The sequence below is a fragment of the Ambystoma mexicanum genome, chromosome 6q (assembly GCF_040938575.1).
Source record: "Ambystoma mexicanum isolate Mex_15411 chromosome 6q, UKY_AmexF1_1, whole genome shotgun sequence".
In the NCBI taxonomy this organism is placed as follows: domain Eukaryota; kingdom Metazoa; phylum Chordata; class Amphibia; order Caudata; family Ambystomatidae; genus Ambystoma; species Ambystoma mexicanum.
In genome coordinates, this window is record NC_090937.1 from 1,066,150,978 (window position 1) to 1,066,295,156 (window position 144,179).

A 144,179-nucleotide genomic window follows, 5' to 3' on the forward strand; every position below is an offset into this window, starting at 1 on the left:
TTGGTAGCATTCTGCATTCTCCAGAAAAATGTTCCCACCTCCTGCAATTCCAACATGACCCTTGCGGTCCTCCCCTCATTCCTTGCCCTCCAAATCCACTATTTCCCATTCCCTCAAATCCTCCTCTCTGCCCCCGGTACCCACATTGTCTTCTTGTGGGTCTGCCCTGCCATTGGGGCCCCCTCGTGTTGCTCCTCTCCTGCCCACTGCTCCTGTCTGTTTGCAGACCACGCTGCGGCCATCATCGCTGGTTTATTTCCTGACCCCTCCTCTCCTTCCCCCTGCCTGTCAGTGGGTTGTGCTGAATTCATTGCCCCGACCTTCACTAATTTATTTGAACCAATTTTGCTTCGTCCGCCAACCTTCTCTGTGCTATCTCCTTTTCTCTTTCTTTGATCCTCCTACAATTGTGTACAGTAATGATCCGAATCTCGGGCCAGCCTTGGTTTCTATCCCAGCTATTTTATCCAAGGCCTTCTGTATCTCCTTCGGGAGCCCCTTTTTAATTATGAAGTAAAACAAGGCGGTGGATTGGCCCCACGCCGTGCCCATTTCTGGACTCCACAGGTCCTGCACCCAAAGAATGAATTGCATACGCTCTTCCTCCTCTCCCATAGTGCACTGCATTACTAAATGTAAGTCTGGCCTAGCTGGGAAGGTTCTCCGCAATGCATCTCATACTTGTGCCCTTATATTGTTAAATGATGACCCGTCATGGTGGTCGTAAAACTGGCCTTCACCCACACTCCATCTGCTTGATCACCAAATGCAGACACTAGCAAACTTTTCAAATCCCCTATAGCCAATGGTACCTCTGCGGTGTTCTTTTTGAATGCATGTATCCACTTCCTCACCCCACCCGAAAGTGGAGGGAGGAGCTTCAACAGGTTGTTTTTGTCCATATGTGCCCAGGTATGTAGTGTGGTCTCCCTGCTCCCTTATGTATCAGAGGCATCTGTAATTTGGTATTACTTTCTTTCTTACTTACCGTTCCCTTTTTTATTTTACTAACCAACATGTTTCCTGCTCTTTGCCTCAAGCTCCCTTGCCACCTTGGGAACCCTCCACCATCTTCTGGGTCCATTGCTAATGGGAACGGGAATCCTGCCGCCGCCACCCCCTGTTTGTACTCATCCAGATCACTCCATACCTCATCTATCTCCTCCTCTGATTCTCTTTCTCCAAGCCCCTCCCCTCCTTGGTCGTCTGCTGCTTCTGCTCGTATTATTTTTATTCATTTGTTATTAAAATGGAAAAACATTTTTCCTGATTGCCACTAGTTTTCTTGACCTTTTGGCACATTGCCCTGTGGCGGTGGGGATGGTGTAGACACCCCTGCTATACTTGGCGGAGGTGTCAGATCACTCGCTACGCTAGGTGGCACTTCTCCTCCCCCGGGCAACATCTGTCCCCTATCGCACACAACCCTTAGTCATGTTATTTTCATTTGGGCGTGCTGTCTATCTAAATCTCGTTAGCAACGCTAGATCCACTGGAGGGGCACTAGTTGGTACATACAATTCTGTTTCATATGGTGGCGGGGCTGTGGCACCTGTGGCTGTTGGGGTACTCTGTGCTGGCACATATCTGGGCTCACTATATCCCACTGCGGGCCTTGTCATTAACAGGTAAAGTTTAGTGAGGTCATTTTCGCCTGTTTTTACTGAGCACTCCTCCGCCGTTACGCCCTCTCCCTCCATTGGGGTGGGTTGGCCTTCTGAGTACATTTCCTTATTTGTGTCACTGCTCAGGGCTGCTTACTCGAATATTCGCCACAAATCTAGTACTTCGCGTCTATTTTGTAATTGCTTACCTCGATACTTTGCTAGCAGATGGGTTGCTACAAGGTCTAAGAACCTTTTCTCAAAAGACCCTCCTTCTGGCCATATTTGGGTTGAACCTTCTCCTTTTATTTCTGTAAGCCATTGCTCATGATATTCTTTCATTCTTTCACTATACAAGGGGAGGTGTTGACAGATATGCGCTAGTGGTGTGTCTCCCCCCCCCATAATGTCTTACCACACTTCTTTTTATGTCTCGCTCTTATACTAGGGTATCACACAATGTGATCAGAAAACCCTTTCCTGTGTTATTATCAATATTTGTTAACTCACTCCACGTAAAAACACCAACAACATTATTTATTTACACCTTGAGCTCTGCAATCACATAACATCATTCTTAGCAATATTCATTCTATCGACATAATATGCACATATTTTATCTACAGACAAAGAAACAAGTGACTTCAACACATAAAGCATGTAACATGTACTACCTTTTAATACTAATCACCCTGTTATTCTATCTTTATTCTCTTTTTCTCTTATCGCTACTTGTTTTCATTCATTCCCCACTTCTGAGCCCCCTTAGGCTGCCTCTTTGAAGAAATCTACTCACACAGAAACAGAATATTCTAAATAACTACTCCGAGTCTATTAAATATATGAGACTCCTACGTTCTTTTCTCTTCATCTCCACTTGTTCCCTGTATTGGTCAAGACAATGCTATGCAGTGCCACCTTCTAGCCCACTTCGGAGCTAGGATCCTGTATTCCCTTTTATCTCATTGTCCATAGCCTTACAGTTTAATTCACATAGACCCTAAACTTTCTGATTCCCACTATTCCATTACCCCTATCCTTTACACTATTATTTCTCAATTTTTTCTTCCCCTCTCATGGCAATCTCGGAACCAGTACTCACGTGTTCAGCAGGGTGGTCCGAGAGCCTCCGTTCATGTTCTATCCACAATCAGGGCTGCACCTCAACCAAGCTGTGACCCGCCTTGGTGAGCAGTTAGTTGGGTATTCACAAAGATGACGGGGACCCTTGGAACCTTTCTTATTTGTGTGCACACTGGTCAACCGTGGACGCAATGGTTTTGCTGGGGTGTCCCGGATCACACCGCATGGCACGGGGGCCTCAGTGCACATGTCTCAATCACGTTGCGGGCGTCACCAAATGTAAAGACTCACCCCCTGACTTACACATGCATATTCATAAAATATAACACACCCCAGTGAGGAATGAGACTAGGAGGACAGTTTGCAAGATTTAGATACGTTTATATAACATTGGCATCCAGAGAACTCTACTGCCTTGAGAGCGCTCTGGCAAACATTACAATTCCAGAGAGTTATAAAGAAAAACAGAGTCATAGATGACGCACTAACATAGGGTGCTACAACAGAGCGTTATTGGTTGGAAAGGAAAGATACATATAGCAATGTAGGTGCTGCTTCTTCTGGATTGGTTCCCCAGATGGCGGGAGTGTGAGCATCACAAAGTCCAGTTGCATGTGTCTGGGAGGGGTGAGGGTTAGGTCATGGCGAGATAGGGTTGACACTAGCTAAGTTGGCATGAGAAACTACCATTCAATATATAATAAACAACAATCATTAGTATACCTTTGAATAAATCTAGAAAACCTATAAATTGCATGCATGTGATTATAGCATAATGTCATGATGCCTACCCCCAGGCATCCGGACCAAGCCCATCAGCCCCGGGAGCAGGCATCTAGACATTTAGTAAAACCTCAGCAGCCCCGGCTAGGGACTATCTGGGTTCAGTCCTGGCGCCTTAGGCGCCAGGCTCATAGTAGAAATAAGTCCTGGTGCCTAAGGTGCCAGGCTCATAGTCATTACTTACCTCAGGCAGACCATGCTGCAAATGACTCCAATCCAACATGAAGCCTGAAAGGGACTATTTTTCTACAGGGACTATTTTTTACTCGGGTGTGGTTCTAGGGACTTCTTACCTGGGACTACTTTTGAGGCTATTTAAACCACGCCCGACCAGCAACACACGCTTCGCATTATTCTGCATCCAGCATCGTAACGCTCACGGTGCCTGCAGACTGCATCCAGTCTTCTGCCACGCCTGCCTCGAATCCAGAGCTCCTAAAACAAAGAGGAAAGAAAGGGACAAGGTTAGAAAACAAACTTATTTCTATTCCACACCTGATTCTGGATCCATCTCATCTCCGGACTTGTAAAGAACATTATTTCTGCATGCGCCGCACCTCCAGCTGCAGCGCCGCGCCATACGACCAGTCTTCACAGCATCCTTCGTTTCGGCGCTGCCTCCATCATTTCTTCGCCGAACTTCGGCACCTAGGAGACAAAAGAAAACCACAAGGTGAGCCGAGGGAACCAACAAATATAATTCTTACCACCATAGACTTACCTGATTTACCACCGGAGGCATCCTTTTGTGACTCTCCATATTTTCTCGTGCCGCATCTGTAAAGAGAGACAAAACAGCACGTTTTCCACGTGCAACATTTACCGGACAGCGCCCGGTAATACAGACTCTTACCTGAGCACCACCAGCTGCCACAAGAGCATCTTTTCACGAGCCTGCTGCAAGACAAGAAAGGAAGTGGGGAACAAGGGTGAACATCGGACATATTGAACTCTATGAACTTAATACTTACTGGTCCCCACCAGGAACCTCAGAGTCAATACTCTCCGGAACTCTCCCAGCCTTCAAACCAGTGAAGTAACTGGAATCTATGCACCTCTGCAAATCCACGCTGGATGGAGAGCTCATCTTTCAAGAATATAAGGTGAGATCGCTGTGAGGGCATTTCGGAGGTGATTAGTTCGGGAGGACTGTGGGGGTGCCATCACTTGAATCCACAAGTGGCTAAATCCATCTCTCCACTTGCAGGAGAATATTTCTACGGGTAAGCAGACAAGATTAGGAGGGCAGATCCAGTCAGTCATCGCTGCACTACGCATCACGTGGGTGGAGACCGCAGCCGGCCGGGTCCGACAGACGCCTATGTGGGAGCCAGGTGAGCATAACAGAACGCAAAGCCTATCTACAAATCCCCACCTGGGCGTTACGGAAACCTCAGAAACCGACCAACTAGCCCTATTGTTAGGGGAACTTGGGGCAGAAGTGCACTCCGCGCCCCAAGAGACTAATGCCCTCAGGAGAGAACTGATTGTGTCAAAGGAGGGCACTGATGATCTTGCTAGACAATTACTGCAAAACCAAGCTGGGCAAACACCATTACCTGGACTCGGGGGGAATCCAACTCCTGTTTCATCGAGCAATCCTGTGCAAGTCATTCTACCAGGGAGCATTCCTTTAGCTCCACTCGAACGTTTTGCTGGGGACCCAAAAAAGTTCGCCGTGTTTATGAACCCATGCTGCTTGCACTTTTTATGCAGACCTGGAGCTTTTCCGAACGACCAAACCAAAGTAGCCTTTGTACTATCATATCTTAGTGGCAGCCCAGTGGATTGGTCAATTCCATTAGTTAACCAGGATGACCCGCTTCTTTGGGATTTTCAAGGTTTTCAATTGAGCATGGAAAGACTATTTGCCAGACATTCACAGGGACAGGCCCTGGATAATGAACTTTTATCATTACGACAAGGCAACCAGGATCTACTAACCTATATCGCCACTTTCAATAGGTTAGTGGTGGAAACCGGATGGCCAGAGGTAAAACGAATGACATTATTTCATCGTGGACTTCGGGGTGAACTCAGAGACTTTTGGCCCAAGTTGTGAACCCACCTCAGGATTGTGCAGAATATATAGACTTAGTGGTCCAGTTAGACCACTGACTTCAGAATAGAAAGGCTGATCGAGCTAAGTTCGAGAATCGGGTATTGGTTAAACCCAATGTTACCCTCAAAGGAACAGATGTATCAGAACCGATGCAGATCGGGGGGCGTCAAGGGACCCTTAACTCAAAAGGAAAGAGAAAGAAGACAGCAGATGCAATTATGTCTGTACTGTGGGGCCTCAAGACATTTTCTACAGGATTGCCCTATAAAAACATCTAAAAAAGTAGTCGGAGTTGCTGATAAAAATCAAACAGAGCCTGATTCGGGAAACGACCACTGCCGACAAGCGTAGAGGTCCGCTTGCCGAGCTTGAAGAAGGATACTCAGACCTCGCACTTCATCATACCAATGGTCCTTACAGATCCAAGGCAGCCATCACGTATGCACGCAGTGAGGGCATACATTGATAGCAGGCCATAGGAAACTATGTGGACCAAGAGTTGGCTTCTAGGATGAATCTATCTCTCTGCAAAAAGACCACTTCGGATGTCATCACCACAGTCGATGGAACTGAAATTGCCTCTGGGACTGTAACTCATTGCACCGCAGAGATGACACTATTGGGTCAGGATGGGCATTGAGACAGTATTGTGTTTGATATAATCCAAGCCCCACAGTTCCAAATAATACTGGGGATACCTGGGTTGGAAACACATAATCCTAGTATTGATTGGCGAGAGAAGAGAATAACCTTCCCGGATTGTGCACATACTTGTTACCCGAAAAAACCCTTGAACCAAGGCCTGGCCACAGTTGCTACTCCAGTCGTGCAGTTACCTCAGGAATATCAAGAATTCCAGGATGTTTTCCAAAAGGAACAGGCAAACACCCTACCACCTCACATCTCATACGATTGTCAAATCAATCTCATACCCGGTGCACAACCTCCATGTAGTAGGATGTACGTCCTCTTGGAACCCAAAAACCTTCACCTATGACAATACTTGGACCAATACCTTGCTAATGGTTTCCTTCGTCCATCCAAGTCCCCTGCATCTTCAGCTTTGTTCTTCGTGCCTCAAAAGGAAGGTGACCTCAGAATGTGCATAGACTACTGCGCATTAAATCAGATCACGGTTAGGAACCGATACCCATTGCCTCTGATCCCCGAATTACTAGACCAAGTAAAGGACGCTTGCATCTACACTAAATTAGATCTCCGAGGGGCATATCATCTGGTACGTGTAAAGAAAGGCGACAAATGGAATACTGCTTTTCGCACTAAATACGGGTTATTCGAATACCAGGTGATGCCCTTCGGGTTGTGCAATGCACCAGCAGCCTTCCAGTATTTTATGAACGATGTCCTTCATGAACTCATTGACGTCTGTGTTGTTGTATACATAGACGATATTCTAGTGTACTCCTCTTCAGAATCAGACCAAGTGAAGCACTTTCGTGCAGTCCTTGAGAAACTACGCCAGCACAAGTTATATGCAAAATTGGAAAAATGCATTTTTCATGCTACGGAAGTTGAATTCCTTGGATTTATCCTGACTCCAAAGGAGTCCGAATGGACTCTCGAATGGTGGACACAATCCTCAAGTAGCCATCACCCAGTTCAGTTAAAGGGGTATAAAGCATGCTCGGATTTGCTAATTTCTACCGCAGATTCATTCTGGATTTCTCACATGTTGTACACCCTATCACAGCATGTTTGCGAAAAAACAAACGCTTCTTGTGGACCGAAGAAGCTGAAAAGGCCTTCCAAGAGCTGAAAGCGAAATTCACGTCTGCACCTCTCTTAAAGCATCCACGCCCCGAACTTCCATACATAGTTGAAACTGATGCATCCATTTTAGCCATGGGAGCTGTCCTGTCCCAGAAGGATCCTGAAACCGGTCAACTTCACCCAGTAGAATTTTGGTCCAGAAAGTTCTCGGCACCCGAGTTAAACTATGCAGTTACCGATAAAGAATTATTAGCCATCAAAACCGCCTACAAGGCTTGGCGGCATTATCTTCTCGGTGCCAGGCATACCATTACGGTAATCACTGATCACCGGAACTTGCAGTATTTGAAAACAGCCAAGGCCCAATCGTTGCGTCAACTTCGATGGGCATTGTTCTTTGCCGAGTTTGATTTTGTGATCACTTATCGACCAGGTTTTAAAAATGGCAAGGCAGATGCCTTATCCCGAATAGGGATGGGAGAAGCAAATGCGAACCCGGAACCGGTGCCCATAATTTCAGAACAAAGAATTCTTGGCATAACCACTCTACGGACACTAGAGGATATTCAAGTAAAGATCCAACAACTCTTCGATCCAACAGCCCTGCAGGACTGGGTGAAGAAAGGCCCAGACTACTCAGTCATCAATGACATACCTTATTATCAAGGGGGACTATTTCTACCACACAAGGAACTACAAGAACTAGTCATCTCCAATTATCATGGCACCCTGATGGAAGGACACCCAGGTATCGCAAAAACTGAAGCTAAAATTAAGAGACAATTCTGGTGGCCCACCTGGCGAAAAGATGTAAAGTCATTTGTAATGTCTTGTGGCATTTGCGCCCAAAACAAAAGTCAGAAGAAAAAACCAGCTGGCCTCTTACAACCTTTGGATATTCCACCTACACCATGGCACACCTTATCATTAGACTTTATTACAGATCAACCTCCATGTAATGGAGTTAACACCATTCTAGTTATTGTGGATCTTTTTTCCAAGCTGGCCCACTTTATTCATCTAAAGGGATTACCTTCTGCTTCAATTCTGGCCAAGGAGTTCCTCGAAAATATTGTTCGAATACACGGATTTCCTTCTGTATTGGTCTTTGACCGAGGTAGTCAATTCATTTCACATTTTTGGAAGAAATGCTGTCAATTGGTTCAAATCAACGTGAGGTTATCAACCAGTCACCATCCCCAGACCGATGGTCAGACGGAGAGGACCAACCAGACCCTTGAACAGTACCTACATTGCATGCTACACCAGACCGAAAGTAATTGGAAAGATATTTTATGGATTTCCGAGTATGCATACCCTCGAACCTCAGAACTAGATTTGCCTCAGCATTTAGAAATGCCTGCATTAGTCATTTGCATTCTACTATTACACAAGCCTTTAAAGAGGCAGCAGAACATTTGAAACAAGCAAAAGAGAAATATAAGAAAAATGCTGATCAACATAGAAGTGAAACCCCACAATACCAGATTGGGGATCAAGTTTGTCTGGCTACAAAACACATACCTCTGAAGGGAATTCAGACTTTTAACCCTAGATATTTCGGACCTTACACTATTAAGGCCATTATCAACCCGGCAGCCGTCAAATTGGAATTACCCTCTAATATGCGCATTCATCCGGTCTTTCATGTTTCACTTTTAAAACCAGTTCAACCAGGAACAAGATTAACCAAAACACCCGATCCCATCTTGATAGATGGAGAACCTGAACTTGAGATAAAACATATCCTGGACTCCAAGATGGTTAAATCAAAACTTTTTTATTTGATTGATTGGAAGGGCTACGGACCACAAGAAAGATCATGGGAACCTAGTGACCACGTCCATGCACCTCGATCGGTAAAAAGATTCCATCGGAACTTCCCAGACAAACCAGGGCCCAGGGGAAGAACAACTTAAGGAGGGGCTTTGCGGGGGAGTGCTGTAATGATGACTACCCCCAGGCATCCGGACCAAGCCCATCAGCCCCGGGAGCAGGCATCTAGACATTTAGTAAAACCTCAGCAGGTCCGGCTAGGGACTATCTGGGCTCAGGCCTGGCGCCTTAGGCGCCAGGCTCATAGTAGAAATCAGTCCTGGCGCCTAAGGTGCCAGGCTCATAGTCATTACTTACCTCAGGCAGACCATGCTGCAAATGACTCCAATCCAACATGAAGCCTGAAAGGGACTATTTTTCTACAGGGACTATTTTTTACTCGGGTGTGGTTCTAGGGACTTCTTACATGGGACTACTTTTGAGGCTATTTAAACCACGCCCGACCAGCAACACACGCTTCGCGTTATTCTGCATCCAGCATCGTAACGCTCACCGTGCCTGCAGCCTGCATCCAGTCTTCTGCCACGCCTGCCTCGAATCCAGAGCTCCTAAAACAAAGATGAAAGAAAGGGACAAGGTTAGAAAACAAACTTATTTCTATTCCACACCTGATTCTGGATCCATCTCGTCTCCGGACCTGTAAAGAACATTATTTCTGCATGCGCCGCACCTCCAGCTGCAGCGCTGCGCCATACTCGCCAGTCTTCACATCATCCTTCGGTTTGGCGCTGCCTCCATCATTTCTTTGCCGAACTTCGGCACCTAGGGGACAAAAGAAAACCGCAAGGTGAGCCGAGGGAACCAACAAATATAATTCTTACCACCATAGACTTACCTGATTTACCACCGGAGGCATCCTTTTGTGACTTTCCATATTTTCACGTGCCGCATCTGTAAAGAGAGACAAAACAACACTTTTTCCACGTGCAACATTTACCAGACAGCGCTGGGTAATACAGACTCATATTTCATTGGGACTTTTATGGGGTACAAGGCGTAGAGGGCTTGTCCTCCGTGATAACCTGGGAAACTGGCTGGTTCTTACCACATCAAGGCAGGTGGGGAGTTGTAATGACATGTGTTGGTTTTAGGGCACAATATACTGAGACAGAGGTCCAGGTTTATTGGGGGCACTGTGGGGTGGACTGCACAGTACGGTCACACTTCTGCTACATCAAGAGAATACCTTAAGAAGGCACAGGGTTACATTGGCAGTCATTTTCCAACAGCGGGGGCAAGGGCGCAGGGGCAGGTTTATGGAGATGGATGAGCTACAAGACATGGTTTGAGCTGGTTCACACACAGGACAGTGTTTACAGAGGAAGGGTGAGATGATACATTATGTTATTTGTTTCAATTATCCCCGGCGCATCCATGTGAAAGGGAGTTGTGAAGCTTTCAGACAGGGAGAAAAAGGTGGGGGCCATGAGCGTGCTGTGCGCGCGCTGCATTGGGGAGAGAAGCCTTTTCGTACTATCGAAGTGAGGCCTAGTCCAAAGATGGAGTCAAGGGCACACAAAATGGAAGCCAAGTGTGTCCTGCAATAGCCCCTCTTATGCTAATGTTAGCATACGGGCATTGGAGGCGTCCCCCACTATTGCATGAGCAAGTGTTCCATAACGTACAGAATGTGTGAGGGGGGCCCAAACGACCCCTCGCTCCCACACACCAGTCCCCCGTTAAGCGAATGGGTACAGCTGCACAGTCCCATGTTTATACACATAATGAAACCATCCTAAAATGGCCGGCGCAAAAGGGACTCTAACAGAAAGTCCTTCTTTTGTTTCAAGTCCCATTCAGGAAACTTGTAAGCAAGCCAAAAACCTGATCACATAATATACATTAAACTCTAATTGAAGTTACTAACTTTGTAAAAATAACAAATCTTTTGCTGCTCCCTTTAAGAATAGGAACACATTCCAACAGCCTCACGGACTACATGTCACCTAGACCATCTCAAAATGGTTGATGCGAAATTGCATTCCTCCGGCAAGTCCTTTCTCTTTTGGAGTGCACTAAAATACTTTAATAAGGCAAGCAAAGGTGCCCTGCGGTTTAAAAGCTCCACACGCGTGCGCGAGATCCAAGCGGAGCATCGCTGCTACGCGCTGTACCTAGATGAGGCAGCAGATAAGAGACTCCCTGAGCCGCATAATAGAAGTATATCTTTTCTTACAGCAATGATTAGACATACAAGTGTGTATACAATCTGGAACCCTTATGAGATATGTGAGTGTGCTGCACATTGCACTGTGCAGAAAATGGGGGGCTTTATGAGTATAGACTGCTGATTATACATCGCAGCAATTGGTATAACGTTGCAGTTGTTTGTTTGCATGACACTGCACCATTAACACATGAAGCGGAGAAACAGCACAACAGAATCAGACTTTATATGGCTCTGGTTAGTTTGCAAATGACCAATGCTATATAGTAAACAAGTTCTACACCTCCACCTAACATGGAGGTTGTTTTGAACACTGTGAAAGCTGCTCATCCATTGAGAATATTCAATTGACAAAATATAAGTTTAGATTCTGAGACGAATGAGGATAATCTTTCTTCCACTGCTCTCTCTCTTTTAGCCTACTGTGGACAGCATTTGAGCATGTGTGAACAACTCCGGGTCTCTTAATCATATCTCTGTGACCACCAAGAAATGAAAAAGAGAGAAAGTCAAATTGCAAGACATTATAAAGGACTTGCCTCTAAGGTATTCACCAAATAAATAATTGCTAAAATACATGTGATGTCATATGTTTGTGGACAGGGGGGCTCTTTCCTCTTTGCTCTGTCACCTTAGGATCTGGACAGCATGCAACCCCATCCACACACACACTTATTATAAAAATAATGGAGAAATGCACCACAGATATGGTGTGAGCCTCACACGATGGTGCAAGGTCACCACTGACAAATGTCTATGCACAATCCAAAGGGTGTTCAGCACTAATCACACATGACAAGTAATTATATTTATATTGTCAATTTGAACCCGGCCCTCAAATAGGTTCTTATATTCCCTAGGTGGGATATGGTTTATCGTCATATCGGGCGGATAAAAGAATGACTCGCAGGATAAGAAATTGGTCCTGAAGAAGATGATTTGAAAACGTACATCATCGATACTGGTGAAACCCAGAATCCATGGATGTCTCGAATTCATAGGAGAAACATGTTAAGAACAACTTACTTTTAATGCCTATGATCTACATGATGCAATAATGGCTTCCTCTATTTAGTAGATCAAGTTTTACGAAAAGCTTTCCACAAAAAAGTTTAAAAGATGTCTCATGACAAAAGAATGGTGATATAGAAATACTTGAGACATCAGAAATACAACTAATACTGGATATTTATATCACTTGTTTTAGAATTTACACTTGCCTGATGTGAGTATATAGTTGGGTGGGGACAGCACACACCACGGAGGGTGAATAAAGTATCCAAAATCCCCTATTGTATGCTCTCCCAAGAGCACTCACTTTTATGCCTCTTTTAGGCCTTTTTTTAGGGAAAGCCTTATAACATCTTGGCAATACTGATCAATAACTCATTGCAGGGTTAGGGCCAGTGTTCCCTCCTTATCTAGCCTCTTTTAGATATGCTGTACTCTACTCTCAAACTAGAGACAGAACACCCTGCAGGGAAAGGGTGTTCTTCTGGCCAGGGTCAGAATAGGTAACACAGCATTGTGTGATATTGTGATTGAATGTGACAGGAAGGCCCCATACCCGTAGAGGTCTATCTAAATAGTAGTATTTTCCCCTCAAGTGTTTTTTACCATTCAATCTTCTACATTACAAAAATTGTCGCCCATAGTGGCTGAGGATATACCTCTCGTGCCTGCAATAATAATGGATTCAAAAAAGATAGTAGTGGTGCCCCCCAGATGTGATCGGCAACAAAAGGAAGATGAACATTTGGCTGAGATGTTAAATCTCTCCACTTATGACACTGATTCAGATGAATTTCCTGAAGTTGAGGACTTACAGCAAAATGGAGAAAAAATAATTTGTATTGAATCAGATGATGAGACTGATCAGCTGGAAAATGTACTTGTTCATGAAATGATTACCGACCTTCAAAAGAGAGTTTGTACTATCACACCGACTACAGACCCAAAATCATGCAGAGGAAGTGAGGGTTATGAGGAAGGAAAAACTCAATATTGCTTTCAGACGATTGACGAAAAGAGAGCGATAAGTGAAGCAAAGAAATCAAACTTAATGGAAGCTTTAATACTAAAACAAAAACAGTGGTCTGTGCCACAAGTTGATAAGAACAAACGAGTAGGAAGTCCAAACTTCATGTTCAAGGGAACAAAAAAAAGCAAGATACTCTGACAAATGAGGGCGAGGAGGAGGAATGGAGGATTGACAAATGCAAGGCCCCCCTCATAACGTCTAGTGGCAAACAAAAAACAGATACAAGTTATTGCTTGCATCTGGAGCGAATGATACTAATGATGGACTAATTGTAAATAGGAAAAAATTGCTGTATTTACTGCACCATATTACATATCTGAGATGGATCTCTTCAAATGACATAAAAACAGTGGAATTCATTGATGAGACAGCGTTTGATCGTGTCTTACTGCACCTTACTTCAAAGTCGGTGAGTGACTCGATTATTAATGCAATGCCAGATATCAACCCACTGGGAGCAATGCCAGATATCAACCCACTGGGATTTGACACTTTTGTAGTCAATGTGTCAAACAAAAAGGATGATAATCAAAAGAAGTACGTGTGGAAGGACAAAAATGAGCACCCCAAAAGCACTAACATGGAAAAACCTACAAGTATCAATACTGTTTCTCTTAACAGTAACATTAAGCAAACATCTGCCACATTAAAAACAGAGGGGCGCATTTGTACATCACATGAAGAACCTGCACATTTACAAAAGCAAATCAAAATAATGTTCACCTGTAGTTAATGGCGACAACTAGGAACTCGATTTTGAATGTGAAGAAAATGATAAATTGGGCTTTATCGCTAGGATTCTGAATTGCAACAATGACATCTAATGTAAATCAAATTCTCCAGAAATATCAACACTGATGGGCTCTTGGAATACCCGAGGATTTGACCATCTGTTTCATAACACATCTCAATCATTAAAATCCCTGGACATCTTGTGTCTTCAGGAAACGTGGTTACACACTCTGACTTGTGTAGAAGGCTACGAAATCAGAATCAATCCCACCATCGTACAAAAAAAAGGTCGCCCGATGGCAGGATGTTAAAGTTAATAAAGGAACCAAGTGGAAGTCGGCTACTTTATGCTCAAAATTATTCGCTATATATACAAGTAACTGCAATTGAACACCAGGCTGACACAAGGTGAAAATCTATATGTTGTTAATGTATATTGGCAGAATTGAATCCAAACATCATCGTATATGGTGACCTGAACATGGAGTGTGTTGAGCTGGAGTCAGCTAAAAAAACGAAAGAAAATAAAATTCTACATCAAATTAAAGCCACATGGTTGCAAGAAATTGAGTGCAGGAATATACTTATACTCAATGGTAACACGCCAGGCGGCATTACACCACGGCCATCATTGAGTCGAGGACCACACAAATCAATCCTTGACTACTTCTTTGCGTTGGAGAAAATGGCAGAGAAAGTAACTAGACTACGGGTTGTTAATACACCCCAGAGTGACCATAACCTCGTAGAAATTACCTTTCGACGTTCAGCAAGCTCCAATGCAGAAACATGGAAGCAAGATGTTAGTGTCGAACCAGGTCGCAAATAACCCAAATAGCTTAGCTGAAAAAAACTGCAAAAATGAAAAACAAAAATTGAATATCTCGCATAAATCGATAATGAAACAGCGAGATGCTGAGCTTATCCTTGACACCATGGCAAGAAAAACTCAAGACATTTTTGGCTAATCATTAACAACACTGAAGCGCAGCAGCAATCCAATTTATGTAACATGGTTTCAGAAATACAGTGGATCACTCATTACACCAATTTATTCATGAAAAAGGGTCCCACTAAAGAACCAGGGTTTCCCGAGTTACAACAATGGGGCATTGTCATCAGTGAAGAGGATATTCTGTATAACATCAAGCAAATTAGTGGGTCTAGGGCTCCAGGACCTGACTAACCAAATGTTAAAACAAAATCCAGATGAATGGGCAAAGTTTTGTCACACATTGTTCAAAAACATACTGAAAACCAAGCAATTCCAACATTGTGGAAAAGAGCAGGAGTTGTACCTGTCTTTAAAAAGGGTATACTAACAGACCCCAAAATCTGCAGGCTAAAATCTATTTTGCTTCATAGATTTGTCCCACGCCTTTGACAGTGCGAATCACAAACTTTTGTGGACTAAGCTACTACATTGGAAATGCCCTGCAAGCCTAGTCATGGCTATTAAAGAACTACATTCCAAAACTGAGATACATATTCAGCTTGATCAAAAAGGATCCTTGTCTGTGCCAATAAGAACTGCCAGGGGCATGAAGCAGTGATGTTCATTGGTGTCTATCATATTCAATTTGTTCCTCTATGACCTCGGGGTAATGCTGAATGGCGTAAATGTGTCTGTGCCAAAAATCAAAGAAAAGCATATAAGATTGATGCTATATGTAGACAATTTAGTCCTGTTGGACGTAACCCTGATTGGTCTCCAGCGTAAAATGTCTGCCTTAGAGAAATATGTCGATGCCAATGGATTAAAAATCATTCCTGATAAATCAGTAATCCTCATGCTACAGAACCTAAAGGGAAAGCATCTCATGAATAAAAAGCAATATCCGTAGAAGTTAAAAAATGAAAGCCTAAAATGTGTTCATCAGACACAATATTTGGGCTTGACAATTAACTCTAATGTCAATCACCTTCCTCTAACCCAAAAAATCATGTCTGAATGCAAACAGCTTGCAGCGCAAGGCTCCATGTTAAACAAGACATTCGGCAAGTTTTCTTTGAAACCTGTTGTCGACTTTTATAAAGTGAAGGTTGTGCCAGCCTTAATTCATGGTACCGAAGCTGCTCTGGGGTGTCCCTATTCGACATGGGCCGTGTGCAAAAATGTGTTTTGGCAAAAACTCCTACAGTTACCAAAAGGAACACCAACTACGTGCATCAGGTATGAACTTGGGCTCATATCTATAGATACAAGAGTAACATGAAACATGCTCAATCTGTATCGAAAACTGATTTGTATGGATACTCCTCCACAATTTAACCTTCTAAAGACGGAGGACAGCGGCAAGCAGCTTTCAGCTTTGCATGAATGTGTGAAATGCTGTGAAGAGCTAATAACACAACTGAACACAGATAGCATCACGGCCAAAACAAATCTGTGGCAGCATGATTAGTTGGAAACCCCGGAGAACAGAGCCCAACACAAGTGTATGCAACTGGGGGCACCGGAAGCCAGGGCTTACAACACTATCTAGAAATGTTTCATGCCAAACATTGCAGATGAATTTTCATGAAGTTTTGTTTGAATCTGTTTGACACAAAAGAAAGAAAAAGCTTAATATCAAACACCTTACTTCTTGAACTGAATTGCAGGTTTTGTAATAACGTCAACGAAACGTTAAAGCATTTGAGCATATTTTGTGCAGGGTTAAGATCTTTAACAATGAAGTATCTCGGCATGGAAATTGCAAAAATACTGTTGCTATGTGGAGATAATTGGTGGACATTGATGGCAGAAGCTAGTGATAAAAAACGACTTTTGCCCTTACTTTCTACTTAGAGTATTTGTATAAGTTAATACAGGAATTAATGAATATTAATCAATGATGCAAACAATGCACAGTTCAGCATGATGCAACATAGAAATTAACTAATGCAAGTTGACCAAGTCTTTCAATTGTCTGTTTCATTGCTCTTTTAAAAAGTTTGTAACAAACTGTAATACATTAAAAAATAATAAAAAAGATAAATAGATGATATCCTTCAAATAAGGAACGGCAACCATGATGGTTTGGAGACATTCATCAAAGGCTCAGTACCAATAATTTTGGTATTTCATTTACCTGAAATATTAATCAACAGACAATAGATTTCCTGGTTCTCACTATTTCCATAGCTGGTGCTTTTTTGGTAACACAAGCATATAGAAAGGCAATGGAGGTCAACTCAACTCTCTATGCCACAAGCTTCCACCATTAAACAGTGATTAACAATACACCAACATTGGAATTTTTAAGAGCTTGACGGAAATTACCAGATGTAACAATGTTTGAAACAGAATGTCATCTTTTGACCAGCAGGTTCCCGGGAAAGGGGATACCAATATGGATTGACAAAGTCCAAAATAAGGCAGAGAGAATGGCAAGGAACAGCACACTTGTACAGAAACCAAGGGCAACTAATACTGAGTCACATACAACACAATGTATCCTGCAATTTTGCAGAGAAACAACATGATCACAAAAAGTCTAAGAAAACACTTGCATCTCTTAAACAATGACCTAACTAAGTTTTTGGATGACAAACCAAGAATATTTTTTACCAGGGCCCTAACCAAGAATAATTTTTACAGAAGAACAAACAAAGTCCCTATTTTTTAACAAGTGCTGACACTGGTCCAGCTATAAGTTGGTTGAAACCTCGGAATAAGGGCTTCTTTAAGTGTGGAAGGTGCACAATGTGCAAGTATGCCCATTTGAATACACAGGAACTAATTGACTCAAGAGGCAGAAGAGTAAGAATTAATGAGAACATCAAATGTAGGTCTAAGTTTGTCATTTATGCAATACAATGTGTCTGCAAAAACATCTATATTGGGAGCAGAATTTGTGAACTCAGGATTAGGATACATGAATATTTAGTAACTATTGGGAGCCAAGATCCCATATTTCCACTAGTGACACACTTGCAGTCATCACACCAAATGGAGGATAAGAAGGACCTGACATGTATTGGTCTGAAAAAAGTGTCCCTGGGAAAAAGGAGAGGAGGTAAAGAACTTGAATTTCGGCAAATGGAATCCAAACTAATATGTAGAACGCGATCGACGGAATATGGCCTGAACAGCGACCATGAGATGCCATCCTTTTTGTAAGATTATTCCAACACTGCACGATCATTGCAAATGTTATTATAAATACATGTTGTACGCACAACATGGGATGAGTTCTGTTGGGATTGCAAACATGTTTTATTAGTTTATGTTTAACTGCAACACATAATAGTGGGTGAATGTCCATATCTGGCTGATGTACTAATACGAGTTTCTAATAAAAGTGCAAGTGTCATACTCCACTGACTTACCAGGGGGTGAATATATGCCATGCATACATTTTCAAATTCCTACTCATGTATACTTCAAATTATTATATTATTATTAATATTATTATTAGTATTATTTGACTGAGTTAAAAGGAGCCAGAACTAACCGTGCAGACTCTGCGCTAACATTTTCCTATTTTATGCTTTTTCACTTAGACTGAACACACTTTGCCCAATTTTCATTTTTCCTATAGAATGAAAGTAGTGAGTATATGGCAATTGTGCTTTTCCAAATACCCACTAATATAGACTTCAAATGATCACGTCTGTATTTTTTGCCTGAGTTCAAAGGAGCCAGCACTAACCGTAGCGGCCTTGGGGCAAACATTTTCCTATTTTAAGTATTTCACTTAGATTGACCACACATTGCAAATTTTTCCTACAGAATGAAATTCTTTCAAGGTGCAGCATTGCCCTGGTTTATACCTGCTTAAACAATCCTTGAAACCACGGATAATATATTTAAACAGATACAGTGACTCAGGGGCACTTCAAGATGGCCGCCGGGTTGCGTGACATCACAGTGTTTACTAAATACATATTTAGTCCAAAATGGCACCGGCAGCGATAATACAAACGCGGGGTGCTCCTTCAATAAGGCTACTCTATGTAAAAAGGAGTTAAGTGTGATTTCCCATAATAGAGAATCTTGTGATAGACCTCTGGCTTTTTCGAATCTCGATATAGTAATTACTAAATTAGAGGTTTGGGAAATGTTGTATTTATATATTTACAAGTAATTACAAGATGGTGGAATGTGACAATGGACCATGGGGTAGTCATGCATAATTGTAAGACAATATAATGTCTCTAGTATGTAGTAAACCCATATGATATGAAACCGGCATCTGTGCCGTATTGATGCTTGTGGAGCATTTCAAGTCCTTATATTGAATACCCCATGCAACTATATGGTAGTCTTTGTATACGCCTACTATTTCAGGGACAAGGGTATTATCCCACACAGTACTTACTCTGATGCAAGAGCTCTACATGAGAATAATCAGGTGAGTGTGTATGTTGATTTATCAACATTTGACAGAATGCACATTTTAACACAGCATTGAAGATTTACAGTGTCTAAATTGGGCAAGGGACATTAAACACGCATGGAATAGGCACTGATTCACGCAACTAGTAGAAATCTGACTATCACATACATGGTTAATAAAATGCTCTGGTATGGATAGGCTAACACAGGGAATCACTGCAAAAGAGGTATGACCTATTATCTAAGATAGATTTGTATGGTAGACCACATTTTCAGAATATAGATCACCAGAGGTACTGAAAGCACAAAGATGGCGTGCAATAGATGAATATAAACTTCATTGACATTGAACTGTATTTTCTTATATCGCTCTCTTCACCACATGTTTCCCTTTGCCAACCCTTACCTGTGTGTGCATATATTTTCATGGTATTATATGTATTGATTGGTTATTATCGTCTGACCTTACTGTTTTCTTTTTCGGATAATATATTACGTTGTGATGGTTACTGATGCTTTGTCTGACACGCAATGACATTAATCTGACATTTATTGTTAAGTTAAATCTTTTGTGACTTGATGGATATATAAAGCCCAGGTTTAATAAGGATCTAAGTGAGGCCGATACGCGTGCCACTTTTGGTCAATTTTTTGAATGGACACTGCACACAATAAAAATATTCACCTTTATATATGTCTTCTGATCACAGAGTTCCTTGACAGAAATAGCAATTGTTTACTGAACACAGAGAAAAGCCTGGCGCACCATTAGGGTACATTCTCTAGGTAGAAATATAGTTGCATCATATATATTGCAACAGCCTATAGTTATAAGAATGTTTAGCGTATGGTTGTAGGGTGGAATAATTAAGGGTCATGTTTATAGTGTTAAGTAGGAGGAAAGGGGTTGCATACCCTGGCATGAAGTAACAGTGAAAAGTGGCACTGGCGTCCTCCTCTGGCTCATTACTGTGGGAGTTGCCGGACTAGAACAAGGGCCTGTTTTGTCTATCCCACAATTTTGTCCTCCTCCTCCTCCTCCTCGCCTCCCCCCAAGCATAGGGAGAAGAACACAGTGAGGGAAGCAGAGAAACGAAAGAGTGGGGACCTAACATCAGGGAAGAGGGAATGTGGGAAATGCATCAGCAAAGAAGGGTACAGTTCGGAAAGATCACCCACACTCAGGTAGGGTGAGGAGTGGAGGGTGTGTGGACCTAGTTGTTAGTGAGGAACCATTTATAGAAGAGGAGTTTCTTGAGTAAGGGTGGGCTGATGAAAATGATCCCTTTAGAAAGAAAACAGCTATACCCCTGATAATGTGGCCTAGCTGTACACTTACGAATACGAACCCATGAACACCTCATCACCCTAATAAAACACAGCTAGCTGAGCACATTCCTCTGTATCTGTTTACATAGGCGTTCCTCAGGCCTAACACAGCCAAAACTCAGTCTGAGTGCACACCCACCTGATTGCACACATCCAACTGATATCTTCAGCACCACACTTATCGCTAGAAAGCAGCTTTCATCCAACAACACCTGCTGCACACATATCTGGTTTACCCATGCACCATACAACACTATCTCTCTCTACTGACTTGAACTACAGTTCCCGAGGGGGTTCAACCTACCAGCGCTTTGAGGTCAATGATATATAAGGCGCTATATAAATGCCAAGTAACATAACATAAGATAACAAACTCATACCAGGGAGTATTTTTTTTTTAAACTGTGTTTATTGAATTTAAACAGCACAACAAAAAGAAAACATTAAAATGAACTTAGGCATTTATCCGAAAGACAAGGCAATATCGATAGTGGCATTGGCAATGCATGGCCAAAGGGCCGTGAGACAGTTGCGAGGCAAGTAAATGTTGGCAGGGCCGATTGCGGCTGACGTCTTCAGGTGAGGGAAGGGTGGGGGGAGGAGGACAAGAAAGAGGGAGGAGAAAGGGGAGGGGGAGGAAGCTGGGGGAAAGGGGAGAGTGGGGAGGGGTGGATTTCATTGAGCATCAAGCCATTTACCCCATATCTTTTCAAATTTGCGGGGACAACCACACGCGTTGTAAATTCGGCACTCCGAAGCTGCGCATCTGTTTAGTCCGTTGCTCCAATGGTTTAGGTGCAGTGGGTCTGCAGAGCCCAAGTTGGCAGCGATGAGCCTTTTGGTTGCCCCTAGCGCGACTGCAACAAACATTTTTTCGTATTTTGTCAGGTCCACTTCCCCCCAGATGCCCAGAAGGGACAATTTGGGATCTCCAGGTATTGGTGTTTCAAAGACCGTGGAGATCGCGTTGATGCAGTCCCCCCAGAAGACTTGTAGGACGGTTACCAGACATTTGCTAGAAAAAAATTGGTCGACTGGACAAATGGTCGAACCAATTTGGTCGAAAACCAATGGGTCGAATTTTTTTTAATTTTATTTTTACACCTTTATTTTTTTTGGGGGGGTCCTCCCCAACCCCCTTTTTTTTCTAAAAAACCCTTTTTTTCCCTAGACTACAACCTAAAAAATATATATATAAATAAAATAAAAAATTCGGCCATTTGGTTTTCGACGAAATTACGTCGACCAAATGTCCTGTCGACACATTTTTTTAGATGAAATGTCCGGACACCTTGTAGGACCCGACAGTCCCAGATCATATGGTAAAAGGTGGCCGGTACACTCCTACATCTAATGCATGTCGCATCCTCAGTTCCCCCCCACTTGGCCATAGCAGTGCGTGAGTGGTAAGAGCGGTGTAGGATTCTAAACTGTATTAGTCTGAGCCTGGCTTCTATGCCAATTTCTCTGGGTGACATTAGTGTGTCTATCCAGTCTTCTGGTTCCAGTCCACCCAGATCTCTCTCCCACCTTACTTTGAGCCTGTCAAGTTGTGTGGCCCTGAAGTAGTTAAGGGCCTGGTAGAGGGTAGAGGTGACCCTGGAGGGGATTTGTTGCGGGAGGACATTTGTCTCGATGGGAGAGCAGGGGGGTATAGTTGTTATATCAGGGAACTGGGTGCGAATGGCATGGGACAGTTGCGCATGTCGAAACTGGTCCATAGGTGCCAAGTCAAATTGCTCTTGCATGGCTTCGAAGGTTAGGAGACGACCCCCTTGGATCACCTGTGCCAGTGTGTTTATCCCTTCTGCCCCCCAGTGTTCAAAAGAGCCCATTTTCATTATTTCGGGGAGGTATGTGTTATGCCATGTGGGTTGGAATAGTGTAGGCTTTCCCTTCCAGCCTACCAATGCCAGGGAGCAATTAATTAGAAGGGTATACATCTTCAAAAGGAAGAGTTTAAAGGGTTTTATAAATAAAGAGTGGTCCCTGTTGGGATCCCTAAAAATTCCACCTTGGTGTCTGTGTCTAATGAAGGAGTCAGGTAAGCACTCAGGGCATAGCCCATCTCCGGTCAACATCAATTTTATATGGAAGTTCAGCACCCCCACCCCCTGATGTGGGGTGAGGAATGTGCACAAACTTGCCCCAGACCAGGGCTGGAAATCAATGGGCTAAACAAATATTAGTGAGATTATCTGGAAGCCTAGATACAGCATGAATAAAGATGAAAGACTGTCTTACATCCACACGTTCTTAAATCGCAGATAAATACCAGAAAAAAATAAGGGAAAACAAAAGCGTTGGTGAAAGGTCCATTAGGCAGTCCATGGTCTTCTAATGGGTAGCAAAAGATTTTCAGGCTGATTCATGGAATTAATGTGCGCCGAAAATCGCTGTGCAAGCGTGCGAAAGTGTGCAAATCGCAGCGCAAGCGCCAAAATCGCAGCGCAATCGTGTGAAAACCACGCACATCGATTCATGGAAGTCCATGCGCGTGTAAATCCTGGGATGTGCGCTAAAATCCTGCGTGGCACACGCAGGCACACACGTCATCAAATGGCGTTTGCTACACGCACAGCAAAAGCACACATAGCGCGGCGCACACAACAAAAGTGGGCTGAACACGGGGCGTAACACGTGGAATGTGGAACAACATGTGAAAAAGAAGGCATAACTGGGGAAGTACTGCAGGGAACTACACGGAACGCCCACACGCACGCGAACAATGCGTATTCATGGATTCGAACACGGGAAACCCGCGCACAGCAAAAGACACGCATAGGCGTCAACGCGTCCGCCACACGAAGCCAGGCGGAAGCGTCCCCGCGCACAGTATAAAAGTGCGCGTAAACCACAAACACGTATATACAGCTACGATGAATGCCCCATTTGTCACAGCACTGATTGTGGGACACCGCAGGAGGAGGAAAATAGCCAGGGCCCGCATTTTTTCACCCGGACAAGCCTTTTTGGGATGCCTGATGACCAGGTCTATGGCAGGTATAGGTTTCCACCTCGTATCATCTTAGACCTGGTCAGGGAGTGGGAAGATGACCTTACATCCCCCACACTCTGCTCCCAAGCATTGAGCCCCTTTGAGAAGGTGCTCAATGTCCTGCATTTTTTGGCCACTGGGTCATTTCAGCGGACCACTGCCATAGTGGGGGGGGGTAAAAAGTCCACGCAGTCACGCTGCCTACACCAGGTCTTGGCAATCATGACAGCGCGCCCCTCAGTCCGCAGGCACATATACATGCCCAGAACACCCGCAAAAAGGCAGGCCGTTGTCCAGGACTTTTACAGGGTGGCACACTTCCCCAAAGTGTTCGGTGCCATAGATTGCACCCATGTGGCCCTAGGTCCACCTAGGGCCACTGAGCACATCTACCGAAACCACAAGCACTGGCATTCCATTAACCTGCAGGTGGTATGCGATGCAAAGGGAATCATCACCTCTGTCTATGCAAACTACCCTGGCTCCACCCATGACAGTTTCATATACAGAATGTCCGCCCTGAGCCGGGCCCTGGAAGCTGGGCAGCATGGTGACACATGGCTCCTAGGTGAGTACAAATGCCCGTGCACATGCATGTATGTCACACACACACACAAATACACAAACCCCAATAATCACAACCATTATCACCTCTCCAGGGGACAGTGCCTACCCTCTGAGCAACCACATGATGAGGCCAATCCGGAACCCCATCACACCACCCCAGGTAAGATACAACATATTGCAACCAGGGCCATAGTGGAGCGCATATTTGGAGAGCTGAAGTCACGCTTCCGCTTCCTTGACCGCTCTGGTGGGCAGCTACTCTATGAACCCCCAGTAGTGTGCAGGATCATTGTGGCAGCATGTGTCCTGCACAAAGTTGCAACATGGCAGGGCGTACTAGTGGACATGGTGGTGCCCCCACATCCCCATCCACAGGCACAGGCGCTGCCCATGGGAGGGGATAGGGCACGTGGCGAGGCAGCCCGGACCCAGCTTGTGGTCACATTTTTCACCTAAATTCCCACCCCTGCGGAGTGCACACAGGCCTGGCACATACCAGGTGACAATCGATGATGACAAAGAGACAGTCAACTGTCACAACCTTACCACCCTGAGAATGTTGCCATGGAAGTGCCACATTGTGTGCATCCCTAGCTACTTAAACATAAGCAATCCTGTGTGACCAAAAGGCACACATGTAAGGTGTGAATCACACAGACTTCGAAAACAGGCCATGGCCATCACTGGTATGTCACCCAAACCCTCCCAAACCACAACATGACATGGCAAGCAATAGCAAAACACCAACACAGTACCAATAAGGTACACATTGACATGTGAAAAATGTAAAGTGGCATCAGACAATGATGCCTGACATGGAATCAGATGAAATGACTGACCAACAACCTCCCACCCAAAATAAGTCATACCCAAATGCATTCCAACAGTTGTAGTTGTAGCATAACAAGGAATGCCTGTTTACATGCACATTGTGCATTGCAAAATCAGCACTGCAGATTCCGTGTGCTGTGTCCATCTCCTGCAACACACTGCTCAGCACACAGCATAGTGACCAGCCATTGTGTGTGACGCACACCCTGAGCATCACATCAAAACGACAAACTACATCAAAAAGCAAATTTACGCATGTACGGGATCCACAAATGGTCATAGATCATGTGCTGCAGGGACACAGTGGGCCCCAGAAGTCAAACTGAGTGTACATGTGGAGATGGAAGGGTGGTTGTACATGTTGTGGATCATAGTGAGAGTGTGTGTGCCAGTAGGGACATGCACTCAATACATGCATGTTCAATCAAGTGACCATCAGTGTCCTCTACACATCACATGTGAACATTGACCATGTGTACACCCCAGCATGTCAAACCACAACTATACCCTCACACCTGAAAGGTTAACATAACACATGAAAAGACATTGATCAGCAGAATACATCATGTACACAGAATATCACAATTACAATGTCAGGGTGCCCATCACACGGTAGGGCAAGGCAACTGTCAACAACAAAATACCCTCCCTCACAAATCACCATGACCCACTGAACAACTGCGCCTGGGTTATGTAGCTATCATCCTTGAAGTTCACCTGGCCACAGGATCACCCTTCCCCTTTGTCACCATCTTCCACCTTGTGTGTAAAAAGTGTCCAGCACCCTCAGAGGCCACCTTGACTTGCAAAACCACCAAATCAAAGAGAACTCAAGCAGGCCAACACAGAAGCCAAGAAAAAAGCCTGCAGGCAGCAATACAAATCAGAAGAGCCTCCAGTAGATGACTTGAAGTAGCAGTACGTCACAAAGCCCAAGTACTACCACAATGATGTAACAACCAAGGTAGCACAGTAAAACAATGTCACAACAGGATGTGTACCATGTGTGGTACATAACATAGAATGATGCACCACAAACTGATGTGTACTGTCACAGCTCACGTGTACAGGCGCAGAAGTGGCACGAACCACCCACCCCCACCGTGGTCTGGGTGCCTGCAAGGTCAAACTCACACAGGCATCTGAGACCCTGGTGGAGAAGGAGGGTCAGGGATATGCAGTCGGGACAGGCATTGGTATACTGGATAACCGGAATGAGGGGCAGGAGAGGAGAGTAGGATTGACACAGGAAAGTAGGGAATGCACAAAACTGTACTACTCACATTAACACATACACAATTAGACCAAACTTGTTTATCATGCACATAGTACCAAATTACTCAAATGGAAGTCAAAGAGAAACCTATCTCTGGGGTGAGTGCTGGCCTCCTGCCTGCGCACTCTCTGGTCCGGTAACAGCAGCAGTTCAATGCTGCAAAGAGAGCCACAGTTACTAATCTGTGCATGCCCATAACACACAAACACACCACCATATATTCCCCAAAGTAACAAACTACTCTACAAACAAGCAATCTGGTGTGGTGCTCCATACCCATACGTAACATTCCCCCTGTGATGGTTCATACACAGTCAATGCAGTAAGTCAGGTGCCGGTGGGTGCGTGGCAAAAGGAAGACCAATGTGTCACGATTCACATAACATGCAATGTTCCCTGGGTAAGCAGCCAGACACATATAGCAAAGTACGACTTCAGAACAAGTTGTGTTCCACCATAACCAAAATAAAGTAGGTAGTGCATGTGTCAAAATCTACATGGAAAAGAAATGCACTGCACACAACTATGTCCCTCGCTGTCTGTCCCTGTGAGCTGCTTTTTTCCATGTCTTTGAATGCTACATGGCTAATACAACTGCCTCAATGGACCATGGTCGTCCAGAGGGTATGTGCCACTGCCCCTTCAGGGGCACCAGACAACTTTCCCATCAACTAGCCATTAGTCCACCAACGCATCTCAGCTGTATTGTGCGCTTCAACACCAACATTTGTCCAAGCTCACCGTCAGTGCTGCTACTAAGCATGTATGTGCAACTGGCCTGGTGGAAGGTAAGCTGCGGTGTGGCCCCCCTGTGCTGCTCACCTTGCCTGGAGTCCCTTGAAACATGTAAGCTTTTTTTGGATGTATGAGCGCAATCCCTGTGCCTCTGCTTGCGCACACATGCTCATGTCGGCACCACCAAACGTGTCCAGCTTCCAGACGTCCAATGGGCCATGTCTGCTGGCAAAGGTGGCCTGGAGCCTCATCCCCCTGCAGAAAGGGCATGAAACACATGATTAATGCTTTAAAATCACCTGTGTGTGTCTCTTCAGGCATTTCATGACTGGACCATGTCATAGACGTACATCAGAAATCACACCGTCAGTGCGTCTTTCACAGGCAAGGTGTGGTACACACTATCTACAGCATGAATTGCAACAAGCACATGTACAGTAAAGATAAGAAACATACTACACAATGTATATCAAATAATGTACACATGAATCATGAAACCCCCCCATCTAGCAAAAGAACAATGTTCAATAACACCCCTATAATCCCCACTACGGGTGTTAACACAAGTAGGACAGCAGCAGACATGCCACAGATATGACAGTCCAAAGCCCTTGTGTAATAGGCTGTTACACCGAACCATCCTTGCGAGCCCATGGATAAGGGAAGCAGGAGTGGCATATGTGAGTCAGGACCCCAAGCTGCAAACACATACACAAGACAAGCTTGAAGGGCCCAGCTGGAACAGACAGTGGATGCTTTCAAAAGCCACAAAGCACCACACCGTCACATGAAAACATGAAAGCACAATAGACAAGCAATTTTAAACTATATTAACTAATTACACTATGAAAAACCTACATTACCTAATTAAACTAACTACCAAATAGAAACTTAACTAACTAAACTAAAAGAAAAATCAAAAATGGCCACATACGTCCCAGGGGGGGCACCCAGGAGGGGGGAGGTACAGGGTGCTGCTCAACACCCACATGCGATGATGTTGAGGAAAAAAAAAACCTCCATGGGCTCAACGCCTGCACAGCCTGACCTATGTCGGAGCTACATTGTCGTCTGAGTCTGGCTCTTCCTGGAAAGGAGGATGTGACACAGGAGCCTGACCATGCCTAGCCGCATCTTGCCCCTCGTCGGCAGCAATTCTGCCAGACGGGTGATCCTGGTTCTGTGTGGCGATCACACGTAGGTCTGCATGCAGAACCTCCCGTGATACACGTGCTTCCTCTTGCAAGGTAGCACGTGTAACACGGAGTTCCTCCTGCAAGGCCTGGCTGGACAACTGATGCACCTCCCGGCAAGCATGTAGCTCAGCCGAGATGGTAAGCTCAAGCTGTGCAAACCTCACCTCTGACTGCTCCCTCTGGGACATCAGAAGGACACCCAGAGTGGATCTGAGGGAAGCATACTCCTCCCTCAGGGCTTCCATGGTTGCCTCTGTGTGAGCAGCAATTGCTTGATGCAGAGACAACATTTAAGCCTGGCGTGCCCTGTCTGAGGCCGCCATGCCCAGCCTGAGTGAGCGGGCTGTGGACCATGCCGCCTGCTGCTGGAGAAACACTGCCTAGCAGGGGGGAGCACAGATTGAGCCACACGCTCCATGCTCACAGCAATGTTCTCCATTGCTGCCCCCTGGCGTTCAGAATTGGCAGTCATGTCTTGCTCCCACTCAGTATACTGCGGTTGCGCGCAGCAACCACCTTGCTGGGCTTGACCCCTGCGGGACCCAAGGACTGGGTGTCCTCAATGTGTTGGCACTGCCCGCAGCTGCACGACTACATGCCCCCGTCGACGTGATGTCCCAGGCACATCAGTGACTGATGTGGAGGGTGACCCTGTGTCCCGATCCACCACAGGCAGAGGTTCCAACACTGTCTGACCCCTCAGTGCAGGTGTCATGGACAGAGGAGTGCCCACATCAGAATCACTCACCCCTGACATATGGACCTGATGCACATCCAACTCGACATGGACGTCAGAGTGGTCATCAGGGCTGGACTCATTGCCAGCCAGAGACAAGATGGACTGCAGCACATGTGGGTTTTTGTGGCCTATCACCCCACGACCCCCACTTGTGCCGGGTTGCTGTAGTGATAACAACTCTGTGCCTGGCATGACAACACCATCCTCTGGCTCCATTGCGTCATCATCTGAAAAGTACCGAAATAAAAGTTCACTACACATGTTAGAAGCACACAACACACGCACACAGACATCACACAGACACCAAACACATCAAGCAGACATGTCACACACAAAGGAGAACCTGCCATGCATGCTGGGTCAACTTGACATTGCTTCTGTGATTAGGCATGTAGAATGGTGTCATATTGCTCAGAAGTGGGTCGATGTAGTGAAGCAAATTTGTACGTTACTCACTATCTACATGTACAAGTACTTCATGATGTGTATCTGAAAATGTGAAGGCAGTGCAAGGTCAACTTCAGGCATCACGTGCAATGTGCATTCAATGGATAGCATGGCTACAAGAAAACCACCCCTCCCCCCAAGTGCAAATGCAGGGATGCCTTGCATGGTATCAAAATGATGACCATAGACCTGCGTATTCACAGACAGTGTTGACTAGCATCAACTGCATCATGTGAGTCAAGTGACAAAACAGCAAATGATGATGGGACAGTAAGCAGGACACATGATGCAACCTCCGGAGTACACCCACGTGTGAAGAAGACACTACACCAGTTGGACAGAGTCATTGGCCATTAAACAGGCTGAGGCCGATGACCCACACATACTGTCACACCCTAAACATGTGTGCGACGCAGGACTGAGCCAGAGTGGCCATGGGAAGGCTGATGAAATGCCATGCAATGTAGGTCACCCTACACTCATACTACAAAGATCATCCAGTCAAGGACACATAGGGGCATGCGTGGAATACACATGGAGCATGAATGGGCACTCATGTCCCTGCGGGGCATGTGACCTCTGCACAGTCCAAGTGAGAAACCCTGCATCAAGTACAAATGATGTACCACGCAGCATATGTCTGGCAGATTGGCCGGTGGAAGTTAGCATATACACAGGACGCATGAACAGGCAAGTACTCAACGGCAAAATTGAAGCAGATCAGTGCAAAGGTGGAATTGGGGTGCAGAGGGGGGTTGGAGGGACAAGGGAGCATGCCTACATGGAGTACCCACATGCATGCAGGGGACACACGCACGTCAGTCATGCTATGACATAGTCCCTAGGCTGAGAGGAAGGTCACCCCAGGCTACATGCAGAAGGGCCAGTGAGCTGGAACATGGACCGGAGGGGCATCCTGGTGACCAGCATGTGAGTTGGGTGCAATAGTGGTGATGCGGACAGTCCCCGTCCGCTCCACATGTCCACCATCCAGCAGAGCAGCCATGCATCAGTGAAGCATTGCATTACTTGAACATTAGAACCATGTACACGTAACATGTAGAGGCAGTCATGCACAACACATCACACAAGTAAAACACACATGTCCTCAACAAACACGCAGCAACACTCACTGGACAGGGCATCAAAGTCCGGCATCTCTCCCACTCCTTCTACCGATTCAGGTGGTATGAACTCCGCAACGAGTGACTCATGCGGAGTGAGGTCTTCCTCCTCAGGTGCAGGCCCACTGCCAGTCACCAGAGTCAAGTTGTAATTTGAGGCACGCTTAGCCTTAGCACTGCGTTTGAGGTCATTCGAATGCTTTTTGCACTCTTGCGCCGTGCTCACCTCATGGCCGAATGCACTCACATGTTCCGCAACTTGCTTCCAGTGGGTATAACGGTGGGCAGCCGTAGTCTGACAATTAGGCCCCACTAGCATGTCACGGCTGTGGTCCCACACGTAGTCCACGAGGTAGTTCAGTTCCTGGTTGCAGAAAGGCTTCTTCCTTGACATGCAGGAGACCATGGCTGTGTGTGGGGTCCCAGCCTGTGCTGCAGGTGCAACCTTCCTCCTCTTGGATTGTGGCGCAGACCCTGGCTGGCAAATGCCGCCCTGATCAGTATGGCCAGTGGCACCGGTAGATTGAGCCAAGGGAGTGGCAGGTGGAGGGACGACCAAAGGCCTGACTTGCGTCAGTGGTAGCTGGGTGCCTTCAAATGGACCCTGCGCAGCAACATGCGCTGTGGCAGGGTCATTGACCGCAACTGTCCTGGTTGGCAGACTCACAACCGGGGTGTTGTTGGCTGCATCTGCCCCTGCACTTGCCAACACCTGGCTGTTCGGGGCAGCAGATGACATTACGACTCCAGGGACACGTGTCTCGGTCAGGGCAGCCCTGCGTGCACCTACGTTTTCCCTCCTGCCCTGTTGGAAATCTCCCAAGGACTCAAGTGCCAACGCAGCCTGCGCTGGCAGACCCTGAGCCTGGGTGGTGGTGTCCACAGCTGCACCTGCAGCTACCACTACCCTTGGGCTCGTGGCAGTTGATGAAAGGGACTGCCGGGTCACACGGACGCCAGTGCCAGATGCAGAAGCTGCATCTCCTGGAACCACAGTGGGTGGTGGCATGACTGCACTGACACATGGCACAACATCCTGCTCAAGTGGCGCACCCCTGCCTCTTCCCCCTCTGCGGCCACCCTGGACACCCTGGAGTGCCCATACTCCCTGGTCACCCCGGCCACGTCCCTGACCACGCCCGCTACAAGGAGGACGCCCAGCTGAGGCGCCCCTCACCTTTGGTGGCCTCCCAACCATGGCACAGATGGAGTAGTGCCGGCACAGATTGAGGCGTGCCAATGGGAGGTGTACACCACAATTGTCCTGGGCAATTGGGGTGAAGGGGGTGGGATGCAAGATGTTAACAGCCCCCCTGCACCTGCACGGCTGCTTGTGACCCCGGTGATGTAGTGATGGGTCACGCAAAGCTTAGGCACCCCAAAACTGCAGTAAAACTGTGCACGCAACCCTGAAGCCTACATGCGTGAAATTAACCTCCTGCAGTATGCGGTGGCCCCCAGTAACACGAAATACGCGTACGCGTGGGACATGCAGGCTACTATGACCTCGAAAACGAGTGCGATACACAGGGGCACCCACAGTGGGAAGAATAGCATGCGTGACTCACCGTCAGACTAGCGTGATGATGAAAAACACACGTAGGCAATACCCCCGCCAAAAGGAGAGATACGTCCTTGATCCGCTGTGAAGTTGTGATGGCGCGCGAAACAACACGAAGTAGCAACACACGTCGGTCTCCACGAAAGGCATGTACAACGAACTGCTGGCCCCGCTCACCTTTAACCCGTGCTGAGGGAAACGCCTGCGCGCATCGCATCACTTACACGCGTAGGCCCTTTCCTCGGATTACACGCATTCACACGTGGACATGCAGTTTTTTGACGCACTGAACCACTATGCCCACATCATGAGGGAAAAGCCAGCGCGTGTAATGTCACAGATGCGCTTACGCGCTAAGGGCCTTTCCTCGAATTACACGCTGACGTGAAATTTTTTCACGTGCCAAATCACTCCATATCAAGCTGGCAACGCAACAACACATGGAAGACCACGCTCCTGCCCAGAAGGCCATATTCCTGCCCCCCATAGCCCCGAGCACGCTCCCACCTGCCATCTGCTGCTGTCTGCCTGCTGCCGACGTGCCCTGCTATTTGGTGCCTGAACGTCAGCCAGGGGTGCAGTTGCTGTGACCACCCCTGCTGGAATTGAAGACTCTGGACTGGGATACCATCGCTCCACAGCCCAGCCCCAGGACCCAGTTGCCCACCCAAACCTGCCTCTGGGGTTGCCATGTCTACACCATCTGGCACCACTGGCACCCATAGCCAGAGAGGCAGAGGGCCACCAGCTTCAGTGCCAGTGAAGTTGGTGTCCTGGTGGAGCATGTCCTGGGGCAGTATGATGCCCTCTTTGGAAGTTTGCGCGCCGACAATGAAGGATGGAAGAGGATCTCGATGGACATCGTGACTGCCATCAACGCGGAGTGGGTGGCAGTCCGCGACATTCAACACGTCCGGAAGCGCTGGGAGGACTTCAGGTCCAGGACCCTCGACAAGGCCCGGTGCCTCTTGAAGGCAGCGGATGCCAAGGGGTGCCAGGGCCACCTGTCCGACCACCAAATGAGGGTCCTGGAACACATACGCCCAACGCTCCACGCCCAGGTCCTTGAGAGGCAGACCCGTCTGGAGTCGAGTGGTAACTGTACTTGCCTACTGATTGGACGCTATGCATGTTGTGGTGTGCCAGGAGTGTGCAGGTTCAACATATGTCTTTGTAGGGCCATGTATGGATGTGTATGTTTAGGGACGTGAACCAGCCACATGTGATTATTCTAATGTGTGAGACACTGTTAGGGATAATTCTCTGTTTAGGCTGAATTTCCTAACCTAGTGAGTCCCCCAGCGGCTTTGCTGGATTTCTGGAGTTTGTTTTTTTCATCCTGCCAAGAGTGAGACTCTTTTTCTCCCACTCTTGGACATGATTTGTGGTATTTCTTTGAATGTTAATGTGTTCTATGGGCTATGGGGCCTTTTACTCCGTAGGGTATCATGTGTTTTGCTATGTGTGTTACACAGCACCCGCCATGCTGTAACACTGGGGTGTCCTAGGTGACCCCTACCATAGACTCCATACCCTGGGACTGACTACTGTCTCCCAGGGCATGTAAAGTCACCATTGGCTTTACTAGACCTAAATTTACTAACAGAACCAGTACAAACCATCCTATTGTGGATGTACTGGTAGGGGTAATTCGATTACCCCTGGGTCTGTTGTTCGAGGGGGCACTGTCCCGTCCCCCCTCGTCGAGTTTTGGCTGGTGGCAGTGGATACTACTTTTTATATTCGACCGCGAATATATTCCTATGGGATTTTGCCATTGTTCGAGTCTAATACTTGTTCTATGTAGCCTCGGTCATACCGCCAGTTTATTAAATTAATATAAATTGCTATTGCTTTTTGACTTTTACATCACACCTTTTCTGCCCCCTTTTATTTATTTATTTATTATTATTATTTTTATTATTATTATTTTTGTAAATATATATATATATATATATATTTTTTTTTATTAATTTTATTATTCATGTTTTTTCTCAATATATTTTTCATTATTATTGTATGGATAATTGTCTATTGTATCTCTTTGGTACACTGATTTCTTCTGTTAATATTTAATAAATTGGTTTAAAATAAATTAATATAAATTCACTGGTTGGTATTTTCTGCCAGAACTCGGTTTTTAAATGGCATATGTGTTTGCCTCTGTGACTCCAAACCAAAGGTTGAGCCCTTTGTTCCACTTCTGGCGGGCTTCTGCACAGAAGCCCTCCAGTGTGGTGCCATTCTGTCTGGGTACCACAGGGGGTGTGGGAGGGCGTTTAGGCACCCTGGACTGAGTTGCCTTGCCAACTCAAGTTGCACTCTGGTGTGATTGGCCCAAGTGGTGAGCCGCCCCGCTCACCACTTAGCATGTTTGATTGACAGCTAGGCTGAATGAATGGGGGTTTTCTGCATAAAAGCAGGGCTTTGGGGACTGGAACTTCAGAAGTCACCACAGGACCTAAGAATCCGACGAGGGAAACGCTGAGCCGACCTGCAACGACGACACCTCCGGTGGAGCCCTGCTGAACCGACTCACCACTTCCCGACGACAGAGGAGATCTCCCTGCTGGAGAGTCTTCTTCCCTTGACTGGTGGGAACAACCAGTCCCTTGCTTTTTCTTCGCTTCCAGGACGTCTAGTGGTGGAATTGCCCGTGCTGAGCACCCCGGCAACCGGATAGCCACTAACCACTGTACCGAGACCAAAAGGTGGTGCCTTGTGACTGAGTACTCTGCGGCTGGTCTCTTCCCTGGCGGTGCAACGATCTTCAACTTTCCTCTACGACGAGATCATCTCTTCTTCTGGCAAAGCCCTGACTTGCATCCACCACCAGGAACAACTGCCCCTGCCGAAGCTGTCTCTCCACTTTCAAGGTACTGTGTCTGCCTGGCTTCCCTTGAAACGGTTAGCGTGAGGTGTCTTAAATCCTTACCTTTCTGCTGGGTCGCCTCCAGAACTTCTTAACTTTTGTTCTAAAACTGGTCCAACCTTTCTGTGACATTTTGCTACAAAGACTTGAAGTGCATTTCCACTGTGGTATTTTTGGGACATACCGCCTTGCCTCTCTCCGAGTGGGCCTGGCCTCTGAACTTTTTGACCTACAGTAGACCCTGCCTTGCTTGCCTTGCATTTGCTTCGTAAAAGTGTTGGTACTGAGCTGGTTTCATACCCTGCCTTTTTCTCTCCCTTTCTAACGAATACTAGAGTGCCATCTAGGTTAAGCACTCACCTCTGTCTGCAAATAAGTGGTGTCTTTGAACCTAGACTTGTCGAAATATTGTAATGGGATTGATATATACTTATAGTAACTGTGATTGAAGTTGTTTGCCATATTAGTGCCGGTGTGTTTTTCATAGATGTGTTTTTAAATAAATAATTATATATCTTTACACCCAAGCTCTGATCCGTGTCTGCTTGTTCTACTGTGTAAATTGCCCTATCTTGTATACTCTAAATACTGCCTAACTCGTCTTGAGAGAAGTCTGACTACTCAGCCACAGCTACCAGGTAAATCTGGTTGGTGCAGACTGCTACCAATTGGGTTTAATGCTAACTCCTGTAGTCTTAAACTTTTTGCAGCGGTCCCAGAGGGAACTGCACAGGTTTCTGCCTAACAGACAAATCGATGGTGTATGTGTTGGCAAGCATGCTGGCCAAATGCATGTGTGGGTGCGCACTTGTGAAAATTATGTGTATGTACTGTGGCATGTTTGTGGTGTCACACATGGATGGGGGTTCCTGCTGCATGTATCTGCACTGTGTACATGTGCATGTGTGTGTATGTGACAAGTGTGCAATTGTGATGCAACATGGATGCATGTGACACTGACATGGAGGAGGCTGATTGCCAGATGTGACATGGATGGTGACATTATCACTGCAGTGGTGGAGATGTACAGATGCATGTCAGTCTGGTGGCATGTGTGCATGTGTTGTGCACTCCCTGTGTTTCATGTGATGTCAGGCTCACCTTCGGCTGCTCGTGCTGTTGTTTGTGTATGGACGGTGCTGCCTGGTGCAATATTCCTGTTGATTTGCTCATGTGTATGAGTTGAAAAGACATGTGTGTTGGGAGTATGATGCCATGTCTGTAGTTTTACCCTGCCACTCATGTGCAACTGTCATGTGTCTATCATTCCATTGTACAGTGCACTGATGCCTGTGTTCTATCTCTCCCTGTCTGCAGCGTCAACTGATGAAGAGGGCGGAGAGGGTGCTGTGGAGCAAAGCGGCAGGGATCGCACCACCAGCCAGAGACGCAAGGCCCGGCTCCCCTCCCAGGTTGTCATCTCATTGGGGAGTGAGGAGTCGGGTGCCGTATCCCAGCTGCCGAGGGTATGTCTAAGAGTTGGAGGTCGGAGGTGGACTCCTTGGCAAGAGAAGGGGCAGCTGAGACCCCACAGGGTCCGACGGAGGAAGATGGCATGGAGTCATCCAGGTTGGTGGGGGGTTTGGTGGAGGAGGAGGCCATGGAAGGGACACACACGGGGTCTGGAGGTGGGGATTCCACTGGTGCTAGTGGTGCAATGCAGGGGCAGGGACAGGAGGCAGCACATGCCACCGTGGAGGTGCATGTGTGTAATCCTGTCCCCGATCCTGTGACTGCATCATCCTGCACCAGCAGGGATGCCTACATCCAGACCCGTTTTCAGGGAGGGGATGAGCGCACAACAACTGGCCTTCCTCTCCCTGCGGACGTTGCAATCCAGGACCGGGTTGAGCATGTCCTGTCTGGGATGGCGTTGCGTCATCGGGGCATACGAGTTGAACTGCAGTGTTTTCGTGAAGACACTGCACGTCATCTCGGATGCCTCGTTGACCGCATTGACCTACTGGGACGGGTCACCAGGGCTGGATTCCTCCGTATGCTGGACCTTGTTCCGACCCCCTCCTCACCTGAACCCCCTATGCGCCAGTCATCCTCCATGCCATCTTCCCACCCATGTATCTCCTGGGTACCCTGTGGAGCTGCCCCTGACCCTGCGGCCAGGCTGGTGGAGGACACATCCCTGCCACAGTCGGGAGTCGGACGTCCAGCAGGGGTGGCCACCTCAACAACTGCACCCCAGCCAGACGAGGACGTGCAGGCAGCAAGAGCCAGGGCACAGGCACAGCAGCAGCAGCAACAAGGTGGGTGCCATGGTGGCTCAGGGCCTTCAACATCCGAGGGGCAGGCATCGGCCAGAGGGCAGGAGGACCCAGGATTGGAAGTGTCTTCCGTGTGGCAGCGGTTGGGCCAGGCCATAGGTGCGGAGCGGCGGCGGGTGGAAGAGGCATGGCTCACAATGGTCAGGGCGGAGAAATCCATGCGAAGGGCACTGAGGCGTGCCGAGTGCCTAGAGGCAATTCGCAGGGAGTTGGGGTCAACATGGCATCGTCCCTGCGAACCCTCAGGCCCATGGAAGAGGACCGCCTCCAGGACATTGAGCAGGAGTTTGATGATGCCCTGGCCCAGGAAATCGGAAAGTGAGCCATCGGACTAGCCCGCCGCCATTGTATATAGTTTTTAGTGTTAGGTTTAATTTTCGTTTTCCTTTCTTTTGGGGTGTTTGGACTTTGCCCCAGACATCTGTATACAGTTTTGTTATTAGGTCGTTTTTTTCATCGGTTTCTGTTCTTTCGTTGGGCTCATGGACCCTTGACAATTGATTGTACATAGTTGGACAATGGATTTATTGATACTTTTTCTTTGGATTTCACCATGGATTAATGGATTTTACTTTTTACGTCTCCTTTGGATTTGCTTTGGTAGAGGAAGAGTTTGGACTATTTTTCTTTTGGATTTCTTTGGATTGGTCATACCATTCATGTACTCATCTTTTGGACATGCTTTTCATTTCATGTTTGCAATTTTTTTATGCTTTCATTTCATTGCTTTATTTTTCTCCATAATACATTTTGATATTGTACGTCCATGTGTGTAATTCACTCATTGAGTTCATGCATGTGAAAATGTGGGTTTACACAATCAATGCCAACCAATGTGTGTGTGTGACAGACATGTGTTGATGTACATAGTTGACTTTTGGTTTGTGTCTTGAGATAGGCATGTCAGTGTGGGGTGGATTGGGAAATCATTGCGTCTCAAGACTGGGGTGGCGTGCTGTGCTATTTTGGTGGAGATGTGGGCCATGATTGTGCATCTTTATGTCATGTAGGGGGGGACATGAGTCTGGGCCTGCTGGCAGGCGCCCCTCACTGCTGGGGGGTGCGGGTGCTGGGGAACATGAGTTGGGGCCTGCTGGCAGGCGCCCGTCAATGCTGGGGGGTGGGGTGCTGGGGGGCATGAGTCGGGGCCTGCTGGCAGGTGCCCATCAATGCTGGGTGGGTGGGGGCAATGGGGGACATGACCAGGGGTGCTGGGTAGTCCCCTGTGGTGCGGGCTGCCTGCAGGGGCCGTGGAGGGGGTAGAGGGCACACCTGGGAGGACCCACACTGCCAATTCACGTGTGGAACTCGCTGCAAACCCCCGAAATACACATACCCCGCTCGCACAGGGCCAATCGCATGTGAAACTCCCTGCGAACCCCCGAAATACACATACCCCGCTCGCACAGGGCCAATCATGTGTGAAACTCCACGCGAACCCCCGAAATACACGTACCCCGCACGCACAGGGCCAATCATGTGTGAAACCCCCTGCAAACCCCTGAAATACACGTACCCCACTCACACAGGGCCAATCGCATGTGAAACTCCCCACGAACTCCCGAAATACACGCACCCCGCTCGCACAGGGCCAATCGTGTGTGAAACTCCACGCGAACCCTCGAAATACACGTACCCCGTTCGCACAGGGCCAATTGCGTGTGAAACTCCCTGCAAACCCCCGAAATACACGTACCCCACTCGCACAGGGCCAATCACGTCTGAAACTCCACGCGAACCCCCGAAATACACGTACCCCACACGCACAGGGCCAATCACGTGTGAAACCCCCCGCAAACCCACGAAATACATGTACCCCGCTTGCACAGGGCCAATCGTGTGTGCAACTCCACGCGAACCCCCGAAATACACGTACCCCGCTCGCACAGGGCCAATTGTGTGTGAAACTCCACGCGAACCCCCGAAATACACGTACCCCGCTCGCACAGGGCCAATCGCGTCTGAAACTCCCTGCGAACCCCCTAAATACACGTACCCCGCTCGCGCAGTGCCAATCACATGTGAAACTCCACGCGACCCCCGAAATACACGTACCCCGCACGCACTGGGCCAATCACGTGTGAAACCCCCCGCAAACCCCCGAAATACACGTACCCCACTTGCACAGGGCCAATCGCATGTGAAACTCCCCACGAACCCCCGAAATACACGAACCCCGCTCGCACAGGGCCAATCGTGTGTGAAACTCCCCACGAACCCCCGAAAGACACGTACCCCGTTCGCACAGGGCCAATCGTGTGTGAAACTCCACGCGAACCCCCGAAATACACATACCCCGCTCGCACAGGGCCAATCGTGTGTCAAACTCCACGCGAACCCCCGAAATACACGTACCCCGCTCGCACAGGGCCAATCGCGTCTGAAACTCCCCGCGAACCCCCTAAATACACGTACCCCGCTCGCGCAGTGCCAATCACATGTGAAACTCCACGTGAACCCCCCAAATACACGTACCCCGCACGCACTGGGCCAATCACGTGTGAAACCCCCCGCAAACCTCCGAAATACACGTACCCCACTTGCACAGGGCCAATCGCATGTGAAACTCCCCACGAACCCCCGAAATACACGAACCCCGCTCGCACAGGGCCAATCGCGCGTGAAACTCCCCACGAACCCCCGAAATACACGTACCCCGCTCGCACAGGGCCTATCACGTGTGAAACTCCATGTGAACCTCCGAAATACACGTACCCCACTCGCACAGGGCCAATCGCGTGGGAAACTCACCGCGAACCCCAGTAATACACGTACCCCGCTCGCACAGGGCCAATCGCATGTGAAACTCCCCACGAACCCCCGAAATACACGTACCCCGCTCGCACAGGGCCATTCACATTTGAAACTCCACGCGAACCCCCGAAATACACGTACCCCGCACGCACAGGGCCAATCACGTGTGAAAGCCCCCGCAAACCACCGAAATACACGTACCCCGCTCGCACAGGGCCAATCACATGTGAAACTCTCCACGAACCCCCGAAATACACGTACCCCGCTCGCACAGGGCCAATCGTGTGTGAAACTCCACGCGAACCCCCGGAATACACGTACCCCGCTTTCACAGGTGCAATTGCATGTGAAACCCCCGCAAACCCCTGAAATACACGTACCCCGCTCGCACAGGGCCAAACGCGTGTGAAACTCCCCGCGAACCCCCGAAATACACGTACCCCACTCACACAGGGCCAATCGCATGTGAAACTCCATGCAAACCCCCTAAATACACGTACCCCACTCGCACAGGGCCAATCGCTTGTGAAACTCCCTGCGAACCCCAGTAATACACGTACCCCGCTCGCACAGGGCCAATCGTATGAGAAACCCCCCGCGAACCCCAGAAATACACATACCCCGCTCGCACAGGGCCAATTGCGTGTGAAATTCCCCACGAACCGGCGAAATACATGTACCATGCTCGCACAGGGCCAATCGTGTGTGAAACTCCTTGCGAAACCCCAAAATACATGTACCCCGCTTGCACAGGGCCAATCGTGTGTGAAACTCCACGAGAACCCCCGAAATACATGTACCCTGCTCACACAGACCCAATCGTGTGTGAAACCCACTGCGAAACCCTGAAATACACGTACCCCGCTCGCACAGGGCCAATCGCGTGTGAAACTCCACGCGAACCCCCGAAATACACGTACCCCGCTCGCACAGGGCCATTCGCGTGTGATTCCCCCGCTCAGCGGGGTACGTGTATTCGGAGGGGTGCGCAGGGAGTTTTACAGGTGTTTTTGTGGTTGGGGGGCTGTATGCTGGTCCACTGGCCTGTGCGCCATGTACGGGATTTGTGCGCTGTACCTGACGCACGGGGAGGGGTTGCGGGCGTAACTGGTGCTGCTGCAGGGTCGCTGCGCCACTCTGCGCCACGGCTGGTAATGGATGTTAAAATCCATGAATACGCTGTGCGCGGAAATGGATTTTGGTGCACACGGCTGGTGCAGACTGTCGCACGCTCACACTGTGCGCCAGCCGCGTGCGCCACTTGTGCGCTGAATTCTATGAATTACCCCTTTTAGCTCTAGTCTCATCCCAACTCCCACCATTCATAATCTAGGCACCATCATGCATTCCAAGGTATTCTTGGCATCTCAGGAGATATTTCTTGTCAAGTTGCTTTCCATCTTTCTATATTTAAATAATTGTCACCCCTTTTGCCCACTACCTAAAGGACGTGACGTTTATTTAATTCTTCTCCTCCCAACTTGTTTTGCGGAATAGCATTTACCTGGGATTGGAGGCTAAACTAATGGCTCATCTGCAGCACATGAACAAATCAGCTGCTAGACTCTTGATTGGTCTGTGTACATGTTACCATGTCTCCCATGCATTGGCATCAGCGCACTGCCTTATTATATCATTCCGGGCACTTGCAAGTCAATTTCTTGGCATACAAAGCTACTGAATATCTTTGCTAGAATATATTTGTTGTCAAAAACCAGAATCTGAACTGTGCATTTTTGAACCAGGAAATAGTAATATGTCTGGTAATACCATGCTGGGGTTTCTTTTGGCCTATTTCTGGCTCTAAACTTGCATGTATTTCTTCAATAAAGATGACATGGTCAAGGGAAGTATGTATCAGGGCACATTAAATATGGCCATCTCCTTCAATCTGTCTTGAAAGGTTGCTCCTGCTAAAGGTGTATAGGACAAAGCTTTGATCATCTATAATAATAGTTTTTAGTGGTATGCTTAAGTGTTGCTATATTTGTAACATATTCCCTGATATTGGCGAACATATTTATTAATGATTCATTGACATTTCTAAATATTGGTCGGATTTTAAACACACTTATGGCGATCTGTAACAGTGCAGCATTCTCTCCGTTATTTTCACTTCAGGAAAGTACATTATTTTTGCCTACATCGCGCATAGCATATCTTTAACAGCGCTACGATGGGATTTCTTTCTCATCACGTTGAGAATTTGTTCTGTTTGTTCGTTTATTTGAAAATCAGTAAATAATAGTTTCTAAACTAGGACGGAATCGCGCTACAAAACGCACAAATGGGTTGCTGCTTTTTTCACCCTTGTGTTTAGTTCAATAATAGAGTGATCATGTGTTTACATTTAACAAGGACTTTTGTTACAGAATATTTGAATTGTGAGGATTTGACCCAGTGATTTTTCAACCTGACAACAGTCTTATGGACCTTATCGTTTCAACATTGGGTAAGCCACTAATCCTCTCACTGTGCTTTCGCCACTGACAATCAGACGTGTTAGCAATTGAACTAATGGTTCTTTTCCTTTTGTTTTTTCTTTTTGTTTTTCTTATTTCATGTCTTCATACAATAACTTATTTTCTTGATCCGGCCTAATCCTTCCCTTCACCAACCCTTCTTTTTCTGTCTTTGTGGATTTTTGATATTATCTGGGGTATGATGGTACCATGGTTGATTTAATTGGAATTTCATATGTTCTTTGTGTATTTTGTCTGTTTACATTGATTTGGATCATTGGTATGAATTTTAATATTATGATGTGAATTTTGTATATATATGTCAGCTGGGATTTGAAAAAGGCTCAGGCGAGGCGAAACACGTGTCAGAAGAGGGATAACTGTGTAATTTTGGATGTATATTAAAACAACAGTTGATTTTTCTACTGGCGCAGATTCCTGGAGTCATCTCATTTCCGGAGTTTTCTTGTGGATGATTAGGGCTTGTTTTCCATCCAAATCCAGCGACCCGTGACTTTTTAAGGAATATATTGAAGCAAACAATGATGTTCATGGCCAATTAACAGGGATTGTAAGCAGTCGCCTGCTATGGCAACTTGCAATTAAGCCCCACAAATCCTTGTATAACGTCGGATTTTAAACATATTATGATATGTTTCTAATGTGATATTCTGTGTTTTATCACATTTTTGTTGTTACCGTGCAAACTTTCATGACGCTCTTCCGAAATAAAAGTATTTTGATTTCTGTGTCCCTACTGATCAACTATGTTATTATAATCGCAGTTAAGTTAGCTGCTCAGGTTTTAGAAAACAAGGATTTGTGTCAAGTGATTGGTGATAGCCAAATCCAAGGCATGGAATTCGATTCTTGTACACTCGAGAAACAAAAACAGTTATCAGAGGTTTAGAAAACTGCTAACACGTTCACATTTTCCCCAATCATAGGCCTTCCTTCCGGTATTCCAATCCCTTTTGGTTCTGTTTCATGAGTGTTAAGAGGTCCTCCTTACCCCATAACTACGATATATTCCGCTCGTCAGCCACAGTATACATCCATGAGGAGTTTATTGAAGCTTTTGACATGTATGCCAGGTACAGCAGTTATTTGCCCACATACATCATCACCAGGCAAGGACAGTCCCACATGCCTTGAAACTAGTTCTGTATATGTTAGTCTCAATCCTATCATGTGGCATACTTTGCCATCATAAGGTATCTTGTAAATGTTGTTTCAAAGCCCACAAGTGCACTTACTATGGGTTCATTTAACAGGGTCTCCCATCAAATGCTATACGTCACCCCACTCATTGTATAGCCACTGAAACAATAAGCTCTTCAGTATCTACTGCCCCTTTTGGAGTAGTGCTATATTTTCAGAATGCAGGCTGCCTTACCAATGTTAATGTTAATCTTAAAGGATATTTATACTGCACACTAGTACAACCAGAGTGGTCCCCTGGCGCTCTAATGCAACCGAGAATCAATGCCATAAAATGCATACACGGTTGAGACTCCCCCGCCCCCACGACAACACATTTCATATTGCGTCAACTGCACCCAGTGAAAGATCCACCATATGAATGCAGTCATGCTCACCTAATACAGCTACCCACATCTCTATGCATGTGGAAATGCACTCTACTCGCACAATGTTCATGTCGGGGAAATACGGCTTGCCTCACAATGTTATTACACTTGACTCAACGTATAGTATCATGGTGTGACTGCCTCTGAGGACTGCATGACACTGGATGCACTGTCCTGACCTATTGCAGTTGGCCTGTGTCACGCACAGCGGGCCATATGTCAAAGGAGGCCTGTTCTAATTCTGTAATGCTACCTGTCTGTCAATGCCAGAACCCAAGTGTTAAAGATGTAGGATTTTTTAACACGAATTGTTGATTAATGCCATGTGTCTTTCTACTTTAATTTGTAACACTACGAATCCTACCACTTTCCTTTCTTCCACATGTAATCAATTTCAGAAGCTAGCATATGAATTGTTGTGGTGCCCACCCGTGTATGTCACCTGCACATTTCTATATAACGTATACACTCTGTGCTTCCTTTAGTTTGCAAATCAAGTTCATAGTCTTCACATCACTCCTATTTTAGTTTGGGCTATTAGGTGGCGCTTGCCCATACGCCGAAAATATTGCAGTACAGTCACAGCACGGGAGGAATGGCATACGAGAGAGCCACACAGCTTGTAGTGGTTGTTTAGATATTTGCCCACTCATTGACTGACCATGGTCATGCTAATCCCCATGGCCATTCCACCAAGTTCCTGCTCCTAACCGCTCAAAGGACCTCCTCATGTGGACTCTTTGAGCCCGCTTTATACAAACCTTACCATCAAATTTTGCACTTGAAGTGCCTGCAAGTGTTTTTTCAAAGCAATCTTTTGAAAGTTAATTACTTAATTGGAGCTCTGAAGCTGCTATTGGTGTAATAAAAATATCATAACCAGGTCAGCCTTCAGCCACTGGATTTATAAGCACTGCATATGGCCTATACTGAAGTCCTGTTAAAAACAAGCATTGGCAAAGTCAACAGTTTTGGTTTGTGTACAAGTATTCGGCATTTGCCCGGCACTTCTATTAGATGCTCTGGTACTCACACCATTGTGCAGCTTCTACCCTCAATGGTTGTTAATAACACTATGGCAGTGGCTGACAAGTGCATTTCCAAAACCTACAGAAACGCACAAACTATTGGCATTGCCAATGCTTATTTAATATTGAATTTGTATTCACATTTTGAACAACGGGTTAACCAAACATGGCAACAACTAAAGCAGAAGTCAATCACTAACACCGACTGACACTTGTGTCTCATATATGTAAACTATCCTCATGATAACATTTCCCTTTGCCGAACCGACACCTCCAGTACCAGCCTCCGAGTTAGCTGCTGCAGAAATCACATTTGATAGCACTAGCATACCTTGATCACAGTCCCATGCATGGGATTAATCAACTAACCAGTCAGAGAGGTATAAAAATGTCTTCCGGATCTGCTTCAAGTCCCATTCGCTGTTCCATGTGCAATAAGTAATGCTCTCTCTATGTGCCAAGTCGTACATGTTTTCAGTCCAACATTCCAGTTGTAAAATATCAAGGCCTTGCCCGTCTAGTTACCCATTAGCAACTCTCCTTGTCCTGAATCCTTGGGTTGAACACACTCCTCACATCTTGGACCTTGCCAAGCAGGCCCACTTTCAACTTCAGGCATTAGAGGCATTCTCCTTTTACTTGCCTTCCCCAGAAGCTCAATGTCTCTAGAGCTCTGGTCCTCTCCAGGCTAGATTACTGCAACAGCCTCTTTCTCAACCTGCCTCTTTCTTTGCTCGGTCCTCTTCAACTAATCCAGAAGAGGGCTGCAAGACGTATCCTTGGCCTCAAGCCCAAGGAACATATCTCTCCACCTCTAAAATCTCTCCACTGGCTCCCGGTTGCTGCAAGGATCAAATTCAAGACCCTTTGCTTCATCCACAAGGCTGTCTGGGGCCTGGAACCATGATACATGCAACGGCCACTTATTAAATACTCTCCTTCAAGATCCCTTCAATCTTCTGGATCCAACTCTCTGCTGATCAAATGCTTATCCAAGCAGAGAGCTGGGGGCAGATCACTCTGCTCATCTGGCTCCCTCCTATGGAACAGTCCCCCTCTCTCTCTCCAACTTGAACCGGACACCTTCAAGTTCTGCAAACAACTCAATACCTTTCACTACCCCTGCTCCTTCCCTTTCCCCTTCCCATGCTATCCATCCCCTCTGTTGCTGAGATAGGCAGCATGGTCCCTCAAGAGTCCAATAGGGTCCTGTCCTGGTCCCAATATGCCCCAGCACCCCCCCCCCCCGCAATGCCCTCTGGGCCCACAGTTGCCTGTCAGTGGTTTGCCTCTGCCCTGCACTTACCTGTTGCAAGGTATAACCTTCCTCTTCACCTGGGATATCTCTGCCCATTCACTTACCCGTTGCCTCCCCAATGCGCACCTCTGGCAATTCCTCCCCTAGGGGACCCTAATAGCACTTACCCCCACCCCACAACCCTTTTTCCCTTTTCAGTCACTGCAATTGCATGCTCTGGATGTCGCACAGCCTAGTTGGACCGATTTCTGTTTCTATTTATTCTTTTTCACTCTCACTATTCATTTGATCCCTTGTTCCCTTCCCTTGTGCCTTGTGCCACTTTGAAACATTGTCTTGGTGTATAAGCACCTTATAAATATCCAATAAATAAATTAATAAATACATAATTTATAAGAAAAGAAACTTGGATTAACCCCTCTCCGGCACCCTCTATTTAATCAAATTTCCCCACCGCTTCTGTGAGAAGCAATTTATGAGGATCTACTTAAACTTATTTCTAACAATTGAGGTTATTGATTCTCGTTTACACATCGAAAGAGGAAAAAGAACCTGTAAGAAATGTCCATTGCCCCTAGAAACTTTAGAACATGTTTCACTTTTTTGTCCCATTCTAACTGAACTGAGAATCAATTATAACAAACTGTTTGTCCATGAGACTAAGAATATTTCCACCACTACTTTGTGGTTCAGAATCCCACAATCTATGCAGGTCTCCTTGATTTTAACAACAATATGTTGTGTAGTGATTTTGTTTCCAGAGAATGAATTAAAAAAGATGGTATGATGTAGAAAGTAGAAATCAGCTGATGCTTTTGAACGGCATTCTACACTGTCGGATAAGTAAATGCTCCCTACCAGTAACAAAGATGGAAATCAAAACGTCACCCTCGTATCTTTAGTATTGAGAACCATTTGGCCATACAAATGGCTTGAAAACAGTCAACAAAACAGTGACTAAATTCCAGTGAAATACATCTTTGAATCATTGGGGTTCCTCATCAGAATAATGGACTCTGAAGTGGGAGAATGACTCAATTCTGTGTGATTGAAATACTGTCTTGGCACGCACCTATTTTAAACTTCACATGAACCAGGTTTTGTTGATACCAAAAATCTCCTCCCATGTGGCATGGGGAAGGTAGCTGCTACCTACACCTGACTCTGGGGGTGGTATTATGAGGGAGGATCACATGGGAGAATATGGCTGTCAGGGAGACGTGGTGACCCCATTAGGAGAGATGTGCTATTTGTCTCTCTATAATGAGTAAGACCCTATGATTCCTAAATTCCTAATGGCATGTTGTCACTTTACAAGCCCCTCCCATTGTAGGGTCCGAAGAACCCATTCTGCAAAACACTCTAGACAGAATAACATTCACACCTCAGGTACAGATGACTTACATTTAACATACTTGTCTCTGGTGTTTTTTTCCTAAGTAAGGGTCCAAAACAAGATATCATTACACATAATCCCCACTTAACAACTCCTGTTCATAATAGGTTTGAGTCAACGCAGACAACTTTAAAAGGTCTAAAACTCCTATGGACACCAACTCCCCTGAACCCTCCAGTACTGGAACGTAGAAGAGGAAAGAGGAGTTAATGTGGAGCAGAAGAAAGGCCAAACTAGTTGTTAGATTGGACATTCGCTAGGTGGGACATTTAAAAATGGTGCGCCTTATCATAAATAAGGAGAAGAGAGATGCAGAGCGGGCAAAGCTGGAAGCAGGACCGGAGGCAAACATTCGAGAGCGGGCTGTGTGGAAAGAGGCATGCGATACGAGCAAGGCGAGAGACTGGCAGAAGCACAAAGGGTGCTGCAGGTGAACCGCTGAAGAGATGGCAGCAGTGGATCGGCTCTAGGGGACACTGACACCATGAAGAGCAGCAGTTTCACCAGCGGATGCAGGCGAAGCAGGCGGGAGAACCGCAAGAGGGTCTGCAGAGGGGGAAATACTTTCCTGAAGAACGAACTTTGTTGCAGGAATTCCAGCCAACACCAGGGAGGCTTCCCATAAGTAATTGGACCCCCGGGTGTACCAATAGGTGTACAATCAGTTGGGAACTTATTTTGAATATCAACCAAATGATTTAGAAACACAAAAAGTACATACATCACCATATATGAGATGTTGATATGGGAAAAGCTGGAATAAATTATGTCAAAAGCAAGCAAGCATTAATTAAGTAATTGAAAGACAAGATTGGTACAATTCTTCAAATATGAAACGTTAATATGGGGAAATCAAAACAAGTATTGCCACAAGCCAATGAACACTAATAACAGTGAAGGAGTATAGCTGTGTTATACTTAAAGAGAAAGAGACTGAAAGATAAAGTGAAAGTTATAAGAAGACCTGGTGAAGGAAGTGCATCAGGCAGTGAGCCTTTGGGAAAAGATACTTGGCAGGAGAGTACACCATGGGATATGCAAGTCCCAGAGGGGGATACCTGCAAGGAGAGTGCACCAGGTAATCTGTCTAGACTATGTGAAAAGCAAAGACATTGTGAAAAGGTTCCCGGCAGAGGAGGATACCAGGAGACCATCTGTTATAGGTTGCTGTGCAGAAGAGACACTTTTGCTAATCCGTTCAAAAATCATTGTTGGGAAAAGACACTCTTTCATTATTCTTAAGAGAGTGTTGTATACAAGAGTATCTTCTACTACTCTTAAGGAATCATTGTTTGGAAAAATAATGTTTTCTCATCATCCTTAAGAAAGTTTTAAAACACCATCAATTATGTTGCTGTGTAGAAAAAACACTTTTGTCATACTTACCTACACCATTGCTTGAAAAAGACACTTTATATTGTCCTTAAGAAAGTGATGTATGAAAGAGACATTTCCACTAATCATAAAGAAATATTGTTTGAACAAGAACACTTGCAACATACCACCTGAGAGAGTTCTGTTAAACGGGAAATTATATTGTGCCTCCTTTTGATTTATATTGGCCTAAGCCTAGTCGCTCTGCAAAGAAAACAGCGTTGCAAAGTTCAGATTTTGGATCGACTTTGCCGCCATTTTAGAATCATCTGCCATTTTGGTTTCTGTTCATATGATTCTCTGTTCTAAAATAGTGGACTGTGTTTTCAACTTGCAGCCAAGCCTCTCCACCTTTGAGTTCTGTTAATGGTTAGACTGTCAGAGGGCCGACTCTTTGGACTGGGTAATGAGACCTTGTACTGTGTATGAACTGTTGTCCCAGGATTGTCTGTGCTCGCAAGACTAATCCACGAATACACATCTGGGACAATGCAGAGTAAACGCCAAGCGTGGACACAGGCCGAACTCAATTGTAACATAGTCGTAAAAGATGCTTGTTGTAGGATTTGAGAGCATACGTTGTCATTGTATCACCGCAGAAATAATAACTCATGTAATCCATATGCATATTATTGTAGGAGCTGTATGCAAACTTGGCACAAACTCTAGACCGCAGATTACTAATGTGTAGAGGGGCTGGACAATATTCTTAGAAATGTATAAAAGTATGAATGTTCAGATGTCCAGCACTCTATCTCCTCTCTCTGACGGGCTGGTACTCATTGCGGGGTGTTGAGAGCCAGATAGCTATCTGTTTCTATGTTTCTTTGTAAACTGTAGAGTAGAATAAAGACCTGTGAATCTTTATAACCCATGTTTGGTGTATTTCCTTTTGTTGTACTCAGCCTCGATATTTCCTTGTTTTTACAGATGGCGCCCCAATAGGGACCCTCAAGATTGATGCCACCTCGTTGAAGAGTTGACACGGCTATCGGACCGGGATCGGATGGTGAGAAGGGGGGCCCCTTCTTGGATGAGACGTGATACCTCTATAGTACTGCACAACCCGATCCCCGGATGGTGAGTACATGATCCGAGACAGCATCTTGACGAGGGTCCATATATCGAGGCGGGCAGTTTTGCCGAAATCGCCAACCACAAGGGTCCTTTGTTGTCCTTAGTAATCCGACCAGACCTCCCTTAGTTCCTTGATCAGTTGAGTTGTGCCCCGATTCTTAGCTGGCATGCACTATGTACTGTAAATATGGCATTGGTAGTATAGTGTTTAACGATATTTGGCACAGACAAACCAGACATGCTTCCGAACTTCAGTGGCCAATCAATGGTAGCTTTGAGATTTCTCGTATAGAATATTTAGAATCTATATTGTTAAAGAAAAAAGATAGACCTGCAGCATTTGATGTATTGCAAAATTGGAAAAAAGAAGCTACGCAGCAGCTTATAAGTGGAGAGAAACATGCACACCGACATATGTCGGAGGCCGAGAAAGCGTTATTATATGATCAACAGAAACAGTCAGAGTCAGTTAGAAATATGGATAGGGCTTTTCAACTTGGCATTCAGATATACCCATCTAAATATTTTCATGCGTCCGATGAATTAATTGACAAGCTTCTAAATGAACGAAGGCCTGGTGCCACTGCGCCACCTCCGTATGTACCTATTCCTGTTGCTTTACCTCTTCCTGCTGTCGTTCCTCCTCCCGTAGTAATTCCTGCTCCTCCTATCATTCCTCCTATTGCTCCTCTTCCTCCAGTTATCACTCCTCCACCTATACTTCCGCCTTTACCTGCTGCTATAGGTTTGGTAGATTTGTCTTCTGCACCAGTGTTGGCACCTTTGTTACCGATTGAACAAGATTTGTCTACTCTTTCTCTTCCAAGTGGTTCTGTTCCGCTTGTAGTTGATAAAGGAGCGGAATCGAAGATTGTAACTCGTAATACAGTTTCTAAAGAAAGAGAGATCTGAATGCATGGGCTAGATAGTGCATGGAGAAAGGTGAACAATCTGATATTTTTGCTACACTCTCTAATTTAGAAAGTTTTCCTAAGAAAAATGTTTTTATTGAAGGACTGGGAATTCTTTTATCTGTAATGTGGAACAGACTGAATGATGTAGATCTCCCACAAGGGTTGAGGGATTTGAATGTTTTAGCATATTCAAGAGATACTGTGGAGAAAGTATATGAGCATGTCGAGAGGGTTTTTGAGTATTAAAGGAAGTTAGAAAGGCTATGGAATGAAGAAATAGATGGTAATAGTTTGGACGCTATGTTTGTACAGAAACGGTTCCTTCCTCTTTGTAAGTCGATGAGTGAGGAAACACGAATTTGCACAAGAGATGCAATTAGATGGATTTCAGACATGTCGATATCTCCCGTAGAAGTATATGACACATACAGTCAGTATATGCCGGAAATGCAGAGGAAAGTGATACAGGTTATGGTAGAATAATTGCAGGATGAATGTATAAAGAGAAAGATTTGCTGTCCTGCAGAATTATTGAATATCTAGAAGAGAGCTTTTTCGTCTGACACTCCTTCAGCTGCTTTAGTGCTCGATTTAGTTCTGTTGCTTAGTAAACGTTCGGGATTGCCTATTTCTCAGTTGCCTATGAGAGAGTTTCCTCTGACAATTGTCCCTAAATTTGAGGTTCCTTCTAATGCTGCAACGAGTGTAGCCGCCTATGACATTGATGCACATTATGTATCACAGTTTGTTCACATCCCGTTCTCAAGACAGGAAGTGAACATCATCAGACAATCCCAGATATTAGAAAGAATCTCCCAGGGTTCTATAAAGAGATAGAATCTGTCTTGCAGTTGTCAGTATTCACTCTGGGTGATCTAGATTTGTTGTTTCCTGTGCTCCTACCTGCCGATTTGTGGAAACAGATTAGGACAGTAGACGATGTACCAGGGTTAGGGGACACGTGGGATAATCTGACTAGACACGAGATACAACAGCTGGTGAGGGACCACCACAGGTAATACTGACTTTGCCTGATAGAATAGTGACAAAATTGAAAACTTTAATTCCTGAGAAAAGGATCATTTGGGACAAACTTACTGCTTGTGTTCAAGGAAAGTCTGAGGGTGCTACCAAATTCTTTAATCGGTTTGAACAAGTATTTTCAGGTTTCAGTGGGCAAGATTTAAGCACAGAGTCTGGAAAACGATTATTTGTTGACAAATTTGTGCGTGGATTGTTGCCTGACATCCAGTCGCAAATTATGACTTCTGAGAGCGCTTGGCAAGCTAAGTCTCAGTCTGAAGTGTTGCATATGGCTCAGTATTATGAAAACCTAGTCAATAATGAGAAAAAAAGGATTGAAAAGAAGAAGGGAGACTTGAAAACTAAGGTGTTGTTGCAACAGATTGTTAGAGGTCCGAGAGGGGATGGTACACAGTTTAGGGGACAGTATGTTCCACAAGGTAATGTGCCATTGGGTCCTGTACACGCGAACCAATGTGCTTATTGCAGACAAGAGGGTCATTGGCGAGCACAATGCCCGATTCTCCAGCAGAGGTCGAATAACACATTTGGCATCATGGGTAGATGATCCAGAGGCCGCCCTGGGGCAGGAGGTCCTGGTAGAAAACAGTTTTATCAGAATCCTCAGTCTTTTTCGCAAGACAATCAGCCACTGAGTATGGATAATAGAAACATTTTTGATCATCCTTCTACTGCATATCTCTCTGAAGACCTTCCTTTCGTTGATATATTGTTTTGCTAGGATTGCCCGAAGCAGGGTTTGGAACCTATACCTATTCCCGTTAATATAAAGGCCCCTACGTTGAGATGATGATGGGAAATAGGAAACATCTATTTTTGATAGATACAGTTGCACAGAAGTGTTCCATTGACCATTCACGGGTTCCAGACATTCCACTGTCAGGGCAAACTAATGTTTCTGTAGGGCTTTCTGGTACGCCAGTGGTTAGTCCGGTTTCTTTGACGGTCCCGATTTCACTGGGTCCATTCACGGATCACTGTCCATTTCCTTAAACATCGAACTGTGGAGAGAATTTGTTGGGGTTCAATCTGTTGAAGGAATTAAATGCGGTAATTCATTGTTCTTCAGATGGAGTGCGTTTGACAATTTCACCACAGCAACCTTTTGTCTCACAGTTCCTGACTAGACCTTTGCCGCCAGAATTTAGTGTTGTTTCGGAGTGTTTATGGGTGATGGATGATAATGATGTTGGTGTCTTACAAATTGAGCCTGTTAAAATCATTTTGAAACAAGGAGTAAAGCTGCCACGTATTCCTCAGTATAAGATTTCGGTTGATGGTGAGCAAGCTTTGAAGTGTATAGTTTCTGATTTTGTACACCGTGGGGTAATTGAAGAAATTACAAGTAGTTTGTGCAATTGTCCGATTTTAACAGTGTATAATTTTGTTTTATTATTGATTTACGCACTATCAACAAGATTGTTGCTCCACAATTTCCTATTGTGCCTGATGTGACTACGATATTAACGATGAATCCAGCTTCTGCTACTCATTTTAGTGTCGTAGATTTTAAGAATGCTTTCTTTTGCATCCCTATACACAAAGATAGCAGATACCTGTTCGTGTTCACCCTAGGGGGACGCTCGTTTACATTCACCTGTGTGCAACAGGGGCAAACGGAAAGTCCAAGCATCTACAGTAGGGCTTTGAAAGAAGAGATCGATACACTCGAGTTGCCTGTTACTTGTACATTGCTTCAGTAGGTTGATGACCTTCTTTTAGCTGCAGATTCAGAAAGTGCCTGCAAGGAGGGCACTGTGTTGTTGCTTATTCACCTAGCAAAGCATGGACATAATGCTTCACTGAAAAAGTTTCAATATTGTCGACAGGAGGTCGCCTATTTAGGCTATCTCCTGTCAAAGGAGGGAAGAAGATTGACGCCTAAGCGGATTAAAATCATTACTGGCATGTATGTCCCAAATACGCAGAAGGAAGTCAGAGCCTTGATAGGAATGGCTTCTTACTGTAGGCAGTGGATCCTGAACTTCTCACTAGTGATCCAACCAATGTTGGCTCTGACAAAGAAGGGCATTTCTTTGCCATTGCCATGGAATTTGGTACACCAGAAAGCTTTTTATTTGCTCAAGACTACACTGTGTTCAGCACCAGTTTTGGGCACACCAAATTATGAAAAGGCCTTCAAGTTGTATGTGCATGAACGTGATGGATGTGCTTTGGCTGTGTTAACGCAGGAACTTGGGGGGAAGGATAGACGTGTGGTTACTTTTCTTCAACCCTCGATCCTGTTGCATGCACTTTGCCAAGATGCCTGAGAGCTGTCGCTGCTGCATCTGTAAAACAGAGCGAGGGTATGGTCCTAGGCCATGCTTTAACCTTGTTGATACCTCACTCATTAGACGTTCTATTAAATAGAATGCCAACACAACATCTCATCTCCGTACGATTAACGAGATATGAATTGATCTTGTTCACACCGCATATAAAAATTCAGAGGTGTTGTGTACTGAATCCGGCTGAATTATTACCTCTTCCGCAAGGTACTACTTGCAGTGACGAAATGTCACATGACTGCCTTTATGCCACAGAACAAGAAACTAAAGGCTGGATTGATTTGAAAGATACACCTTTCAACGATCCACAAGGGGAGCTGTTTTGCAATGGCTCCAGTTTCAAATTTCTGTATGGTACATCCGCTGCTGCTTATGCCATCACTACACTGAGCACAATTGTGGAAACCAAAAGAATTTTGCATAACTCTGCGTGGGCCGCAGAGATTATTGCATTGACTCGAGCTTGTGAACTTTCCGAAGGGCTTAGAGTAAACATATATACTGATAGTCAGTATGCTTTTGGGGTAGTTCACAACTTCGGTAGACTTTGGGCAGAACGAGGTTTCTTGACCTCACATGGAACGAAGATTCAATATGGCACCTTGATAGTTCGGTTACTTTCAGCGCTTGCACTTCCCACTCAGCTAGCAATTATGAAGTGCGCGGCATATCAGAAAATCTTAAATGATGTAGGAAAAGGGAACGCTTTCGCTGACCAGATAGCGAAACAAACTGCTACTGATTCTATTCAGAGAGGTATACAACACGGGAAGCCACAAATGTCTGTATCATAGATGAAGGAATTCCGTCAATAAAGAATATCCAAGCCAATGCCACTCTAAAAGAAACTAAGCAATGGGCTGAGGGCGTGGCAAGGTTGGATGATAATGGATAATTGGATAACCTAGAGGGAAAATGGAGGCTGCCAGATGCATACCTCACTATGATAGTTTCAATGGCTCATGGTCCCACTCACATCTGCGCTAGGAAGATTTGCAAATGTTAGAAACTGTCTGGTTAAATGTTAACATCCCGAAAACTGCTGAGCGTTTTGTCCAGAGTTGCATGGTCTGTCTACAGCACAATATGGGGAAGGGCACATTGACACCAAGGGGTAGTTTTTGTCCACCTTCTGTCCCTTTCGAGGTGATCCACTTTGATTTTATTGAAATAGAGCATTGTAATAATTTCAAATTTGTTTTGGTTGTTATTTGTGCTTTCAGTAAATGGGTGGAAGCCTTTCCTGTAAAAGATGCCACAGCAATGACAATGGCGAAAACCATGCTTAAGGAACATTTTCCTAGGTTTGGTTTTCCAAGGGTCATCTGGTCGGACAATGGTCCACATTTTATCGGTGCTCTAATTCTACAAATATGTGCGGGATTACAGATCGATAAACGGTTCCATCCGGCCAGACATGCTCAGAGTGTTGGATTGGTAGAAAGACACAATGGAATCATAAAGAAAAAGCTTGCTAAGACATGTGCCGGCACCAATTTGAAATGGCCGGATGCCTTACTGATAGTGTTACTTTCGATGCAGACAACCCCACAGACTAGGACTGGGATTTCCCCATATGAGGTGGTAACGGGTAGGCCAGCTAACATTTGGAACCTTCCGAAACCTAGGGCACTGAGGGATATTGAGCATGTACTTCTTTCTGAGTATTGTGAACGGTTAACTAAAAATCTGTATTTGATTGATGTGGAGAGGGCGCCACCAGGTCCTCCTGGCCACACAGACAGCGGTACGAGTAACGGGCAGGAAGCACTGGATTCATGCGTCACATGTCAAGAGGAAACCTTTCCCTTTGCCATGCGATGAAGAAGATAAGGAGAAACTTACTTGCTCTGTTTCCAACGATCATTCAGCATTGAGCAGTACTGAGAGTGCTTCGGAGACACTCCATGAGCCCGCGGGGAGGGGGGAAATGGCTGCTTCATCTCCACACTCTCCTGCAGATTCTTTTGAATCCTTTTCTGGTTCTGCTGCAAATTCATCACTTCCATCGGGAAGCAACGACGCACTGTTCACAGATCAAACTGTACCAGGAGTCACAAGGTACAATCTGCGTCCATGAAGCTAGACTTACTGCATGGTTCGGCTGTGCCCCCAAGGAAAGTAACCATAGGGCTTGTTCTTCGCCCCATCTTTTGCATCTGAAGAAAAGTAGGTGGCTGGGGATAGGGAAAGACTAAGAAAACACGTGATCAGGAGATCACCAGCAAACAGACTACAGAGTTTTTGTTTCAAAGGAACAATGCCTGTTACCGCCCCTACTCGTATTGAACAAACAAGTGACCGTGTGGCCAACAATGACAATGGACGATCAAAAGCATGGTCTTTCAAGACGTATTGTTTTCTTGTAACTATGTTAACCAGTTTCACAATATTAATTGCCTTAGTATTTTGGTATATGGAAGAAGTACGACCACTTCAAACATTCTTGCCTACCGAGAATGTTCCGACTGTATCTACACCTTTCATGCACCTGCACACTCTATCTTCTAGGGACTCTCAACATAGACAGAGCTACCACAATAACACACTACTGTTAATAATGAACGCAACCCATGCCATTTTGAATAAGACAGACTGTTGGGTTTGCTCTCATTTACCGCAACATGGGGAAAAAGGGTTGGGTTGGTATATTCATCTTTTGCCTCTAACTACTGCATGTTATGCTTCTCTACGGGCACTATTCTTTGGGCGATGGAATGATAGCATCTCGGGGAATTTTGATGGAACGAATTTGAAAGAGTTTGAAAGGAGAGTTGTAATGCCTCTGGGATGTTCACTCTTCGCAAATAGGAGCAAACTTAATGTTGCTTCTATAGGCCTTCTGATAGACTGTCCCGACCTTTTCAATCTTTGATCTCTTTCAAAATGGCTCCTATAGGCAATAGGGATGCCACGCCACCTTCCTATACTGTTAACCATAGCCCCAACTCAGTTTCTTTCTGCCTAAAGAGAAATGGTACTCAGTCGATGGGTGATTTCGAGGGTTGCCAGTGAGGACAGACCTTTGTATGTAGGCGAACCTGTCTACTTCGTTTGCGGTAATGAAGCTTTCCCATGGCTACCTAGGGATTGGCAGAGAACCTGTTATTTGGGAATTCTGATACCAGGGGTATTTATAGCTAGTACCACATAAATATCTAGGGATCATCCAAGGCGGGGCAAGAGTGGCGATACTCCTCCACAAATTCTGGGTGACGTAGCAAAATCTTTTGTACCATTTTGGTGGCAAATTATGAATTCTGAGGATATTAGAAGACTAGCGAGAGTACTGGAGAAAACCATCAACCGGACCACTGACATACTCTATAACATGACTCTAGAGCAGAAAGCAATCAGATTAGTGGTGCTACAAAACCGGAAGGTATTAGACATCATCTAATAGACGTCATCTTGGCTGAGCGTGGTGGAGTATGCAAATTAGTGGGGTCTGCGTGCTGCGTTTTCAGACCGGATTCCTCCCCAACCATCTTTAAGGCAATACAAAATCTGCATGTCCTAAGCTCCGAAGAGCATGTTCCCGAGGGAAATTGGGATCTTAGTGCTTGGTTTTGGGACTTCTTACGATCTTGGGGATGGAAGCTTCTCTCAGTTTTATTAATTATTCTGGGTATTCTGTTGTTCTGTTGTTGCTGTATACAATGTTTTCCTGCCATATGTTCAATGTTAGGGGGGTGTTGTGCAAAGACTGTGGGGATGTTAGGACCAACGGTACACGCACCAGAAAGAATGACAAACGCATCAGTGATGAAGGAAATGTCCGCTGCAGAACTTATGGCGATTGATATATCTGATGAATGTGATTCGGGTTGTATGGACATTGAGACGTAGAGTTACTCGTAAAGCGACTAGTTGTAGTTTAGCGCTTGGCTTAGGCCAAAAGGAGGGTTTGTTAAACGGGAAATTATATTGTGCCTCCTTTTGATTTATATTGGCCTAAGCCTAGTTGCTCTGCGAAGAAAAACGCATTGCAAAGTTCTGATTTTGGATCGACTTCGCCGCCATTTTAGAATCATCTGCCATTTTGGTTTCTGTTCATATGATTCTCTGTTCTAAAATAGTGGACTGTGTTTTCAACTTGCAGCCAAGCCTGTCCACCTTTGGGTTCTGTTAATGGTTAGACTGCCAGAGGGCCGACTCTTTGGACTGGGTAATGAGACCTTGTACTGTGTATGAACTGTTGTCCCAGGATTGTCTGTGCTCGCAAGACTAATCCACGAATACACATCTGGGACAATGCAGAGTAAACGCCAAGCATGGACACAGGCCGAACTCAATTTTAACATAGTCGTAAAAGATGCTTGTTGTAGGATTTGAGAGCATACGTTGTCATTGTATCACCGCGGAAATATAAACTCATGTAATCCATATTCATATTATTGTATAAGCTGTATGCGAACTCGGCACAAACTCTAGACCGCAGATTATTAACATGTAGAGGGGCTGGACAATATTCTTAGAAATGTATAAAAGTATGAATGTTCAGATGTCCACCACTCTCTCTCCTCTCTCTGACGGGCTGGCACTCATTGCGGGGTGTTGAGAGCCAGACAGCTATCTGTTTCTATGTTTCTTTGTAAACTGTACAGTCGAATAAAGATCGGTGAATCTTTATAGCCTGTGTTTGGTGTATTTCTTTTTGTGGTACTGAGCCTCGATATTTCCTTGTTTTTACAGTTCAGGGTCAAGGAATGAACACCTGGATACAAGGATTGTTTTGTTGGATTTACTTATTTGGTTTTGCTCTCCCTTTTGCTGAATTTAAAGCAGAGACATTTACTTTGAACTTTTTGTTTGCTTTAGTTTTAGCATCAGATACATTTCGGACACAAGGTCTGCTTGCTTTCATAGTTTTCCAGGCAAGGAAACTCACTTTAAAATTGGTACAGAAAAGCCTTTATCTAAACCCTATTTACTTTAGTAAAATGACTAATGTTGAAAATATTTTGTGTCTGCTTCGCATTTCTGACCCCTCGCAGTACACACACAAAGAATGATTCAGACGAGTTATTTTCAATAACCTATGCTTTTCAGTTTAGTTATGTAACCGCTGTTTATCATGTATTTTTCTTTTTTTTTAATTTCGGGGTAGTTGGACAAATAGTTCAAGGCATGGTAGGTATATACAGAGTTGAACTATAAGTTGTAGTACCGTATCATGTTCTGCACTACGATTTGTGGGTAGGGATTGGGGATGTGAAAGATGGTGCCTACGTTTTAAGCAATTTGTTAGGTACAATTAACTATTCATATGTGTTACAATGTACATAGGCATCAGCTACCAATGCTGCATAGTAATAACATGATGTCAGTGCATTGTATTGAAATGTTGGGACTCTATTCTGTTCTCCAAAACCTTTCAACTGCCCAACCAGACATAAACTGTTTAAAATCATAACAATGGAACACAAAGAAAAAGAACAATAGAAAGTAGAACATTAGTCACATTCTCCTAAGCATAGAGAGAAAGACTAACATTGCTTCTAGATGACACAGAAGAACTGCACTCTCCTCACATAACATACATCAAGAAAGTGTCACTCTCCATAAAATATAATAGACTTGAAGGACTTCACTTTATAAAATAAAGCATCACTGAGAAGAGTGATGAGCAATGTTGAGTCATTAACCTGTCTTCTTTCCCTCTAAGTATGGCTATGTGTTCTTGAGCCTATGATTTCATGTGCCCCCTCTGGATGTCATCTGCCTGCCTTGCTACCTCTAAAGTTTTCATGAACTTGAAAAGCTCAGGAAAAATGGGCAATAGCCATTTAGGAAGCTTCTTTTTCCTATAAGCTCCCTAAATAGCCAGACTTTCATGAGTGATGAAATCCTCCATCCAGAAATAGAGCATCGGCTGGGAAAAAGGGTTCTCTGCCCTATGGCCAAACTTATACCACAACATTGCTCACAGATGGTTTGAATCATTAAGTGTAAACAGACTAAAACAAATAGGAATCTCTTTAACCTTAAGTTGCGTTGTCCAAGGGAAACCTATAGTCTCCAGAGAAGTAGGTCAGTAGAGGAAGCATGTGAAACATCGGAGTGCAGTAAGTACAAAAGAAAAGTAAAGTCAAAGAAGTCTACCCTATCTACAATTCAGATCTAGGGCCTCATTACGACTCAGGCGGTAAGGGGTTTACGGCGGCGTAAACAGCGCCGACCCTTACCGCCTGATTCCGAGGTCCCTTAGCGCCATGGAGGTTTTAACACCTGCTTTTAGCAGGTGTTAAAATCCATGGCGCTAAGGGACCTTGATGTTAATTACGCCACCGTAATTTACGGTGGAGTAATTAACGCCTTCCCCACTCCCATTATGCCCTATGGGGCAAAAATGGGAATGGGGAAGGGTAAATGGGGATTGGGGACTTACCGCCCCGCCAAACTCGGAATGGGGCGGTAAGTCCGCCAACCACCATGGCGTAAACATAGTTTACGCCATGGTGGTAAAGGTACGACCCAGGCGGTAATTTACCGCCTGGGTCGTAATGACCCCCCTAGTCTAATTCACTGGCTAAAGGAACAAGACGCCTGACCCTAACTCACCTGCACCCTTCCTAGTATCTACTGTATATACAAGACCTCAATGCTTCCGCTATATTTATGTGCTTCACACTTAAGTCTGTTAATTATTGTATATACCTATTCGCCTTGCCTGTTGGTTCATGCATACAGCATTGTAACCTTAGCTGTACTTATTCCTGTCCACTGTGTAACCTAAGCTTAACAACCCTCTTTATGCTTTCACGCCCGAATACCTCTGGGTCTGGTGCCCAATATAAATAATCAAACAAACAAATTAGCACATTTCAAGATGTATGCATCATTCTTTCTGGAGGGTTACCATTTCCCCCTTCAGCTACTAGTGTGTCCTCGGACTGTGCACAGCAAAAGCTAATATGCATCAATGTTGTGGATGTCAGTGATTTACTCAGTCACCCGATTGGGCAAAAGTGGTTTCAATACTAAGCATACGAAAAAGTGGACTTGTATCTTCAGAATACATCTACAATGTTTGAGAAATCCCTGTCGGGTGCAGAAGGCTTTTTGTCACAGAGATACATAATTTTAGATAAAATCGGAAGCAGAAACATGAACATTCTTTTAAAACTTATTTTACAAAGGTTTGGTTTATCACTCTATGTTCCAAAGAACTCATTTGAAAATAGGACTGTGGGATGAAATTGTGTGCTATAAAAATGAAGTAGAATTCAAGATGCAGCCTATTGTTATTCTGTCAAGGGCTTGTCAAAAATGTTGTGGTTTGCAGCGTTTAAGCTGTCACTCGCCCAACAGCTTGTTCCTAATGACTTTTCAATTTCAATGCCAAATCAGGAAGTTTGAATTGCTTAATTGCTACAAGTACTGAATCCTCACTGACAAGATAGCTAGGTAGCCTGTAAACACGTTAATTGTATGGGTTGAGTGAATTCACTCAATTTTGCTTTTGCCATGCCAACACTTTGAAACACTCCAGAGAAGAAATCAGTCGCAGTAGGTTCAAAAGGCCCTCCACAAAAGGAGTATACAATCACTCATATGGCATCCTGACAGATCCGAAGTGAGGTAAATGTCTAAACTTAACATATTCAGACTCTTATCGAGTAGAACGTTTCTTGGAACAGGTGAGATAGGGGCAATATGCAACACTTGTTGGAATTGCAGGTTAGGCTGGGCTTCTGGACATAATCTGCTACCCGGTTCACTTGTTAGTAAATTCAAAGAGAATTGGTCTACACCTGTCAAAGAAATACATGTGTGCATCTACCATCTGGTAGGCATCATTTCAACAGTTAAACACACACAAATTGAACGTGCATGGTGATTGAAGCAGTGATGGTGATTCCATATGCACCCTGTGGAATTTCCCCCACAACACACTGGGCCTCATTATTAGGTTGCCGGTATCCTGGCGGTAAACCTGCCATGAAAACAGCAAATGCTATTACTGCCTCTGGCACTTTGTCTGGCTGTATTACCACTGGATTACGAGTGACGGTGTAATTTCTTATTCATGGAGTCCCATAGGACTCCATGGGGGATCTGACTTTATTACCGGCACCTGCGATTCAGGTGCTGGTAATGGCAAACCTGTAGTCGGCCAGTATACGCTAATACTGGCACTTTAATACCAGACCGGCCGACTGATAATGAGGCCGATTGTAAGCACAAACAGCAATAATTTACAAAAAATAAAATAACCCACCAGGCACAAGTCCCTGGAAGGTAAAAAATGAAACACACACGTGAACACTTTCCCAAGCTCTTGTGTCAAACTTTCAAAGGAAAATGTTAAAAAAGATGTATTTGCTTCTGCTGATTTGCTCATGGCCCAAATCTGATTTATGCAGATACGGATAAGGGCAAATAGGTACAGGAGCAAGAAACTTGATTTTTCTTTTTTAATCACAATGATCCAACTGCATTTCCAGGTGTGTCATTAATTTGCATTGGCTGTACATTATTGTTGCTGACAATACGCAAAGTGGGTGATAATGGTGGTACCACACATTCCACCGAACAAAATCGCATATCTGAGTGTGTGAAAAGCACACCGGAGTAACACGATTTGCACACAGTAGACTTTTCAATATAGATGAAAGTATTTCACTGTGTTTCACTTTGATTTGTGAAATTGAGATGAAAACATGTTGACTACCACGTCCGGTTGATTCATAGAGAAAAATAATGAGTAAATAGATTTGAAAAATTAAACGAAACCATGACATCCCTGGTCTTAACAATCACCTTAACAAACAATAACAGAGCATGATTGCTTTGGGATTTAAGAAAAAAAGAAAGGAAACCCACGAAGAGGATATTCGTTTTATGTTTTATTGTGGCAAGTCATGGTAGTACCTGCTTGCTTGGCAGCTTTCAAGATCTCTTACATCTCTAGATATCTTCCTCAGGCAGTTACATTAGAACTGAAACATTACCTTTATTCATAGGGAGTACCAATCTGATTAACTGGTTCCATGTTCTTTTGCGGACAGTAATTACTTCATGGTACATTATCACAAAGAAATTACGTCAAATGTTTTCATCAAATTGTTTTGTCTATTTGGGGGGTACCCCACACCCACCATTCCTCTTCATTACTACCCCTACCACATGCCCCTCCCCACCCTCTTTTTACCCCTTACCCCACAATTCCCTAAAAAAGCAGATGAAAATTCGAAGTAATTACTATGTACTAAAGTATCATGAAGTAATTACTGTCAGCAAAAGAATGCAATACTGATTAAATACTGATACCAATTAAATACTGATTTGCCTATATACCTTCGGGCTTGGAGCGCTATAAGAATTGCTAAATAAATAAATATATAAATATTAGACAGTGAAATGGAATTATGTATTAGGTGGACTTTTCTGCTGAGAATACGTTTTCTGTTAGTTTATTTGATATAACCTGAATCGTCCTCGCATAAGATGAGTTACACTAATGAAGTATTTTTTCTTTTTGGAATTAAGTATCATCTCTATAGGACCCAATGACATAGAAAGCAAACTACACCACTCAGTTGGCTAAGGCAGTATTTCCACCACATCCTATGCAAACTGGCACTCATAATACAATATCCTATACAATTTGGGTTATTGAAATCCTAATGAATAATGGAGCTGCATTATATGGCCTCAATAAGTCGGAGTACATCAAAATCTATAACTGATTGAATGTATGCTTTTCAAAAAAAAATATGGAATCACGCCCAGAAGTTTCTTTAAAGAAGATTTTATTTGTCTGTGTTTGTCCATTTTGCTTTGTGTTTCATTGTCATTTGTTGTGTTATTTTTCTTCTTTTCCCAGTTTTCTTTATTGTTATGCCATGCCTAAACGTTCTTATTGCAGCAAAACAAAAGTGATAATGTTGGAAGGTTTTGATTTACCCTAACCTCTGGCATTGTCCGGGGCAATCCTCCACACAATCGTTCTTTTCCTGCCAAGCCATTACAAAAGGGGAGAGACTATATGCAAATCAGGCTTGGTCTCACCCCAAAAGGGGCAGGCCCGCCCAAACTGCTATGTCACCTCGCTTCTGCACAAGACCACAACCATCCCAAACATGTTTTGGCCTCATTGGGCCTCATCAGGTGGTAGTTTGAGTCTCTAGGTCCAGGAGGCTCGGGATCAACGTATGGGCATACACTTCCCACTTGGGGTGACTACAGCAAAACAAAAGAGGTGATGACTTGAAGGTTTTGAATTCATCTTAACCTCTTGCATTGCTCTGGGCATCCCTGGCTGACCATCGTTCTTCACCTGCCAAGACATTAAAAAAGGGAAAGACCATATGCAAATCAGGCTAGGTCCCACCCCAAAGTGGCAGTAAGAAAGTAAAGTATCAGTCACACTTTACATGCTAGCGCATTCTATATTAATGAGCCACCCTAGTAGTAATTACCTCCCCAGTCCAGACACTGAGGCGCTCAATAAATAAGTAAATCAATCAATCAATCAAATGGTTCTAGATGTCTAAATAAATTAGGGAATTTTTCAAATGCATTTTTGAATACTTCTTTAAGACACATAGCAAGAAAAGACCCTTAAATATTTCTATGAAATTCCCAGTCTGCTTGCCCCTTTTGGTCTCTCTTTCGCCCTCCTCTAGGAAAGCAGGTCTCCCTCAGGTAAATGTTCATCAGACATCCTCATTGATAAGGCACCTTTAATGTCAAGATTTTATCTAAGATTAGTGCACATTCATTTTGTACAGGGGTTCATCTTCTCTGCAGCCGTTACTTGCAAAGCTCTCTCCCCATTCCCTGTGTGTTTCACTATAAACAATGAGACATATTAGCACACTTTGGGCTTCATCACGAGTTGGGCGGTAATGCCGGCGCTAATAGTGCTGGCGCTATCTGCCCTACCGCCAAACCCCCGGCGCTATTAGCGCCGGATCATGGGTTTGGTAGTAATGGAAGTCCCCATTGCCCATTGAGCCCATTCCCCATTGGGCTCAATGGGGAATTTTCACGCTCATACCGCCGGCGGATTTCCCGCTGGCGGTATGAGCGCAAATTTTCAGCAGATTTGCCCCCAGCTCAGAGCTGGGGAGAAATGTGCCAAAGCCCTGATTTGGCGGACCCTTAAATCCAGCGGTAATAGTGCTACCGCCGTATTTAATGGTTACCGCCAAACTCGTGATGAGGCCCTATGTCATTGTAATCTTTTTGAATGGTAAAATCTTTTCATGGACTTGTCTAATAGGCAGACATTCCGAGAGAATACACCCCTTAATTCTAATAAATTGATCATATTTCTGAACATGTGAGCGAGTGGGGGCTGCACACTCTGGAACATTTCTTCTATATCTCATCATACTTACATGAACACAGGGGAATGCAGCATAAACATATCTAATAAAATATGACTTATTAATTAATATTTATAATTGTATACATCATAAATACACAGTGTGTCGAATATTAGCTCATTTTGCAGAGGTGAAACTCACAGTTGCAGAACAATTTTTCTTATTATTTCTAAGTCATTTGGTTGTGGAATTATGTCAGAAATCCTTTTAAAATGCATTTATTGTGCTAATTTAAATGTGTATGTGCATGAGCCATGTAGGGATTGCTACATTTACACATGTAGCCCCATTCAATAATGCAAACTAAGTTTTCTTCTATGATTTACAACATTTTTCCCATGATTATTTTTGCATTGAGAGTGTTATGTTTCTAATATGTATATACTTTTCTTCATGTGTATCAAGAAGCAGAATTTATTTTATTTAGAATAGAAGCTTAAGCATCCTTTCATTCACTTTAAAGTTGATCAAAACAGTGTTTGGGCCTTGAGTACATGTCTGCCTATGCAATTGAAAGGTGTTTTCTGGTGTGTGTGTGTGAAAATCCTTACAAAAAACCAAAGAACACTTGCACACCAATTTTCAATCAGAATTCCACAAAGCATGGGTAGTAGCCATTTTTAAAGTAGGTTAGTAATATTTAACGTGCAGGGGAGAAGGGCTCATCCTTGGTATCTAGGCCGGAGTACAATAGAGAACAAGAAGAAATCCAAAATATGGAGAACTGCGTCCCCTGCACACTTTCAAAAGGGCCAAAGGCCTAAATCGATTAAACGAAAAATACTTTTTTCAAAAATTACTTAGCAGTGCAATTTAATATCTCTTTAGGATTCAGAGTTCCAGTGTGTAAAGGTTCAAAAAAGAAGGAAACATTCCAGAAGTCGTTTTCTTTAGAGAAAGATGGTCTTCTCTTATTTATTGATTTTTTCTAGTTGCCCAACGCGTTTCGAGATAACATTCTCTCTTCATCAGGGGCTTATGTTTCAAAATCAAATGTCACAAGCATCTACAAAAAATATATAAAGAAAATAAATCAGATTTAATCATCTTATCCAAAATATTTCACACCTAAATGGTAAACAGAACTCATTATGCCTCAAACAGCTTAACTTGTCCAAGCAGAGCTTAATTTTAAACAGTGTTTCTATTTTCAAAAACTAGGATTAGTTTAAAATGGATAACATATCCTTTGTGTCATTGGCTGTCTAGAGATACCGCGATCTCAAATATTTAGTAATCAGACGTTGTTTTTAAAGAAAATAACAGTGTATTAACACAGGCCCATCTTGTGTTAAAAATGAAGATGAAAAGATAACAGGGTAAGGTTTAAGCTACACTATCACACTTCGACTATGTGAATCTAAAGGTATAAAAGAGAGGGACTCACCCTTCTTCAACGGTCTAAAAAAGGGGAAGCTCGGTGCCAGGGCTGGGAGCTGGTATTCTCCCTGGTGAATACGGTTCAGTGGAGACAGTCAAGTCTCAAGTGATGAAAGCCAGTATCTGACTCCTAATGGAGTAAAAAGGGAGTGCGTAATGTTAAAATGTAAGAATGAAAGTCGGAGTGTGCAAAGATCAGTTAATGATGAAAAAAGGAGTAAAGAGGTATCCACATTACCTTGTTTGTACAGACGGCTGTCCCAGAGAAGCAGTCAGAAAGCGCGGCTTTCCGGCTGCTTCCGCTGCAGCTCTGTTTTTATATGTTAAGTGGGTCCTGTGACGTCACCCGCGTGCGCGAGCAGCGTCACCCGCATGCGTGAGTGGCGTCAGAGGTGATGACGTCCCTCACGCATGCGCGAGCAGCGTCAGAGGTGATGACGTCACTTGCGCGAGCGACGCAAGTATTACTCAAATGTTGAAGAAAAAGTTTGTTTGGCAGATCATAACAAAATGCGCACACGTTCAATTGGCGTCAGAGTAAGTGACGCCACCCGTGCCCCTGCTACCCATCTGGTAGGGTATGTCAAGTATGTGTCAATGACCTTATCTGCGAATGTATGTTGGTACTAAAGATGAAAGCTAGGAGTGTATGGAAAAAAGAACATGGGTGGTAGAGGGTGTAATACCTCCCGTGTAGGGAAGGTGGAAAGCCTGTAGAGACTGGTTATTCGAGTAACAGAAAAAAGCTTTAGGGTCCATATTAAAATCTTCATGAGTGAAGTCACATAGAAGCAGAATCACATAAAAATGTTTCACATAAAAAGAAGTGGAAGAAGTAATTTTTCATATTGTCTAACCCCGAGACTAATGGGTGTACAATCTTGTGTTGATCTCAATAGGCATTTGTAACGTTCCAAATTTTCTTTGCTCTACTTGGAACATTTAAATCATAATCACAAGCACATAGTGGTGAGATTCAAGGAAACTAAAGGTAGACTTTGTGCGTGCAATATGAATGTATGCCTACAGGAATGGACCTAAGTAGTATTCTTCATTTAGTCCTAGGGGAGTCATAGCATCAAATTCATTGATCCAAAACAGTTCCCTTTGTGCCAATAATTTAGGTAAATTGCCCCCTCTGCTAAACAGGCTTATGACTTCCAATATTGCTAGTCTCATTTGAGAGACGTTATGTCTCATGTCTTGGAAATGCCTGAAGACAGGTGAACTTAAGTTTTTAGCTCTTATGCATGATTTATGTTCCGTCCACCTGTCTTTGGCCCTTCTGTTGGTTTTCCCAATGTAATATTTTCCACAGGGACATCGTATCGCATAAATTACATTTTTTGTGTCACATGTCGCAAAATTCTTTAGGAAAATCTTCTTGCCTGTTTGTGGGTGACGTATGGGATCATCTTAATCAGATTGTTACAGTGCTGGCAGTGTAGACAGGCAAAAGGTTTGCTTAATGTCCTTTGTGTTGTAGGTTTGACTCTTTCTGCTCGTATCAATTGGTCTCTAAAGTTCCTTCCTCATTTGTAGGCCATCATGGGTGGATCAGGGAATAGTCGTGACAAAGTTTCATCAGATTTAATTAGTTCCCTATTTTTATGAATTATTCTTTTAACTTGAAAACTCTGGCTTGAGAATTTGAGCGTGTGTATTGGGTTTTTTTCTTCTTCCGTCTTCTGTTTCCCTTGTATGAGAGCATTTCTGTCATGAGTTTCAGTTCGTTCGATAGCTTTATTGATCGTATCTGGAGGGAATCCTCTGTCCAGGAATCTTCTTCTCATGGTATTATATTCATCCTGTAGTGTGTGGGTGTCTGATGTAATCCTTTTGACGCGCAGTAGCTGGCTGTAAGGTAAATTATCTTTCAAGTGTTTCGGATGGTGACTCATGTGATGTAGGCAACTATTCACATCTGTTGGTTTCCGAAAAATCTTAGTTTTAATGCTTGTGCCTGTGTATTCCAATGTGACATCAAGGAAGTTGACCGCAGGTTTACCAATTTCAATCGTAAACCCCATTCTGGGGTTACAAGTGTTCAAATAGTTCCAAAATTAAAGAAGCTCTGTTTCAGTACCTTTCCAGATTCCAAATATATCATTGATATATCTTAACCAGATTAGTATTTTGTTTTTCCAGTTGGGGTTGTCCAGTACATGTGTTTTTTCATAGTGGTACATAAAGATGTTAGCATAGGATGGGGCCACTGAAGACCCCAGTGAGGTACCCGAGGTTTGTAGATAGTATCGTCCATTGTGCCTAAAGTAATTATTGTAGAGGATGATGTGCAGTAATTCTAAAGCGAAAATTTTATGGATGTTGACTTCTCTGTGGGACAGCAGAAACCATTCCATAGCTTCAATACCTTCTAGGTGTGGGATGGAAGTATATAGACTGTTCACATCCATTGTAAAGAGTAGTAGATTTTCTTCTGGTAACTGTAATGATTGTAGAATTCTCAAAAAGTGTGTAGTGTCCTTAAGGTATGTGCTTATAGATTGTACAAGTGGTTGAAGAGCTGTATCCAGGTAGATAGCTAGAGGTTGGAAAATGCTGTCAGTTCCTGCAACTATTGGGCGAAATGGCGGATCACTGGCATTCTTATGTATTTTTGGGAGTCCGTGGGTAGCAGGGGCACAGGTGGCGTTTCTTACTCTGACGCCAATTGAACGTGTGCGCATTTTGATATGATCTGCCAAAGAGACTTTTTCTTCAACATATGAGTAATACTGGCGTTGCTCGCGCTTGAGCGAGTGACGTCATCACCTCTGACGCCGCTTGCGCATGCGTGAGTGACGTCATCACCTCTGACGCTACTCGCGCGTGTGGGTGACGCCGCTCGCGAGCGCGGGTGACATCACAGGACCCACTTAACATATAAAAACAGAGCCGCAGCGGAAGCAGCCAGAAAGCCGCGCTTCCTGACTGCTTCTCTAGGACAGCCGTCTATACAAACAAGGTAATGTGTATACCTCTTTACCCCTTTTTCCATCATTAACTGATCTTTGCACACTCCGACTTTCTTTCTTACATTTTAACATTACGCACTCCCTTGTTACTCCATTAGGAGTCAGATACTGGCTTTCATCACTTGAGACTTGACTGTCTCCACTGAACCGTATTCATCAGGGAGAATACCAGCTCCCAGCCCTGGCACCGAGCTTATCCTTTTTTAGACCGTTGAAGAAGGTTGAGTCCCTCTCTTTTATACCTTTAGATTCACATAGTCGAAGTGTGATAGTATAGCTTAAACCTTACCCTGTTATCTTTTCATCTTAATTTTTAACACAAGATGGGCCTGTGTTAATACACTGTTATTTTCTTTAAAAACAACGTCTGATTACTAAATGTTTGAGATCACGGTATCTCTAGACAGCCAATACAACAAAGGATATGTTATCCATCTTAAACTAATCCTAGGTTTTGAAAATAGAAACACTGTTTAAAATTAAGCTCTGCTTGGAAAAGTTAAGCTGTTTGAGGCATAATGACTTCTGTTTACCATTTAGGTGTGAACATTTTTTGGATAAGATGATTAAATCTGATTTATTTTCTATATATGTTTTTTGTAGATGCTTGTGACATTTGATTTTGAAACATAAGCCCCTGATGAAGAGAGAATGTTATCTCGAAACGCGTTTGGGCAACTAGAAAAAATCAATAAATAAGAGAAGACCATCTTTCTCTAAAGAAAACGACTTCTGGAATGTTTCCTTCTTTTTTGAACCTTTACACACTGGAACTCTGAATCCTAAAGAGATATTAAATTGCACTGCTAAGTAATTTTTGAAAAAAGTATTTTTCGTTTAATCCATTTAGGCCTTTGGCCATTTTGAAAGTGTGCAGGGGACGCAGTTCTCCATAATTTGGATTTCTTCTTGTTCTCTGTGTGAAAATCCTTGTCATGTGTCATGTGCTGTCTCTGAGGGAAGCAGATGTCCACCTGCATTCCACAGGTGCACATAAATGACAGTAATTGAAGCAAAATAGATTACAGGCAATTTAGCATGGCATCATTCGGGCACCTCTCACTTTAGATTTATCCAACCGCCATCACTTTTCTTCTCTATTACAATGTGCAGGTGTTGAATGTATAAAATACAAATAGAGCAAACCTGAATATTCAATAACAAATAGTTTGGAAGGTTGGAAACTCCAATGATTCAGTGAGGGAATCCATTGTTTGTACAGCAAACTGCAATCACATGTATCTGTAGGCAATTAAATTAAGCATCAAATTCTTCAAAAGGGTGTGATTAACTAATTCAATATTTTATGGGGCCCTTTTTGCAAAATCACAAAGAAGGGAGGACCATCTACATTTGCACTTGCAAGACAAACATCACGATTGATAGATTTATTTGCGTGTAAAATATGGTACTTGCTCGTCAAACTGCAAGCGAAACCCTGCTCATCCATTCATGGAACCGACTGTGTTGGACTTCCGTGGAGTTTGCACAGGCTCAGCAAAGCTCTGGAGCGGCCAACTGCCTTGCATGGGGCTCCACGTAGGAGGTAGGCGTGGCCTGTGTAGGGGCCAGAATAGGCAGCGGAACATGCAAAATGGGAAGAAGAAGCCAGAAAGTGGGGGTTACGTTCGACAGACAGCAGCCAGTCCATGGCACGTCCACAAATGCACACGACAAAGCATAATCCTGCATGAGACCACAAGTCTGATCTTTAGTTTTCTAGGAAGGGAACTCTCTTTAGGATAGGGACAGGACAGCCTTTATCCAAACCATTTTCGTCAATAAAGATGTCTGTTGTTGACAATATATTGTGTGTCCACCACTAATTTCTGACTGTTACGCTCACCTGGTCTATGCGGGGATGTTGGGGCACGGTTGGAGCGCTCCCTGGATTTGGCTCCCCTGGATCGTGCTTTACCCCTAGCTGTGGCAGTTTGGTCTGGTCAGGTTGCTGCCAATGCCCTTGGGGGAAGGTAAGAGGCAGTGGGAATGCTGTGAGTGAATTGTGATCCCCCTCAAACCCCTCGTGCCAGAATGAGATGTGCAAGCGTTTTCCAATAGGCTCTCACCTGTTATTTTGCAAAGATGAGCTCTCCGTCCTGCTTCTCTTCAGCAGGGGCGCGATAGACGGACCCAGTTACTTCACTGGCCCGTATGCGTAATGGCCCAGACCAGCTGCGACCGATCCTCGTGGGAGGTGAGTGTGGATAACAATGATTATTGTTTGTATCATTAATAATGTCTTTCTTTTCCCCAATAGGTGTTGAAGATGGATCTGCTGAGTCGCGTTGCTGACAGTGTACCCACGCGGCATCAGAAAAGAATGGAGCAGACCCCACTGAAAGGTAAGTATGGTTTCTAAATGAAACGCAAGGCTTAGGTGTTGCGCAGCCGAGCGTTAAATGTTTATGCGGTTTCTAACCTTGTGCTGTCTTTATTTCTTGCAGGGATGGCCTGGCGTTGGAAAGTGGAGACCGGCTATCCGGGAAGCTTTACGCGGCTGCGAGATGGAAGAACCGCGAGGATGCCTGACGACAAGAAGACTTCTGCGTGGATGAAGACTGGCAGGTGAGGAAGAGGCACCCAACATAAGATGGATTCGAAGACAGGTAAGATGCACGCTGGAGATAATGGTGTGAAGCTCATAGTATTTCAAGCAGTGGTATAGCTGGCTTCAAGTACGGTGCGCGCTGCAGATGCCGGATCGAGGTTGGATGCGCTCCGAGCGATGGTATAGCTGGATCCAAGTAAAGTGCGCGTTGAAGATGTACAGCTGGAATCAGGTAGGTTTGCGCCGAAGATGTGAAGCTGGAATCAGAAGATGCAGAGCTGGAGACAGGTAAGAGCTTCAGACAGCGGTAAGCGTTACGCTGCATACAGCAGATTAACGCGAAGCCTCAACATGCGGGTGGGGCCGGCTTAAATAGTCTGGCCCTAGCCACTCCCCTTTAGCTCCGCCTTGTGGCCCCACCTCACCACTCCCATAAATGATTGCACGTGCCTTCCAATGCTTTCTAATGGGCATGCCTGGCCTGGTACACGTGCCTTGGATCCAAAGTGTGCAGAGCACACTTTCTTATAAGCCTGGCACCAAAGGCGCCAGGACAGGTTCCAATTGGACCCTTTGGAAGGAGGAAATAAGGGCCCTTGGTTAGTGGCCATGACACTGACTCCTCAGAGGGGGTAGGTCAATCTGCACACTGCAATTGCTTCCATGGTGGTGTGATGAATCACCAGATGTTGTCACTTCTCCTCTATGGGGAGCACCTTCCCATGAGGCCAGGGAGGTGAGGTTGTTACCCAATAGTCCCCCTGGAGGTGTTACTCACCAGGTGGATCTCATGACGAGGGAAGCCCCCTATTAGGATGGATTAGTGATGACCTGGGGAGAACATGGTATCCTCATAGCCCACCTAACCCTACTAGACCTTCCTCACCAACCCCCCTTCACCATCCCTAGTGTTCCTATCGGTTTTCTTCTAACCTGTAATGTATGAGGTACTGGGACGAGGAACAGTGTGGGCTCCTCAAGGGACCTATATCCCTTATGTACTGAGATGAAGAATTTGGATACAACAATCCCCTTGGCCTTGTCTGCACTCTGGAAAACAACCCAAGCCTTGCTAGGCTGTTCACCTTTTGAACTTGTTTACGGGAGAGACCCACACGACATTTAAGACATGCTGAGAGAGACCTGGGAGGAAAGTGGGGAGGCCATATTACCGTTGTCTCAAACTGCCCAGTGTCAGAAAGAGCATATGGCAGTAGTAAGATCTGTATTCCCTTCTCACCTGAGTAAAACACAAGTAAAAACTCACTATGGTAGAAAGGTTGTCACCCAATGCTTTTCTATCGGCAAGAAGGTCCTTGCGCTACTCCCCATTTCAGAGCATCAAGATGCTTTCCCATTGGCACGGACCATATTAAATCATAGAACAAACTGGCCCTGGTATTTACTGTATTTACCAACCAGACAGAGAAGGCAAAATTCAGATTTACCATGCCAACCCTTTGAATGAATGGAGGGAATACCCTGCGTAGTCGACATTGGTGGTAATGGCTAGTCTCTTGTCTGAAGAAATAGATAAGGTCAATCTAATATCTGCTGACCTTCCCCAATCCCAGAAACAAGACAACCAAGACCTATGAACCTGGCTGTGTATAAGGAGTTTTCCATCATATCTGCACTCCCTGAGGTGAAGTCATCAATTTAAAACCATATAGGATGCCAGAGTGCAAAGAAAAAGAAGTGGAGAAGATGCTTGCCTCAGATTTAATAGAACCTTCCCATAGTCCTTGGGACTTGCCAATAATCCTGGTGGCAAAACCTGATTAATCATGGAGGTTCTGTATATATTTTCAGAGATTAGATGCAGTGTCACAGTTAGACAATTATCCCATGCCTAGCACCGATGAACTTATTGATCTACTTGACTGTGCTGTATACCTCTCCACAATTGATCTAACAAAGGGCTATTGGCAGGTACCAGAAATCCCAGAGTACAAAGAGAAAACTGCCTTCTCTACCCCTATAGGACTATTTCAATTGAAGGTTCTACCATTTGGACTTCATGACACCCCTGCTATGTTCCAAACACTGATGGATCAGGTGCTATGTCCATATTCCAATTTTTGTGGGGGCTACCCGGATGACATAGTCATCCACAGTAAGACTTGGAGGGAACACAAATTCCACCTTCATGAAATCACACAAGCTCTAAGAAAAGCGGGTCTTACACTTAATCCCAACAAAGCACAATCAGCTGTTAAATACTTTGGTTTCTTTGATGGAAATGGGCTTGTCGAAACTCAAACTGAAAGGATTAAGGCTGCACGGGGAACCCCCATCCAAAAACAAAAAGAGATGGAAAAGCTTTCCTTGGCCTATTGGGTTACTACAGGAGTATTGCACCATTACCTCCTGTCTGACCGACAAATTGAAAAATGTAGATCCTTAAAAATTAAACTGGCACCCAGAAGATCAAGCGTGCCTTGATATCCTAAAATCCAATCCTCCAAACTGACTCTTCTAAAGTTGGGCTGGGGGCAGTGCTATTACAGGAATACAATGGTATAGAACATCTCATGCTTTACATCAGCCGGAATCTCTTTCCAAGCGAAAGAAACAGCACAACCATCGAATTGGAAGCCTTAGCTATAAAATGGGCTATTGTTTTAACCAAAGTATAACCATGCAGATATGAAATGAAGGCTCATCACAGATCATTCATCCCCCACATGGCAAAGTCTCTGAAAAGACACAAACCCAAGAGTAATGTGCTTGTTCCTCAATCTCCAACCCTACTGTTTCAGTGTGGAACATCACAAGGGAAAGAAAGAAAGAAAGAAACATGGATTTCCTGCCCCAGTTTCCGGTTGGAGATAAATAATCCAGCAGCATTAGGGGAAGGGTATGTGATGAATCCACAGATGTGTCAAGTCTCCTTTAGGAGAGCCTCTTCCCGTGAGGCTAGGGAGGTGAGGCCACTACCTGATACTCTCCCTGGGAGTGGTACTCAGTGGGTAGACCTCACATGGAGGGAAGCCCCCTATGGGATTAGTGATGACCGAATGGAGAACATGGTATCCCCACAGCCCACCTAACGCTATTAGACCTTCCTCACTAACCCCATAAAACACCTTCCCTAGTGTTCCTATCTGTTTTTTTCTCAAAGCCAGTAAGGTAGAAAGTACTGGGACAAGGAACAGTGTGGGTTCATCAAGGGACCCCTATTCATTATGTACTGAGATGAGGAAGAGACCAACTGACTCACTGGGCATCCTCAAGATCAGTAATGTGATGAAGAGGAAGTGCAGAAACATGAGCAGCACCTGTCATGGTCATGACGTCAGGGGCAATGGCATGCAGGGGTCGCATGCACAGGAGACCTGGGTGGAGACTGTCCTGGCACCTTTGGCACCAGGCTCATGAACAAAAGTAAACAAGAACATCCATTTAACACCAAAAAGCTTTTTTTATTGACATAGCACTTCAGATGCATTAACCTTGAACATTCCATCCATTAAGCAGGATGCATTAACCTTGAACATTCCATCGATTCAGCAGCCCTAAGTATTCTTGGGTGTGGCTGCTAATGGATTGCCTTCGCACATGCTCACTCTCTAGGAGCAGCAGGGTTTGGCTGGTAAGCCGGCCCTCGTGAGTGTGCCCATGATCTCAGCTATATAAGATGCCCCGATCCTCAAGACAGACGCTTCACGTTATTCTGCACTTGCAAGCAGCATAACGCTCACCGTCGCCTGAGATAAGACTTACCTTTGAAGATCCTGCTTCCTGGACATCCTGTTTCCTGCCAGCATACTTACCACCTGGGGGAAGCTGTTCTTACCTGTACATCTCTTAGTTGAACCAAGTATACATCTTTCCGGAAAACCAAAATCAACATTTTGGCACCGCAGCACGACACGCTCCATCGTCGACAGCAGCGCCTGCAAGGAAAAACAGAAGACAAGGTTAGACATCGAAAAAACTGTCAGTTTTAGGATGCGCTTCGCCATACTTCGCTCTTTCCTTAAACCATCACTTACCTGCTGTCGAACATTGCGGTAGCATCCATCTTTCATCTGGCTGCGTCTCGCGTCTCACAGCTGCATTGTGGCCGCATTTCCATCTAAGGGAAGAAAACAGAAGAGAGACATTATTGGGGGCATAAATAGGAGCAACATATAAAGACATTAAATAGAACAAACAGCATCACAAGAGCTCAAGAAAGACTTACCAATCATAAGGAGAAGCATAGTCGCAGCTGTACCGGACTAAGCCTTATCAGAGATCAGTGAAGGAACTAATCCCATTTGACGCGCCCATGCCAGAAGTAGCAGTACGGAGAGCTTATCTTCCATAATTCACAGGTGAGTTTTATGGGCCGGCGTATGCTCACAGAAACCATACTTTGGGGTGAAGGGTTCGAGAGGTAGAACAATCAGATTGGCGCACTCACACACTCATGTCCATGCAGGAGCAGTATCACCACGTACCACCGCTCACAGCTTTTCTACTGAGGGAGAGGCCTGAAGGGGGTGATTCAAGTTCAGGGAGGGCTGCAACCATGCCCCAACGCCTCCGCAGAGACTAGGTGAGCGTAACAGCACTCCTATAAACCATATTGAGAGGCCTAGTCTGTATAGACTTGCTATTGGTCAAGTTGCAGCTGAAATAGAAGAGGGAAATTAATAGACAGAGAGAGATCCTCTGTGAAGGAACCGGGAGTTGTGTAGCATGCGCTCAGAAGCCAAAGGAAGCAGTCAAGTACGGGGCACAAACCTGTTGGCAGAGACATTCCAGAGAGCTCCACTATGTTCGGACCGTGTCTGGGGGTGGAAGGACGAAGCACCAGCTAATCAGGAAAGCTGGAGAGTGTAGTCCTGGAAAGTGGTGCCTGAAAGCAGGAATCCGCAGCAGAGCACAGACGAAGAAGGAGGTACACAAATGGGGGTGAGAGACCCAAAAGCAGCTGATGGAGACCAGTGAGCAACCAGAGGAGAGTTGGGAGACTGGGAGTCTTGGTGAGAACCCTGGACGACTATACCATAGTGGGACATGGGTCTGGGATCTGTAGCTAATAAGGAGTGGCATCCAGAGTCATTTCTTCATGGCGGTCCCTGGCCAAGTGGGAGACCAGGGCTGCCTAGACCACAAGTGAGAGAAAATAAGCCAAAGGAGTCTTGGACCTGAGAGAAAGAAACCAAAGGTGTCTGGGACCTGACAGAAAGAAACCATTATGAAAGGGGTCTGGGACCCAGCAAACAAAAATATCTGGCATGATAGTGAACCAAGTACAATTATTAAGAATCAAGAAGAGCTAAAAATGGATTGGGATCGACAACCAATAACAAACTGTCTCCAAAACCATCATCATAGTCACAGTACCTGGCAGGATAGTGAACCAGGTGGGCTGTGAACATAATGAGCATTGTGAGAAAAGCCAGGGAAAGGATGACATACCCCCTGGTGTTTGTGAACATTGTGGAAGGAGTCACGTTAAGGGAGTCATTAGTTTGGCACTGTAATAGCTTGAGAAAGATTGGGGGAAGGGGAACATACCCCCTGGTGCTCTTGAACATTGTTAAAGGAGCCAAGAGAAAGGAAAGGAGTCATTCTCTTGGCATTGTGAAGTGTCTGATAAAGACCAGGAGAAGAAAGACACTTGTCCTGGCATTTGGAAAACAACTGAGAAACCTCAGAAAGTTCCATGGGAGTGAGCCATCCCCTAACACTGTTTGACCTCTGTGTTCCTCTGTTGTGGAATTATTTGCAATACATGTCTGTTGATACTGTTGATGTGTATCCTTTTGAAGAAAAACATTTCATGTGCATCACCCAGAGGTGAACTTTCGGCTGTCGATAAGAAGGAAGCAATTCTTCTGGGACAACCTTTTCCTTAGTTGAGTTTATGATGTAAGGGTTGGAAATAGGTTTTTGGACACATGACTATGGACTCTTTGCTTTAGACTGACATCCTGACATTTTCTTAATATTTGTTGAGGCAGGGTAACCCTTCTTAGAACTAGTGTCAGATAGAGATTTCTCTTTTATTTGCTCACCAATAAAAGTCTTCAGCCAGAAGCATGCCAACTGTGTGTCGGTCTCCTACTTCTACACCCTTACAATGGTAACATACCAATTGGCCTTCTATACAACTCCATTTGCTTGAGGGTGGTATAGAGCACCCTTCACATATTTAATGTTGTAAAGTTGCAAACACTTTTTCTTTTCCACAGGCAGGAGTTGAACTGTTTTGTCCATTACCATCTCCTTTGGTAAACCTTCTCTTTGTTTTCAGGGAATTCATTACTGTTCATGTGGTGGTGTCTGGCACGAACATTACTTCCGTCCATTTTGACAGGTAGTCTACTATCACTATTCCATACTTATGGTTTTCTACATGATAAATAACAGCCGAATGAAGTCCAGTCCTGTCTGTTGCCATACATCAGCTGGTATCTCTGCCCTTATCAATTGGACTTGTATGACCTGTAAGCATTTGTTGCAGTTTATCAGGGTTGCATGCACATCAGTGTCCATCTGAGGTCACCAATACAATTCTAAAAGTATTTTGCTAATGATAGTACCTAAAGGGCCTGCGCATGTTCTCTCTGTTATTCATTTTCACAAGCCCAGAGGAGGAATCATTATTTTTTGTAGTTGTGAAACAAAAATCCTTTCTCCATGTATAGTTTAACGGCTATCTTCTAAAATGTTTGCAGGTCCTCGGGTACTGCTCTCACATCCAGCCACCATTTCCAAGCCAGTTTCTCAATCTTATTATGGTGGTGACCTGAGCATTTTATCTACTAAGTGTTGTTCACTCATTTCCAGAAACATATCTTTTCTCATATTTTCAATGGATGCCATTATGCAACTGTTTCTTAGAAATGTATTATCTTCTTAGTTGCTGAGCAGCACCCGCGACATGCAATCGGCCTGAGAGTTTTTCCCACCGGAATATGCATAATATTGAACACCTATTCTTCGGGCTTGGCTGTAATTCACGGTAACCTGTCATAGATTTCTTGGTACCTCCCGGGCTCAGTAGGTGAATCAAAGGTTTGTGGTTCATAATAAACCAAAAACCTGTCCCCCATACATCCGGTCCCGAAAATAGTCTACCACCCATAAACATTTGTTTTTCAATTGTTTAATAGTGCTATTCTGAGTCAGACAATTTTTTGAATTTCATTGTTACCGCATTTTCCATCTCGTGTTTCTGGGTCAAGATGACTTCTATGCCATATGCACTAGCATCAGCAATGATGTACCGCTTCTACTGGGGAGCAGATGGTTTTAAGAAAGGTTCTTACACTTGGATCCATTTAACATCTTCAAACCATTGTCAAACTCTATGTAGTAACCAGCCAATCCAAGTAAAGACTGCATATCATATTTGTTCTTTGGCATGGGTGCATCCACTATTGCTTGTATCAGGTTTCTTCTTGCTCTTATCATGGTTCAGTGTGGAGTCTCCTCTTTGTAGCCTTTCCAGGACTTCTTTGAATGCCTTCTCGTTAATTTGTTATCCTCTGCATATGCAAGGATATCAGCTTGAAAGTAGAACACATTCTCTCCAATTAAGCAATAGAGACTCCAGACAACCAAAATGGCATGCAACTGGGTCTATGTGTTCCGCGTGGAGTGATGAATGTCATGAGCAGCATTGCTTGTTTATGTAGCTGTATCTGGTGGATCACATCTCTCCTGCCCAATTTAGAGAAATAAATGTGGCCTCTTGAAGATCCCACTGTGGCCATTGAAGTGCTGGCTTACCTGGTGGGTTGGTAGAAAAGGCGGTGGTGTTGCTCCTTGCTTTTCCCACCATCATGATTCACTTGTTGTGAGGGTTGAATTGATGTAGTCTATATGGCCCCATCACCAATTACGTAGTGATGGAAATCACCAATGAAACACTAGACAGAGGTCAAGGATGCACTCGCCTTTATTCTTGAGGATCTCAGGTAGCTTATTTTTATAATCAATATCATTTATATCCAGGAGCCTGGAGCCAGTGTCCGCTCCTCAGCCTGCTCTTCTCATAGTGAGCGTTCAACAAGGCACCACTCATGCTACATCCTAGTGCTCACCTAGAGCATGGTGGTTCTGTCTCGTGAAAAACATACACTTCTAAATTGCCTTTGAACAAACACACTTTCATTTTTTTTTTTCGTTTTTTTATCTCTTAACTAAGTTCAGCTTTGAGGATACTCCAATGTTTTCATCTCTGCAGATTTCTGCATCTTCGCTTCTCTCACATTCCTCCTTCTCTGAAATGGACTAAGAAATGGGGCTCCCTGTTATATAAAAGAGCTCCCTTTCAATAGCCACTGAAATAATTTGTTGAAATGGTGCATATGATAGCACCATTTATGAACAAAAGGGGGTAAAAAGACATATAATGTACAATTACTTATTTATGTTAACACATGTAAAAATGCACTAGGTGTGAAGTTGAAGGTGGTTCTAACAAGGGGTATGCCTGAAAGGTTATGGGTGTTGCCCAAACAATGAATCACAACGCCCTGCATACAAGTATTTTGGGTTAATCAGCATGACCTCGGGTAGTCTGGTGTACATCCATATTGGATATAAATCACTGTCTGTAAATAAAAAAAATAGAAACAAATTAATCAGTCAGGCCGATTTTGCTAAAATTGCATGCAGGGAGCACCTTTGTTTGCGCAAATATGATGTTTGGTCCCCTTGATTTAATTTTCCAGTTTTACAAAAAGGGTGCAATTAAAAAGTACCCTTATTCTTTTACTTTCCACTCGATTTTCTGAAAAAGTGTAAGAGCTGCCTGCAAATTACATTTCGTGGATTACATTCACAATGAATTTCCAAAGGATCCACCTGTTTTTAGCCGGTGTCAAAACCAGGCAGATCCCATTGGAATCCATGAGTTTTAGGCATGCATTAAAATCTCAGGCAGGTGTAAAACTAGGTAGTTGTACAGGTGAAGTGGGCAGGAGCACGTAATGTACACTGGGTTTGGTGCACATTTAATGCGTCACAACACTTACCCTAACAGTAAACTATCTGCACATCTTGGGACATATATACTTTTTTTGAACAGGGTATGGCAAGCCTGCTTAAACTGCAGACGTCCCTAGATGGGTGTTCTTTCACTTGCAAACACGGGCCCGCGTTGGGAGACTAGGATAGGGGGTGCCAAACGTAATTTCCCATATTTTTAAGGGCTCAAGAAACAGGTAGTTTCGTCCATGGTTAACTAACGCCTGCAGTCCTCGCTCTATGAATTTAGGCTGGGGGTAATTAGCAGTGGGTGCGGGTTCTGCCAGACGTGTTCTGGCTTTCTGATTAGAAAAGCTGTCATTTCCAAAGAATTTGAATGACATGTTGTTTGGTCCCCTTCATTTAATTTTCCAGTTTTACAAAAGGGTGGAATTAGAAAGTACCCTTATTCTTTTACTTTCCTGGGGTCGCAATACCTTCAACTCTCTCTCCCTAAATATCTTCCCTATCGAGCTCTCAGCTCATCCGCCTCCAACTCCCTCAGGGTCAGTTGCTTCCCCAAGCAACGAGTTGGTGGTAGATCTCTTTCTTCAGCTGGTGCCTCTCTCTGGAATAGCCTCCCTTCCCTCCTTATTTGAGGAGAACGATCTCCGGTTCCGGAAGCAGCTCAAAACCTTTCTCTTTGCTTCTGCTTTTTCTCCTCCTCTCCTGACCCCCTGGCTGTAACCAGAACTGCACTGGCTACCTGGTCACCCTCTGATCTCGGGCCCAGGTCCCTCCGCCGCCAGCGTCACACACCTGCACTGCCCACCTGGCAACCCCCGCACTTGGGGACTGTTTCTGTATCCCTATAGTCCCCCTACCAGCCCGTGACACCTGATGTCTGCACTTACCCATGCACTTGCCACATGCTCGCCATTACTTTACTTATTGTTTATTTATTCCCAAGTACTGCACTGTCCCTGCCCCCTTTCCACGCACTTGCGCAATCTGACTGAAACCTGGCCTAGTAGGATCGTTGTCTGTCCTCCCTTTGTTCCCCTCCCTTGCCTCATCGCGCCTTGAAACACTTGTGTATAGGCGCGTTATAAATGCCATATCATATTATGTCAATAGAAGATCAATTTACTAAACAGAGTTTAACAGTGCAATGCAACAGTCAGAAAATACATTTTTGTAGTTCAATGTTGCAGATTTGATTGCCTACTGGAAAATCATGACCTGCAGGGTGGAAACACTAAGGTGATTGAACGTATTGCAAATAATTCCACAACAGAGGAATATAACCAAAAAAAAGGTGAGATCCTTGCGAAGTTTCAATCATCCCAGCGTGGGATGATTGCTCCCTGAATGGCACTTGTTCTAGCTGCAGCCGGGACGAGCATTTAAAATCATTAGATTCCGCGTCTGATGAAAGGCAGCAGACCCAACAGCCTCATATCTCTTACTCCATCACATCAATTGTTCTCTGAAGGGGTGTTGTAAGCAAGTGGAAGTCCAGGGCAGCGCAGGGAGCCGAGAGCCGAGCCTTGCTCTCTACATTACTTCACTGCCTGGAGAGGAAGAAGATTAAGCGTTTCACTCAGGCCGGGTTCATGCGCAATGTGTAAACAATAAGCCTTTGAGCGTCAGAGCCACGGCGAGAAATATTAACCCCTTAACTCCCAGGCTACTATGCAAGTCTATGCAAAAAGCTCGAGCATACTCGTCCTTGGCACTTAGGCCAGGGTGAATGTGGATTTAAAATCACACAGATAAAGCAGGTGTTGTTCTGCACCATCTGATAGTCGTCAGCAATGCACAGTCCAGTGTTAAAAAAATACAGCCGATTTGAGAGGGAATGTTATGCTGAAAGCAATATCTAGCAGAGCCCACAAATAAAAAAGGAGCGAGAGAGGTGTTAAGTCAGGAGCCAGGCGCACATTTGATTGAAGATTTATTATTAAGAAGGCAGATCAAAACACAGCAGGCGCCCTCCTTTAAGAGGCCGGCTCCAACTGCCTTTACATACAAAAGTAAGTCTCCACAAGCATTCCAATTAGAATACACAACCTCAATACATTCTAGTTAGAATACAGGTTACATCATAATGTTATTGACTTGCAGTGTGTTAGCTTAAAGTAAGTATGACACTTTTATAAAGTTATAAGGGTCTATATCTTAACACATCTCCTTCCTTTAAATCAGAAGTATTTAACCCAAGTAATAATCATTAAACTTAATAGGTCTGTTCCTGACTCTGCTTGCATTCAAACCACTATCAAGGTTGATATTGCGGTCACACTCAAAGTTGACTACTCTGTCCGCATTTGGTCCAGGCACTAGAGCTTCTTCCTCATAAGACAAATTCTGGTCCCGCTCCTCACTTCCTTCACTCACAACCTTATTGCTTTTGGCAAGTCTAGACAGTGCCCAACATTCACCACCCTCCATTATAACAACATTCCCCCTAATGGCTGCAATTCTCTTGGGACCAATAAATTTACTAGTAATACATTTGGGAGAAGCTCTAGGATTTTTGATGTAAGCCCATTCCCCAACAGACCAAAGCATTTCTCCAAAAGACCTTTTTGCATCAAAGCGAACTTTGTACTCATTCTGAGTCTCCCTAACAAGGTCCATGACTTTTTCTCTGTTAATATGTACACTCTTCGCTAGGTTCAACCAAGTCGGACACAGCCTTGTCCCAGGGTGTCTACCCTTGAGAGATGAGAAAGGTGAGATACCAGTAACAGAGTGTGGGGTCACACAGTAGTTCCAGACCATTTCCCTAAGGACAGTCTGCCACTTCAATCCCGAGGCCATGGCCAACTGTAATCCACCCTTAAGAAACCTATTGGCTCTTTCAACTAGGCCATTCGCTCTGGGTTGGTACAGTGCTGTCCTGTAATGTTTGATACCATATCTATTGAAAAATTCCACCATTCTGTTCGAACAAAATTGGACCCCATTGTCCGAAATGAGCTCCGAGGGAAACCCCTCTCTGTAAAACACTTCCTCAAAGAAAGTGATCATTTGTGAAGTAGTTGCCTCCCTTATAGGCTTCCACTCGACCCATTTTGAGTAATAATCTACCAAGACAATAAGATATTTGAATTCTTCACCTAATTCCTGAATGGGTCCCATCAAATCCACTGCTAACTTCCTCCAAGGCTCTGCTGGGACACTAACCGGCCTTAATGGTGTATCTCTGACAACTTTACTTTTATCACTCTTTTCACATTCTTTGCAATTCCTGACACATCTCTCCACTTCACTATCTATCCCTGGCCACCAAAATGATTTCCTTATGTGTCTTTTGGTACCCCCCATCCCAAGATGGCCCTGGTGAGCTATGTCCACTAGCTTGGATCTGATTTCATAGGGAGGTATAATCCTCATCCCCTTTCTAAGTTGAGACCCGTCCTCTGACAAATTCAATTCCTCCTTGACATTATGAAACGCATCAAACTTCCTCTCCACAAGATCCTTTCTGGGCCAACCTGCTTTGACCCAGACTTTGACTTGGCCCAGTACCTCATCCACATTATCAGCAGACACCCATTCCTCTTTACTTATTGCATTGTGTACCATTTCACAAATACTGACCGTAGAGTCCACATTCACATTCTTAAAATCTCTGGACTGAATAGGTAGTCTGGAAAGACAATCAGCAATAACATTTTCACCACCAGGAACATACACCATCCTGAAATCGTATGCCAACAAATCAATCATCCACCGGGATATCCTGGGCGAACCTTTAGTCCAGTTGGCACTGCCCAACAACTGAACTAAAGGTTTGTGATCAGTTTTTACAATGAACGATTGGCCCCATAGGAAGAATTTGAAATGGGCTACTGCCCACGACACAGCTAAAGCTTCTCTCTCCACCACGGAGTAGTTGTTCTCCGCCCCCCCCCTTAGTGGCCGGGAGGCAAAAGCTATGACATGTTCAATGCTCCCTTCATACTGAAAAAGGGCGGCCCCAAGCCCTAACATGCTCGCATCCACAGCAAGTACAGTTTTCCTTCCAGATACAAACCCACCCAAAGAGGGTGCTTCGACTATGCTCTCTTTAATTTTATCAAAGGCTTTCTGGCATTCATCCAACCACACATATCTGGAACCTTTCTTCAATAAGTCTCTTAAAGGAGACGAAATATTAGAGAACCCATCAACAAATTTGTGATAATATTCCGCCAACCCCATGAAAGAGCGCAATTGTTCCTTATCAAGGGGTTGGGGAGCACTCACAATGCTATCCACCAAGGACTTTCTAGGAGAAATACCATTGCAGGAAATCTTATGCCCCAAATAATCTACTTCTGTCATAGCAATTTTGCATTTTTCTCTTTGTACAGTTAAACCTGCATCCTTAAGTTAATCAACACAGATCTTAAAGCATTGTCATGTTCAACCCCGTTCGTGGCAAAAATAAGAATGTCATCCTGAAATACAGTTACATTACTAAGACCTTTAAGTACTGTTTCCATCACTCTTTGAAAAACAGATGCCGCTGAGGCCAAACCAAAGGGCATACGTTTATACATAAAAACACCTTCCGGAGTAATAAATGCAGTTAACTGTTGACACTCCTTAGACAACGGGACCTGATGGTATGCAGAAGAAAGATCAATAATGGAAAACAGTTTGGGCTCTCCTAGTGTGGACAGAATTTCAGAAATATTCGGCAAAGGATGTCTCTCAACTACAATGTTCCTATTAAGACTGCGTAAGTCGACACATAACCTCATTTTGCCATTGGCTTTAGTAACTAGAACGATGGGGGACAACCATTCTGTAGCTACTACAGGTTCAATAACACCTTTGACAATAAGACTGTCAAGTTCTTGTTTAAGTTGTGCCCTCATCTTCAATGGCACTTGACGAACCTTATGTACAACAGGCTGAGCATTATTTTTCAGTCTAATATGATGCTCAAACTCTCTGAGCTTGCCAAGTCCCTCAGAAAACACTTCTGGAAATTCCTTCGTCCAGAAATCCCCCACTTCGGCAATTGAGACTGGAACAGATGCACTAGCTTGTACTATTACACCTAATTTCTTCTGTTCCTCCCAACCCAGTAAAGAAGCTCCCTTTTCTGCCACAAGGAATGTGGCTTGACAGTTTCTTCCTTTGTAGACCACTCCTGCAGAGAATTGGCCGACGATATTTATGTCAGAATTTGCATATCCACATACTCTAACACTGGTGGGAAGAACGACGGCATCATCTTTCTTTAAAACATTTCTCAATGTGTCCCTGGATATGATAGACCATGGTGAACAACAGTCCACTTTCATTGAGAGTTCAACACCATCAATCCAGAACGTGTCCACAGGGCCCTTGGTATTAGTGGACAACTCCGAAATTTGAAACACATGTTTCGGGGTCATCTCTTGTATAGCAGATGTTTGATGAACGTTGTATCCTGTCTTGATGTCAACTTCATCATGATTCAACATTTTGGGTTCCATACAATTGATTGATTTATTTTTGCAAACGTTTGCAAAATGACCCTTGCTTTTACATCTGAAACATTCTGCATACTTGGCAGGGCATGAGGGAAAATTCATTCCATGTCTGGAGCTGCCACAACGAGAACACATGCTTTTTACATTCCAACCTCCTCTCTTGATCGTAGAGTAATTACCCCTCCTTTTCTGATCCACCACGCACACCGAAACCTGATCAGAATTTGACTTGTCAATCTTGAGTTCCCTGACATACTCAGAGGTTTGTTCAATGCTTCTCGCCATTTCAATTGCCTCTTCAAGGACCATATCTTTTGCAAGTAGTTTCTCCTGAATTCTTGGATTATTTGTGCATCTGACTAGCTGGTCTCTGATGAGAGAATCAGCTAATTGCTCAAATTCACACGTATAACTTAATGATCTGAGACAAGCAACATATGATTCGACAGATTCCGATTTCTCTTGAACCTTCTGTAAGAACTTATGCCGCTCGAAACTGACATTCTTTTTTGGCTCAAAGTGGTCCCGAAGTTGTTTAAGAGCAAATGAGTATTCATCCATATCACCAGCTCCTAGGTCTCGATGTCTAGGTAGTCCATCATAAATTCTGCGCCCTTCAGTGCCGAGATTATGAAGAAGGAGAGCCTCTGTGAGCGAGAAAGGCTCGAGCCAGGCTGCACTGGGCCGTTGTAGTGATCCTCCAAATGCCACACAAATCGAGGAAATCAGAACCCGCGGGCACCGTACTAACGCGGACAATGCCGGATCAGCCGCTCCCTCCGCCTGCCTCTCGCCTGCTGTGTCGGAAGAGGGAGAGACGTCGGAACACTTGAAAACAGCAAAGCAGGAACAAACGAAGGCGAAACAAACACGCGCGGGTCCTCAGGGTGCCCTCGTCTCGTCGCCAATGTTAAGTCAGGAGCCAGGCGCACATTTGATTGAAGATTTATTATTAAGAAGGCAGATCAAAACACAGCAGGCGCCCTCCTTTAAGAGGCCGGCTCCAACTGCCTTTACATACAAAAGTAAGCCTCCACAAGCATTCCAATTAGAATACACAACCTCAATACATTCTAGTTAGAATACAGGTTACATCATAATGTTATTGACTTGCAGTGTGTTAGCTTAAAGTAAGTATGACACTTTTATAAAGTTATAAGGGTCTATATCTTAACAAGAGGCAAGAGCCTGATTAGGGCTATATTCTGGACACTTGCAGGAACCGTTCAAACAGAAGAAGAGCCAGAAAGCCTGCTCAGTGCTATTTCAGGAAGAGACCAAATGTAATGTCCAGTGTAGGTTGGCCTGAAGAGATGCTGCAGCAGGCAAAGTACCCCACAGCAAAGCTGTGATGCTCTCATCATGCAAGAGGACCTCACACAGACATACCCAGGTCCAGCACTGAAAGTGCATGGTCACACATGGGCATGCACGTGCCCCTGATATTGGCGCCCATGCAAAAAGGAGTCAGGTGAGTGGAGGGTGGGTGAGGCAGGGTGTGAGCGGCAGCATAGGAGTGCAGAGGGCAACTGGCACATTGAGGGACTAGGGAAGAGGAAGTCCCCAACGTTTGTACCATCAAGTTGGGTGTGGCGTGGCAGGAGGTTAGGGGCATGAAGGGGACTCAGTGGGATCCCATACATGGAAACAAAGAAGGGAAGGAAGAGAGTCTCAGCATCAAGCCGTGGCAATGAGCAAGCAACTTTAGGTGCGAGCGGCAAGAGGTACCTGTCAATAAGAGTACAAACAAATTGACCCGGAAGTGTAGCTCAGCGGCAACATGCTCGCCTTGGAAACAAGATGACACGAAGCAACACAGGTTCAATCCCCAGGTCGGTTCTTAGAAATCTATAGGTATTAAGCGTGTTATAAATACGCAACTAAGACATATTCCGGTAACAGCGCCTGGATTCCGTCGGGCTATGTGAGCGCTTTAAAAATGTAAAAAAATAAATGGCTGGCCTGCTAAAAACAGACTGACAAAAATCAAAGGCCCTAAGCAAGAGTGAAGAAACACTTGCTGATATGAGTGTGTAAGACGTATCCACCCAAAAATGTGGGGCGAGGGTAAAGATTTCTAAGCTTGACATGTACTCTAAAGCAAGGAGAGAAGGTTACTTGCTGGTGGGTCTAACCCAGAGACTGTGACGTCAAGAAGTGAGCTGGGTGCTATATCTATAAGACTGTACATTTGAATTGAGAGTAGTGGGATGACTAGGGGTCCCTTAAGTAGGCCCTCTGCACCACTTTGAAAACCACCATTCTGAGTCATTTTACATTGGCTCTCCTTACGGTGTTTCAGTTAAAAAATTGTAGACACTACAGTCACTACCCTTACGTATTCAATTGAGTATAATAAAATGGTGGTGAATTGTACCAATGACTTCTGTGGGTTGTGTTGACTCCTTCATATGACAAGATAAAGATGGATCAGTCTGCATAGCTCACTCCCAAAGTGTTATCTCTGCATAAAATAAAATGCTTCATGGCAATACAGACAACAGAGCATCAAAAATGTGCTCTGGCAAAAATTGAAGAAAACTGAAGACTTGCAATAATTCTGCATTCTGATGATATTTTATTGGTTAATTTTGCTTGTTTAAAAATTAAAATACATAATATAAAACAAGCATTTACATAGCTAATACTGTTGGCCATTCCTAACAACCTTGCTCGCGCCCTCCCCTCTGGTGGGGACCACAAGCAGACATGTACTGGTCTTATTGTGCATCATCAATTCTCTTTAGCTTGAGTCTGTAGAAGCAGCCAACTTGAGATCCCTGTTTGGTCACAGCCCTTCTATTATGGAGAATTTCTGAAAAAAGAAAATGACAAAATGTTTGAGCCACTATTGATTAAACACTGAACATTCATATGGGAGCATTCCATTCCATGTTATAACATACATACACATATCAGCCAGAAGTAGGATGAAGAGACCGAAATACGGAACCACATCCCCTTGTCACCATACTTTGGACTCACTCTTTCTAATCAGTGAGGTACAGCTTGAGTCCATGGCAGAGATAAGGGGTCTGCAACCTGATAGGGGTTGTAGTTTGGTCCTTGGCAAAATGAGTTTGGATGATTATCATGATGTGTTATGCTTCGGTCGACTGCTCCTAATTTCTTTTACTTCATGCCAATCCTTCACCTTTTTATCCTTGCTTTTCCTCGCTCCAACTTGTATATGTGTCCCTCTGCAGCCCCTTTCCCCTTTCTAGGGGGTGACTTGCAGGCCCACTCCAGAGGGAATGCTTGTTAACTCTTGCTTGTTAAAATGAATGTAAAATCTTCACTTATTGGTTTAAATGGCACAATGCCACATACAATACCACATTGTACCTTTTCTAATGCATACCATTAGTGTTGTTAGTTGCAGTGCCAACAAGCCATCCTGCTTGCCATGCTTATATTACCAAAAGAAGGATTCATATTTGACCACTAGGTAGTTCCATCCTGTCTCTGAATCATCTATCCAACAATTCAGTGAACCCGATTAAACTATGGGTACTCTACGTTATGGGGTTAAACAGATACCCATGCTTGCCTGGTACAGATGGCAAATATCCATTTGTATCTGTTACAGGTGGCAAAGCTAGTGCTTTCTTTTTTTTTAATAATTTTGACTGAGATTATAAGACGTTAAAACAATACATGTTGGAGACATTGCAGATATTCATGAAGAAAAACATTAATGACAATATAATTAAGGGGAATACAAAAATATATTTGCAGAACTGGTAGCCAAATGAGCAGGGCCAAAAGAGTAGTTATTGAAGGAAGTTTAACAAGCTAGTGCTTTCAAAAGACATGACTAGTCACATTGTTGTTGAAGAAGCCATCTTTGGATATGACCATTTGAATAACTATTGCCAATTGCACTAATCTTCCCTGTGTAGGTAAACATCTGGAATTTCCATACAATTAAATGCTGATATTGATGTTTATCATCTAGGTAACGGCTATCAATGCTGATTTCGTACTTTCAACAGCGCAGAATGAGTTATGCTCCAAATTGTGGATGATGTCCTCCATTTAACTGATTCAAATGAGCCTCATTCACTGTTGCTGCTGTGGTTATCCGCAGCTATTGATAGAATGTGCCATGATGACTTGTTTACTATTCTGAACAGTCATATCGGAATAAGTGGCTTAGTTATGAAATGGTTTAAATCATTGTTTACAGATGGACCTCAAGCTGTACAAATGAAGCCTTGCCATTCATCCCAGATTCAAGTTCCCCAGGGAATATCTCAGTGGTCTATTTTGTCCCCCTGGCTGTCCAGTCTTTACATGGAGCCTTTAGGTGATATTGTCAGAAAATGGAGCCTGTCTATTAATCATTATGGTGATGATATTCAGCTGTATCCTAAAATGTCTTCAAACGACGATTTGTCTCTGCTTCAGTCCTATATATATAAGAAATCTTTAATTGGATGACCTCGGTCAGCCTTACACTGTATTCTCCAAAAACTGAATTAAGCAATATGCCCCGAGCCGCAGCGGCATTGCTGAGTCAGGTAATGCCCAGGGACCCATAGTTTTAGCCCCCAGCGAAGCGAGGGCCTTAACTGATTAGACCTCACTGATTAGACAGAGTGAGTCCAAAGTATGGTCAAAAGGGGATGTGGTTCCATATTTGGGTCTCTTCTTCCTACTTCTGGGGCATATTGCTATTAGTACTCCGGCACGCTCCGGTGTTTCAGAAAATAAAAGAAAAAGAAAGTTCAAGGAAATGGCCGCCTGGAAAGAGAAACGGACTCCGTTTTCCCTTTCCATGGCGGCCATCGGGAGCGGACGCGCTGGGAACAGAAGTGTTCCCTGCACGTTCGCTCCTGAAAAAGGAGAAATCAGAAGGTAAGTGGGGTTGGGAGGCTGGGGAGGGAAAAAATAAAAATAAAAAACACATCCCTGAATCCACGGCAGGGAACAATGCCTGCCTCTGAGCCGTGTGGAGGCTGGGAGCGGGGATAGCCCCGCTTCGAGCCTCCTCATTGGCCGAGGGGCTGTCAAGCCCCCAACGCAACAATGGTGTGGAATGCCGGCCAAGGGATTTCCGGCCGGGTAACAAACCGGGGAGCCAATCAGAATGATTCTTACATTCTGTTTGACTCTCGCCAGGTAATAATATATTTTATTTGCACCAGCTGTGACAAAACAACAACTGTTCTGCAGGAATACACAGATGAGTAGTGGCTGAACTGCCTTCACGCTACTGCAAACCACCAGTGATCCAAATCATAAAGATGAAACAGACACAGACAAGAGATATAACTCCTTTTTGTTTTGTGGTTAAGTGGGAGGAGCGGAGGCTATACTCTTAAGGAGGTGTTTGAATGTGAGTAGCAACAACAAATCTCAATAGAACAAACACTCAACAAACACTCAAAAATAAAAGAATGTCTACCCAAGTATATATATATATATATATATATATATATATATATATATATTTGCTATATATGCTATATATGCTGATAATTCTACTGATTATCTTCATGCACAGAAAGGATTGCTGTCTTTCAAGCTTGTGTCTTCCCCTATGTATATGTTTCATATGATATGACTGGACTCTAAGAGAATTACTGTAAGAACATACTTGAAGGATAAGTCTACAATATAGTACTTTAACAATTTTTAGTTCCTGACTGTTACTGAGGAAAACCATGTGGCCTAGATGTGTCAGTAAAGGAAAAAAGAGGGAGACAGACATGTGATGTCATTTTTGATATCGTGGGTGTTAGTCTTAGCAGTGCACGGTGGTGGCACAAGTTATGGTTGTTTATCTTACCATAAATGGCGAATTTCAGGGGTTTTTCAGTTTTACTTGGAACCATAACGTCTTTTTAATAAAGATTTTTCATAGAATTTCATAGGTTTTTAGTAGCACAACTTAACCATAACGTCCCTTTAACAAAGTTTTTTCACTGAATTTCATAGGTTTTTAGTAGCACAACTTAATAGCTCTGACTTTATGTACATGTAATATGGAACTTACTGAACCCCCTCTACTGAATTTGATGTCCGCTAACTCTTTTAATGTCCGCGGACATGTTCGGACAACAGCACCACTACCCAAAAACTCTGGGGGGATATGTTTAATTGTTATATCATAACATATGAACATTTTACAAATTCACAAACCAGCACACATACACATTATATGTAGTAATACACAAGAAGTGTAACCGATATATGTAACACACTAACCATTCATTTAAATACAACATTTTCTAAAATGCAATATACCAAAAGAAGAACGATAAGCTTCCAACATAATTACCTCACAGAAACTCCACAACCAAGAACAGCAGATATACAGACCGCTCACAACACACCTTACCTGAAATCGTACGTTTACTGCATTTTACTCATATATTTGTAAACTTTCTGTATTAGATACAAAAAACATTGATATTTAGTTTTTTTTCTCACAGAAATGTCTAGTACTCTGCAGTGGCTAGAGGAGCATTTCCCACGTGAGGAAATGTCAGAAGATAGTGAATCTAATGGTAGACACTTTACAATATGAACCAATTAAATAATATTATTTTATATACATTTAACATATATATCTTTTTTTGTACAGAGCATACCAAAATTGAAATTACTACAGAAAAAGCTGTAGTGGATAAGACTCTTCACAACCTAGAAGAAAAAATGGACCTACTGTTGGCAAATTTTAATAATTTAAAAATCTTTGTGGAGGATGATTTCAAACAAAAAACTACGTACCATTGTCCCACATGTACCTGTCCCCCCTCACCATATCCCAGTCAATTATCCCCAAACCCTCTGCATGAACCAAAACGTTTTGATGAGACTTACATCCCTTCTTCACCTCATATAAATCCTGTTGAAACTCCTGATTCTCCTATTTTTGTTTCAGTTTCTGCCTCACCTTCTCTGTCATAAATTTAACATACATGTAAAATAAAGTAAAATGTTTATATTGTGTTCTAATTCTTTTTTTTTTTTAAAGCAATTTAGGTGTCCACGGACAGCGCAGGTGTCCGGAATGTCTGTGAAGAAACGAAAATGGAGGTGTCCGAAGAACACTATACCTGTCCGTACTGTTCGCTAGCAAGTTGAAACTGTTCTAAGAACACACGCGGTGTCCAGAAATGTTCGTAAATAAACAAAATGGGGGTGTCCTGAGGATGCTATGCCTGTCCGTATTGTTCACAGGCAAGTTGAAACTGTTCTAAGAACACAAGATGTGTCCTGAAATGTGCGTCAATGGACGAAATTGGGGTGTCCTGAGGACGCGGTCTGTATTGTTCGCTGGCAAGATGAAAGTGTTCTTAGAATACATTGGGCCTCATTACAACTCAGGCGGTAAGGGTTTTACGGCGGCGTAAACAGCGCCGACCCTTACCGCCTGAGTACGAGGTCCCTTAGCGCCATGGCGGACTTAACACCTGCTTTTAGCAGGTGTTAAAATCCATGGCGCTAAGGGACCATGGAGTTAATTACGCCACCGTAATTTACGGTGGCGTAATTAACGCCTTCCCCACTCCCATTATGCCCTATGGGGCAGAATGGGGAAGGGAAAATGGGAAAATGGGGATTTACCGCCCGCCAAGGTTGGAATGGGGCGGTAAGTCCGCCTACCACCATGGCGTAAACATAGTTTACGCCATGGTGGTAAAGTCACGGCCCAGGCGGTAACTTACCGCCTGGGTCGTAATGAGGCCCATTATGTGTCCTGGGATGTTTGTAAATAAACAAAATGGGAATGTCCTGAGGACACTATACCTGTCCGTATTGTTCGCTAGCAAGTTGAAACTGTTCTAAGAACACACGCGGTGTCCTGAAATGGTCATAAATAAACAAAATGGGGGTGTCCTGAGGATGCTATACCTGTCCGTATTGTTCACAGGCAAGTTGAAACTGTTCTAAGAACACAAGCTGTCTTCTGAAATGTTTGTCAATGGACGAAATGTGGGTGTCCTGACGACGCTGTCCGTATTGTTCGCTAGCAAGATGAAAGTGTTCTTAGAACATATCATGTGTCCTGGGATGTTCGTAAATAAACAAAATGGGAGTGTCCTGAGGACCCTATACCTGTCTGTATTGTTCGCTAGTAAGTTGAAACTGTTCTAAGAACACACGCGGTGTCCTGAAATGTTCGTAAATAAACAAAATGGGGGTGTCCTGAGGATGCTATGCCTGTCCGTATTGTTCACAAGCAAGTTGAAACTGTTCTAAGAACACAAGTTGTGTCCTGAAATGTTCGTCAATGGATGAAATTGGGGTGTCCTGAGGACGCTGTCCGTATTGTTCGTAAGCAAGTTGACATTGTTCTAAGAACACAAACTGTGTCCTAAAATGTTCGTAAAGAAACAAAATGAAAGCGTCCTGAGGACGCTAAGCCTGTTCGTAATGTTCGCAGGCAAGTTGAAACTGTTCTAAGAACATATTATGTGTCCTGGAATGTTCATAAATAAATAAAATGGGGGTGTCCTGAGGACACTATGCCTGTCCTTACTGTTCGTAGGCAAGTTGAAACTGTTCTCAGAACACATAAAGTGTCCCGGAATGTTCGTAAATAAACAAAATGGGGGTGTCCTGAGAACACTATGCCTGTCCGTATTATTCACAGACAAGTTGAAACTGTTCTAAGAACAAACGCCTGTCCGTAACTGTTCGTTTCACTTGTGACACACTTTTAATCACTCCCGGACCCGAAGAGTGTCCGTAGAACACCAACGCGCATGCGCAAAACAGTTTCAGTGCATTTGGTGTCTTGAGGACAACAGCTCCCTTCGCGGACGTGTTCGCGAACCATCATGTGACCGTGCCCACGCTGAGCGTGTGTTCTGATTGCGGACACTGTTCGTGTCCGCGAACAATTTTAAACTACCTTTTCAGGCAATCCACAGTATTTTTCAATAATACATCACCATACCACAAGTCCCAGACAGTAATCCAGACTTTCTACATACTTTTGGGGACTTTTTGAACCTTTTTTTGGTGTTTGATCTGTCCACGGATTTCCATCACAATCTTGATGGCATCCTTGGCTCCACTACTGCCACCTGGTGCTGCATCTGCTTCAGCACCACCCCCACCCCCTCCACCACCACCACCTCCCCAATGGCCTGAAGAGGGGGAACAGGAGTGAGGATGCACAGGAGGAATAAGACGATAATGAGAATGAGGTAGTGGAAGTCCCTACTACCAGCATTCGGCGTGAGTCTTGGGTGTGACGGTTATTTACCATTTGTGGTAATGGTCCAAAGGCGCGTGCGAACCAAGTCACTTGCAATGACTGCAAAATGGTACTCAGTCGCGGGAGGCTTGGTTCTTACAGCTTTGGGACAACTACCATGAAGCAACACCTAAGGTCATTCTACTCGGGGGCCATTCGCAAGGTTGTACCTTACGAGGAGCGTAGCAGGTTGACTTCCTCTACTTCATCCTCTGTTTCTCATCCTGTCACCACAAGGAACACTCCTGTGGGACAGCGTATTCCTCAAGCTGCCTCACAGGCCATACGCAATGCTGATGACCCTTACCTTTCGAGGGTCATAGTTGTGTGTATGTACTGCGACGCAGTACTGTGCAGGGGGAGAGACTTCGTAGTGCTTTTGAGGCTATCGTTTCAGAGCACGAAAAAGTCTGCTCACTACCCAAGTGAAACCCACTCTAGATCTTCCTCTCTCAGCTCGCCCTTTCTTATCCCCGTGGTTGGTGTCCCCCCCTTACCCTCCTTCCTCTCCTCTCCTAGTGTGTCTTGTATAAAAAATAAAAAATAAATAAAAAAACAACAATTAAAAAAAAGCTCTTTTCAGAGCCTTTTATAGTTAAAAAATAGAAGTGAAAATAAATGAAGCACGATTATGTGTATTTTTTAGATGTCCGGGGACAGTCCGCGGACATCAAAAATTTTGGGCTGCTACCCTATCATAACCATTGCAGTTTTATCTGGGATGAAGTGGTGGCTCTGAAAAGAGCCTTTTGGTGGTGTTTATTTGTGTTTGAAACATTTGAAATGCTCAGCACCTACTATAAAATGGATGCTGTAATTCCAAAAAAGTTTGCAATGCATTTTGTACATTACTCAAAAAATCTGATTGCCAGCATAAGTAAGATGGACTCCATTTCTGCGAAATATGTATGTACTACGAAACATAATATTTTCATTGTGAAAAGAGGACATGCCAAAATCTTTTAGAAAGGTACAAACAGCCTTATTGACATTGCGCCTTGCTTTCTCCATTTGTGGACCAAATGAAGAAGAATGAAGCCACATTTGTCTCTGTGCAATACGTGAAAAAATTATTCGAGAATTTGGAAACATGTCCATAACCTTCCCAAGTCTTCTTTCATTGCAAATTGCAAAGAAATTCCAGACACATGTCCTAAACTGTTCCCTCCACAATGAATTACAATTATGTCTGGATGTTGCTCTGTTTCCAAAGTAGCACAGAGAGGTAGCAAGTCCAACCACTTCATTCCACGTAATCCATGCCAGTGCACTTCCGCATGTGGGAATCCAAGATCTACAGCTACTCCACAGCTTTTTGCATGCACCTTCAACCAATGAGTCTCCCAAAATCCAAACAATCTGTTTTTTGAAACACACAGCCATAGCTATTTGGTCTTCTCTCAGCAAAAAGAGTATCTGAAAAACTCTCTCCTGGCACAACACACCCACTAAACTTTCTTGACCAATCCCTTTCTCTACTCATTCTCAATTGCATGGCTCCCCAACCCAAAAATCCCTGCATGTAACACCCGATATCACTGTGTCAGTCTAGAAAAATGGATACCTCTCATGATTGACGGCAAACGTATTTTGGTGGCCGAAGGCTAACCGTCTCATGCACGATACGATAGAAATACAGGTTTCCGAGTTTACCAATGAACGGCCATTTTAATGTAAAAAGGATTGCCATTTTGTTTTCTAACAATTGCTCATTGCTTTCTGTTAAAATTGCTTCGCAGCACATTTTCTGCTTACACTGCTCGACCGATAATATTGTTGTCTGAACAGGAAAGGACAAGGCCACAGGGCTGCGAGGCTAATAAGAGTTCATTGAAACACAACGTAGGCAGCGCCGGGAAGGAATGCCCGGCTCCCTCCCGAATGTAGCCTTGAAGCAGAGCTACAGGGCATTTAATCATTTCACAGCTGCCAGCCAGTCTTGTTATATGGTAGAATATGTTAGAATAAAGCAGCTAAAGGCTTGAATTATGCTCTTCTTATGGCCCCCTTTACCGAGCCCTGTAGAGCGTGTCGGCTCCCAGGACACGAATAGCACCTCATAGATAGCAAAGTCTGGAATGTGACTCTTCCCCCGTATGTAGCTTGCTTCCAAGAACAGAAGCACTGTGTTCTGTTCAACAAGTTAAAGATGTCTCCACATTTGCAAAGTTGCATATTGTTACTAGAATAGATATTTGAAGGTGTCATATTCGATGAAAGTGTCCATCATCAAACCGAGTTCAAAGAAACCCAATAAAGGGGGGTGTTAAACATGTCACAGTTGATTGTATGATATGCATTTTGTATATATGTAACTGATGTACGTAATTCGCTCTCTTGCGTCCCTCGAGGTCTAGAGATACACGTCGCGGGGCGTGAGACCAAGTTGGCCAACTGAGACTATTTGCTTTGCAATAAACCCTAGCTTTGTGAATACAACCTCGTGTCTGGCGTATCTATCGTGTGTGGTGACTTGCCTTGTTTCCATAGACGTGAGGGACCCCTAGGTGCCTCTTTCAAGATGGTGCCCGAACAGGGACCCTCCCCCACTTGTTCCATCGTGTACGTTGTAATTGAGTAAAGGCAGAGAACGACGAGGACGGGACTATCGAGCCGGGATCAAGAGGTGTTCGGGGCGCCCTGTAGAAGTGATGAGAGATTCCTTTGCAGATCTGCACACACCTGATCCCTGATCGACGTATCTGGCTAGAGAACAAGGAGGCGAGGGTCCCAAAACGAGGCGGAAGCCAAGAAACGCAGACACGACAGACGAATACAGACGAATTGTGTCCTCGAGGACAAAATGATTTATTAGGTGAGTCATTCCCCGATTCAAAGTAATCCTGATATTGGTTGCCGGTAACCAGAAGCAAAGAGGAGCGTAGCGGAGTGTGTCTGAGTGTCCGGTGTGGCCGCACAGACTGCTGGATCGTAGTGAGAATCGGATTGTGTCCTAAATCACGGGAGAACTTTGAATTGGAAGTGGTGAACTACGTGGAGTCTGCCTTCAGTCACCAGGAAAAGGAGTCTGTCTTCGCTTTCCGCCATCACTTGCGAACGCTCCACCTCCCTACGCCCGCCTGCCTTCATAAACCGGAAGTAAAGCGGAGCGGAGTGTGTCTGAGTGTCCGGTGTCAGGTGGCGGGCGGTGAGCGGAGTGCCAGCCGCTATTGTACCGTCTAAAGCGTTTTAAAACAAGAAGGTAAGAACTATTCACCAGATTCAACTCGACCAACAAACGTCGTACAAGGAGATGATGATCCTAAGGAGAGAACTTGAACAGGACAGAGGGGAGGAGGGAATTGAAGAGGGTCCAGACATAACCTGCTCCACGCCCTCCTGGGCAGCGGAGGCAGAGCTACAGACGGCCGCCCTGTATTCGCAGGCCAACCAAAACTCGTGCCCTTTTAATATAAAAGTAAAGATTGGAGCAAGCACAGCTCAATACATAGACAATCGATTGGGTGCACAGAGAAATTGGGAAATACCCACATTCACGGAGCCAGCCATGGATGACACAGAAATTGTAGCAGGAAACCTACAGACAGATGCACAGCATCTGTCAAAGCAGGCACAGCAAATGACTGCACATAAGAAAACGGAAGACCTGACACAAAACCTGGTCAGCTCACCGGACTCAATATTAACTGACTTAAAGTCCAAAGGAACAGAGGACAGGTAGCAACAAAAGCCTAGCTACGGAATTAAACATGGCAAGCAAACCGATGCCTTTAACAACCATGGAGCCTTACAAATCAAATGCCCTGAAAAGGAAAAATTCCAATTACACGGCAGATGATGAGGGGCTGTCAAGGGAGCCGGCAAAGACACAAGGTTGTGAAGGGGTAAAACTGAGGATTCCGGTCAGTCCTTCAGCTAGATACACAGTCAAAAGAACTAAATACCCAAATAACGAAAAGGAAGGAGCCGTCAGCACTGTTACATGGAGACCATTCACGGCAGGACCAGTGCCAGCAAACCTAGTCATTCAGGTGCCTACAGACTCAAACACTACATATGGAGAAATACCATTACTTTCAACAAAAGCTCTGCCAACATCAAATTTCACCTTTGGCAGTGGAAGACCACGTCCTCAAACCCAGCGGAAAATGAGTACCCAGTGAAACCGGTTCGAACAGAGGAAGAAAACTTCCTAATGGTAACGACATTGTCAGGAATCCTAGCCCCCTTCATGAAACTGTACGAGGACATTGCGGACACCCTAAGAGATCATTCGACAATACTTGCAATGGTTCACACAATAACAATATTTGTGGAAGGGTTCATCTCAGCAATCCAAAACAATCTGGATAATAGCACAGCAAATGTTACCCAACTATTGAATGACATAATTGAACCTATCCTAAAAGAGAGAAAACTAGGGAGGCTGAACACTAACGGAAAGGATTCCATAAGAAAAGAACACAGCACGGCGACTTTACAAGGAGTAACCACCGTAGCAGAAAACTTAAACGAGCCAAGAACAAATGAGCTAGAACATAAAGGCGGGAGACCGCCAGCAGCATTGGCAAGGGCGCAAGAAAACAGAGAAATACAGAGTGAGGCTTCAAGGAGAAATGCCGCCGCCCAATGTGAAGAAACGGCGGACGTAAAACAAAGTGAAGACAGAACCCAAGCAACTGAAGAAACAACCAGCAAGGGAACACTGGGAGAAGAACCAAAGAGGCAATCCAACATCTCAAGTTCTCCAACAGAGTCAGCAAGGTTATCCGAGATCATGGTAAGGGAAAGATCCCCAAACAAAACAGCTAGCGACTGCCAAAAAAACAAGAGACAGACGCAGGTGGCAATAACCAGTCAAACAATAACAATAGGTATAGAGGAATCTAAAAACATGGACAAGTGCCTGGAGAAAGAAAAGAAGAATGGGAATGTCTGTGAGATCTTCAAAAAAAGAGACACAAATACAGGAGAAAAAAAACAGGAAAGCCAAACAATATTGAAAAAAAACGGGACCGCAGAAAGTAAAAAAGGTGGGAACCAAAAGAATAACGTTACAATAAAAAACAAAAAAAATAACCGCCATCAACAACACCCAGCAGCAGCAAAAGTCGTGCATGTATCAAAAATTTGACAACACCTAAAGAACAGCCGAGCATAAGAGACCAGCTGATAAACAACAAGAAAAAGGTCAGACTAGAACAGAACATTGTAGAACAGGTGATATCTGGAGATGACGAATGCTCCGAAGATGACCTCCTGGATCTCTCGACATACACGGTATCAGAAGTTGAAGAGAAACAGGAGACAAGAGCACATGAAGAGACAAATTCAGAGGCTGATGAGTCCATGAGAGAAGAGAACACAGACGACACCGAGAGTGACACTTCAACAGTAATGGCAACATTCACTGAAAAACAAAGAGAAAGTGGAAGAACATCGAACACCAAAATACAAAAAGAACAATGGAGAAAAACAACGGATAAAAAAGACAGGATACAGAAGTAAGAACACAAAGTGCAAGGAAGGAACCCGGGGTCACCTGAGAATCCAAAGATTGGAAACAGGTCGGATAGAGAAAGGAGAAACAGTTACAACCGACCTGAGATGGAGGACAGAAGAGAACAGTCGTATATAAAAGAGGTGGAGAAAGAATATCAATATCGACTAACTCATAGAGCAGGTACGGTTGACACCAATAAGCAACCAGGGCTTGTTTTGGAACGAATCCTCCATCATGAGGACGGGCTAATTCTAAATAGAACCAATGTAATAAGACTTCTACACCATATCCCGGCATTAAGACTAATCACCGTGGATGATCTAGCAATCGTGGAGTTTGTCGATGAAGACCGCACAGACAAGGTGATCTTGCATACAAGGTCAAACCTGGTGAGACAATTGCTCCTGGATGAAGCACCTCACTTAAGACCAATGGGCTTTGACCTCCAAGAAAGTGATGAAATCCTAAAAATGCAAGAGAGAGTAAAGAAACACTCGTTGAGTCAGACTAACAAAAAAGACAAAGACTCCGGCAGCTCCAGGACAAACAGAGTAACACCAGGGAAAAGCGTCAACCAGAGTACACGAAGCTCAAATATTAGAACTAAAAGACAAGGAGAAGAAAACGAAGCAGCAAGATGGAAATGGTTAAAAAACCTGACTGACAACAAAACGAATACTCAATAACATAAAATAGTAAAAAGTGTGGGTTCATGGAGCCTGGGAAGTTGGAACACAAGAGGCTCCCACCACCTTTTTACCAACGGAGAGTTACAAAAAGAGAACTTTAAAGTGCTGTGTCTACAGCAAACATGGCTGTTGCAACCACCTACACTAGAAGGATATTTGGTACTACTAAATCCAGCTGAAAAAGGCTTAAGAGGAAGACCTACGTCAGGTCCTCTAGTAGCCATCAAAAATGACCTGAACTGGCAAGTGCTGGAGTCGGTAAACCCAAACCCATTCATTCAGATGGTAGTGATACAGCCAGACAAAGAAGCCACGAGAGTATTGATATCGATCAATACATATTGGAACCCAGCCAATACTCTACTTGAAAACTTACCAGATGAAATAGCAGATTTAATAGATGAACCGAGAGAGAAATGGACAGATCTAACCTACATACTGGTTGGTGATTTAAACTGCACCTGTGTGAATAAGGGCAATCAGACAGAGCATTATGCAATAACAGCAACAGCGAAGGAAAAAAGAGGAACAAGGTGGAACAGTATGTTGCAATCGAGAGACTGCGTCATACTAAACGGAAAGGTGAAAGGTGACCTACCAGCGAAGCCAACCTGGAAGGGGGTACAATCAGCAGAGATCCTGGATTATATTTGCATTTCGAGTAATCTGTCAGAGAATATCCAGACGTTGGAAGTAATAACAACAACAGAAAGTGACCACAACCTGATGAAACTGACATGCAAAAACATCAGTAACAACAAGATCAGTACCTACAACCAGGACTTAGTCACAGTCCAACGAGGAACGAAACTAAGGATCAGACCAGAGAAAGTCAAAGAACTAAATCATAAATTAAAAGACATGATCTTGCTGCTCGAAAATGAACAAGAATCACAAAGGATTGATGACACACCACTCTTTAGAGCTTTTGTCACAGAAAGGAAAACTGGAAGTAACAACCAAACTACGAATCACCAACATCTGTATGATAGTCGAATACGAGAAAGGAAAAAAGAATTAAGGAGAAACATCAGGCGATTAAAAAAGACTAAATTCAGCAATCCTAGTAAAGAGATAAACAAGCTAAAACAGAGGTACCGAAATTGGCTTCATTTACATAAGAAGACCATGCTAAACCAGGATGCAGAAAGAATGCTAGAAAAAATAAGAACTGAAAACACTGCAGAAATTTGGACAATAATTAATGACGTAGAGAATCCTCAAGAAACAAGCAAAATGAATCCAATAAGTGCTTCAACATGGTGTGAACACTATACACAGCTGCAAGGGGAAAACCAGACACTACCCAAGAGGAAACCATTGGCAAATAAAAAAGAGGTAGCAATAGACATTGGCATTGAGGCAATTGAAAACATTCTAAGGAAACTAAAAGACTCAAGAGCCCCGGGCCCAGATGGGCTGACGAACATAACACTAAAAAGCAACTCATGTGAGTGGGCAAAGTTTCTACATTACAAGTTAAAATATATACTACACACAGAAAAAATTCCAGATTCCTGGAGGAAAACGGTAGTGGTGCCGATTTTCAAAAAGGGTCTTGGAACATCAGCAGACAACTACAGACCGATTGCACTATTGGACGTCTTGGGGAAGGTCTTTGCATCTACATTATTGAAAGCTTTGGACACCTGGGCACATTAAAGTGGACAATGTGATCCCTGGCAGTCTGGCTGCGTGAGGGGGAGAGGCACTGCACTTAACATCTTTTTGATTAACCTAATGAAAGCAGGAACACTAAGGAATAAAAATCAAGAAATCTACGTAGCTTTCATTGATCTGTCAAAAGTTTTTGACACAATAAAAAGAGCTAAGCTGTGGGAGAAATTGGAAAATTGGAAATGTCCTCAGATACAGGTGGAGAAAATCAAAGATCTGTACACAGATACAAGCATTAGAGTCAGGCTGGACAAAGCAGGAACGCTGACAGACCAAATCTCAATAAGAACGGGCCTAAAACAAGGACCAGAACTTTACAACTTGTTTACATCAGACATCGTTGAATCCTTTGAGCTCGTTCACTGTTTTCCACCTAAGATCGCAGGATTCCAATAGGGAGACTGCTATACGCAGATGACATTGTCCTGATGGTTCAGACCCAAATTGGTCTGCAGCGACAGCTGACAGCATTGCAATCATATGTGGACGCAAACGACCTGGTAATAAACCCAGAAAAATCTAGGATCCTAAAGTTCCGTCCAGGAGGTAGAAAAAACAGACTTAAAAAACCTGGCTGGTCACTGAAAAACAAAACATTTTTGGAAGTGGAGGTCTTCACATATTTGGGAGCTTGCATTGACAACACAAAAAGCGACGCGCCAAGAATTGAGGGGCTAAAAAGGAAAGCAAATAATTTAGCATCCCAAGGGAAAATACTGCTTAAAAGATATTGCAGATTCACCTTAACACCACTGGTAACCTTTTACAGGATGATAGTTGTCCCCATATTGACATATGGTGCCGAATCTCCAACGCCCTTATCGCCCAAAACTTGGTTAATTCTGGAGGGCCTTTTCTGGCGGAAAGTATAACAACTTCCCAAATCAGTACCAATACACCTAATAAGGAGAGAGCTGGCACTGACTTCACTTAAAACTATAGTGGTATGGAAAACGTTAAGCTTCTATCGAAAATGTTTAGAGGAAAACACAACTGGAGGTTTCAGTGTGTTGAATAAAGCTTTAAAAGAACAAGCCGACGTAATGCTAACAGAGTGGCAAAAGACGTGTCGAACGACCCTAGCGAACCTCAACGAGTCAGAGGACGACCTATGGATCAACCCAGATAAAACTAAGAAAAAACGTACATGGCAGATTGGATAGAAACTCAGGACAACAATTGCAAATACAAAGGCAACGAAGATTTCTGGGCACATCCACTAAAAGTGAACCAGATATCGAGTTACCTGACCCTATTCCCGAACTGGTACTTCCGAGACCTTTTTCTGAGATTCAGATTGAACATTTTACCAACTGGAGAAATACTGCAAAGGAGAAAAATGATGGACATACATGAAAGCTGTAGAATGTGCAAGATAAAAGGAGAGAAAGAATCTCTGAAACATCTTATACTATACTGCGTTGGACTAAGAGAAAACCAGGAGCAGTGCTTGGGGGAAGTCCTGAGAAGCTTTGTGACAAGGAGCTTGGAAGAGTGGTGGAGGACTCTCGTTGAAGGAGAAACAATGAAGACCAACATAGCACTCATAAGACTAGTGATTTTAATACTTAAGAAATTGGAGGGCCTCAAAAGTGTGACGAGACTCAGAAAACATTAACAGGGCCAGAAAAACTAGACCAAGCCTTGCGAGCCACACAACGCATATTAGCCAATAGATAAACCATGGAAAACTGGTCACGATATTAGGTTAAAGGTTTTAAATATGAAAACCATATAATCTGTGTGTAATAAAAAATGTTTTAAAAAAAAATATTGGTTGAGAGTTGACTTTGCAAAATCAAACGCCCTAGGTAAGGTTGATTAACCAGGGGGAAGGTTGAAATATGCCTGGGGTATTGTCCACCCTAGCAGTGTTTTTCCGCTGTGATAGACAATCTTTGGAAGATGGCCAAATTGCACCACCTGGGGGAACGCCGGTGTATGAGATGTATGTAAAGTATGGTGTGGGAGCGATAATATTCTGTGAGACTTGGCATAGGCAAACCAGAAAGCAACAAGGCCATCAGTGGCCGATAAATGGTAGTTTTGAAATAGCGAGAATAGATAATTTGGAAAGAGTGTTGATAAGAAAGAAAGCGCGTCCCGCAACATTTGATATTGTTAAGGACTGGAGAAGGGAAGCAATGCTCTGATTTAAAAGTAGAGCGAAGCATGCGCGCAGGCATAAATCAAAAGGTGAAGTAGCAGAAGAAAAGGAGGAGGAGGAGTGGCCCGAGAGTCTAAGAAGGTCAGGTAGACGTGACCAGTTAAATGTAGAAAAAATATACCCACAACGAGAATTGAACATAGCAGATGAAGTAATGGAAAACATATTGATCCATACGAAAAAAGGCCCAAGATCAGAAGCGAGGCCAAACACGTCAGTAACTATTGCCCAAACCCCTCCCAAAGCTCAAACTCTCCCTCCCGCAGCTCAAGCCCTCCCACAACCACAGACCGCGCACGTAACAATTCCTATTAGCCAACCAGGCCCACAGCAGACTCTCCCTGGTCCCATTGTCCCATCCGCACCTCCCGCCTTAGATACAGACTCAGTACCGTCCGTCCCTCCAGGGGTTGAAGTTGAAACCGCGGGGCGAGAGGCGGGGCTGAACAAAGTGGATGCACGGGGGTAACTCGCAGTGCGATCAGCAAAGAAAGGTAGGTGGAATTTCAGCAACAGGCAGAAATGTATATAGACGGGAATGATGGGACGGCAGCATTGGCTTCGATGTATGACTTCCGAAGAAGAAACGAAAGACAGGTAGTGTTGGAATGTATGGGTGAATATTTGGTGGAGTGATGGAAACAGTTAATTGGGAAATTACCACCGGAGCGATTGTTAGACTTGAATACATTAGCACGTTGTAGACAAAGAGATGAAGAAGTGAGGGAACATGTGTATGGACATTTTGAACTTAAAAATGAATTGGATAATGAACCTGCTGAAATGTTTACTGCACCTGGGTACAGGGGTAATGATATCGGGAGAAATAGAAAGGAGGCGGTAGAGACATATATACAGCGACGATATACAATGTCGTCAGTACAGAGGGGCGACAAATAGAAAGCATGTATACGAGAAGCGTTCAGATGGATGCCGGATCCCAGTATTCCCACAATGGAGATACATGAGATATTTGATGAATATTCCATGCCCATGAAAAGAAAAGCACTGCAGTCGATGGCTGAACATTTACTAGACAAAGATATAAAAAACGAAAAGGCCAGCCCACCCGAAATAATGGCAGTATATAAGAGAGCACTAGAGCGAGGGACAGGAGAAACAGCCCTATCGCTTGATCTGGGAATATTATTGCACATGAGAGAAGGGGGAGGGACAGTAAGTGGGGCATTTCCTATGAGGGAGGTCAACCTACCTTCGTGCCTAAAACAGAGGTTCCCGCAACGGGTAACGTAGCGGCGCAGGTAACGCCAGCCCATTATACCGCCCAGTACGTGCATGTCACCTTTTCCAGACAGGAGGTGAACAACATAAAGCAGACGATTCCCGATATAAGAAAGTATCCTGCAGGATTTTACAAGGAAATAGAGTCCTGCCTGTAATCATCCGTGGTTACCATGGGTGACATAGACCTAATATTCCCAGTGATCCTGCCAACAGACAAATGGAAGCAAATAAGAAAGGTGGATGACGCAACGGCCTATGGCGCCATATGGGCGGACTTGGTAATAGAAGACAGGAATAAAGTGGTTGGAGGGACACCAGGAGTGAACATGGTAGCATTACCAGCACACATAATACAGAAATTAAAAGAAATTGTCCCAGAGAAAAGAATTCAATGGGACAAGTTGACTGCATGTGTGCAAGGCAAGGATGAGTTAGCAACAGATTATTTCAATAGATTCGAGGAAGTATTCGCAGACTTCAGTGGGCAGGATGTGAGCTCGGAAGCGGGGAAGAGGCTATTTGTTGATAAATATGTGAGGGGGTTGAGACTTCCAATTCAGAACCTAATAATGACATCAGAAAGTGCATGGCAAGCAAAAACCGCTGGGTGAAGTATTACACATGGCCCAATATTATGAGATGAGAGTGAATGCGGGAAAGGACCAGGAGGAGAAAGATAGAGTAAATCTGAAAACAAAGGTGTTACTGCAGCAACGTAGCAGGACATAATAGAGGAAGAGGGAAAGCACATGGGAGGAGTAATTTTAATATGCATGGGGGGCCTTGGGACCAAATCAGTGTGCATACTGTAAGGAGGAAGGACACTGGCGAGCACAGAGGGCACCAAGGAGCGAATGGACCAAATAGGAATAGTATGCAGCAGCACCACAATAATGAAGGTAATCAAAACCAAGCCCAAAACCAAAGTACCCCTAACCAGATTCAGGGTCAGCAAAACCAACAATATGGGAATCAGAGTGGGGGAAATAGAGGAAAGAATGGGAACATTTTCAATACGCAGCCAAATACGTATTATAGTAATTGTAGTGACTACACATCGGACGATGTGTTATCTCCCCAATAGGACAGCCCAGGGCAGGGGTCGGAGCCAGTGTCCATTCCCGTGAATCAGAGAGGAACCTATGTAGAAATGGGAGTCGGGAATAAGGAGCACCGCATCCTTATAGATACAGGAGCGCAAAAGTGTTCAATAGACCATCACTTGGTTCCGGATATACCACTGGCAGGGCAAAAGAATGTTTCCGTAGGGTTCGCAGGTACACCAGTCATAAACCCAGTGTCCCAACCAGTCTCAGTTAGTATAGGACCATTCACTGAACATTGTCCTTTCCTTTTAACAGACAATTGTGGGGAGAACTTGTTGGGATTGAATTTATTGAAAAAGCTAGGTGCGATAATACATTGTACATCAGACGGGGTGTTTCTAATGATTTGGCCACAAAATGCCCCTGTGTCAGAATTCATGTCTGAAGCCTTGCCAGGAGAGTTAAGAGAAGTGCCAACCTGTATATGGGCGATGCATGACAACGATGCAGGATTCTTGAAGATAGAGCCAGTGAGGATAATTTTGAAAGAAGGAGTTACACTGCCAAGAATTCCCCAGTATACAATTTTGGCTAACGGAGAGAAAGGATTGAAAAGTATTGCTTCAGATTTGGTGAAATTAGGGGTAATTGAAGAAATTACAGGTAGTACATGTAACAGCCCGATTCTTCCAGTGTTTAAGAAAGGAGGCAATGAAGTACCATATCGTTTCATAATTGATTTGCGCGCGCTAAACAAAGTAGTAGTGGTGTCAGAAGTGGGATTCGAACCACAATTTCCTTTGATCCCAGACGTCACTACAATATTGACAATGATACCTGCCTCAGCAGAATACTTTAGCGTAATTGATCTAAAAAAACGCTTTCTTTAGCATTCCGGTGGACAAGGACAGTAGATATTTGTCCGTGTTCACATTAGGGGGACGGTCATTCACATTCATGCGCATTCCACAAGGTTATACGGAAAGTCCGAGTATTTACAGTAGAGCATTAAAAGAGCAGCTAGACATGCTAGAATTACCAGTGGAGTGTGTACTATTGAAATATATACATGATCTGTTGATCGCTGCTGATACAGAAGAGATTTGTAAAAAGAGCACAGTATTACTACTGTCACACCTAGCGGCACATGGCCATAAAGCTAGTTTGAAGAAGCTTCAATATAATCGAAAGGAGGTAGCTTATTTGGGCTACCTACTTTCGAAAGAGGGGAGAAGGCTAACGCCAGAACGCATAAAGAGTATTTCTTATATGCCTATTCCAAAGACACAGAAAGGAGTCAGAGCCATAATAGGCATGGCTTCTTATTGCCGGCAGTGGATCGGTAAGTTTGCGTTAATTGTGAGGCCAATGGTGCTATTAACTAGGAAGGATGCAGTGATGCCTTTGCAATGGAATGAAGAATGTCAGAGAGCGTGTGATCAATTGAAAACTGCATTATGTTCTGCTCCAGTTTTGGGCACGCCAAATTATGAAAAAGTTTTTAGATTATTTGTATGCGAGAATGAAGGATGTGCATTAGCTGTTTTGACACAGAAACAAGGTGGAAGAAATAGGCCGTACGGCTATTTTTATTCTGCGCTGGACCCTGTAGCGCGCACACTACCACGATGTTTGCGATCTGTCGCAGCGGCTGCTCCATCAGTGAAACAAATGGAACGGATGGTATTAGGTCATACTTTAATTCTGATGGTGCCACATGCCATAGATGTCCTATTAAATAGGACACAGACGTAACACCTCACCTCCGCTAGACTGACAAGATATGAGATTATTTTGTTCGCACCCAATATCCAAATTATGAGGTGTAGCGCTTTGAATCCTGCAGAATTAATGCCACTGCCCATAAAAGAAATTGGTGACAACGAATCACCACCCCACGATTGCTTAATGGTCACTGAGGAAGAAACGAAGGGGGGAGTTGATTTAAGTGACACCCCACAAAAAGAGCCAGATGGAGAGTTATTTTGTGAAGGCTCTTGTTTTAAACTACCTGATGGCACGACAACTGCCGCTTACGCTATCACTACCCTAGAGAACGTTGTAGAAAGCAAAAGAATTCCCTACAACTTGGCACAAGCCACAGAAATAATAGCATTGACCAGAGCCTGTGAGATTTCTGAAAATTTGAACGTGAATATCTATACTGATAGTCAGTATGCTTTTGGGGTGGTTCATAACTTTGGTCAACTCTGGGCTGAGAGAGGTTTCTTGACATCACATGGGGCCAGAATTCAACATGGCCCTTTGATTGTACGATTGCTGTCTGCACTCACGTTTCCAAAGCGCCTAGCAATAGTGAAATGCGAGGCACATAAAAAGGTAACATGCAAAGTGGGAGAGGGAAACGCATTTGCAGACAGAACTGCGAAACAAACTGCCACTGATTTGAATAATACATGATGACAGTTCAGACTGAGGAAGTACCCTGTATGATAGAAGATGGAATTGCCACAGTCAAAGAAATGCAGGCCGAAGCCACGGCCGATGAGATACAGGGATGGGCAGAGGGCTCTGCTGAGTTAGATTTAGAGGGTTGTTGGGTGGACAAGGGAACTAAAACTGGATGTTGCCAAATTCTTATGTGACTGCAATGGTCACAATGGCTCACAGCCCTACTCACATCTGTGCGAAAAAAATAATACAGCACCTATCTACGGTATGGCAGAATGCAAACATAAAGAAAAATGCAGAGAGGTTGGTGCAGAACTGTATCACGTGTTTACAACACAATGTAGGAAAGGGAACAGTGACTCCAATAGGCAGTTTTGGCCCGCCCTCTATGCCTTTTGAGGTAATCCATTTTGATTTCATAGAGATGGAGAGGTGCCAAAACTTGAAATATGTCTTAGTGGTGATCTGTGCATTCAGCAAGTGGGTGGAGGCATATCCCTTAAAAGACTGCACAGCAATGAGTACGGCAAAAGTAATGCTTAAAGAATACTTTTGCTGTTTTGGCTTGCCACGTGTCATATGGTCAGATAATGGTCACATGTTGTGGCGCACTGGTGTTACAGATATGTTCGGGTCTTCAGATTGATAAGAGATTTCATAGTTCAAGGCATCCGAGTTCGGCCGGTCTTGCTGAGAGGCACAATGGAATCCTCAAGTCAAAAATTAGCAAGATATGTGCTGGGAGCACGTTGAGTTTGGTGGATGCATTACCGATAGCGTTATTGTGCATTCGTACGTCTGTACAGGCTAGAACTGGGCTCTCCCCGTATGAGATCGTGATGGGGAGACAGGCGAATGTTTGGTGCGCACCTCAGCCAAGGCGACTGAGTGAAGTGGAACATCCTGTACTTAGCACTTATTGTGGCCTTTTAATGCAGAAATTACGTTTGATTCATCAGCAGGTGCAGGAGGCTCTACCCGTAAGATATACTGGTCCAGGGCACGCGCTGGAGCCAGGCGAGTGGGTGCTGCTAAAGAATTTTGAGAGAAGATCGTCGTTAGCACCCAGGTGGCGCGGCCCCTATCAAGTGCTTCTGGCAACGCAGACGGCAATACGGGTGGATGGGAGAATGTCGTGGATCCATGCCACCCATGCCAAAAAGATCCCATCTCCACTGAAAGATTTGCCCAATCCGGACGAACAGAAAGAGACAGCGGTCCCAGAAATGAAAGAAACTGCTGCCAGTCCACCGCTGCTAAAACTCTCTGAGCGGAAAGTGAAAATCGAAACAAAGCCTGAAGAGATTGCCAAAAAGGGGGAAGGGCAAAGAGTGCCCCAACGTTGCCCAGCAGAACCTATATCACTGCTAGCCGACACGAAATCTGATTGCAAATAACGTCAGCTACAAAACGTGTACCCCTTTGGTGCCCACCAGCACTTGCCATTGCGCCACAGCGAAAGACTGAATCCGCATCACTGTCACGGCGCACACCAGCATCTGTCATTGTGCCGCAGGCTGATGCTGAGTATGGATTTGGAAGTGCATAGGCACTGTTCACGGATCACACAATACCAGGAGTGAGGCGATATGATTTGCGGCCTCGAAAGACAGAGTGATCCACAGTTCTTTGGTGTTTATGCTAACCTCTGGACGGAGAAGGAACTAGAGGTGTAGAGGAGAGAAGCGTGAGAATTGTGCGAATCGGACAATTCAAGACTCGCGGCTCCTCAGTGCGATCATAAAAAGTACATGTGTCCTGAACCAGAGCGGACAAGCTGGGCGCACATGGTACTAAGTCAATAGAGAACTGTTCAGAAGTCCTCTTAGCAGTATAAGAGAGAATAAGTGATCTTGCCTAGAATGAATAAGCAAACCAGACTGCAAATGGATGGCAGACTAAACTGTTGACACTTCCTTTGAACTTATTGACATCCGGACAAGTGCGACGAAGAGAGATAGCCACGACGAACGTTGTCAGGAAGAAGAAGGATGGTGAGAAAAATGTCGAGACCGGTTTCAGTCTCCTCCTGCACCACGGCTGAGAATGAGTTAGTTATAAAGACTGTAAAGTTAGGGAAAACGCATGGTAAAAAAAATGGTATGCTGGCTTTGACGACAATAATGTGCTTCATGAGTGTGGTAGCACCAATAACGACAGCGTTGGTGTTATGGCATGTGGAATCTATACACCCATTGGGAATGTTTTTACCAATAGTTAATATATCCACTACTGAAAGCCTGGTTCAGGTGATTAATTATACTTTGTCCCCAATGGAAGAAAGACACAGAGAAGGGTATGGGAACAATACGCTGTTACTCACCATGAATATGACGCATGCAATTCTAAAGAAAAATAATTGTTGGGTATGCGCCCATTTACTGCAGCATGTAGGGAAAGGAATAGGGTGGTATGTACAACCATTGCCATTAAGTTCTGCATGCAGTGCATCTTTAAGTGCAATGTTCTATGGAAAGTGGAATAAGAGTAGTACGGGTCAATTAGACAGAACAAACATGAATGAGTTTGAGGAAATAATTATGAGGCCTGTGGGTTGTTCCATATTCCATAAAGCACAAGTGATGATCCCAGAACCTACGAGAAAAAGTATGCGATAAAATAGACAAGATAGATTGTCCCCACCAGTTAAAACAACTGTGATGACGTTTCGTGTAAGAACAGATGGGAACAAAGATGCAGTTCCCCCTTCTTACACAGTGAATTATAACCCGAGAACTGTCCCTTTTTGTCTAAAAAAGAAAGGCTCCTATTCAGTAGGAACATTTACTGGATGCATGAATACTGTGGTATTAAAATGGGAAATAGAACCAGTATATGTGGGAGATCCAGTCTATTTTATATGTGGAGAGAAAGCATATCCTTGGTTGCCCAGAAACTGGGGAGGTACATGTTACCTAGGTCTAATGTTCCCAGGAGTGTTCCTCTTAGAAACAGCAGACATGGCCAGACTATCCAGATCTAGAACCCAAAGGAGTAGCGAAGGTGTTTTGATAGCGACTGACGTAGCAAAATCATTCATTCCATTCTTGTCCCAGATAGTGAACTCCTATAACATAAGGCAGCTGTTCAGAATACTAAAAGATACCATAAACACAACGACAGATATACTATTTAACATGACGTTGGAAGAAAAAGGAATCAGGTTAATGACGCTGCAAACAAGAATGCTCTCGATGTGATCCTGGTTGATCGTGGAGGAATTTGCAAGATTGTGGGATCAGCGTGCTGTGTATTTGTAGATGACTATTCCCCTACGATTTTTGAAGCAATAAAGAAAATGCATGTCCTAAGCTCCGAACTCCCTACTGGAGAAAGGGGCTGGGGAATAGAGTATTGGTTTTGGGGAATACTGCGTTCTTGGGGATGGAAGTTGATCTCGATATTAGTAGTGGTGTTTGGAATATTCATAATGTGCTGTTGTTGCATACACTGCCTACCATTAGTTTGCACTGAGGTAACTGAGGGATGTACGAAGGGATGTATGCATATGATAACAAAAAGAAAACAAACTAATGGCCGGGATGACAGAGACACACATGAAATAAAAACAGTGAAAGAATTAATGGCTATAAATATTAATGAAGATGATGATGCTTATAATAGCATGCAAGATTCCGACATAAGTGCTTCGGACTTATCGTCATCAGAGGAGAATACAATAGATGAATGAGACGTTTGGCATACGGCCAAAGGAGGGTTTGTCAGTCTAGAAAAATGTATACCTCTCAGGATTGAGGGCAAACGTATTTTGATGGCCGAAGGCCAACCGTCTCATGCACGATACGATAGAAATACAGGTTTCCGAGTTTACCAATGAACGGCCATTTTGATGTAACAAGGATTGCCATTTTGTTTTCTAACAATTGCTCATTGCTTTCTGTTCAAATTGCTTTGCAGTACATTTTCTGCTTACACTGCTCGACTGGTAATATTGTTGTCTGAACGGGAAAGCACAAGGCCGCAGGGCCGCGAGTCTAATAAGAGTTTGTTGAAACACAACGTAGGCAATTAACAAAAAATCAGCTACCACTACAGATAAAACTGCTCCTATAAATCTTGATATAGTCCAAACTAAGCATACCAAAAAAAGTATTTTAGCAAAAATGTTCCTTCACAGAGTCCTGCAAAATCTTCTAAAAACAGGAGAGAAATCAAACTCAACCCTTAAAACCTATTGTAGGAAATTAATTTTAGAAGCATTGATAGGCAGTGAAATCCTTCTCAAAAGTAAGTTATTTATTTTAGTGTTAAACAAAATGAAACCACTAACAAAACTAATGAGTACATTACAAAAAAAGACTTCTCAATAAACAAAATGTCAACAGAAATAACTTCTTAAGTATCTGTGGAGGTGAATGGAGTCACACTACAAGCACAGAACCATACTTTAATGAGGAAGCATACAAACAAAAGCAAGCAAACACAATTGCCATCCATCGCAGTGGACGAGGTTATGAAACATTTTATAATACCATAATGGACCAAGAAATACTACTTACAAAAATATCCCCAGAAGAATTAGAATTACCTCTCCTTTCAACTGAATCAGAGCGTCTAGTATACAAATGGCCATGCACGTCAATGTGTAATGTTCCCAAAGAATCTTTCAAATCTTTACTCCAATTCCTCAATCAATATGTGAAAGGTAAAGACAAAATGAAAATTAAACTACTGCAAAATATGGATACCTGTCCAGTGTGCAAGTACATAGGACTACAAGGACATTCATTGGCCTGCATTTCAGGACCTATTTGCAAAACCACCTTCCATTATAACAAAATGATATCAACACATCATTGAACTATAAGAAATGTAGTCTATAAACTGTACTATGCTAAAAGTCCTGCTTTAGCACTAGCCAATTTAAATAACATTATTCTACATGGTACAGCAAAAGATCTACTTGAAGAAATCGACTATATCCAGACAAAATATTTTGAAAGTGAAAGCCACTTACAGAATGAAATAGCTTTAAAGCAAATTAGCAACAATTCTATGCATAGCAACCTTCTTCTACACACATAAAAAAAAGAAATACTGAAATTTAAAAGTACATCTGCTGAAATACCAAACCATGTGTGTGTATGTTGCCGTAGAACCTTTTATGAAAGTAACACAAAAACTGTAGACCTAACATACAAAATAGAAGACAATGAAGATTCTAAATGGTTTGAATTAGCTCTCTACCTTGTAGCAGAAATCAAATACGAAATAACTGACCCCTTAATACTTTGCAATTACTGCACAACAAAACTTGACAACAACCAAACTCCTTCACGGGCTATCACAAATAATTTGGAATTATTTCCACTACCAAAACCCCTACAACAACTCAATTTATATGAGAGCATCATGATTCAAACAGTACACCCCTTTCAAGCAATAATACGCCTTCAACCAAAAACAGCAAAATTACCTCCCTCTGAATTAGTGAAAGGTATTTGTGGAAATGTAGTGTATTTACCATTAGATCTAAAAGAAAATGTACACACTCTAGGAGTGCAACGGCCAATGGAACAATCTTTAATTATATTAGTAAATGGTGTACCTACAAAAGACAAAATAATTTGGCAACAACTGGTAGATTTACATAAAGTTAGACACGCTTTGCATTATCTAAAAGACAATAATGAATACTACAAAGAAGAAAACTTGAAGGATACCACTGAAATAATTCAAGATACACAAGAAGCTGGACAATTTGAGCTCCTAGATCCTGCTACAATATCCAATACATTAGACCACTATACAATTCACCCATTACATTCTAATGACACCGTAGAAGATGCACTAGAAACGTACCAAATGCGTCAAACAAAAGGATCACCAATCAACAGATGGGAAAAAAGTATAGAAGAATGTGCTTTTCCTCTACTTTTTTCTACTGGCAAAGGAGGAAGGTACGATGATAGACCTATTCAAATAACAGCATCAGAATATCGCTCATTACGGATGTATTCTGAAGATCCCAGATTTAAACAAAATGTGGACTACATATTCCACCTACTCTTTGAAAGTGAACTAGCAACTTTATGTTACAGAGTTGCACACACATTAAAATCAGGATCCCACTTTCAAAATATGCCAGCTACACAATTATTACAAAAAGTGCAACAAAAAGATGAGGTTTTACAATCAAATATTACAAATCTATTAGCAAATATGCGTGGTACTAAAGAATAATGGTTTTGACGTCACAGAGATGCACGTTGTATGATAAGAAACATTGGCCCACCCACTTGTTTTGTTACATTAAGTTGTGCAGAATATGCATGGGAACATTTACATGATTTCCTACGCATATCAAACAAAAACAAAACAAACATAGATATACTAACACCTGGACAACTTTGTTCTTTAGATCCTGTTAATGTTTCAAGATATTTTCACCATCGCTTCATTGCTATGCTACACTTTATTTATAATAAAACTGCTCCTCCCCTTGGAGAAGTGCAACACTTCTTTTGGAGAAAAGAATACCAAGCCAGAGGAGCACCACTTATCCACATGCTTTTAAAGATGCTCCTAAATTTGGTCAAGACAATGACGCCACTGTTTTACAGTTTATTGAAAAATATGTCACTTGTCAAATTCCATCAGAAGCAACAAATAGTGATCTTCAAGCACAAATTTTACAATTTCAAAAACACAAATCTGGCAAATATTGTCATCGCAAATACAAAAACAAAGGGAAATACTACACCAAATGCCACTTTGGTTTCCCTAGACTGGTTACAAAAACAGGTCAAGTGAACTACTTCATGTCTTCAGTTAGACATAGTGTTAAAGGCAAATTACCTAAAAATAAATATTACATAAAAAGAACAAAAGAAGAAAAATATAGCAATGATTACAATCTAATCGTTGCCCACTTATGGAATGCAAATATAGATGTGCAGTACATTGCAGACAATTCCACTGCAGTTGCACAATATGTTACAGCATACTTAACCAAAGCAGAAAAAACAGAGCTACAAGACCTCTGGAATGACCTGTCATCAGACAAAACACTGTCTCAAAAATTATACAGCTTCGGCATAGAAATTCTCTCCCATAGAGAATGTGGCTCCTATGAAGCAGCAGATTGGTTAACTGGTACTGAAAATATAGTATGGCTAAGTCTTGGTCCTGCTAAATATAGAAAAAGAGTTCTAAAATCATACGAAGATATAGAAACAATAGCCAAACATGATCCCAACAGCGACGACATTTAAAAAAAACAATTTGCTGGACACACACTACCCAAACAGAAGTACCACTTTGGAAACCACGTGTCTATACCACATAGCTCAAAACTTCACATACAAAAATAATATAAAACCCGATGAAACAAAAGGTAGATACAGAGTGACAAATTGTGAAGGCAGCTAGTAAAACTCACCAAACCAAATTTAATAAATCATATCAAATTGTCATTAAAAACTCCTCAATATAAAGAACTATATTACATGTCCCTGCTACAACTCTTTAAACCATTGAGAAAAGAAGAAGAAATACTAGACAAATATGACTCCTATGAAGACACTTTCAAAGCAAATGAAAGCACTATAACTGATGTAAACTTTACACAGTACAACACAATGTTGCACAATGAACAGCAACACGAAGAAGAACTGCAGGCCCAACTAGATAAGGACACTCCTGAAAGTAGTCAACCTTCTGTACCAGGAAGCCAAGAAACACTGGGAGAGCCACTAATAGCAAATGAGGCAGAATTAGCTATGACAGAAGTAGAAAACACCATGTGTCATTATGAAGATAAAGAAGACTTAACTATACTACAATCAAAACAAAAAAATGAACAACATAGCATTTTTGAAGAAGTAACAAAAGAAATTGCACATGGTGTACAACATGAAAACAAAGAATGTACCTGCCAAAATTACAAACCTATACTACTGTACGTCAGTGGTGAAGCTGGTTCTGGGAAAACATTCTTAATAAAAATCATCAGTAAATTCCTTCAACAATTGACAAACAAACTGTCAGCTGTTGTCACTGCCCACACAGGTTTAGCTGCCTACAACATAGACGGTGTCACTTTACACCGATTACTACTCCTGCCAGTAGAACACCAAAACAAATTAGACTATTACAAACTTTCTGCAGAAGCTGCAATGGAACTACGCAGAGTATTAAAACAAATGAAAATGCTACTGATAGATGAAGTGAGCATGGTCTCCAACCTAATGTTGGCCTTGATTCACCTCAGATTACAAGAAGTACTCAAAACAAACTACGAAGAGCTCTTTGGAGGAAAACACATTGGGTGTAATTCATAGAATTCAGCGCCAAAGTGTCGCACGCGGCTGGCGCACAGTGTGCACGTGCGAATCCCTGCGCCAGCCGCGTGCGCTAAAATCAATTTCCGCGCACAGCGTATTCATGGATTCCAGCCACCAAAACCAGCCGTGGCGCACAGTGGCGCAGCGACCCTGCAGCAGCGCCAGCTACGCCCCCAAGAACGCCTCTTGCGCAGGGAAAAGCCATCAATATACCCAATCCAGCGCAAAGGGCTTCGCTAACCCTGTACCAGCACGGCAAGCGGGCTACGTGTATCACTGGGGTGCGTGGGAAGTACCTCATGCGATTGGCCCCATGCGAGCAGGGTACACGTATTTCAGGGGTGCGCGGGAAGTTCCACACGCGATTTCCGCAGGGTATGTGTATTTCAGGGGCGCGCGTCAAGTTCCACATGCGATTTCAGCAGGGTACGTGCATTTCAGGGGTGCGCGGGAATTCCGACATGCGATTGGGCCCGTGCGAGCAGGGTACGCGTATCTCAGGGGTGCGCGGGAAGTGCCACACGCGATTTCAGCAGGGTATGTGTATTTCGGGGTGCGGGGCAAGTTTCACACGCGATTTCAGCAGGGTGCGTGTATTTCAGGGGTGCGCGGGAATTTCCACACGCGATTGGGCCCGTGCGAGCAGGGTACGCGTATCTCAGGGGTGCGCGGGAAGTGCCACATGCGATTTCAGCAGGGTACGTGTATTTCAGGGGTGCGCGGGAAATTCCACATGCGATTGGGCCCGTGCGAGCAGGGTACGCGTATCTCAGTGGTGCGCGGGAAGTGCCACACGCGATTTCAGCAGGGTGCGTGTATTTCAGGGGTGCGCAGGAATTTCCACACACAATTTCATCATGGTACGTGTATATCGGGGTGCGGGGGAAGTTTCACACGCGACATCAGCAGGGTACGTGTATTCCAGGGGTGCGCGGGAAGTTGCACACGCGATTCCATCAGGGTACGTGTATTTCAGGGGTGCGTGGGAAGTTCCACACGCGATTGGCCCCGTGCGAGCAGGGTACGTGTATTTCAGGGGTGCGTGGGAAGTTCCACATGCGATTTCATCAGGGTACGTGTATTTCGGGGTGCGGGGGAAGTTTCACACGCGAAATCAGCAGGGTACGTGTATTCCAGGGGTGCGCGGGAAGTTCCACACGCGATTCCATCAAGGTACGTGTATTTCAGGGGTGCGCCAGAAGTTCCACATGCGATTGGCCCCGTGCGAGCAGGGTACGTGTATTTCAGGGGTGCGTGGGAATTTCCACACGCGATTTCATCATGGTACGTGTATTTCGGGGTGCGGGGGAAGTTTCACTTGCGACATCAGCAGGGTATGTGTATTTCAGGGGTGCGCGGGAAGTTCCACACGCGATTTCATCAGGGTACGTGTATTTCGGGGTGCGGGGGAAGTTTCACACGGGAAATCAGCAGGGTACGTGTATACCAGGGGTGCGCGGGAAGTTCCACACGCGATTCCATCAGGGTACGTGTATTTCAGGGGTGCGCTGGAAGATCCACACGCGATTGGCCCCGTGTGAGCAGGGTACGCGTATTTCAGGGGTGCGCGGGAAGTTCCACACGCGATTCCATCAGGGTACGTGTATTACAGGGGTGCGCGGGGTGCAACACATGTGAATTGCACATGTGGGTCCTCCTAGGTGTTCCCTCTACACCCTCCACGGCCCCTGCAGGTGGCTCACACCACAGGGGCCTACCATGCACATGTCCTGCAGGCACCCCATCCACCATGGCCATGCCCCCCAGCCAACCCACATGTCAACTTGCACTACTGCCCACCAACGCATGTCCCCCTGCACCCCCAGCCACCAGGGGCACCCTACACAGGCCCCCACCCATGTCTCCCACCACCCCCCAGCAGTGCAGGGGCACCCTCCACCAGGCCCCCACCCATGTCTCCCAGCACCCCCACCCCCCCAGCCACCATGGGCAGCCTCCACCAGGCCCCCACCCATGTCTCCCAGCACCCCCACCCCCCAGCAGTGCAGGGGCACCCTCCACCTGGCCCCCACCCATGTCTCACACCACCCCCACCCCCCAGCCACCAGAGGCAGCCTCCACCAGGCCCCAACCAATATCTCCCACCACCCCCACCCCCCAGCACTGTGGGGCACCTGCCAGCAGGCCCCCACCCATGTCCAACTCATGGTCCCCACCCCCCTCACCCCCCAGCACTGTGGGGCACCTGCCAGCAGGCCCCCACTCATGTCCAACTCATGTACCCCTGCACCCCCACCCCCCAGCACTGTGGGGCACCTGCCAGCAGGCCCCCACCCATGTCCAACTCATGTTCCCCACCACCCCCACCCCCCAGCACTGTGGGGCACCTGCCAGCAGGCCCCCACCCATGTCCAACTCATGTCTCCCACCACCCCCACCCCCAGCCACCAGGGGCAGCCTCCACCAGGCCCCCACCCATGTCTCCCACCACCCCCACCCCCCAGCACTGTGGTGCACCTGCCAGCAGGCCCCCACCCGTGTCTAACTCATGTTCCTCACCATCCCCACCCCCCAGCACTGTGGGCACCTGCCAGCAGGCCCCCACTCATGTCCAAATCATGTACCCCTGCACCCCCACCCCCCAGCACTGTGGAGCACCTGCCAGCAGGCCCCCACCCATGTCCAACTCATGTTCCCCACCACCCTCACTCCCCAGCACTGTGGGGCACCTGCCAGCAGGCCCCCACTCATGTCCAACTCATGTACCCCTGCACCCCCACCACCCAGCACTGTGGGGCACCTGCCAGCAGGCCCCCACCCATGTCCAACTCATGTTCCCCACCACCCCCACCCCCCAGCCACCAGGAGCAGCCTCCACCAGGCCCCCACCCATGTCTCCCACCACCCCCACCCCCCAGCAGTGCAGGGGCACCCTCCACCAGGCCCCCACCCATGTCTCCCACCACCCCCACCCCCAGCAGTGCAGGGGCACCCTCCACCAGGCCCCCACCCATGTCTCCCACCACCCCCACCCCCCAGCAATGTGGGGCACCTGCCAGCAGGCCCCCACCCATGTGCAACTCATGTTCCCCACCAGCCCCACCCCCCAGCACTGTGGGGCACCTGCCAGCAGGCCCCCAACCATGTCCAACTCATGTCTCCCACCACCCCCACCACCCAGCCACCAGGGGCAGCCTCTACCAGGCCCCCACCCATGTCTCCCACCACCCCCACCCCCCAGCGGTGCAGGGGCACCCTCCACCAGGCCCCCACCCATGTCTCCCAGCACCCCCACCCTCCAGCCACCAGGGGCAGCCTCCACCAGGCCCCCACCCATGTCTCCCACCACCCCTACCCCACGGCAGTAGAGGGGCACCCTCCACCTGGCCCCCACCCATGTCTCCCACCACCCCCACCCCCCAGCCACCAGGGGTCAGCCTCCACCAGGCCCCCACCCATGTCTCCTACCACCCCCACCCCCCAGCACTGTGAGGCACCTGCCAGCAGGCCCCCACCCATGTCCAACTCATGTTCCCCACCCCCCCATCCCACAGAACTGTGGGGAACCTGCCAGCAGGCCCCCACCCATGTCCAACTCATGTTCCCCACCACCCCACCCCCCAGCACTGTGGGGCACCAGCCAGCAGGCCCCCACCCATGTCCAACTCATGTACCCCTGCACCCCCACCCCCCAGCACTGTGGGGCACCTGCCAGCAGGCCCCCACACATGTCCAACTCATGTTCCCCACCACCCCCACCCCCCAGCACTGTGGGGCACCTGCCAGCAGGCCCCCATCCATGTCCAACTAATGTTCACCACACCCCTCACCCCCCAGCACTGTGGGGCACCTGACAACAGGCCCCCACTCATCTCCAACTCATGTACCCCTGCACCCCCACCCCCCAGCACTGTGGGGCACCTGCCAGCAGGCCCCCACCCATGTCCAACTCATGTTCCCCACCACCCCCACCCCCCAGCACTGTGGGGCACCTGCCAGCAGGCCCCCACCCATGTCCAACTCATGTTCCCCAGCCAACATGTCATCACAATCTAGATCCCTTGTCCCTATGATCAGCCTCCAAATGCGAAACACCCACCCGAGTATTGCATCCACCCACTCATAATTGGCAATTACATCACAGAACACCAATTGCAAGTTCCGAAACAAACACATTTCCCTCACATACACCCAATGGGTGTCAGTGAATCTCAAAACCCATATCATGAAATTCATGAAACCAATGAGATGATACTACACATTTAAGTATGATAAAAAAAAATGTTTTAAAGCAAACATAAATAGAATCAAAATTTAAGAATCATAAATGTGAATGTACAAAAATCAAAAGAAGCATGTCCGTGAAAAAAATGCAAAACCAAAAATCATATCCCAAAGTAATGGTGTCCAAAGTCACTGTCCACAAAACAAAATCCAATGGGAAATAAAAAAGAAAGCCATTGCTCCATGGTTAAAATGTGAAAGAAAAATACAATCCAACAGTGAACTATGTACATGGGAACAAGCCAGGGTCCATTATCCCAACAAAAGAAAGGAAACCTATCTAACTACACTAACTAATAAAATAAACTATATACAAAAATGTGGCCAATGTCTGAAAGGTCCAAATAAAATCCAAAAAAAAATGAAACCTAACACTACCTACATAACTATGTACAAGGGCAGCGGGCTAGTTTGACGGCTCACTTGTGGATGTCCCGGGCCAGGGCATCATCGAACTCCTGCTCAATGTCCCGGAGGCGGTCCTCCTCCATGGCCCCGAGGGTCCGCAGGGCCGTCGACGTGTCCACCTCCAAACCCCTGCGGATTGCCTCGAGGCACTCGACCCGCCTCAGGGCCCTCGGCATGGAGTTCTCCGCCCTGACCATTGTGAGCCGTGCCTCTTCCGCCCGCTGCCGCTCCGCATCTATGGCGTGGCCCAAACGCTGCCACACGGAAGACACTCTCTATCCTGGGTCCTCCTGCCCTCCGGCCGATGCTTGCCCCTCCAATGTTGAAGGCCCAGAGCCTTCATGGCTCCCACCACGTTGCTGCTGCTGTGCCTCTGCCCGTGCACTGCATCCTGCTGCCTGCACATCCTCCGCCGGCTCGGGTGCAGTCGTTGATGTGGCCACCCCTGCTGGACGTCCGACTCCCGACTGTGGCAGGGATGCCTCCTCCACCAGCCTGGCCGCACCGTCAGAGGCAGCTCCACAGGGCACCCAGGTGACTGATGGGTGGGAAGATGGCACGGAGGACGACTGGCACGTAGGGGGTCCAGTTGAGGAGGGGGTCGTAGCAAGCCCCATCATACGGAGGAATCTGGCCTGGGTGACCTGTCCCAGCAGGCTGACGTGGTCAACGAGCCATTTGAGATGACGTGCAGTCTCCTCATGAAAAGACTGCAGGTCACCTTGCATGGCCGGTTGACGCAACGCCACACCACTCAGAACAGGCTCAACCCGGACCCGGATAGCCACGTCCGCAGGCAGAGGAAGGCCAGTTGACGTGAGCTCATCCCCTGCCTGAAAACGGGTCTGGACGTAGGCATCCCTGCTGGTGCAAGATGATGCAGGGACAGGATCAGGGACAGGATTGCACACAGGCACCTCCGCGGCAGCCTGTGCTGCCTCCTGTCCCTGGTCCTGCACTGCACCACTACCACCAGTGGGATCCCCAGCTCCAGACCCCGTCTCTGTTGCTTGCACGGCCTCCTCCTCCACCAAACCCCCCACCAACCTGGATGTCTCTGTGGATCTTCCCCTGTTGGGCCCTGTGGGGTCCCAGCTGCCCCTTCTGCTGCCGAGGAGTCCAACTCCAACCTCCGCCTCTTGGACCTCCCCCCGGCAGCTACGGCCTGGGACGCGGCACCGGACTCCTCACTCCCCGACAAGATCACAACATGGGAGGGGAGCCGGGCCTTGCGTCTCCGGCTGGCGGTGGGATCCCCGCCGCTGTGCTCCACAGCACCTTCTCCGCCCTCTTCATCAGTTGACGCTGCAGACAGGGAGAAATAAAACACAGGCATCAGGGCACTTTACAATGGACACATACACACATGACAGTTGTACATGAGTGGCATTGGCAAACCTCAGACATGTCATCACAATCCCCAACACACATGTCATTTCAACTCACACACATGAGCCATACCACAACTGCCAGCACCATCCATACACATACAACAGCATGAGCAGGCAAAGGTGAGCCAGGCATCACATGCAACACAGGAAGTGCACCACACATGTACACACACCACAACACTTGCATGCATGTGTACACCTCTGCCAAGTGTTGCAGTGTTCAGACGGCATCCATGTCACATCTGCCGATCAGGCTTCCACATGCCGCTGTCACATGCATCCATGTTGCATCACTGTTGCACCCTTGTCAAATACACACACATGCACATGTACACAGCGCTGATACATGCAGATGAAAACAACATACATGCGTGACATCGCGGAAATGTCTACTTACATACACATTCATCCAAACATGTGTGCCCACACAACTGCATTTGGCATGCAAGCCTACACACACAAGCACCATCCATGTCTCACACATTCCAGCCCTCGCATGTGTTAGCCCCACGGCCCTATACACCCCCACCCATACTCGACCCCATACAAACAGATGTGCAACCTGCACACTACTGAAAAATCACCACATGCACTGCTCACAATCAGGATGCATGTACACTTACCGCTCGACTCCAGACGGGTCTGCCTCTCAAGGACCTGGGCGTGGAGCGCTGGGGATATGCATTCCAGGACCCTCATCTGTTCTTCCGACAAGTGGCCCCGGCGCCCCTTGTCATCCTCTGCCTTCAAGAGGCGCCGGGCCTTGTTCAGGGTCCTGGACCTGAAGTCCTCCCAGCGCTTCTTGACATGTTGTAAGTCGCGGACTGCCACCCCCTCCGCGTTGATGGCAGTCACGATGTCAGTCCAGATCCGAGTCCGTCCTTCCTTGTCGACGCGGGAACTTCCGAAGAGGGCATCATACTGCCCCAGGACTTGCTCCACCAGGACACCAACTTCGGTGGCACTGAAGCTGGTGCCCCTCTGCCTCTCTGGCCGGGGGTTGTCAGTGGTCTCAGATGGTGTTTGCCCCGACATGACAACCCCAGAGGCAGGAGTGGGTGGGCAACTGGGTCCTGGGGCTAGGCTGTGGAGCGATGGAATCCCAGTCGGGAGTCTTCGGTTCCAGCAGGGGTGGTCACAGCAACAGCACCCCTGGCTGATGTGCAGGCAGCAAATGGCAGGGCGCATGGGCAGCAGGCAGTCAGGCAGCAGCAGATGGCAGGTGGGAGCGTGCTCGGGGCTCTGGGGGGCAGTAGTTCGGCCTTCTGGGCAGGAGCGTGGTCTTCCATGTGCTTACGCGTGGCCAGCTTGATACGGAGTGATTTGGCACGTGAAAAATCTGCACGTCAGCGTGTAATTCGAGGAAAGGCCCTTAGCGCATAAGCGCGTCTGCACGCATACGCATTTTCATTGGACAGAAGGCCCCTCAAGCGCAAGCGCCCCTGTGATGTGACACGTACAGGCCTGCATGGGCATTTCAGCGCGCGTGAAAAACTGCACGTCCGCGTGTAATACGAGGAAAGGGCCCATGCGCGTAAGTGACGTGACGCGCGCGTGCGTTTGCTGTACGTGCCTTTCGTGGAGACCGACGTGTGTTGCTGCTTCCTGTTGTTACGCGCGCCATCACAACTTCACAGCTATCAAGGACGTATCTCTTCTTTTGGCGGAGGTATTGGCTACGCGTATTTTTCTGCATCGCGCTAGTCAGACGGTGAGTCGCACACGCTCTTTTTCCCACTGCGGGTGCCCCTGTGTATCGCACCCATTTTCGATGTCATAGTAGCCTGCATGTCCCACGTGTACCCGTTATTCGTGTTACTGGGTGCCACCGCGTACTGCGGGAGGTTGAATCCACGCACGTAGGCCGCAGGGTTGTGTGCACGGTTTTACTGCAGTTTTGGGGTGCCTGAGCGTTGCGTGACCCATCACCACATCACCGGTCACATACAGCCTTGCAGGTGCAGGGGGGCTGTTAACATCTTGCTTCCCACCCCCTTCATCCCAATTGCCCAAGTCAATTGTGGTGTACACCTCCCATTGGCACCACTCCATCTGTGCCAGCACTACTACATCTGTGCCATGGTTGGGAGGCCACCAAAGATGAGGGGCGCCTCAGCTGGGCGTCCTCCTCATGGCGGGCGTGGTCGGGGATGTGGCCGTGGTGACCAGGGAGTAGGGGGACTCCAGGGTGTCCAGGGCAGCCACAGAGGGGGAAGAGGCAGGGGTGCGCCACTTGAGCACAATGTTGTGCCATGTGTCGGTGCAGCCATGCCACCACCCCCTGTGGTTCCGGGGGATGCAGCTCCTGCATCTGGCACTGGCAACCGTACGACCCAGCAGTCCGTTCCATCGACATCCAAGGGTAGTGGTAGCTGCAGGTGCAACTGTGGACACCGCCACCCAGGCTAAGGTTCTGCCAGCGCAGGCTGCGTTGGCACTTGAAGAGCCCTTGGTAGATCTCCAACAGGCCAGGGGGGAAACCATAGGGGCACGCCGGGCTGCTCAGACCAAGACACGTGTCCCTGGGGCAGTCATGTCATCTGCTGCCCCGAACAGCCGGGTGTTGGCAAGTGCAGGGGCAGATGCACCCAACAGCACCCCGGTTGTGAGTCTGCCAACCAGGACCGTTGCGGTCAATGACCCTGCCACAGCTGATGTTGCTGCGCAGGGTCCATTAGTGGGCACCCAGCTGCCACTGACACAAGTCAGGCCTTTGGTCATCCCTCCACCTGCCACTCCCTTGGCTCAATCCACCGAACCCACTGGCCATACTGGTCAGGGCGGCATTAGCCAGCCAGGGTCTGCGCCACAGTCCAAGAGGAGGAAGGTTGCACCTGCAGCACAGGCTGGGACCCCACACACAGCCACGACCTCCTGCACGTCGAGGAAGAAGCCTTTCTGTAAGCAGGAACTGGACTTCCTCGTGGACTACGTGCGGGGCCACAGCCTTGACATGCTAGTGGGTGCCAATAGTCAGACTACGGCTGCCCAACGTGACACCCACTGGAAGCATGTTGCAGAACATGTCAGTTCATTCGGCCATGAGGTGCGCACGGCGCAGGAGTGCAAAAAGCGTTGGAATGACATCAAGCGCGACACTAAGGCTAAGCGTGCCTCTAATTACAACTTGACTCTGGTGACTGGCGGTGGGCCTGCACCAAAGGAGGAAGAACTCACTCCGCATGAGGCTCTCGTTGCGGAGTTCATACCACCTGAATTGGTCGAAGGAGTGGGAGAGATGCTGGACTTTGATGCCCAGTAGAGTGAGTGTTGATGCGTGTTTGTTGAGGACGTGTGTGTTTCTTTTGTGGGATGTGTTGTGCATGATTGCTGCTACATGTGACGTGTACATGGTTCTGATGTGTAAGTAATGCAATGCTTCCGTCATGCATGTCTCCTCTGCCTGCCTGCGGGACTTCATGTGGGCATGCTCCCTTGCCCCTCCTCCGCCACTCTGGACCCCAGTTCCACCTTTGCACTGGTCTGCTTAAATCTTGCCAATGTGTAGTTTCTTGTTCATGTGTCCTGTGTAGATGCTAACTTCCAGCGTAGAAACTGCCAGACATATGCCGTATGGTACAGCCTTAGTACTCGATGCAGGGTATCTCACTTGTACTGTGCATGGGTCAGATGTCCCGCAGGGACATGAGTGCCCATTCATGCTCCATGTGCATTGCACGCATGCCCCTATGTGTCCTTGACTGGATGATCACTGTAATATGAGTCCTTGGTTACATACATTGCCTGCCATCTCATCAGCCTCCCCATGTCAACTGTGGCTCAGTCATGCGTTGCACACATGTTTAGGCTCTGACAATCTGTGTGGCTCACATGCCTCAGCCTGTTCAATGGCCAATGGCTCTGTCCAACTCTTGTTGTGTCTTCTTCACACGTGGGCGGCCTCCGGAGTTTTCATCATGTGTCCTGCCTACTGTCCCAGCATCATTTGCAGTGTTGTAATTTGAATCACATTAAGCTGTTGATGGCAGTCAACACTGCCTGTCAATACACAGGTGTATGGTCAGCCTTTTGATACCATGCTAGGCATCCCTGCTTTGGTACTGGGGTGGAGGGGTGCTCGGCTTCTAGACATGGTACACATTGAATGCACAATGCACGTGATGTGTGAATTTGACATTGCACTGCCTTCACATTTCCTGGCACACACCATGAGTGCTTGTACATGTAGGTAGTGAGTGGCGTACACATTTTCTGCACTGCATAGACCCACCTCCATGGGACTGCCACCACCTTTCAACAGGTCTGATCACAGAAGCAATTCAAAGTAGAACCAGCATGCATGCTAGGTCATATGTTGTGTGTCACATGTCTGCCGGATGCCTTTGCTGTCGGTGTGTGTGTCGTGTGCTTCTGACATGTGTAGTGACCTTTTTTCTCTCTATTTTTCAGGTGATGACGCAATGGAGGCGGAGGATGGTGTTGTCATGCCAGACACAGGGTTGGTAAGACCACATCAACCCGGCACTAGTGGGGGTCGTGGGGTGGTAGGCCACGAAAACCCCCAAGTGCTGCAGTCCATCTTGTCTCTGGCTGCCTATGAGTCCAGCCTTGATCACGACTCTGACGTCCATGTTGAGTTGGATGAGCATCAAGTCCATGTGTCAGGGGTGAGTGATTCTGATGTGGACACTCCTCTGTCTGCGACACCTGCACTGAGGGATCAGACAGTCTTGGTTCCTCCGCCCGTGGTGGATCGGGACGCAGGGTCACCCTCCACACCAGTCACTGATGTGCCTGGGACATCACGTCGACGGGGGCATGTAGTCGTGCAGCCGCAGGCGGTACCAACACAGCGAGGACCCGCGGTCCTTGGGTCCCGCAGGGGTCAAGCCTGGCAACGCGGTCGCCACGCGCAACCGCTGTATACTGAGTGGGAGCAAGACATGACTGCCAATTCCGAACGGCAGGGGGCAGCAATGGAGAACATCGCTGAGAGCATGGAGCGTGTGGCCCGATCTGTGCTCCCCCCTGCTAGGCAGGTACTTCTCCAGCAGCAGGCGGCACGGTCCACGGCCCGCTCGCTCAGGCTGGGCATGGCGGCCTCAGACAGGGCACGCCAGGCTGAAATGTCATCTCTGCGTCAAGCAATTGCTGCTCACGCAGAGGCGCACATGGATGCCCTGAGGGAGGAGTATGCTTACCTCAGATCCACTCTGGGTGTCCTTATGATGTCCCATAGGCAGCAGGCAGAGGAGAGGTTTGCACAGCTTGAGCGTACCATCTCGGCTGAGCTACAGGCTTGCCGGGAGGTGCAGCGATTGTCCAGTTAGGCCTTGCAGGAGGAACTCTGTGTTACACGTGCTACCTTGCAAGAGGAAGCACGTGTATCACGTGAGGTTCTGCATGCAGACCTATGTCACATCGCCACACAGAACCAGGCTCACCCGTCCGGCAGACTTGCTGCCGACGAGGGGAAAGCTGCGGCTAGGCGTGGCCAGGCTACTGTGCCACGTCCTCCTTTACAGGATGAGCCAGACTCGGACGACCATCTATCTCCCACATAGGTCGGGCTGTGCAGGCGTTGAGCCCATGGAGGTTTTTTTTTGGCTCAGCATCATCGCATGTGGATGTTGAGCAGCACCCTGTACCTCCCCCCTCCTGGGTGCCTCCCCTCCCCCCCGGGTCGTATGTGGCCATTTTTGATTTTTCTTTTAGTTTAGTTAGTTAAGTTTCTGTTTGATAGTTAGTTTAAATAGGTAATGTAGGTTTTCCATTGTTAGTGTAATTAGTTAATAGTTGATTTAGTTTAAAATTGCTAGTCTATTGTGCTTTCATGTGACGGTGCGGTGCTTTGTGGCTTTTGAAGGCATCCACTGTCTGTTCCAGCTGGGCCCTTCATGGTTGTCTTGTGTATGTGTTTGCTGCTTGGGGTCCTTGACTCACATATGCCACTCCTGCCTCCCTTATCCATGGGCTCGCAAGGATGGTTCGGTGTTACAGAATATTACACAAGGGCTTTGGACTGTCATATCTGTGGCATGTCTGGAGCTGTGTGTCTTGTGTTGACACCCCTAGTGGGGATGATTTTGGTGTTATTGTCCACTGTTCAGCTTTTGCTAGATGGGGTGTGTCATGATTAATGTGTACATTGATTGCTATGCATTGTGTAGTATGTTTCATATCTTTCCTGTACACGTGCTTGTTGCAATTTATGCTGTAGATAGTGTTCCACACTTTGGATGTGAAAGACGGACTGATGGTGTGACACAGATGACTTTGAAGCATTAATCATGTGTTTCATACCCTTTCTGCAGGGGGATGAGCCTCCAGAGCACCTTTGCCAGCAGACATGGCCCATTGGACGACGGAATTCTGGACCCGTTTGTTGGTGCCCACAAGCACATGTGTGCACAAGCAGAGGCACAGTGATTGCAGACCCACATCCTAGAACTGCTGACATGTTCCAAGGAACTCCAGGCAAGGTGAGCATCACAGGGGGGCCACGACACAGCAAAGCTTGCACCAGGCGAGTTGCACATGCAAGCTTAGTCACAGCACTGAGGGTGAGCTTAGACGAATATTGGTGTTGAAGCACACAATGCAGCTCAGATGTGTTTGTGGACTGATGGCTGTTGATAGTAGGGTTGTCTGGGACACATGCAGGGGCAGTGGCACATACCCTCCGGTACACCAAGGTCCATTGAGGCACTTGTATCAACCATGTAGCCTTCCGAGACATGGAAAGGGGCAGCTCACAGGGACATACAGCAAGGGACATACTCGGGTGCAGTGCATGTCTTTTCCATGTACTTTATGATAAATGCACTGCCAACTTTGTTTCTGTCATGGTGGTATGCAACTTGCTCTGTAGTCATGGCTTGCTATATGGGTCTGTCTGCTTACCCAGGGAACATTCCATGTTGTGTGAATTGTGGCACATTGGTGTTCCATTTGCCACACACCCACCAAAGGCTGACTCACTGCATTGACTGTGTATGACCCGTCACAGGGGTGATGTTATATATGGGTACGAAGCATCGACCCCAGATTGTCTGTTTGTAGAGTAGTTTGTTGCTATGGGGAATGTTTGGTGTTGTGTTTTTGTGTAATTGGCACGTACAGGTTGTTGACTGTGGCTCTCTTTGCAGCATTGCAGTGCTCCTGTAACCGGACCTGAGAGTGCACAGGCAGGAGGCCAGCACTCAAACCCAGAGCTAAGTGTCTTGTTGTTTTTCTTTCGAACTGCTCTGCATAGGCTTGCTGGGGAGTGTACTAATGCATGGATGTATGTGTGGTTCAATTTGGTATGTTTTTTCTCCCTAATCACCCGTGATCCTATGCAATTTTGAAACCTGTACCCTCTACCCGGTGTTCCTGCTTCCCGTACCTATCCAAGCAACGTTCCCTGACCCTCTTTCCCCGCTGGGGTTGCGGATGCCTGTGTAAGCCCCGAACTTGCAGGCGCCAAAACCCTAGAGGGGGTGGTTGGTTCGTACCACTCCTGAGCCTGGACTACAGAAGGCCATGACAATGATGTCCAAGTTTGTTTGGATTGTGTATGTGTTCATGCAGGTTGTACATTTTCATGCATTCCCTAGTTTCATGTGTCATTCCTCCTCCCCCCTCCTGCCACTCATTCCAGTCATCCAGTGTGTCAACACCTGTCCCGACTGCATATCCCTGAAAATCCTTCCCCACCAGGGTCTCAGGGGCCTGTGTGAGTTTGACCTTGCAGGCACCCGGGACATGGTGGGGGTGGTTGTTTTGTGACACTCCCGCGCCTGTACAGGGGACCTGTGACAGTACACATCCGTTCATGGTGCATCATCCTATGTCATGTACCACACATGTCTCACATCCTGTCGTGACATTGTTTTGCTGTGCTACCTTGGTTGTTGCATCATTGTGGTAGTACTTGGCCTTTGTGTGGTACTGCTACGTCAAGTCATCTACTGGAGGGTGTTCTGGTTCGTTTTCCTGGCTTGGATTTTGTGATTTTGGACATTGATTATGAGGGTGCAGGCAACTTTTTACACACAAGGTGGGAGATGGTGACGAAGGGTAAAGGTGATCCTGTGGCCAGGTGCAATTGAGGTTTGAAGGCTCCATGACCCAGGTGCAGTTGTTCAGTGGGTCATGGTCATTTGTGAGGGAGGGGGGGGGGTTGTTGTTGATAGTTGCCTTGCCCTGCAGTGTGATGGGAACTCTGACATTGTAATGGTGGTATCCTATGTACATGTTGTGTTCTGCTGATCAATGCCTGTTCATGTGTTGTGTTTTCCTTTCAGGTGCGAGGGGATAGTTGTGGTTTGACATGCTGGGGTGTACACATGGTGAATGTTCACATGTGATGTGTAGAGAACACTGATGGTCACTTGAGTGCACATGCATATGTGGAGTGCATGTCCTTGCAGAACCACACACTTGCACTCTGATGCACTACATGTACTCCCACCCTTGCATATCCACATGTACACTGTTTGCCTTCTGGTGCCCACTGTGTCCCTGCAGCACCTGTTCTGTGACCGATTATCGATCCAGTACATGCCTAATTTGCTGTTTGATGTGGTCTGTCACTTAGATGTGATGCTCAGGGTGTGCATCACACACAATGGCTGTTCACTGTGCTGTGCGCTGAGCAGTGTGTTGCAGGAGTAGGACACTGCACACATGAGCTGCAGTGTTGATTTTGTAATGCATAATGTGCATGTAGATAGGCATTCATTGTTATGTTACGTCTACGACTTTTGTAATGCATTTGGAAATGACTTATTTTGGGTGGGAGATTTTGTTGGTCTGTCATTTCATTTGATTCTGGGTCAGGCATCATTGTCTGATGCCACTGTACATTTAGGACATGGCAATGTGTACCTTATCGTTACTGTGTTGGTGTATAGGTATTGCTTGCCATGTCATGTTGTGGTTTGGGAGGGTTTGAGTGACATGACAGTGATGGCCATGGCCTGTTTTGCAAGTGTGTGTGATGCACACCTTGCATGTCAGGGTCATCCGCTTCTCAGAGCAACTAGCTGGGGGTAGATTTCTCTCCATGGCAGGGCCCTCCCCCTGGAACAGACTTCCTGCCTGACTTGAACTTGAGGGGATCCATCTCCAGTTCTGGAAGCACCTCAAGACCTTCCTCTTTGCTTCTGCTTACTCTCTGCCTCTCCCTTGCAGAATTCTTCACTGGAACTGCACTGGAGCTGTAACTGGGCCACTCTCACCGACCTCAGTCCCTGGCCCAGCCACTCTCCACTTGCACTGCCTCCCTGGCAACCCCTGCACTGCAGTACTGTCTCTCTATCCCACCAGCCCTCCCTTCCCAGCACTTGTCTGCACTTACCTTTGCAGTTGCCACCAGCCGACCTATGTATTATTTTTTTGGGCTACTTTCCCTGTTCTGGACTCCCCCCCACCCTTCCCCTTGCACTTTTCCCTTCCCCCTACTCCTGCACTTGCACGATCTCAATGACACCTGGCCTAGTAGTACCGTTGTCTGTCTTGCCTTGTTCCCCCCTCCCTGCCTCATCGCGCCTTGAAATACTTGTGTATGGGCCATATCATGTCATATGTCATATGTGTGCCTTTTGGTCACACAGGATAGCTTGTGTTTAAGTAGCTAGGGATGCAGACGATGTGGCACTTCCATGGCAACTATCTCAGGGTGGTAGGGTTGTGACAGTTGACTGTCTCTTTGTCATCATCGATTGTCACCTGGTATGTGCCAGGCCTGTGTGCACTCCGCAGGGGTGGGAGTTTAGGTGAAAAATGTGGCCACAAGCTGGGTCCGGGCTTCCTCGCCACGTGCCCTGTCCCCTCCCATGGGCAGCGCCTGTGCCTGTGGTTGGGGATGTGGGGGCACCACCATGTCCACCGGGACGCCCTGCCGTGTTGCAACATTGTGCAGGACACATGCTGCCACAATGATCCTGCACACTACTGGTGGTGCATAGAGTAGTTGCCCACCAGAGCGGTCAAGGGAGCGGAAACATGACTTGAGCACTCCGAATGTGCGCTCCACTATGCCCCTGGTTGCAATATGGGCGGCGTTGTATCTTACCTGGGGTGGTGTGGGTGGGTTCCGGATTGGCGTCATCATGTGGTTGCTCAGAGGGTAGGCACTGTCCCCTGGGGAGGTGATAATAGTTGAGATTATTAGGGTTTGGATATTTGTCTGTGTGTGACTTGCATGCATGTGCAAGGGCATTTGTACTGACCTAGGAGCCATGTGTCGCCATGCTGCCCAGCTTCCAGGGCCCGGCTCAGGGCAGACATTCTGTATATGAAACTGTCATGGGTGGAGCCAGGGTAGTTTGCATAGACAGAGGTGATGATTCCCTTTGCATCGCATACCACCTGTACATTGATGGAATGCCAGTGCTTGCGGTTTCGGTAGATGTGCTCAGTGGCCCTAGGTGGACGTAGGGCCACATGGGTGCAATCTATGGCACCAAGCACTTTGGGGAACTGTGCCACCCTGAAAAAATCCAGGACAACGGCCTGCCTTTCTGCGGGTGTTTTGGGCATGTATATGTGCCTGCGGACTGAGGGGCGCGCTGTCATGATTGCCAGTACCTGGTGTAGGCAGCGTGACTGCGTGACCTGTGAGACCCCCCCCACTATGGCAGTGGTCCGCTGAAATGACCCAGTGGCCAAAAAATGCAGGACATTGAGCAGCTTCTCCAAGGGGCTCAATGCTTGGGAGCAAAGGGTGGGGGATGTAAGGTCATCTCCCCACTCCTGACCAGGTCTAGGATAATATGGGGTGGAAACCTATACCTGCCGTAGACCTGGTCGTCAGGCATCCCAAAAAGGCTTGTCCGTGGTGCGAAAATGCGTACCCTGGCTATTCTCCTCCTCCTGCGGTGTCCCACGATCAGTGCAGCGACAAATGGGGCATTCATCGTAGCTGTATATACGCGTTTGTTGTTTGCGCGCACTTTTATGCTGTGCACGGGGACGCTTCCGCCTGCCTTCGCGTGGGCGGACGCGTTGACGCCTGTGCACGTCTTTTGCCGTTCGCGGGTTTCCCGTATTCGGATACGTGGTAAGACTGTACGTCCGAGTGTCATCGCGTGTGATCGGAGGGGAGTGAGCTTACACGCGATTGGCCTGGGTACGTGTGTTTCGGGGTGCGCGGGAAGTTCCACACGCGAATAGCCTGGGTACCTGTGTTCAAGGGGTGCGCGGGAACTTTCACACACGATTGGTGGAAATCCATGTGTGTTCCTTCATCACGTGCAATGAGGGAAACACCCGCGCGCGTCACGTCACAGACGCGCTCACACGCTAAGGGCCTTTGATCCAATAAAATCGCATATGCGTGCTGCCGTGCATACGCGCTAAGGGCCTTTCCTCGAATTACACGCTGACGTCCAGATTTTTCACGTGCCAAATCACTCCGTATCAAGCTGGCCACGCGTAAGCACACGGAAGACCACGCTCCTGCCCAGAAGGCCGAACTACTGCCCCTCAGAGCCCCGAGCACGCTCCCACCTGCCATCTGCTGCTGCCTGACTGCCTGCTGACCACGTGCCCTGCCATTTGCTGCCTGCACATCAGCCAGGGGTGCTGTTGCTGTGACCACCCCTGCTGGAACCGAAGACTCCCAACTGGGATTCCATCGCTCCACAGCCCAGCCCCAGGACCCAGTTGCCCACCCACTCCTGCCTCTGGGGTTGTCATGTCGGGGCAAACACCATCTGAGACCACTGACAACCCCCTGCCAGAGAGGCAGAGGGGCACCAGCTTCAGTGCCACCGAAGTTGGTGTCCTGGTGGAGCAAGTCCTGGGGCAGTATGATGCCCTCTTCAGAAGTTCCCGCGCCGACAAGGAAGGACAGATGAGGGTCCTGGAACGCATATCCCCAGCGCTCCACGTCCAGGTCCTTGAGAGGCAGACCCGTCTGGAGTCGAGCGGTAAGTGTACATGCATCCTGATTGTGAGCAGTGCGTGTGGTGATTTTTCAGTAGTGTGCAGGTTGCACATCTGTTTGTATGGGGTCGAGTATGGGTGGGGGTGTACAAGGCCGTGGGGTTAACACATGCGAGGGCTGGAATGTGTGAGACATGGATGGTGCTTGTGTGTGTAGGCTTGCATGCCAAATGCAGTTGTGTGGGCACACATGTTTGGATGAATGTCTATGTAAGTAGACATGTCCGCGATGTCACACATGTATGTTGTTTTCATCTGCATGTATCAGCGCTGTGTACATGTGCATGTGTGTGTATTTGACAAGGGTGCAACAGTGATGCAACATGGATGCATGTGACAGCGGCATGTGGAAGCCTGATCGGCAGATGTGACATGGATGCCCGTCTGAACACTGCAACACTTGGCAGAGGTGTACACATGCATGCAAGTGTGGTGGTGTGTGTACATGTGTGGTGCACTTCCTGTGTTGCATGTGATGCCTGGCTCACCTTTGCCTGCTCATGCTGTTGTATGTGTATGGATGGTGCTGGCAGTTGTGGTATGGCTCATGTGTGCGAGTTGAAATGACATGTGTGTTGGGGATTGTGATGACATTTCTGAGGTTTGCCAATGCCACTCATGTACAACTGTCATGTGTGTATGTGTCCATTGTACAGTGCCCTGATGCCTGTGTTTTATTTCTCCCTGTCTGCAGCGTCAACTGATGAAGAGGGCGGAGAAGGTACTGTGGAGCACAGCGGCGGGGATCCCACCGCCAGCCGGAGATGCAAGGCCCGGCTCCCCTCCCATGTTGTGATCTCGTCGGGGAGTGAGGAGTCTGGTGCCGCGTCCCAGGCCGCAGCTGCTGGGGGGAGGTCCAAGAGGCGGAGGTTGGAGTTGGATTCCTCGGCAGCAGAAGGGGCAGCTGGGACCCCACAGGGCCCAACATGGGAAGATGCCACGGTGTCATCCAGGTTGGTGGGGGGTTTGGTGGAGGAGGAGGCCGTGCAAGCAACAGAGACGGGGTCTGGAGGTGGGGATCCCACTGGTGCTAGTGGTGCAGTGCAGGACCAGGGACAGGAGGCAGCACAGGCCGCCGCGGAGGTGCCTGTGTGCAATCCTGTCCCTGATCCTGTCCCTGCATCATCTTGCACCAGCTGGGATGCCTACGTTCAGACCCGTTTTCAGGCAGGGGATGAGCTCACGTCAACTGGCCTTCCTCTGCCTGCAGACGTGGCTATCCGGGACCGGGTTGAGCCTGTTCTGAGTGGTGTGGTGTTGCGTCAACGGGCCATGCGAGGTGACCTGCAGTCTTTTCATGAGGAGACTGCACGTCATCTCGAATGGCTCGTTGACCACGTCAGCCTGCTGGGACAGGTCACCCAAGCTGGATTCCTCCGTATGTTGGGGCTTGCTACGACCCCCTCCTCAACTGGACCCCCTACGCGCCAGTCGTCCTCCGTGCCATCTTCCCACCCATCAGTCACCTGGGTGCCCTGTGGAGCTGCCTCTGACGGTGCGGCCAGGCTGGTGGAGGAGGCATCCCTGCCACAGTCGGGAGTCGGACGTCCAGCAGGGGTGGCCACATCAACGACTGCACCCCAGCCGGCGGAGGATGTGCAGGCAGCAGGAGGCAGTGCACGGGCAGAGGCACAGCAGCAGCAGCAACGTGGTGGGAGCCATGAAGGCTCGGTGCCTTCAACATTGGAGGGGCAGGCATCGGCCGGAGGGCAGGAGGACCCAGGACAGAGAGTGTCTTTCGTGTGGCAGCGGTTGGGCCACGCCATAGATGCGGAGCGGCAGCGGGCGGAAGAGGCACGGCTCACAATGGTCAGGGCGGAGAACTCCATGCGGAGGGCTCTGAGGCGGGTCGAGTGCCTCGAGGCAATCCGCAGGGGTTTGGAGGTGGACACGTCGACGGCCCTGCGGACCCTCGGGGCCATGGAAGAGGACCGCCTCCGGGACATTGAGCAGGAGTGCGATGATGCCCTGGCCCGGGACATCCACAAGTGAGCCATCAAACTAGCCCGCTGCCCTTGTACATAGTTATGTAGGTAGTGTTAGGTTTCATTTTTTTTTGGATTTTATTTGGACCTTTCGGACATTGGCCACATTTTTGTATATAGTTTATTTTATTAGTTAGTGTAGTTAGATAGGTTTCCTTTCTTTTGTTGGGATAATGGACCCTGGCTTGTTCCCATGTACATAGTTCACTGTTGGATTGTATTTTTCTTTCACATTTTAACCATGGAGCAATGGCTTTCTTTTTTATTTCCCATTGGATTTTTTTTTGTGGACAGTGACTTTGGACACCATTACTTTGGGATATGATTTTTGGTTTTGCTTTTTTTCACGGAAATGCTTCTTTTGATTTTTGTACATTCACATTTTTGTTTCTTTATTTTTGATTCTATTTATGTTTGCTTTAAAACATATTTTTTTATCATACTTCAATGTGCAGTATCATCTCATTGGTTTCATGCATTTCAAGATATGGGTTTTGAGATTCACTGACACCCATTGGGTGTATGTGAGGGAAATGTGTTTGTTTCGGAACTTGCAATTGGTGTTCTGTGATGTAATTGCCAATTATGAGTGGGTGGATGCAATACTCGGGTGGGTGTTTCGCATTTGGAGGCTGCCCATAGGGATCTAGATTGTGATGACATGTTGGCTGGGGAACATGAGTTGGACATGGGTGGGGGCCTGCTGGCAGGTGCCCCACAGTGCTGGGGGGAGGGGGTGGTGGGGAACATGAGTTGGACATGGGTGGGGGCCTGCTGGCAGGTGCCCCACTGTGCTGGGGGGTGGGGGTGGTGGGGAACATGAGTTGGACAAGGGTGGGGGCCTGCTGGCAGGTGCCCCACAGTGCTGGGGGGTGGGGGTGGTGGGAGACATGAGTTGGACATGGGTGGGGGCCTGCTGGCAGGTGCCCCACAGTGCTGGGTTGGACATGGGTGGGGGCCTGGTGGAGGGTGCCCCTGCACTGCTGGGGGGTGGGGGTGGTGGGAGACATGGGTGGGGGCCTGGTGGTGGGTGCCCCTGCACTGCTGTGGGGTGGGGGTGGTGGGAGACATGGGTGGGGGCCTGCTGGCAGGTGCCCCACAGTGCTGGGGGGTGGGGGTGGTGGGAGACATGGGTGGGGGCCTGGTGGAGGCTGCCCCTGGTGGCTGGGGGGTGGGGGTGGTGGGAGACATGAGTTGGACATGGGTGGGGGCCTGCTGGCAGTGCCCCACAGTGCTGGGGGGTGGGGGGGTAGGAGACATGGGTGGGGGCCTGGTGGAGGGTGACCCGCACTGCTGGGGGGTGGGGGTGGTGGGAGACATGAGTTGGACATGGGTGGGGGCCTGCTGGCAGGTGCCCCAAAGTGCTGGGGGTTGGGGGGGTGGGAAACATGGGTGGGGGCCTGGTGGAGGGTGCCCCTGCACTGCTGGGGGGTGGGGGTGGTGGGAGACATGGGTGGGGGCCTGGTGGAGGCTGCCCCTGGTGGCTGGGGGGTGGGGGTGCTGGGAGACATGGGTGGGGGCCTGGTGGTGGGTGCCCCTGCACTGCTGGGGGGTGGGGGTGGTGGGAGACATGGGTGGGGGCCTGCTGGCAGGTGCCCCACAGTGCTGGGGGGTGGGGGTGCTGGGAGACATGGGTGGGGGCCTGGTGGAGGGTGCCCCTGCACTGCTGGGGGGTGGGGTGGTGGGGGACATGGGTGGGAGCCTGGTGGAGTCTGCCCCTGGTGGCTGGGGGGTGGGGGTGGTGGGAGACATGAGTTGGACATGGGTGGGGGCCTGCTGGCAGGTGCCCCACAGTGCTGGAGGGTGGGGGGGGTGGGAGACATGGGTGAGGGTCTGGTGGAGGGTGCCCCTGGTGGCTGGGGGTGCAGGGGGACATGCGTTGGTGGGCAGTAGTGCAAGTTGACATGTGGGTTGGCTGGGGGGCATGGCCATGGTGGATGGGGTGCCTGCAGGACATGTGCAGGGTAGGCCCCTGTGGTGTGAGCCACCTGCAGGGGCCGTGGAGGGTGTAGAGGGAACACCTGGGAGGACCCACACGTGCAATTCACGTGTGGTGCTCCCCGCGCACCCCTGTAATACACGTACCCTGATGAGATCGCGTGTGGAACTTCCCGCGCACCCCTGTAATACACGTACCCTGATGGAATTACGTGTGGAACTTCCCGCGCACCCCTGGAATACACGTACCCTGCTGATGTTGCGTGTGATACTTCCCCCGCACCCTGAAATACACGTACCCTGATGAGATTGCATGTGTAACTTCCCGCGCACCCCCGAAATACACGTACCCTGATGAGATCGCGTGTGTAACTTCCCGCGCACCCCCGAAATACACGTGTCCCGCTCAATCGCATGTGTAACTTCCCGCGCACCCCCAAAATACACGTGCCCTGCTCAATCGCGTGTGTAACTTCCCGCGCACCCCCGAAATACACGTGCCCCGCTCGCACAGGCCCAATTGCTGTATGTTGCCACTTTTGTAATGCGCAGGGACTCTACCGCCTGCCTTCGTGTGGCGGACGTGTTTCAGCTTGTGCGTGTCTTTGGCTGTGCGTGGCTTTGCCCTATTCGATTCCATGCATACGTGTGGTTCGAGTGCGTGTGTGCGTTCCGTCTGCTTCCCTGCAGTACATCCCCAGTTACGCCCTTATTTTCGCGCGTTGTTCCCCATTCCGCGTTACGCCCCGTGTCCCGCCCACTTTCTGGTGTATGCGCCAAGGTTGTGTGCTTTCACTGTGCACGTCGCGCACGCCTTTCGGGATGTTGCAGTGACTTGTGTGCCATGCACGGGTTTGGCGCACATCCCGAGGTAAACACGCGCAGGGACTTCCATGAATCGCACGCGTGCGCGTGCGCCTGTTTTTTTGCGCTTGCGCCTGCTTGCGCCAAGATTTTCGGCGCACGTTTGTTCCATGAATCGGCTCCAATTGTTTTCGGAGATCTTCTTCAATTGACACCAGTGAAAGGTGAGCCTATTTTTAAAACCTTAGGAGACAAACTCTGCCGCAAAACTGTTGGCAGCATAGGAAATGTCAACCTTTGGCAACATTTCCAATACAGAGAATTAACAGAAAACATGCAGCAATCTGCAGATCTCACTTATGCCAACATCTTAAAATGTATTAGAGTTGGTATATTATCTAAAGAAGCACAAGCAATATTGAGTGCATATGGCCATGCACTCAAGACTCTATGCCCTGGCCACAAGCACCGCAGCATATCACACCCATAGAGTCAGACATTTCAACTATACCATATGGACACTTTTAATGTCCGCGGACATCATGAGTGTCCTTAGAACAGTTTCAACTTGCCTACGAATGGTATGGACAGACATAGCGTCCTCAGAACACCGTCATTTTGTTTATTTACGAATAGCCCAGGACACATAGAACAATTTGAAATTGCTAGCGAACAGAACGGACAGGCATACCGTCCTCCGGCCACCTCCATTTTCTTTATTGACGAACATCCCAGGAAACATTATGTGTTCTTAGAACAGATTCAACTTGCCTGAGAACAAAACGAACAGGGCTTACCGTTCTCAGAACACACCCACTTTGTTTATTTTCAAACATTTCAGGACACCGCCAGTGTTCTTAGAACACTTTCAGCTTGCTTGCGAACAATACGGACAGGCGTAGTGTCCTCAGAACAACCCATTTCATTTATTTAGAACATTTTAGAACATCCGCATTGTCCGCGGACAAAACAAACACAACAGGGGGGTCTACCACCTAAATAAATACAACATTTAACCCATCACTTACTCCCCCACCCTCCCTAAACACTTTCACACAACAACACACTCTACTAAATACTATTTTTCAACAATGTTTCACCGCGATGTCCGTGGACATCCGCAAATCCAAGGTGGCGGGTGTTGCCGAAAATCTGATGCGCTTTACGCTCTTCACCATCCAATCAGCGAACACGATGCATGTCCGCTGACATGACGTAACCCGATTAGCCAATCAGGACACTGTCCGCGGACAGAACAGGGAAGTCTGTCCGCGGACCGAACATAGATATCACTAATTTTTTGTGACCTACTTTTTGGTCATTTAAAAAAAAAACTACTGGATGGAATTTCACCAAATTTGCAAAAGCACGCTTTAGGGACCGAGCCGCTGCTCCTGGTCCAAATTTGGGGAAAATCCGTCCAGCGGTTTGGGCTGTAGGTGTGAGCAAAGTTTTTTCCCCATTCAATCTATGGGAAAGAAAGAAGTTTTGGGTCCCCCCTTATAACTTTGCCCCCCCGGACCAAACCTCACCAAACTTTGCAAAAAATCCAGACTGACCGATATACTTTTTTTATATATGTAGTGTCCATGTAGTTATGGTTGAGTTGCTATTTCCATAAGAAGAGCCCTTTTTGGGCGGCTTATAACTTCGCTCCCCTTGGACGAATCCTCACCAAACTTTGCAAAAAAAGTATATGGACCACTCTGAATTTGCAAAGTTTGGTGAGGATTTGTCCAGGGGGGGGAAGTTATAGTGTCAGGAATCAGGGTTGGCACAGGCGTGGAGTGCTAAAATACGCCTATTGAGACATTATGTGCTGGAAGGACAAGGAAACTTCAGTTCCCAGCATCCTTTGTGTTATTTTGTAGTTTGGCCCGTGCGCGCCTTGCCAGCTGTACTGCATCAAGAATCAAGGCAGCTTAAAGGCAGGCAACGTCGGTGGGCAGGTGTGACTTATTGTTGATTTGGAGCAGGAGGCAGGCTGCCGCGTTCGGTAACAGAAGGAAGGCGTCCGCCTGCGACGAAACGAGATGCAGGGGAGAAACGCTTCATCGCACGCATTCATGGTGCGGTAGGAGCAGGAGGGGCGCTGAGTAGCCGGCAGAGACAACGCTTGCCGTTCTTCGTCTGGGATGTCCCACGG